Source organism: Sceloporus occidentalis, unplaced genomic scaffold, assembly GCF_023333645.1.
Source record: "Sceloporus occidentalis isolate IW3139 unplaced genomic scaffold, rSceOcc1.0.p SCAF_2, whole genome shotgun sequence".
Taxonomy (NCBI): domain Eukaryota; kingdom Metazoa; phylum Chordata; class Lepidosauria; order Squamata; family Phrynosomatidae; genus Sceloporus; species Sceloporus occidentalis.
Genome location: NW_028316982.1, coordinates 31,306,738 through 31,450,916, shown reverse-complemented (window position 1 = coordinate 31,450,916; position 144,179 = coordinate 31,306,738). Strand labels below are relative to the sequence as shown.

At 40.3% G+C, this 144,179-nt stretch overlaps 1 protein-coding gene across 2 annotated transcripts; it reads left to right on the top strand.

The window, feature by feature from the left end:
- Positions 1 to 39,876: 39,876 nt before the first annotated feature.
- Positions 39,877 to 117,830, top strand: P2RY1 (purinergic receptor P2Y1). 2 transcript variants are annotated; one of them, XM_089507717.1, is made up of 4 exons: positions 39,877 to 40,125; positions 44,305 to 44,899; positions 109,519 to 109,559; positions 117,795 to 117,830. In XM_089507717.1, the coding sequence occupies exons 2-3, from the start codon at positions 44,357 to 44,359 to the stop codon at positions 109,552 to 109,554; spliced, it is 579 nt and encodes a 192-aa protein (XP_089363843.1). In that variant the 5' UTR covers positions 39,877 to 40,125; positions 44,305 to 44,356; the 3' UTR covers positions 109,555 to 109,559; positions 117,795 to 117,830. The 2 variants fall into 2 exon arrangements, with proteins under 2 accessions (XP_089363843.1, XP_089363842.1); XM_089507716.1 differs by lacking the exons at positions 109,519 to 109,559; positions 117,795 to 117,830 and having other exon boundaries at positions 44,305 to 47,165.
- Positions 117,831 to 144,179: the final 26,349 nt, after the last annotated feature.

Below are 144,179 nucleotides of genomic sequence, written 5' to 3'. Positions count from 1 at the left end.
CATATTAAAAACAGTACCAACATTTAAAAAAGGTCTTTCAGGTTTGGGACACACTAGATGGTGGGTGTGTGGCTGTCAAAGAATAGTTGATGCCAAGCTGGGGAAAATTTTAAATCCAGAATGCTGGTGGGAGAAACTTAAGAGAGTCCCATGTTGGAGTATTGCAGTGAAGAATTGGTGAAAGAGTGGCCATCGCCTTTACATAATTAGTAGCAGTAGTGGCATACATTAAAAAGGAGTGAAAGGTTTTGAGATTTTGGCAGTGCCATGCTGCCACCATCACAGTGTCCCTTGTATGGCAAAATCAAGGTTTGGTTTTTGGAATTTTGTGGTTTTTTTGAATAGTTGTGAGCCATGGATAACTGAATCCATGGATGTAGAATCTGTGGATAAGGAGTGTCAACTGTACAAAAAGGCAAAAGCCACAGAGATAAATCAGGAACAGTAGACAGTGTGATAAAATGTGCATTGAAACCAAGCTCATTTTCAATCTGCCATCTGAACACATTTGGATACTTGGATCTCCCAGAACAGTGAGTTTCATAATATGAGCACAGTTGATGAGAATGCCTATTCTCAGAGGTTCTGTATTGTGTTTAATTAATCACTCCTTTCATTTACTAATCAAATGAATCATGATGGATGGCAGAGTATTAGTATGTTATCAGAGAAATATTTGTTGCTTGTTTACATTTATGTGCTTTCAAATTATATTCGAACTTAACTGGGTGTGGTTAGATCCTGAGTGTGATAGTATCCCATATTGCCTTATTGCAGCAAATATATATATACTTCAAGGTTATAAAGACACATACACATCTTCAGTGGTCAGAGGACCTTCCTGCTTTACCTGACTATCTTCCAGACTGTCTTCCAGTATATGGTATCTGGAAGACAGTCATTAATGGATGTGCAAAGTCTACATCATTCAACCTGATAAATTTTTGTCTTATTAATTCTTATTTATTAGCTTATCAGAACAAAGGTAGAATCCAGACTGAAATATTAGCAGACAGTGGAGATGTGACAGAGGTATCTGTTCAGACATTTGGATTCTATGAATAACTAAGGCGCTTTACAGACCGCCCAAAAGGGTGGTCTGCTGGTGCCAGTGTTTGCTGCACCAGGGAATCGCAGCGGACAAACCGCACAATTCCTTGGCGCAGCAAAAAGAACCCACAAAAAGCGGGTTCTTTTTGCAGCGCGGTAATGACACTGCAAGGCGCCAATGGCACACTTGCAGCATCATTTCCACGCTGCGACATGCGGCCGCTAAGCATACGCTATGTCAAAATGGCGGCGCCCATGTAGAATGGGCACCGCCATTTTGTACGTGCTCAGCACGTACTAGGGTTAGGGCGTCCGGAAAGGATACCATTTCGTAACCCTAGTATGTGCTGAGCACGTACTAATGGCGCGTCTGGAATGCGCCAAAGATAAAGCAGGGAAATAATCATATCCATTGAACTCATGCTTGGCTTCCACATATTGTTTTGAAAGTCTAAATAGTATCTACCTATATATACACATGGAAGGTCTGAGGGTGTGGTTGGGGACTCTGCTTTTCATGTGGTATGTAGGTGGAGACAGTGTAGATGAGCATAACTATAGGAGGGTAGGTTCTATGCCAATCAGAGCTTGGAGAAATTATAGTTTTAGCTAAAAGTCTTTCTCTTTTTTTGAACTAGAGAAAAAGATGTATAGTAATTTTGCACTAGAGAAAAGATAAAAATTTTATTGGGTTCTGGGAGATTTAATCTCCCCAAAGTAACTATGCCAATATATGAATCAGACCAATTGGACAGCAGAAAGATTCCAACTACCAGTTCACACATCCATCATCCATAAATTCCCAAACCCTTGATCATTCATTAACTCCCAAATTATAACTAGGAATTAACTCTACAGCTGAACTGTGATGTGTACCTCAGTCCTAATGGCACAAGATTCCATCTGATCTTGGATGCTAAAATGGCTCAGCCCTGCTTAGTACCTGGATGGGAGACTACCAAGGAATGTGAGGTGCTGTAGGCTATATTTCAGAGGAAGAAACTGACAAAAACACTCTGAGTATTCTCTGCCTAATAAATGCCTAAGAAATTAATGGAGTCACAATAAGTTGACAGAAGACATCAAGGCACATGCACAAGATCCCATCACACACGCGCGCGCGCGCACATCATAATAAAGACCAGCTTACTGCCCATTTCAGACCTGAAACATGAATAGAATTTACTGCATATATCTAATCTTCTTTACTTTGCGCTTCTCATCAAAGCAACATCAAATCAATCATTTTCTGTTTGGTGCAGAAGACAGCTTGCAAAAGGTCACAGTCACTGTGAAGACTGATGTGATTTTTTTATTTTTTTTATTTTATTTTAGAAATTATATATACACCTCTTTAGTAATGTGTACCATCATGGCATTCACTTTCATTAAGGCAGATTATTGTTTTACAATGCCAAAAATAAAAATTAAATTAAAAAATAGATGTGCTCTACAGGCAAGTAGTATTTTCATGCTGTATTTGCAAATTGCATTGTTGCCAGAAGAATACAACTCTCTGAATTTCTCATTTGTTTCCAATTCAAATGTCTAATTTTTTAACTTAATCTTGCCAGACTGTTCAGACAATCAATTTTAGACCAAACTTAGCTTAATTGTAATAATAATAATAAATAATAAAGCTTTTATTTATATACCGCTTTTCCTCCAGATCAAAGTGGTGTACATATGATAAAACTCTGTGACACATGTCAAATACAATATTAAAAACAGATTAAAAGCAGTTATAAACAATTCAATTTTTAAAAACAGTGCAGTTAAAATAATTGGGATATCAGTTATGGGTAGTCGTCTTAATCTAGTTGGGGAATACTTTCTCTAGAGAGAATCAGGAGGATATGCTAACTGGAAGAGATAGGTTTTCAAGGCCTTTTTGAAGGCTTCCAATGTGGAGCTAAGTCGAATCTCCTCCGGGAGTGCATTCCAGTGAGTTGGAGCAGTCATTGTACAGGCTCTTTGGTGAGTCGTTACCAGTCTCACCTTAGGGTGTTCAAGTAAAAATTTCCCCGTTGTTCTGAGAGTGTGGGGCGGATTATGTAGGGAGAGGCGCTCCCTCAAGTAACTCGGGCCCAAGCCATGTAGGGCTTTATATTTTATTGTATTTCAATCTCTGTGTTAAGAGTTTTAGAAAATGTACTGTGTTTCAAAGGTGTTGTATGGCTTGTTGGGTCCTGTACTGGAAGAAAAGTGGCAGATTAAACAAACAAACAAACAAACAGATAAATAAGACAATGTGGTTGCCATTGTTCAACAATTGGAATTGTGTATTGTTGCCAATCTGCTGTAGATCACCTGGATATCTACCAGTGGATTCCAATCTACTTTTTGATCTAGAGCTAGAAAGTAGCTGGTTGCAAGTATTCTGAAAGGAAAAGGTGGTGAGGGAGAAAGAAGGACTCTAGCAGTGAACTCTAGCACCCTTGTCACAGTGGTGGCTTTTCAGTGTTTCTTCAGCACAGCACATCTAAACACTGTGCCAATGAAATAGCATGATGCCACCTGCCTTCTGGTCAAGTGTGTGGCATGATGCCTGCATCAGGGCAGAGTCAGGGCATGCAGCATGTGGTTGTCATGCCCCCACTCCACCCCTATGCCGACATTTCTTGCCAGTCTGTTCAGGCAATCAATTTTTCTTACAGTATGTCCAATTTTTAAAGCTGCTCTATTCATTATAGGAATGTGGCCTGACAAAATGGTGGAGGATGAATATCACATAGTTAAAGTGCTGCCTCATGCTGCATTTTGTGGTCTGTTATGGGTATTGAAGTGATGACAGGGTGGACTGGGAAAGAGATTACAGTCAGCCCTTCTTATACACGGATTTGTTATACAAGGATTCAAGCATACACGGTTTGAAAATGTTCAAAAAAGTATAAATTTCAATATCAAACCTTGATTTTCCATTTTTTATAAGGGACACCATTTTTCTATGTCATTATATCTAATGGGACTTGAGCATACACAGATTTTGTTATACACAGGGGATCTTGAAACCAAATCACAGCGTATAACAAGGGTCCACTGTACTTTGTGACAAAGCCAGGAATTTTTAGCATCCAGATTTTAAAAAATAGGTCCGGGTGACCTGAAGTACTATCTTCTCCCCTCTTCTGGGAAGCCCTTCTATCCCAGCATCCTCACAGGTACATCAGGAATTTGGTGGGAACATGGGAGAGGGCCTTCTTGATGGCTGCTTCCAAGCTCTGAGCTCTCTTTCTAGACTGGAACCCTCACTGATATCCTTCCACAGGTTGGTAAAGACTTCTTTGTTTTGGTATGCCTTTGAAGAGTGATTATTCAAGGGGGAAGATCCGTGAATAATAATCTATATTGTCTGCTCTCTTTTTAATGGTAATGTTTACCTGCTTGCAAACTGAGTTGAAAGTGCAAAAGTAGTTTGTATTCAATTAATTCTGTGGGAAGTGGGAGAGGACAGTCTGGAATATTGTATTTCCTAGTAGGTTCGGGCAAAATCAATCCTCTCCAGATTCTCCCAACTTGTGTCTTCTTCCTTATTAATAACTTTTGCTATCCTGACCACACTCAGATCGTCTTGGCCACATGTGTCCCAGTTTTCATCTCTGGATTGTTGGAGGGTATGCAGGAGTAATTGCCACCAATGCAGAACTGGTTGGTATCACACAATAACCTAAATCCTATTACTAGACCCAACTAGAGTAGAGACACTGAATACAGTATATCTAGCTATTGACTCACCCATTCAGTAATTGATAAAATGGGTGTACTTTACATGGAACTAACCAATGGGATTCCATCCATTATCCTCCTTCCCCTTTGATCCATCTTTTTTCCATCCATATATATCTGTTTTCAATAATTTGCTGTTTAGAAAGAGCATGATAGAAATAGAAATCCTCTGCTATTTTGAGCAAGGGAGGGGGCTGTATTTGATGACACGTAATGAATTTCTCTATTTAGTGAAGAATGAGTTCTTAGTTCCCTAATAACATACACAACAAAACAGCAAGTCATTTCATGTTTACCGTCTTTGCGTCATTCCCTCCCCCTGCAAAAGCCAGTAGTACCTTAAGATATCAAAGTATCTCTACTTCCTGAAGTCTGCCATAAAGTGACCCTGGTCATAACTCACTAATTTCTGCATGAGTCACAATTCATTTCATACACACAATGAAATGTCACAGAATAAAATAACATTCTTGCAAGACACTGGCAGGGCTGCTCCTACCATTAGGTAGGATGAGGTAGGGCAGTGTCCTCAGATGGCAGGTCTGCTGTGTTATGAAAGTGCATCGGATTTTTAGTTATTTACTTTATTATTGTATTTCTACTGCCAGAGGAGAGGGAGAGAGGAAGGAAAGGGGGGGGGGGTAAGACTTGTAGGATTTTCTGCCTCTGGTACCAAAATAAATCAGTGGGCTTTGGATGCTTTGCACTTTCAGCTGGCTGAATGAAGGACATGATTTACTGTTTTGCCTTAGGCAGAAAAATATCTTGGGCTGCCTCTCTATGGACCTATGGATATTATTTGGCAGTTTATAATGACATCCATTTTCTGACTTACCGAAGTTTGCTCTCTACCTTATGTTGGCATGCCAGTTTTCTCACCTTTATATCTTGGGCTTTGCAGCAAGAGCAACAAGAGAGTTCTTCAGATTCCACATATATGCAACCTGCCACTTGTATGAAAAAGAAATGAAAGGAAGGCACCAAGTTCAGAGAATGTAACCATTTTAAAAAAATTAAATAACTCCTATGTTTTACTGAATCCAGTACTATTTGAATTGAATTCTTCTCTTAAAAAAAGGTTAGGGACAGAAGACTGAAACTGTATCTAAGAGAGGCTATGAAGAATTCATACTGAAATGGGCTGGGCTTAATAAAGTGCACTTCTATGCATCTGAAGCACTTCAATATATGGCAATGGGAGGGATAGGATAGTGCCTTTTCAGCACACTCACAAATGCTGCCATGCCCACTGGCCACATCGTTCTATGGCCAGATATTCCATATTAATAAAGAAGGACATGAGTGTAAAGCTGTAAGGGTTTGTCCTAAAACCTGGGATCATTTTGCACCACACAATTATAGCAATATGATTCCATGTTAACTGCTATGGCAACATCCTATGGAATTCTGGGATATATAGTTTGTGAAGTATTTGGAATTCTTAGCCAGAGAGGTCTAGTGCCTCACCAAACCACAAACCCCAGGATTTCATAGGTGATTTTACAAGTGGCCAAAGGGACTCCACTGAGCACCTAGCATGACCAAATGGTAAAGTACTGTCATAATTGTAGGCCAAAATGTCTAGAAGACCAAATGGTCCCCATCATTGTCATATGGACAAGGATCCTTCCCCCCCCCCCCCATTAACATCAAACGTACAGCTGTTGAAAACATGGCCCACAGGCACCCTAGAGATGAGATGAAGCTAGTAAATATGGTCCCACTCCCTGCTCACCCATTTAGCCAACATGTGTGAGTGGCTCTTTTGAAAAGGCAGAAGCAGAGACACACATGTTTAACAAAAAAAAAAAAATGACAATAAGGTATAAAAGAAGAAAGCTGCATGTGAACCATGTCAGTGGGGAGCATTTTGGAATCTTAGGCCCCATACAGACAGGCCAAAATAAAGCTGCTTCGGGTCACTTTGGAGGTATGCTGTTTACATGATGCATGCGTCCTAAGAGTCTGGAAGCTGCACCAAAGCTGTGCAACACTCCTTAGGACTGGATTGTGGCTTTGGTGTGGCTTCTGGACTCTTAGGACGCATGCATTATTTAAACAGCATACCTCCAAAGTGACCCGAAGCAGCTTTATTTTGGCCTGTCTGTATGGGGCCTTAGGCTGATATTACACATGAATAGGATGTACACAGTATGTTTATCAAACCATGTTAAGTAGAAGTGATGGCTTCTCTGGACAATTTATGTAATTAAGTATTCTGCCTAAAGAAGTGCAAGTCAAAGCAAAAAAGGAGACAGGCATGAAAAATGTTGACTTCTGCCAGTTGTGTCAAGTCTTATGAACAGAAAAACTCTTCTAAACTTTAATAACACATAGGTCATTTTTGCTCAGGCTGAGATTACTGGATACAGAGCAACAATTTTTAAACTGTGTTCCAGGCAAGTGTGGAGTTCCCTGGACACTTCTCAGGGATTACCTCAGTAAGACCATGTGTAATAATTACTACCATACCAGAAAGCAACTTGCCAGTACTATCCAAGTCCAGAGGCTGGGAAAGTTATTCATTATACTACAGCTCCAGAATCTCCAAGCAAGCAAAGCCAACAGTATTCCTCAGAGTTCACATGCATTTTCTTCCCATTCTTGTTCTGAACTGAGCTGCAAGACTTGGGGATGGAGATTGGTACATAACTATAGTGCTTATTTTGATACACACCTTTTTATTTACATATTGGCGCATTACAGACTGCCCAAAAGCGGTCGGTCTGCCGCCACCATCATTAGCTGCACCAAGAAGCCCCAGAGGCCAGACCGTGAGGCTTCCCGGCGCAGCTAAAAAGAAGCGCTGAAATGGGGCTTCTTCTTGGCACCTGGAAGTGGCGTCGTGAGGCGCAAGGTGCGCATGCATGGTGTCACTTCCACCATGCCATGTCCAGACGCTGTGCATCCGAGATGTAAAGATGGCAGTGCCTGTGTGGACAGGTGCCGCCATTTACTACGCATTCCATGCGTACTAGGGACAGGGCCGGTTAGGAAGGTAAGACCCTTCCTAACCCTAGCACGCCCCTTTTTAACCCTAGTACACACGGAGCGCATACTAAATGGCCGTTCATAATGCGCCATTGTAAGCTTTTGGAGATTCACTTTCTATAGTGGGTTTCTGTACATTTTTCTAAGATACACACTTGACTTGTGGACAACATATATGGAAATACATTTGTGATGGTGGGGTATTAATCTGTCATTTGCAGTTTGCCTCCATATTTTTTTATGATAGAAAAGCGATAGATATGGACATACTTTGGATATTAGTTTCTCAAGCCATGTATTGGATCATTTTGGTAAAGATGCTGATTCTTGCAAATTGTATCCCTATCTATTGGCTATGACCTAGTCCAAGAGGAAATCACAGTAGTTAGCAGAGTCAAGGATGCTGTAAAAAGCAAGAAGTCTTCCTTCTAGAAATGTATGACTGCCTTACTGAAATGAGGGAGAGAAGGCCTATGAATTGACATGAGAAGTCAAGTGAAAAAACAAATCATTTGATGAGTATATTAGCTTAGTTTAGTCCAGTTTGCTATATGTATAAATTATCCCACAACCAACCAGAGTCCTAGGAAATTTACAGGGAAAAAAAGATAATGCATAATTACACAGTTACTAAAACCAACTTTGAAATAAACTATAAATTTCAGCAACAAAGTAGCTGGGGAGGTCTTTAAACCATTAGATGATCGTATGACCACAGAGACACTGGATACTTTTTTCTGTATTCACTGTTGAAAATATAGGAGCTGTGGCTGAACTATTTTTTCTTTCTCTTATGGAGGGTATTTGATGAACTGAGTTAAACAGATTTGACAAGAGCAGAATTTCTTGAATTTCTTGAAGATTAAGAAGTCACCAGATCTACAGGCATCCATCCAGCAGTTCTTAAAGAGCTCAAATGTGAAACTGCTGATCTGTGAGCTAAAATATGCAACTTGTCCATAAAACCAGTGATTGGAAAGCAGTGCATTTATAATTATAAAATAGTTACTGTACTGCGACAAAAACACAGGTTTAAATTCCTGTGGTTTAAATTCCTTTCTTGTGGGCTTCAGAGGAAACCAGCTGGCCACTGTGGGAGAAAGACTAGATGAATGTTTGGCATAAATCAGCAGGCATTTTTGTATGTTCTTATACAAGGCATGCACATAAGCCAAGATGCAGAGGGTTTTCTGGATGAAGAAATTTGGGAGGGAAAATGCTTTGGAAGGCAGTGTGACTGATTCTTGCTTCTTGGGGTCAAACAAAATGTGATACCACACACATATTTAGACAGAGATGTCTTCCAAAAAGTGTAAAGATATGTCATCATAGTTACACTGGATCCCAAAGTGATGCAAACAATGGCACAATTAGTACCATAGCCTTGAGCTCATTCACTGCACAGGAGTTGATCAGCTGCCCACCCACCAAGTCAAAAACATGAGTGAGGATCTGTGTGTGACTTGCAAAATGATGATCCAAATCATTTAAACAACCTCTGAGAAAGTACGACTCTCTTACACAATGTAAATTATCACTTATTTCATTCTCTGATGCATATATTAATAATTCCAGCAGATTTCACTGCATTGTGTGATAATGCAAAGTGTTCTGCACAATTTATGATAACTATTCATACTTCAGGGTTTTTCATAAAATTTGTTCATGCAATATTCACATATTTGTGTGTCTAATACACAAAGCAAACTCATGCTTTTTCTGTGCAAGTTTGTATGGAGAAATATTGATACACAAGGAACTATATTTTGCTGAAAATGCACTGTTTGCTACATATAACATTGCTTTTATGGAGAAAGTTAATTATCTGAGCAAAAATCACATTTTCTGCATACAAAAAAGCATTTGTGTTGTTATGTGATTGAATTCCACCCTTCACCCTCCGCCTCCAAAAAAATCCTGAAGTGTGACTGTTCCCTGGTTTCTGAACAAGGTGTCTTGAGAGTTGAGGAGCCTTTTGTTGTTGTTGTTGAAGATGAAAATATCAAGAAATATTAGTTACATCCCTTTTGTGCAAAACCACATATCCCCATAATCCCAACCTGGATCAGGACTCCAGTATTATATGACTGTTAATAGTTCTGCAGACTTCCACATTTTCTCACCTTCACATGCAGTTTGTACAATTGTAACTGCTCCTGACCATTTTATTTTATGTAAAAATCTGATCCCCTTTTTTGTATTTATTTGAAAATATATACATTTTATATCTGCATTTGACAAGTTGTAGGCATTGCTTGTATTGATTCCCTCTTTGATTAGAGCTTGTTTACCCTGTCTTTTTGCACTTATTTGAAATGTGCATCTTTTCCCCCCAGCTCTAATGTGTGACTTCTGCAATGCAAAGCACACCTGGTTCACAGGATAGTGTGGACAAGGAAAACATAAACAGTTTACCTGAGTGGATACCTTGCAAATCCCTAGTGCTGCTGATGGGATACACAGAAATCATGCTTTGGGTCTGCTTGTATACCATCTAAACCTGTAGTGTTAGTCATGGGGGTCAACTGCTTAGAAAATAACATTTCTGAAAGACTCCCTGAAAGGAAGTCAGCATTTTAGGGCTGGATGAGAGATAGTAGCCACATACAACTCTTGCAAGAAAGAATAAAAGGAAGTTCTGAAGAAATAGAGAAGACATTCACAAAACCTAGCTAACTCACAAGCAATCCATAAGAATGTAATCAAATGTTCATATGAAAGAACTTTTGTATGTGCAGCCACAGAATAACTGTCTTTGTATTTCACAGCTTGACATCATTCAATGAGAACTCTTCAATGAGCATAGTGGGTTAACATTAAATACTGTATATGCAGCTGGCTCTGAACACCTGTCCTCCTAACTGCTAGCCATGTATGTGTAAAGCCTATTTAACAATCTGAGCTGAAGAACCAGCCTCTAGAGGGAAGTGATTCTCAGGGTGTTGTACATTGTTCATTATAGCTGATATGCTGAATTGGATCATTATGAATTTCTGTACCAGCATTATTGAAAAGAGTGATTATACTGAAGTCATTTCACACACATTTGGGTTGTTTCCATACATAGAATTTGTAGGCAAAATGATGTTTTTTAAAAAATATCTCCCATGTTGAGTTGGATGGATGAAAAAAAATAAGACCAGGAATGTAGGTGTTAGTACGACTGCCAGTTGTACTAACAGAGTAATGTGATTAATTTGCGTAAGGAACTGTTGTGATCCTTACACATACCATTTCTGGACAATGTAAAAATCTGTGATGTTTGGGAGAAAGGCGGCATATCTATCAATTGATTGATTGATTGATTGAATGAATAAATATGTTGCCAACAAAATCCTGGGACAGGGTTTCATATATCTGAGTCAGCCTTGAAGAAACATAGCAATAGCAACGAATGTGCTAAAGAGCCAAAGAAGTGAGCAAAACCAGAGCTTGAAAATCCCAATGTCAAGCTCTGAGTGATATCTAATTTGCATCCTTGCTGGGGAAGACATCTCTTGAAACTGCTAGAAAAGCATTTAGTATTGGGGGGGGGGGGGGAGGGAACGATGTCTCTTTCATGAAGTGGTAAGCTTCCAGTTCCGTATTAGCCACTTTTTCACAAGTCATTCACTGTGCTTTCAATGAGCATAGCGGGCACAACTTTTTGTAATGCGAATGCACTGAATGGCTATAATAATTGCAATATATTACATCAAGCTTAATTGCTGTGTTAAAAACAAAGCTTGACTAAAGTATCAATCCACAAACCATTTACAGTAAGGAAATTACTTTAACTAACAACAACAACAACAACAACAATGAGTTTTATTGATTAGTCAACTGACCATATCACTTTAATCCATATAGTCCTACAAAAATGGGCAGAGGACAAGGCATTCAATCCACTTAAATGGAAAGACTGTGGTTAAAGTACATTATGGGTCAAGCCATCAGCAATATGTTAGCCATGCAGTATTCTTTTAAGGGTACATATCTTGTCCTAATGTAATTTAAGCTGTGAGACTATTTATAATGCGAGTAGTCTTCAGTCTTCTCAGTCCAAGGACACACCTTCATCCAAAACATGCACAGAGTGCATCCAAAAATGCACTTCTTAATCTTTTTAATCAAAAAAATTTACAACAGTAGTATTCCTGTTCCAATACATCTTAGGTCAGAGTCTTAAGATCAATGGCTTCAGAGCAATGGATGAAATAAAACAAATGCAAGCAGCCATGCTGAACTGTTACAGTAATGTGGAAACATGGCCTTCTACCGAATTCCAAGTTTCTTCTAAAAGTTGTCATTTCAGATCTTTGGCAAGAGGAATCTATTTCCTCCTCTGGTAGCACATTGGTTGGGCAGGAAGTGTGGGGTGGAGGAAGTGGCAAAGGGGGTAGCAGGGAGAAGGTATTCTTCCTCGTTTTTGGCTCTAGCTTCATCTATTGCTGTCTTTGATCTTGCCCATGCATGGACAGCATGCAGCTGCCAAGAGATTATTCCAGAGGAAAGGAGGCCTTCAACAGGAAGGGGAAAAATCCCACTCCTGACTTATTAGGGAAATCTCCCAAAAGAATGAACAAGCTTTCAGTCTGAAGAAATTGCTTGGTCAGGCTGAATATCCAGTAAAACAAACAAAATAAAAGGGGATGAAGACAAACAGATCTGGTGGGTCTAATGAGTACATTTGATTGTTGTCAGCCCTCTGTATCTACAGATTCTGCATCAACAGATTCAACCATCCACAGCTTGAAAATATATATAAAAGCAAACTTTTATTTTGCCATTTGCTCCTTCCTGGAGCAGTGGGACCTAGAAACAGTTGTACATGCACTAGTAACCTCTCGTCTTGATTTCTACATGGGGCAACCTTTGTGCCACATCCGGAAGCTCCAATTGATACAAAACATGGCAGCCAGACTGGTTGCCGGAAAATCCAAGTTCGACCATATTACACCTATTTTAAAATCACTACATTGGCTGCCTATTAGCTTCCGGGCACAGTACAAGGTGTTGGTTATCACCTATAAAGCCCTACATGGCCTGGGTCCAGTCTACTTGAAGGAACACCTCCTCCCATACAATCCTTCCCATACACTCCGATCCTCTGGGAAAAACCTCTTACAATCTAGAAAGACCAGACTGGCAGTGACCTCCCAGAGGACCTTCTCTGTCACCACTCCAAAAACTTGGAATGACCTGCCGGAAGAAATTCGCCAATTATCCTCACTCGAGGCTTTTAAAAAGGCGACAAAAACCTTTCTCTTCCGGCAGGCCTTCCCCAATTGATAATGCCCAGAACCACTTGAACCCCCCTCCTTTTATTATTTTTCTTATTTGCGGTTTGTTTTTTTAATTTTGATGTATTGTTATGTACTTTTTAACCATGTTTTACTGTTTAATTTTATAGTTGGGAGGGAAAGTTGGGCCAGGGTCTTGTGATGCTTGTTGTTTTTATTGTTGTATACTGTATTAACTCTGCTGTTACCCGCCTTGATCCTCCAAGTGGAAGAGGCGGGATATCAATAAATAATAATAATAATAATAATAATTATTATTATTATATAAGGGGCACCATTTTACTACCCCACAGTATATAATGGGATTTGAGCATCCACAGACGTTGGTCTCCAGGGGTGCCCTGGAACCAAATTCCAGATACCAAGAGCCCACTGTATTGAGATGGAATGGAAAAGGTGTGTTAAACAATCTTAATTTTCTTAAATTAGACTGTACTTAGTGTAAAGAGACCTCAAATACCACCAATGACTAGAAAGACAGAAATGCACAGAGGCTGTACTTTGAAGAATAAAAGCCAGCTGGTACCTTGATCTGCTTCTGCTAACTTGTATAAATACATCCAGCAGGAGAGCATCCAAGCCTGTCTGTCCCTAAAGCCTTTGATGTACAAGTTTTCTGAGATCTTTTTTCACATTAAGCATTCCCTAAATTAATTAAGACTGCAATTCTAAACTCACTTATCTTGAAGTAAGTCCTGTTGAACTCAGTAGGGCTATGGGGTGTACTTCATTGCTGTAATCCAAGGCAGATTTACCTGGATATATATTCCAAATTTGGACATACTGTATATTCACTGAAACCCAGGCAAGCTGGGGAAAGCATTTTTCCTTTGTTGTGTGTATTATCTCAGACAACATCCACTCATCCCGAATCTAAGGCAAAGAATGCCTTTGACAAGGCTGACTAGGCAGTGGGAGAAAGAGATCTAGCTGCCTTAGTTAGCAGATGCTTGTGCTTGGTTACAATTCCCACCTCACAACTATTTGATTTGCTTAGGTCCAGATCATCTGAGAGACTGTATCTCCCCATACGGACTTGCTAGAGCCCTAAGGTCTTCAGGAGAAGGTTTTCCCTCTGTCCCACCAATGTCACAGGCTCACTTGGTGATGACACGAGAGAGATAATTCTTGGTGACTGCTCCCACCCTTTACACCTCCCTTTTGTGGGAGGCTAGGCTGCCCCCCTCCCTGCTTGCCTTTCATTGGCAAGCTAAGAGATTTTTTTATTTAAGCAGGCATTTTAAAAATAATCATGCTAGGGTGGCTTTTTTGGGAGTGGGGATTGGTTGTGCCTTTTAGCTTTTGTATATTTTTATGTGCTTTTATATGGTTTTTAGATGGTGTTAAATGTTTTATGTTTTTATTACAATTTTTTTTTGAAATGCTTTTTACTTGTGAGCTGCCTTGGGTCCCTTCTGGGAGAAAGGTGGTATACCAATAATGATGATGATGAGATTCTACATGTGTGTGTAGTTCCACATCCTCCCATCATTTGTCAAGTCCCCGGAACAGTCCCTGCTGCTGTTGCTTACCAGTGGAGAAGGGAGGTGGTAGAGCAATTCAAGCCATAGAGAAGCAGGTGGTCTCATGACAGTAGAAGAAATGAGGGTGCACTCTCAAATTGAATGCTTCCTCAATTTTCTTCCCTTAGGAGCTCTGAGCAGTTGGATCTTCAGTGTCTGAATTACCTCCCTTCATATTGGGAAGAAAGAGCAAGAGCAGCAGTGTCTCCCAAGGCCTAAGAGCTACTAGACATGGAAGCTTTCTTGAATGGAGTGCAAGGGTTAGAGAACATCCTTCTGTGCCTCACCTCAAAAGGGACTTATGGGTGCATAAGTCACTAACAGAATGTTAATCTGTATGTGTGATACAACTACTCCTTCTACCTCTTCAGACAGTTCTGCTGCCCTCAGGTGTGGTGGGGAAGGATGCATATGTTGTCAGCAATGTTGATCCATCTGCTAAGTACAGTTGCCTTCTGTATGTGGTAGTAAAGTGTAATATTGCTGCTTGCCTCAGGTTGCCTTCTTTCTGTCACAGTTTGGTTATTGAGGAGACATATTTTTTGCCTCTGTAAGTGACCTTGTTAGGCCTCTTAGTGGATATGACTATTGTCACGAGAGGGGATTGTTCACATAGGTTCAGTTCACAAAATGATGTGACACAAACTAGAATGAGTTTTAAAGGAATGCTTCCCTGGGAAGATAGTGAACCAGGCAGAGATGCCATGATGAACACTTCACCCTCTGAGCATTCCCGGGGACAAAGAGATGAGATTACATGCTTTCTTTTGGGAACTACTGGGTTTCTCCATCTACCCTCAAGAAGCGGGGAAGATTTTGCTGGAGTTGTGAGAGGCATGGAAGATTTTGTTGGAGTTGTGAGAGGCAGGGAAGAGTTTGCTGGAGTTGCTCTGCATCTTCACTATAGGAACTGCTGGAAGGAGCAGGTTGTGCCTTTATCTAGCTACTTAGGCTGCTTTATAATCTTTCCTTTAGCTTCCCTCCCAGGATGGGAAGACACGGTGGCTTCCAAAGGGCACACAAAGGGCCCATCCTCAGTAGAAAAAGGAGAGACCCTTTGCTTTGAAACCCATGGTGTATCCATTATCCACCAATAAATCTTCATTTATACAAGTGATTTTGTCTCATCCTAATTATCCTTAAGTCTCTTTTGGTATTGTTGCCCTAGTCAGGCCTTCAAAGGAATAGATCCCCAATAAAATATTTTAAAAAAAGCCTATCTAACTGTACTCCTATGGTCTTTCTGAGCAGCAAGGGCAACTTTTATAGAGGCAGTCAGAACTGTCCATACCTTCCATTTCCTTGCTTAATTATCCTATCCCAGTGGTCTTCTCCTGTGTGGTTCCAGGTACCTTATGTCTGAAAAGATTTTCATGTCTATAGTCACAAGTACACCCCCCCCCCCCAATTAGAAGATTCAAAGATTCTGTCACCTGTACTGTTCAACTTTTGTTTCTGTATTCAGACACTATGTTTAACATGAACATCCTCATGCTGCTTTCTTATTATTATTAAACTATTTATAAAACCTAGCTTTTTGTCATAACTCCTACACCTTCCTTAATATCATACTTTTTTGTTTTCACAGATGTGTTCAGGATTTGATTGATGTGTGAGAGACATCATTATGCCACTTTGCATTTCTGAAAAAAATACATTAAAATACAGTTTTCTGCACTCATTTGAAAAGTTAAATGGCACAAAATCTCATGCTTGGGTCCTGTAGTCACCTTCCATGGGCAGAAGAGGTGCATGTACCCAATCAACAGTTCATTCTAAGTCTTGCTCAGCTTGCACTATCTCTTTAGCATTTTAAAAGGACACAGGCAAGCACCACATTCTGTTTCTGCCCAAAGGTAGATGTTTGGGGAGCAGTGGTGTCACCCCCTTTAGGATGTCACCTGGTGTGGTCTGAACCCCCTAGTGATACCCCTGGATAAGGGATATATGACCTGTATATGATATTTATTAACCACACTTCATCAAAATACATGATGGAAGTGAACTACTAAAATTACCAAAGTAATAAAGGCTTATTTGTAACCTGACCCAATCCTCCAGGGAGAGGTGGGCTATGAATAATAATAATAACAACAACAACAACAACAACAACAACAACAACAAAGAAACAAGCAAAAACCATATAGGAGATCACTGTTGTAAATTATGTGAGGACAGACCAGCTTCAAATGTCCAGAAAATCTGGTACCATGGAGAAGGAAGAAATAGACAATTTGACATTTCAAATTAAATAGTACACACACATACAGATCTTTTATTGCATGAAATAATCAAGTTGGCCATCTGATGTTTGGCCCAAACAAGCTGATGCTTGTCAATGGTGTTTGGTGAATCTGATTTAGGTATTGATCTGAGCTTTAAAGGTCCTATCCTCCCACCCAAATAGGCAAAGCACTTTGGATAGCTCCAGAAATAAACTTGGAGCAGATGTACTACCCCACTGGTCTGGAATCTTCCAGCCATTGCTTTGCTCCCCAAATAGGATGCCAGAAATGAATATGCAAAAAATATGCCCCACACCAAAAAAATAAAAATTAAAAATAAAATAAAATTTAAAAAATAGGTGGACAGAAAGTGATTCTGTCTTAGTTGCTACTGTACTGAAATATAATATGTGGGAAAAAGCTACCCCTGTTAAATCAACAGCAACCATAACACTGAGCCTTGCTGCTAAAGTCACGCTCCTCTTTCCATTCCAGCTTTGCTGTTTTGTTCTCCATAACCTCTGCAGCAGGAGGACAAAATAAAGTCTATAATCATAAATAATTAGGGTTCTAAAATTTACAGCGCTATATAAATAAAGGTTAATAATAATAATAATAATAATTCTAAAACATGTCAAGAGCACCTAGGAATACAGAAGGTTCCTTGAGGCTGTCATATTTCAGGCTTACATGTGCCCCAGAAAGCACACCATTGGTTCAAGAAACAAATAAAGGAAGAACCAAGCTAGGTTCAAGTCCAGGAGTCAATCATAGATTATCCAAATGAGGAGAGAAGTGGTCAGAGCAGTCTGGGATTGAAGCACAGAAATAGTCCAAGGAGGGACCAAAGCTAGTTAGGGAATAACTGAAGAGTCTAAAAACAAGCCAAGATTCAGGAGATTAGTGAACAGGGATCAACATGATGGCAAAAACAGTGGAGTTATTGATCTGCAACAGAAACACAACCTTGGCTGTGCTAATTTATAGCTTGCTGTAACCCAGCACACCTGGCCTCATTATCCCAGTATTTTTTTTCTCTTTTACTCAGACCATGGTCTTACCTGTACTGTTGTTGCTGTCATTTTAAGGATGAAGCAGTTCATTCTCCAACTACCTCTTTTCAAGGTCAGCATGTGGCTGTGCTTCCAGGGCAATTTGCCAGCCTTCTGGAGCCTGATATCTGGGTTTGCCTCTTCCCCTTCTTCATCTGAGGAGGCCTCCTAAAGGTAAGATAAGACAGATGCAGAAGTAATGTTGGACATAATCAAGGCTGCAGTAAGGGTAGAAATAAGCAGCAGGGGGGGGGCAGGTATTTTGGGGTTCAGACTCCTGGCTTACACTTTCAAGTTTGCAATAAAACACAGACTGAATTCATTCCTCTGCTGACATGGAAGCTGTCAGCTGCCCCTGGCTAGCGTAATGAACCTTTGCCATGGATACCCTCTTCATTCAAATAATGTGCAGGTGTGTCTCCCCATTGACAGTGCAACCAATCTTGCAATGAAGTAAGTACTGTAGAAGTAGATTTTTGTGTTCGTACACACAAGAACATTAGCCTAACTAATAAAGAAGATTACCTCAATTGTCCAGGATATGATATAATACTTTTCTTTTTCAGATGGCTTTCATCTCTCCATTGGCTGATTTTATAGTCAAGCCAATGTATACCTACACAGAAATAAGTAAACTCCATTTACTTTTATGAGACTTACTCCTAGGTAAATATATATTGGATTGCAGCCTTAACTGGACATTTTAAATGGTGTGTAGATATTTAGTGCCTTCTTTCTTTTCAGTTGTATTTTATTTCATCAATTTGTGATTCTTATGGTGCTTTTTAATAGGCTTTATTTTGTAGTATTCTATATTTTCTACAGCAATATTTTGTTAGAAAGGCAGAGCCTATGATGCTGTAATCAGCAAACTCTGTAAAACTTTTGGCAGCCACTATTGAAATAAGGTCTAATAAAATGCTCTGAATTTTTTAAAACAAAATTTAGTGTATTAATTTGACTTAATTGTGCTTTCTATCCATTATATCTTTCAACTGGTGCAATATATTTCTGGGTTTTTCAGTGTGACAATTCTGTTTCTTCTGATTCTCTATGGAACTTGTAAAGGCTTATGGCTGATGAAAATATCAAGTATACTACAGTACTTGTTTTCTTTATACACAATGGATGTATGGAGGCAATTACAGCAGTAACACAACAAAACCCAAAGGGTGATCAGCAATGGCTTCTCTTCATTCACAGGGTTCACAGGTGTCACAGGGTTCTGCCTGGGGATGGAGCAAGCTTGTTTTCTGCTGCTCTAGAGAATAGGAGCTGGAACAAAGGGTCCAAGCTACAGGAAAAGAGATTCCACCTCAGTATTAGGAGGAATGTTCTGACAGTAGAGCACACTCCCCCAGAGTGTGGTGAAGTCTCCTTCCTTGGAGGTCTTTAAACAGAAGTGAACAACCATCTGTTGGGGGTGCTTTGATTGTGAGTTCCTGCATGGCAGGGGTTGGACTGGATGGCCCTTGTGGTCTCTTCCAACTCCATGATTCTATGAAAATATTTGTATATAATGAAACAAACATTATCTTAAAGCTGGTATGTTGCAGCTCATTAAATTCTTTCTCATCCAATCCTTTCATTTGTGTATTTCCATCTTTGTTTTTCATTCAGCAATTTAAAGCTCCCTTTAGCATAAAGATGAGCTAATAATGGTCAAAGATCTTAGGTAAGAACCCTTCATGCTACAGCATCTGCACTGCAGAATTAATGCAGTTTGAAACAGCTTTAACTGCCATGGCTCAATGGTAATGGAATTCTGGGATTTGTATTTTCTGAGATATTTAGCCCCCTCTGTCAGAGAGCTCTGGTGCCACAACAAACTACAAATCTCAGTACTCCATAGAATAATAATAATAATAATAATAATAATAATAATTAATAGCCTTGAGCCATGGCAGTCAAAATGGTGTCAAACTGCATTGATGCTGCACTATGGCAGCAGCCAAAGTGATACTTCTCCGTCTGTCTTATATAGGTTAAATGTATATGATGCGAATATCCTGTATTGAAAATGTGCTCAGTTGGGCAAAAGGGTAGTTGCAATGTTTCCATTTAGAGATGCTGACTATGAAGTTTGTCGCACACGTGTTTGTAAACGTTCCGAGGTCTCAATGGTAACGGAACAGAACGGATTTTATCGCATAGCCTCGTTACTGAGACGTTTGCAATGGGTTCCCGTTCCGTTCCGTTCGCGTAAAATGTCCCCAACGATTCTCTTCCGTCCTCCCTCACCAGTAAACGTTATGAGAACGGAAAATCCTCTGTGTGCGATATCCTAGGCGTTCCAATTGCATCCCTGTCCGATCCCTACAGTTATGACGGGCCATCATGATATCTGGACAACCACCACAACGTGATAGCCACCCTCTCTTCTACAGAGATTGGCTTCTTCATACAACTGGTGCTTCTCTGTAGGTCGGGCTGGAGTACTTCTACCAGATCAAAAAAAAATTGAATGTTTCATGCGGAAATGTGTCTCCCACATGTCGTCATCCCACAAAGTCATCACCTCTTCACGCCACCAGTTGTTCCTAAGAATTGGACGTAACCACCATCTCTGAGGTGATGGAAATGTGGATAGCCATTCAAGGAGATCTGTGGGGGGTGCGTCCTCTACATCCATGAGCTCAGCAAGGGCATGTCTGAGAGCAACTTTTTTAAAAAAACAAGCGGTACATAAGTATCCTCCTTCTTCTCTGTTCCTGCTCCATTATCAAGTAATGGGAAATGGTATGGAGAAGGACCAAAACATGAGAATCCATCTTAGGATAGAACACACAGGGAATGAGAATGCCCCAAGCTCCATTTGAAAACCGTGCGCAATTTTCTTTGTAAACTGCGCATGCGCAAAGACAGGGGATGGTCGGGGCATCATCAGGATGGGACCTGGCTTTGCGGTGATATACGTTCACAGCGAGGTCCAAAAACGACAACAGGTCGTTTTCTCTGTTAGCGGTATGCGATAGCAATCGTTCTTTTCGCGTTCACATAACGCTAAGAAGACTTAATGCGATAGCGTTCGTCGTCAGCCCGTTTCCTGATCTGTCCACCTTGTCAACAGGAACAGAACAGGAAAACTGTGAGTGCCATAAGGTTCTATGTCTCATTGTCTTCTGTGTATAGAAATGTGCAGCTCTCCCACAGAGTCTTGAGATATTCACTTAAGACAGTTTGGCTGCTGACTGGCAATTGATCCTCCTGCTACTGGTGAGTATGTCTAGCATATGTGACATACTTTGAAGAAGGTGTTGTGGAGTCCTCTGAGTGCATAGTTCCACAGAAGGTGTAATATGGCAGACAATGCTCAGAGGTGAAAATCAACCTCATATTCACAGAGACATGGGCGGGTTATAGACCGCCGCTTTGAGGCGGTCTGCCGCCGCCGCCATTTGCTCCGTAAGGGAGCCGTCGCAGCCACACCGCGCGGCTCCCTTGCGGAGCAAAAAAGAAGCTCCAAAATGGAGCTTCTTTCTGCGGCGCCTCTGTGACGTTGCGAGGCGCCAGGGGCGCATTCGCGACGTCAGAGGCACCGCGACACGTTCGGACGCACAGCGTCCGATACGTAAAGATGGCGCCGGCCGTGTGGAATGGCCGGTGCCATATTGTACGGACAGAGTCCGTATTAGACCCAGGGGCATCTAGAAGAGATGCCCCTTTTTTAAATTGGAACGTCCTGTGGACGTCCCAAGTGCCGGTTTGTAACCGGCCATGTAATCTTTTTTGATACAGTGGGAAGATTCACTTTTCTTTGCCTCTGTGCTTGTTTTCCCAGATTCAGCCATATCCTCTCCCATCATCAAAACATCAGGGGAATTAGAAACAAAGAACACACAAAGGCACAAAATTGTGAAGTACAATTGAGCCTTTGGTCTTCCTGATAATCACAAGAAAGAAAGGAAAAGTGGAGCTGATGTTTGGCTCCCTTCATGCTGTCTGTTGTCTCCATTGTATCTTAGATGCAAATGCCTGCCTGGGAGTTTTTGTTTGATCTGAAAAGTGTTGTCATAGGCCAAACTTTCTTTTCTCTCATACTCCTTTTGAGAAATCTATATGAACAAAGAACAAATGTTTGTGGTTTTAGTATATTTAGTGTATTTCTCTTGCTTGTTGGGGGAATGACAAAGCCAGAGTGCTGAGTATGGACATTACAATGAACAAGACATGGATGGAAGAGCTGTGGTTTGTTTAGGTGCTTCCTCCCACAGTGACACCAACTGGGAAATATACAGTAGCATGTTACCTCATCCCCAAAGTCACTTTGTCTGCAAGCACCAGATGAACAGAATCCCAAGGTGTTTTGGATGACAGAACTGCTCCCATCAACAGAAGGAGGCACTCCCACTAAAACTGGGTTTTTGATGCTATTACATAGTATAGAGGGGAAGAGGAAGAATGTTCCAGTCTGCTGGCAGGCATCCACTGGCATAAGACTGTTTCCCTGATGAAGATAATAAATTAATACTTAACTATCTGCTCCCTTCTCACATCAGAGGTCAAATGCCTGGGGCTGCCTAATGATAGATCTTGTCATGCTCTTCCTTGAGGAGGAGTCCTCAAAAGAGGAGGGAAGCCAAGATAAACAGGTCCAAAGGGGAGGAACCAAAGAAATCTGAAGGCTCTAGGTACCATTCCAGAACAGATCAATTTCTCCCTCAGGATAAAGAAAGAATTTCAGATACTGAACAGCCCAACCCACAAGAGAAAGGCTAACAGAAACTGAAAGAAGGTACTGAATTGCAAAACTTTGGGGGAGGGGGGGTGGGCTAGCAAGGCATAAACTATCCTTATCAGCATTAGCTGCAGAGGGTTAGATTGGATGGCCCCTGTGATGTTTTACAACTCTATGATTCTATGGATTAAGGTATAGAATCATGGAGTTATAGAGTTTAAAGGAGTCCCAGGGTTCATCTAGTGCAACCTTTCTGCCTATGCAGGAATCCACAGTTGAAGCACTCCTGACAGGTGTCCGTTCAAACTCTGTTTGAAAGGGCAGTCCAGCATGTTGTGAGGTAGTCTGTTCTATGGACAAACAACTCTTATTGTCAGTGGGCTTTATCATACACAGCTTTTAAGCATCAATTCCAATGAGAAGGAAGTAGCATCAGCGACACTGATTGCACAATGCCATTTCCTTCCTGTAGATGCCCAGTCCCTGACCTGTGTCTTTTCATTCATGGGGGAAACCCGTGAGTGAAATGCCAGTTGTGTGCTCTCAGGTGTAAAAAGCCATTCCCTCTTCCTCCCTTCCCCCCTCCCCCTCTTTTTAATTTTTTCCAACTTTTTTGCACTATTTCTATGCTCTGGAGCCTCAAAGTTTCAAAAATTGAGTGGATCAGGACTGCAAAGCTCTGAAATAGCTTGAAAAAAGTTGGATTAAAAAAAAAACCACCAAAAGACATGCCTGGTAAGGCATAAGAGAGGGAGGGAGGGGCTAAGGAAGAGGACAGGAATGGAGTGTGGTGCAGGCAGCAGCCCCAGTTGTGCTAAAGGAGAAAGTGTGGTGGTGACTGCTCCTATATCAGTATTTTACCATTTATTTTTAGGTTGCAGGTCTACAGCACAAAAGAGCCTGGTGTGATAAAGCCCTGTATGACAGTATGAACACATAGTCAGTATGCTGTTTGTACGTATTTTCCCCTAGTTCTATGCATTTAAGTGCTCATATTTTAAGATGTGTACACTGTTGTTACAACCCTTTATTTCTCTGAAATGCCCCCAAGCTTTGCATATGTGTCAGTCTGAAGCAAGGTGCCTTTTGTCTCTCAGTGAGTTCAAGACTTTTGCATCATAAGAGAATTTCATTTCTAAGCACAATAAATGGCTTCAAAAAAAGCTAAATATTTAAAAGATGGAAAGCAAGGCTTGAAGGAATGAGTGGCAAAGAGTTGCTGTAGGCAAGGGGTTGCCTTGTGGTCAACTGGAATTTTCATTCCATTTTAAAGTGGCCTGCTACAGCATTAATGCTGGACAAATACAATTCCCCTCCAGTTAGCATGCTATTTCAGGAAAAGACATCCCCTGTAAATTGAGGAAAAGCTGCATATTCATGTGCAATCGAGAACACAAAGAAGAATTGGCTCCAAAGAACCATGAAAAGAAAAAATAGCAACTGTTTATTATTATTCAGTACTATATTTATTAAGCATTTTATCCCACTCTTCTGCTGGCAGGATCCCTGGAGGTTACATTAAGTCAAATGGCACAGTAATATGTCAACAACTTGCTCATGCAAAAGAATTTCTTGGGATTTAATTTCACATATTTGCTTGGTATTCTTCTCATGCAAGACATGAAACAGCCATTCCATGAGTGAAACATTTTTCCTCTGTGCTAAACAGCACCTTTGAATCAACCCTTTAATTTTTACTGTACTATATTATATCCCTGGAGAACTATGATTAGGGAGATAAAAAAGTCTGTTGCAAACAAAGATAAGCCAGTGGTCCCTATTTCCTACAGAGAACATTACACTCTCATATTCTATAGCTTGATTTAAGCTGAGTTCACAAGGACTCAGCTCTAAAAACTATTATGAATGCCAGTTGTGAGACATAGGAGGTAGTCTGTTGTTGCTGAGTCTTCTCCTCTGCTCACAACTGAAAAGAGTTGCCTTCATACATATGGGATTATGTGACAAGAGCTTTTCCAGGAAATGTTTGCACCACCAGGTTTAAATAAATGAATGGTTATAGGTGACTGAGGCAGGGACAATAAAATAAAATGGGAAATCTGCTGTCTGTCTGGACCAGTAGTCAACACAACATTGCATAACACAGCATGCTAACTGCATGGTGTGCACAGGGAGTGGTGACATCAGGAGTAATAGTTATGAATTCAATATGAGGGTTCCATAATCTTTATCCATGGTACTGCTGCTATTCCAGTGGTTCTGTATTTTCCCACCACTGAGATCATAATATTTGTTTTCTGGGCAAATGTGATTCCTCACTCAGGAATGCTACACTGGGCAAATGGGATTCTCTGCTCAGTAGGGCTTCCAATGCAATTATCATTTGCATTGTTGTTGAGTTTTACATGTACCCAACTGCTAGTCCATGTGTCATAAGAGATCATGAAAAACTCATTTTCTATCCTTTTATACTTGTGTCAGTCAGTGAAGATGTTCAACCATCATTCTTCTTTTTAAAATTATTTGTGTCATGTGCACTGTCAAACTTTACTGCTATCATCTAGGAGAGCAGAGGACTGATTCAGTTTGTAGCAGGCCAAGTCCCCTTTTAAGGATCTGGGGAAATCTTTGGCTAGTGCCACTTCAATAACAAATCCAGGTAAAGACACCCTCCTCCCATGTACTATCTACAAAGCTGAAAATATAAAGACCATTGTCAGTTCCATTTTCCTGATTTTGGCAGCTGGAAGTGGGGGGGGGGGGCGTACTCATGTGTATATTGGGAACTTTGCAGCCTTCAGGTGTACAGAATCTAACAAATTTACTAGAACTTTGTAAGCTCTAATAAGTCAGAGGCTGGAATCCTGAGGCCTGTTGCCTACAGCCAGATGAAAAATAATGCAATGAGATGGCTCAAAGCATAGAATCATAGAGCTAAAAGGGACCACAAGGGCCATATGGTCAAACACCCCTGCCATGCAGGAACTAAAACACTCCTGAAATATGAACACCCAACCTCTTTTTAAGACTTCCAAAAAGAGAGAGAGAGAGAGTCACTCACCCTCTGAGGTAGCCTATTCCACTGCTGAATAGCAATTACCACCAGAAAGTTCTTCCTAACATTTAATCTTTTTTCCTTCTAATTTGAATTTGCTGGCACATGTCCAGAGCAGTAGAAAATGAGTGTATTCCATCTTCTACTTGATATGTCTTGGAATTTTTAAAGATGGCTATCATATCACCTCTCAGTCTTCTCTGTTTCAAATACACACATATAAACACATGCACACATATTAAAAACAAGATGCCTGTAAGGATATGCTTTTCCCCTTAGCATTTGATTTTAGTCCCAGGACTGAGGTCATTACATCACTATTACAATCAGCCAGCAATTAATTTCTGTATGTAAAGCATCTCTGACTGACAACATTTCCTTTAAAATGGGGAGTGTGGATATTAGACAACAAGGCTATGCTTCAATAAAGCCTTCCCACTCCTCCCCCCCTCCCCCCGGTACTCAGACAACTCTGTTTATCATTTCTTCTCATATTTAAAGGCATAGCTTTGAGACTAAGGCTCATGTTTGCAAGTCAGCCACCTAAGCGTGGCTGGGAGCCACGATGCAGCCAGGATGCAGTCACCCGATGGCATCAGCGGCATTTTTCATGCAACAATTCCCAATTGCATTTTGTCTCCCCTATTCCTTCCTCATGTTATTCCAAGTCTTGCTAGTCAAAATCTAACATGCTACCCACTTACCTTTGCTAACTCAATATTCTGTGGTCATCAACAGATCTTAATACATTGGATATTATCCCACGTGCTTCTATTTTTATGAAAATGGTATACATAGACATATTGATTTTACACACTTGTCCCTGCACCGACGCAGGACTCATTGCCAGCATGTGCTTCTTACCTTGGTGTATTGTTGCTGGTACTGAGAAGCTCACCATCACCACATCTAATGCTGAAATGGGGTGCCTGGTGCATCCACATCGTGGGCAGGTGACCTATTTCAGACATGGCAATGGATGACTTCTCAGTACCAGTGACAGTGCAACAAGGTAAGGAGTGCAGCTGAGGGTTGCTGCGGAGTCTCCAGCAAACTCTGTGGCAAACCAGGGGCCAAAGTGATCTGGTTGTAAAGGTGCTTACTGTGGAATTTGGCTGGATCCACTAAATATATGTCTGGTGTACCAAGATCAGGCCTGATCCTGGCCCTAGTGTTTTGTCCTGTGTTGTCTGAAATGAATGACATGAGGCCAGGGGGGAAATGGGCCTTTGGGCCCATGTAGACAACTTCTTAAATTCTAAGGTCAATAAGTAAATAATTCTGCATTTCCACAAACCTTAGTGGTCCCTGAAACCCAGAAATACTGTTTTGTGTAGGGATTAATTGTTTCATCATGGCTATACAAAGATGTATGTCAGCCCTTTACTGATTTCTTTCTTATTAAGTTTTGATATTACATATGAATATTTGCACATTATCTACTGTGAATTTTATTGGAAAGAAAAGCAAAATTATTGTTTTTCACTGAATCAAATAAAGTCCCCCATGGAAAAATTGGTACGTTCTATTCACATGCAACTTATCTTAGAAAAAAATGGCAAGGTAAATCACCATCTGATGGTAATTGCCCACACATCCTTTATGTCCCCTTTCAAGATTTTAAAGAATATTCCTGAGGAAAAGCCATTCCTTCTTGAGACACCTTTTCAAAATTCATAGTGATAGCTGTTGGGTAGAGATTGACTCCAACAAATGTGCAGAATGTTCCTAATTCCATTGGTATTTGTCTGGGGCACAAATCCATGTGCTTTTTGTTATCAATATATACACATTTTCATTGTTTGCCTTGGAGAAATGCTGCTTTGAAGTCCAGTGCTTTTTTGTTTCTATTTAAAATGTTGCTTGCAATAAGCTGTTTCCAAGGATCTGTGGAGGTTCATTATGAATAGAAATGTTGTCTCTAAGACAAAAAAAAAAAAGGAATTTTCTAACATGTCAGCTTACTATGTAGATTTGGCAGAAGGAGGGATCTAAACCTTTATTTCATACTTGCCTACAAAAATGGAAGATATCAATAGTTTTCTCACTATTGGGTGAGATTACAAAAGATTTTGCACATTTTTTATAACAAGTTCAGAATTTCAGGACTCTTTATCAAGAATTTCATTGAGAGTTCTCCCTTTATTCCTCCTTTCCACCATCCATCCCAATCATGAAGTCATGAACCTTATTCCTGTCAATCACCATAAATATGTAGAATTCAAAGACATAGCCGTGTTAGTCTATAGAATCAGTACTGTATGTAGAGATCTTGTAGCACCTTTGGACTAACTGAAAGAAAAAAGTTGGTAGCATGAGCTTTCATAGACTTCAGTCTACAAAATGCATCTGAGGGAGTATACTGAAGTCTACAAAAGCTCATGCTGCCAACCATAAATATAAATTGTCTTTCAAATAGTTACATGTTTACATATTAAACATAACCTTCAATACTTTTCACCAGCTTTTCACCAATATGTGCAGAGATGGCACATGGTGGGTACCATTGCTAGCCATAAAAAAAAATTGTCACCCACCCATGAATTGATCACACAAGAACACAAGTGGTCAGCTGCACCATCAGTCAATTGCACCCGTGCTGGCCAATTGGCCGTAATAAAGTTATTATTATTACCAATTGCACCATCAACCCATCATATACCCCATGAAGTGAAATGGTGACAAACACAGCAGGTCATCAATAATACAATGGATTTAATAAGCTGGCTGGTCTAATGGAGGGGCATAGGGGAAGGGGGCATATATGGGGGGGCTCCATTTCTTGCCACGCCAGTATGTCATTGGGTACACTGATGCACCATATGGCAGTCAGTCCTTCATGCAATTAAACAACCAGGTGCACAGCCAGTCACACAATGTATCCAGTGCTAGGCAAGACATGGGAGTTGATTGGTGGCTGCTTGCCACACAGCCATGTGCATGGATTTGGATCAGAATAGATAAAAAATAATTGTGTGGTGTGGCTTGTAGCCACAAATGCTTTGTTTTGGCAGGTTCATGCTCAGATAAGCAGGGCCTGATTGTGGACTGCTCTCTGTTGCTGGCCTGTCGTGGGAGCTGGCAGTGAGGTCAGGGGTTCTCCTCACAAGTCAGGAAACCACGGGTGTAAGGCAGCTTTTCCTTTCCATCTGCTCCTGGTCTAACATAATGTAGCATCTGCATGAGAAAGAAATGCTGCAAGCCAATACAATTTCTATAAATGAACTTACTTTCTTCGTTTTGATGGAATTTCTTGCTGCATTTGGAAAATAGATGAGAATATATACCTGCTTGTTTTGTTCCATCCAAAATGTTTAAACTTCAACTTCTTTCCATGCTCAATATAATAAAATTTGGGAATTTGGGGAAATGTTTCAAAATTGAACTGAAACAAAATTCTCCTCCATCTAAACCGGTCAAATTCCATAGTTACTACTGTTTTCAGTATGGAGAGGACCAGGTTATACTTACTTGCCATGAGCTGGGAAATTTGAGAAGCTTCTCTGAAAACAGATGTGGCTGGTGATGTATCTGAATAGCCAAGGATTCATATGCAGACTTATCAAAGAGTTAAAAACAGAAAGCTCTGGACCAAACCTCTTCTTGTTGCTTTTCTCTCACATTCCATTTATTTTTATTCTTAGATTCTTTTCATTCCAAATATGAAGACATTTGAAAATTTGAGGAAGTTTGTATAAAAATGATCTCAAAGAAAATTCTCCCCATCACTAATTTGAGGGACTTTGCAGTGTTCAAAAGCAGATATTGATTACAGTGGACCCTTGTTATACGCTGGGGTTTGGTTCCAAGATCCCCCGTGTATAACAAAATCCGTGTATGCTCAAGTCCCATTAAATATAATGATATAGCAAAAGGGTTTCCTTTATAAAAAATGGAAAATCAAGGTTTGATATTTAAAATTTATACTTTTTAAAAAAAATTTCAAACCATGTATGCTTGAATCCGTGTATAAAAAATCCATGTATAAGAAGGGCCAACTGTATATGCACTGAGCATTTCTCTCATAAGTATCGTTTGCAAGTTCTCATACAAATCTTTGTGATCTTAATGGCTAGATATTAAGTGCTAAGTGGGAGATCAATTTCCAAAATGAGTTCAAAAATGTGATGATTGATGATAGTGTTTTTGTTGTTTTTGTTTTGCTTATAGAGATAAAACCAGAGTGGTAACTCTTAAACATATTCAGTGACTACAGGTGGCATATTTTCTGATAGTCTTAATGAGAACACTAGGTGAATATGCTAAGTACTTTCCCCCATCCTACTCCAGAACTGAATACAAATAGATCAGTTTCTTTCAAAGGAAACCCACAGGAAGAAACAAAATAAATAATAAAACTTTAATGTATATCCCGCTTTTCGTTACCAGTATCAAAGCGGTGTACAACCTTTAAAAAATACAATATATACAATTCTGCCCCCTTAAAAAAGGATTAAACAATTCTATCCATTAAAATTACAAACGATAAAATCTAAAAACAATAATACGATAAAATAACGGTGGGCAGAGTCATCGCTTATATATGTCTGTGGAGGGAGCATTACATGGCTGGGTTCTATTATGAGAAGGCCTGCTGGAAGAGATCCATCTTGACAGCTTTCTTGAAGCTCTCTAGGTTGGCAATTTGATGGATCTCATCTGGCAGGCCATTCCATAAAGTGGGAGCGATCGCGGAAAAAGTCTTCTGGGAGGTTGCCGTCAATCTGGTCTTTGTGGACTGCAACAAATACCTCCCAGAGGATCTGAGGGTACGGGGCGGATTATATGGAAGGCGGCGATCCCTTAAGTAGGTTGGGCCCAAGCCATGGAGGGCTTTAAAGGTAATGACCAACACCTTGTACTGTGCCTGGAAACGAATAGGCAGCCAGTGGAGTGATTTCAATATAGGTGTAATATGGTCACTCCTAGTGGGTAAGCGTAGCTAGATTTGGAAATGTTTGTGCCATGGAAAGACATAATGTACTTGAAAAATAAAATAAAAAGGTACCCTTTGGAGACTGCTGCTAAAAGGAGGACAGCATTAGAAGGCTGTATTTATTCATTTCCATACAATTATGTTTTTGTTCAAAACTAGTTCCATTATTCTTTTCCTCAGTGGAGGAAAAGATTCAAAGTTCTATTTCTGTTCTTCAGTGTAGGATAGCAGCTGTGGAAGGGCAGTTTTAGGAGAAAAATAAGTAGTAGGGAAAAGGATAAGAATCTTTCTTCATGCACCCCTTTTCTCATCTCTCTCTCTCTCTCTGCTTTCAATTTGCCTGCCAGCTCATGGTAACCTCATGAATTTCATAGGGTTTTCTTTGGCAAAGAATACTCAGGGGTGGTTTTGCCCATTCCTTCCTCTGAAATATACAACCTGGAATTTGTTAATGGCCTCTCATCCAAGTACTAACCAGGGCTAATCCTGTTTAGTTTCCATGAACAGACTGGATCTGGTGCCTTTAGGGTATTTCTTGACAGCATTCTTAAGACTGTTTTTCATCTACTTGCCTCTGCCCCACCCTGCCAAATCAAATATTATTGGTTGAATTTTAGATACCTTTGTGTGTTTTTGTCAAAACATGGCCCTGAACTATTTGCAATTCAAAACAAATAGAATAGACAGAATTGATTCAAAATGCATGTTCTTCACCATATAAAAATTTTTTTATTTACAGGATCCATTTACATAAAACAGCACACAAATAAAATACCCAATTTGTAGGACTGCAGATCTGCCTGGACTACTGTACACACTGACGTAGGAGTAAACTCCATAGACCTCAGGGAGACCTACTTCTGAGTAGAGCTGTATGAGAGTGAACTGTTAAAACATGAAAAGCAATAGAGATGAAAGCAAAAGAAAAACAGCCACCAGCTAAAACTGAAGCCATAACCATCTTATTACAAACAGAAGTAAGTTAAGAGATTGCATGCCTGTCAGAATAATTCAGAAATCCTTTAAGAGGCCTTCGCCCGTGGCAAACTTAAGAAAATGTTGTGGCTCAAAACAAGAAAGAATAGCTATCTTCAGTGCAGAAAGACAAAATAGGAGTCTGTGCCTTGGATATTAAATAGTTTCCCCAAAATTGTATTGGGAGTATTAACGCAATATACATTTTGCCAGTCTATTGCTAATAAAATGGTTAAGAGGATGTTCCATGTAATTTCTTTTCTCCTGTGTTTCAAAGACCCAAGCTGCCTTTGGGACTTCTTCTTGTGGCTACCTGTGGAATTTTTTTTCCCAAGGAAGGGGATGGACTGCCCAGTATTATATGACAGTAAATTGTGTATGTAGTGCACATTACTATAACACACTTGAGTGTGTGCTTGTGCACACATGCAGGCCTATGTTTGGTGGTTGCATTGTTGTTGTGTGCTTTCAAATCATTCCTACTTATTGCAAGCCTATCACAGGATTGTCTTGGCAGGATTTGTTCAAAGGGCCTTTTTCTGAGGCTGAGAGAGTGTGACTTGCCTAAAGTCACCCAGTGGGTTTCCACAGCTGAGTGGGGATTCGAGCCCTGATCTCCATAGTCATAGTCCAAATATCAAACCTCTACACCAGGCTAGCTGTTGCTTAGCATTATATTCCATGACATTTAGGACTTTCCCAGGCAGGGAAAATCTCAAAATTCTCATGCAAAACAATTGTCCATTTCTGTGTACAATAATTTCCTGCATGGGTTTTGGGATGAGAGAACTGTACAAAAATAATTGTTTTCTCTGCAGCAGGGAGAAAACTGGGAAATTTATTCATCTTCATTTACAAGAATGAAATAGTCAGCTACAGTGGGCCCTTCCTTTATGCAGGGATCTGTTCTGGACTCCCCTCCCCGCGTAAGGCAAAAAAAGTATATGCCCAAGCCCCATTGAAAACCTCAAGAGGAAAAGTGTATAACCCCCCCCCCCCCCATCTGCTGTTTATCAGTGAATACACCCTCTGTCCAGGTAATTCTTTTCTTATCTACAGCTGAAATCCCCAGTTCTTTCTCTGGTTTACTTCTTCCAAGTAATGGCCCTTGAACATGGTTAACCAATTAGTAGGGGAACCATGCTTACCAGTACAGCCTGCTTGGCTTACTACACAACATGCACAACATTGAAATACATTTGCAAGAAAAAGCAAAGAAAGGTTTTTCTTTTCTTTTTGGCCATAAACATTTTTTCTAAAGTCCATATTTGGGGAAAATTTAATTAAGTCTATTGAGAAGTCACAATTTGTGCAAACTTTTGAACTCACCAGATTTCTTCTCCAAGCAAGAAGTTAGAAAAATCAGACAACAGCACAGGGAAGAGGAAAATATGGGCACAGCGGATTTGAGAATCATGAAGTCTTCATGGTTAATGAAATGCTGGAGAAAGAGCTTTTAGACATTTGGAATAGGCTCTGCCAGCTAATGTGATCATTTCATGTTGTTCTGGGACAGTCCCTAGGACTGCCAGAATTTTTCAAAATGATTCATCCTTCATTTTTGACAACATAAAATCCAGAATTGTTGCCTTCCTTAGGTAGGCTAAATATGCCTCTAAGGGGTTATCAGAGAATAGAATCATAGGAGTTAATCACACGGTATTTATCCCATGCAAAAACTGGATTTAAAATGGGAAAATTTCACAAAAGTGGGATCGTTTTCACATGATCATGCATTAATGTGCACAGAAAGTGGACAAATCGTTTTCACATGCTGTCAGGGGCTTTAAGCATTAATCTGACATTAACCCACACAAAAAGTGGACAAAATCAGCTGCTTTTTACTTTCAGGATTCTCCCGAAAGTAAAAAATGGCTGATTTTGTCCACTTTCTGTGCGGGTTATTTTCAGATTAATGCTCAGTGCCTCCAATGAGTCTGAAAATGCTCCCACTTTTGCAGGATTTTTCCGAGATTTTAATCCCGTTTCTGCACGGGACTTAGGCACTTAACCTCCCATGTGATAAACTCCTGTTATGCAAGAAAACACTATCAAAGCACTCCCAATAGATGGCCATCCAACCTCTGCTTAAAAAATCTCCAAAGAAAGAAACTCTACCACAGTCTAAGGCAGTGTATGCCATTGTTGAACAGCTTTTACTGTCAAGAAGTTCTCCCTAATGTTTAAGTGCAATCTCTTTTCTTGTAGTTTGAATCCGTTGCTCTGGGTCCTATTCTCTGGAGTAGCAGAAAACAAATTTTCCCCACCCTCAATATGACATCCTTTCAAATATTTAAACATGACTATCATGTCACCCCTTAACCTTCTTTTCCCCAGGCTAAACATACCCAGCTCCCTAAACTGCTCCTTTTCACTTCTCTAAAGACCTCCAGCTTCTACATCTGCCAACAAAGGTACATCCACACTGTAGAAATAATGCAGTTTGATACTAACTACAGAATCCTGGGACTTTTGTTAGCCACCAGTACAGTTTGGCAGAGAAGACTAAAGACCTTGTAAAACTACAAATCCCAGGATTCTATACTTACAGAACTTAAAACAGTGTCAAACTATTATTTCTACAGTGAAGATGCACTTAAGGGTTACTTAAAGGTGATTAACTTTTAAATGGCTTAGCAGAGAACTAAGGTACTTAGTGGAACTGATCGAATTATTTGTTTTGTGGGAATATTTCCAAATTGGTAAGAAAGATCATTTTCTTTTTGGTTCTTACAATCTGGTATTTCCCTTCCCCTCCCTCATATGCCCTGTAAGATCTTTTTCAAATCAGAATTTGGATCTTGGGCCATGAATGGTTCCATTTCCCATCATAGAATCTGTGTGTCAATCTGTTCTTGTGGGGAGTGTTTCATAAAGTTCCAGCACTTTTCACTCTCATGTTGTGTTGCTTTAAAATGTTCTCAACAAAACCCAAGCTACAGTATATCCCTCCCACCCCAGTCCTCATGGGAAGGTATGAGCCTCCAAACTCTGCAGTTGGGAACCACCACCAAAAGTTGCAAAATAATGGGCAACCTTTTATACTTCAGGCTGATTTTAATAGCAAGTGACAAGACTGGTTTGGCAGGCATGGTTAAAATTAGCTCAAACTAAGTAGGAGCCACTCAACACAAATGTTTTCCCACATCAAAATATAAGTATCATTTTTTGTCTTTTCAGTGGCACTCACATTCCGTTAATCTGAGAGGAGTGTGGGCGTGGGTCCTGTGGGCTGCATTTGTGAGGTTTGGGGGCACAAAAGAAACTCCTTTTCTATTTATGTTCTTCAGTCCCCATTATAATGCTCTTATATAAATTGAGCTGCCTCAACATTTTGCTGCCTGAGGCAAGGGACAATATGAAGCTGCTGTTCCATGTACAGAAACCAGACTGGTCTGGCAGAGTATTTATTTATTGTGTATACTATTAGCTGATTTATATTTCAACACTGTCATTGGGAAATAGTCCTCTGATATACCTAAGGGCAGGTAATAGGAGTACAGGACAGGCATTTGTGACACAAAGAGCTCTCTCTTTAAAAACAGAAGGATGGCTCAAGAGGAAAAGCTGGGTGAACAGCTTGCGCTGTTGCCCTTCAGCATCTGCTGCCTGAGGTGGCAGCTTCATGTTGCCTAATGGTAGGGGCAGTCCTCTCACCATGGCACTACTTTTCCATGGTGGTTGAACTGCATGCTTCTGTGAGGCAAGAAATTATGCTGATGGTAATACTGCTTCTAATAGGGTGTCCCATGTCAGACAGGCTTTTGCTGAGGTGACAGAATAAATGTGCCAAACAGCTACTAGGCAGCAGCAGGAGTGGGGTGAGGGTGGGGGACTGGTTTTGGCTTAAGCTCATCAGCCGGCCCTCAAATGCTGCTACGTTGTATCTCTCAGCAACCCAAGCCAGAAATGCTGGGCATTTTAGTTCAACACCATCTAAAGGGTTATACAATTCCCACCCCCATTTTAATGCCAGATGTCAGAAAGCCGATGGTTGGTAAAGCAGGTTTTGGGGGTTGGGTTCGGTTGGGAGATTAACTATATAACTAAAGTAGTTAACTAAGTAGTGCACATAGAATTCTGGCCATCAGTAATAGTAGGAGCAGCAGTAGCATCACTGTGTGTGGGGGTACCCAGTGTGTTTGTGAGGGGGGCTTCCAGGGACAGTGCCAAAAGGGCACACACTCTCACCTTGCTGCTGCATGCCACTCTACTTGTAAGTAGAACAGTGCACAGCAGGAAGGGGGTGTCTGTGCACACTCCCTTGCTGCCATGCACCTAGAATGGCAAGAAGCAGGGAAGGTGTGCGTATGCACACTGCCACACTCTGCTCTACTCATGAGTAGAACTGCACTCAGCAGGAAGGGGGTCACTTGGCCAGGTGTCACCCCTCTTCTGGGGTGTCACCCGGTGTGTTCCACACCCCCTGCACCTCATAGTGTTGCCACTGAGTAACAGTAGCAGTAATTCTGAGCGATCCGTTTCCAACCAAAGTAATCCAAGTTGGCTTTGTCTTGAGTGGCAAGACCCATTAGTTTTACAAAATGCCTCCTCCTCATGGAGATGGCAGCCAGTAGAGGTATTGTGTGTGTGTGCTTGCGTGCACATATATATATAGAGAGAAAGAGAGAGAGAGAGATAGAGAGAGAGACTATAGGAATATATATGTGTGTGTGTGTGTGTGTGTGTGTATATATATATATATATATATATATAGAGAGAGAGAGAGAGAGAGAGAGAGAGAGAGAGAGAGGAGGGGGGGTCAACATACTTGCCTGTATTTTTTTTTCAAATTTTTCCACATAACATCTTACATTACATGACTTAACATAATATTTCTACAATACTTGCCTGTATTTTTGGACTCTCTTTGCGAGTGTTCCTCTAGGCACTATTGTGACAAGGGCCTGCATTTCAAAATTTAGCACTATGCCATTAGTTCTAACAAACTCTTTCAGCTCAGCTCCATAGCTCTCTTTTATATCCTGATGCTGCTGAAGTTTCTTTGAGCCTAGGAAGGATTCCAAACAGAATAGACTTGAGGTAGCCCAATAGCACTATTGCACAGCACCAGCTTCCAAGACACTGCACACCAATAATATGGCAGACAAACAGACTTACTTTCAGTAGCTTGCAGAAAGAGCTGTACCTCTGTGGCAGAAGATGTGCCTTGCATGCAGAGATTTCAGATTCAATGCCTGGCATCTTATGTAAAAAGGCTCTTGGGAGCAAAATCAGGGCTTGGAAAGATCACATCACAACATCTTAGGGAATCACTATTTGAACAGTACTGAATAACATAATGGTCTTATTCAGTGTAAGGCAGCTTCACATATCAAGCATTTTCATAATTGGATATATATATATTTTAAAAGTTCCAAAAATCTTTCAGAAATAAAAAAAAATAGGGTCACTGGGATGGGAAAATGTTTCATCTGTGTAGGCAATGTCTAACCATACCATAAGCAGTAAATCTCTGAAAGATATGTTAATTGCTTGATATATGTGAAGATTCTAATGGTTTTATATTTTTTTCCCATTTTTAATTTGTTTTCTAATTTGCTCTTTAGCTGTTTTAATGGCATTAGATTCTTTGAGCTTTGTTTTCCTATAAAGTTGGGATTGAAATGTAATAAATAATACATTTCTAGCCATTTTTTTAAAAAAAAAAATTACAGCAACATCCAACAGCAACAAAACAAAGTATCAGAAAAAGGCTTACCTGGACTCCAGTGGGTGTAATGGGAGTTATCCTTGAGTAAACATATTTAGCAAGGCAACTATGCAATTCTCCCTTCTTCACTTCACAGAATCAAAGAAGTTGGAAGAGACCACAAGGGCCATCCAGTCCAATCCCCTGCCATGCAGGAAGTCACAATCAAATCTGAACAGATTCTGAAGAAGTTCTCCTTGGAATTATTTGATATATCAAGACTCATTTCTGGAATGCTCAACTTCTAACAGGCTTCTTTAGTCACAGCACTAGATGTACTATCCTTACAAAACAAAGCATATGCAAAATGTCTGTTATTGTTTTTTCCCCCAAGTAGTTTCTGGCTTATGGTGACCTTAAGGCAAACCTGTCATTGGGTTTTTTTTGTTTTTTTTTTGACAAATTTGTTCAAAGGGGGTTTGCCTTTGCCTTCCTCTAAGAGAATGTGACTTGCCCATGGTCACCCAGTGTGTTTCTATGGCTGAGTGAGAACTTGAGCTCTGGTCTCCAGTGTCATAGTCAATGCTCAAACCACTATGCAACCATGCTGCCTCTAAAATGGCTGCACTTACCACTTTGTACAGCCTTAGTGTGTGGGGAAATGCTCTCAGACAGTACTGAACCCAAGCACTTCTAGAATTTTTTAAGAACATGATTGTTTAGAATAAAAAAAAAAACATAGTTCATGGCACTAATAGTCTTGCTGTGTGAAAGCACATATGTAAAGCATGATTTCAGCCAACTAGGGGGTCTTCCCACTACAATTTGCCCTGAATCGTGATTTGGGGTATATGACCCTCATTCCCACTTGAAACTGCTTCCAATACTCATTCAATCGATTCCAGTTGGAATAAAGCGGGGCAAACACCAAAAACCTGGGGTTTCCTGATAGTACTTTTTTAGGGTTTTTTTTTCCAGAAAAATTAATTCTGAAGTGTGTCCAATAAGTGGGAACACTAGGTCAGAATCGATTCTTTCTGAGGGGAGGGGCAAATGGCCATATATAAAAATATTTCCATATTCATGGCACCTATATATCTACTGTATATCGTCCAGGTTGATGCCTTCAACAGCATTTGGGCTGTTGGCAACAGTACTTGGGTACAGCGGGTAATAGCTAGGGGGAAGGCCATCTTGATCTATCTATCTGTCCAGGTTTATCAAGAGGTTTTCTTGACAAGTTTCTTCACAGGAGGTTTGCTATTGCCATCCTCTGGGGCTGAGTGGGTCACCCAGTGGGATTTTAATTTAAAACCCTGCTCTCTAGAGACCTAGTCCAACACTCAAACCAGTACATCACAATGGCTTTCTATTGTCATGACCTGAGTACAATAACACCATCTTACATTCCTCAGCATGTACCTCTGATACCAGAGGGTTTGTGTATGAAGTGTGTGTGTGTACATATAGCCCCATCATTGTACCACCAGTGGCCTCATCCACCATGGATGTATCTACTCCTCCTTTAAAGCCCTCCAAGTTGGCAGCCATCACTGCCTCTTCCAGCAGCAGTAAATTCCACAGCTGAAGAGATGCTGCCTGTGGAGAAATGCTTCTTTTTATCCCTCGCCATTCAGTTCCAAAAGGGGATGGCAGGGTAATATCAGGAGAGACAGAAAAAGAAAAGCTTCTCCTTATCTCCTTTCTCCAGACCATGCCTAATTCTGTGCATCTCTGTCACGTCTTCCCCCCCTCGCCCCCACTAAACATTATAACCTTCCCTAGGGGAGGAATTGCTCCAGTTGCTTTGCTCATGTTGGTTACCTTCTCTCTCTCTCTCTCTCTCTCTCTCACACACACACACACACACACAATCACGTTGGTCTCTCTCTCTCTCTCACACACACACACACACAATCACATTAGTCAACTCCTCCTCCGTCTCCTCACATTCACTCACACACAATCACATTGGTCAACTCTCTCTCACAAACACAATCACACTGGTTACCTTCTCTCTCACACATACACACAAACAATCACGTTGGTCACCTTCTCTCTCTCTAACACACACACAGACACCCACGCACACATCACATTGGTGGTCACCTCTCTCTCAGACACACACAAAATCTCTTTGGTCATCTCTCTCTCTCTCTCTCACACACACACACACACCAACACCCCCAAAGCACAGGCTGACCACCTGCCCTGACCGCCAAGGAGGACCGACCAGGCACCGCAAAAATGGGGGACCTTCTAGAAAAAAACCGAGGAGATGCCCCCAAATAATAATAACAATAAACAACCCTCCAGACACTCCTACAAACACTCTGCTTCCTAGCTTCCTCCAAACGAAGGAGGACCTTTGGGGGATTCCTCCCGGAGGAGAGAAGGCGGGAAGGAAAGGAAGGAGGACAGGCCTAGTGGTCACCCTGCCCCTTCCTCCCCCAATAAATAACCCTCAAGGGGACCTTGCCAACTTTGCCCTCAGGGACAACCCCAAGGAGACGCAACGCAGGAGCACTAGAAGGGACGAAGCCAGGCCCGCGTCGGGCTTTACGCGCCAGCTTTGCGCTGAGGGGGGGGGGGGTCTCTGGGTGGCCGGGTTTGAAGGGGGCTTTCTGGGGCGGGGAGGGGAAGAAGAGGAGGAGGCTTCTTCTTCTCCTTCTTCTCCTTCCCAGCCAAGCCCGCCTCCCTGTTGCGCTCGTCGCACTTCCCCGTCTGTCTGGAGGAGGAGGAGGAGCGCGCGTCCAGAGTGGGTCTCTCTCTCTCTCTCTCTCTGAGGGAATGTGGCGCCACAGCGGAGCAGCCCTGGACTCTGGGCTTTAATGGGCACCTGCTCTGGGCCCCCGGCTTCGCCTTCCTTTTGCTACTTCTTGGCGCCGGGGTTTCGAAGCGGCATTATGGAGAAGGAGGAGGAGAAGGTGGCCGCGGCGCTGGAGGAGGAGGAGGAGGCGGAGGAAGGGCTCCTCTTTGCCCGCTCTCCCCAGGCGAGCTGAGGCCCCTTCCCTGAAGGTAAGCGAGGGGCTCTCCTCCAAAGTTTAGGAAAGGGACGGGAGGAACCAAGAGTCCTCCTCCTCCTCCTCCTTCTTTTTTCCTCTCCCGTTTGGGATAGATTTCTTTGCGCGCTCAGGCGCCTTTTCCCCGCCAAGTCACCGTCAAAAGGCATCCTCCTTTTCCCGGACCCCCATTTTGGATGTCCTCCATTTTGGAGCATTTAGGTTTCCCGCCTTAGGGTCGCCCAAGTCCGAAATGACTTTTGTAGGCACACCACAACCACAACGAATCTGGAGCCTGTTGGAAGACCTTCGGTGGCGGTTGTGGTTGTTGGTGGCTGCCTTCAAGTCGTCCCTGGCTTCTGGCGACCCGAAGGCGGCGAGCCTGCCCACGCTGGGCTTTCCTTGGCAAGCTTGCTTCCGAGGGGGTTGGCCCTGGTTGGGGCTGAGGGAGTGTGACCAGATGTGATCCCCACAAAGGAGAGCAAAGGGGGGGGGGGGGGGGGAAGGAAGGACATGACCAAATAATAGCCACAAACGCTAACATAACTACAAATGGATGCTTCTTTTAGGCAGGGATCCTGAGGGTTTCTTAGCAAGCTTGGTTCAAAGGGCCATCCTCTGAGGCTGAGAGAGTGTGACTTGAGCCAAGGTCACTCAGTGGCTTAGTGGGGATGGAGTACACGGCTGTGTGTGAGTGTATAGTAGCCAAACCTGACTGCAACCAACGGACCTGTTGGGATTGTGGGGTTGTCTAGCAGGGAAGGAGGTGCACTCTGTGCATGCCCAGGAGCCGTGTGTGCTCTTTGGGAGCGACTGATACAGCCATACCAGGGGGCTGAGCTCTGGCTCCAGTGAAGAAGAGGACTTCCGTGTTGGCTGCGCTTTCTGGGCATGCATGGTGGGCGGGAGGAGGGCCAGCCTTGGTCTTCAGTTTGTTTTCCCAGCGCCCTCTTGGCTTTGGGGCTAACTGGTGGCGGTGGTGGTGAAATGGGGTATTGTGGGAAAGGAGGCTAGTCAAGTCAAGTTGATTGACACTGTCTGCTCCTTTTCTGCAACGGTTACAAATAAAAGGGGATCAGCAACAGACACATACATACATATATATATGGCAGCAATCCACAAGGGCTAGTTTCATTTCCTAGGCGGGTAAAGTCTGCCCATCCTATCCCTATGGGAAGAAGTGTGCAGGAAAGCAGAACTGTGAAATGTGTTGTTTTGCTCCTCTTGCTCAACAGCCCTCCTTACACTCTGCTGCTCATTCCACTTTCTTATCCTTCTTTCTTCCTCTTATCTTTTACTGACTCTTGCCTCTTGACCTTCTGGAGCTTCCTAGCTGCTTTTCAGATTGCTATATGGGTTTCCCATAAGATCGTTAAAAAGTACCTTTTCAGGGGGAAATCTTGGGGATGGAGGTGTTCCCAAGTCAGGTTCTAAAAATGAAATAAAAATGTCCCCATCCCCTAATTAGGATCTGCTTATCTGATTCAAAGTGTGGGTGGGTGCTGTGTTGGTTTGTGTGTTGAGCTACCATTCAGGAGACCAGGTTTCAATTCCCCACTCGGCCATGAAACCCACTGGGTGACCTTGGGCAAGTCACACTCTCTCAGCCTCAGGGGACAGCAGTGACAAACCTCCTCTGAACACATCTTGCCAAGAAAAATCCCATGAAAGCTTTGCCTTAGGGTTGCCATCAGTCAGAAATAATTTGAAGGCACACAACATCAACAACAGTTGTGCCGTGTTAGTTTTATTTGTTGCATATTAGTTCAGAACAACACTCTGCCCTCCAGTAGTCTATAGGAAATATCAAGATTAGGATAATTCTACACATTACTAATTTGAGGTACTTACTGCCACAGTATATATTGGTGGCTTCTGTCTGAGATTATTTTGGGCTGGGCAAAATCATGATTTTAAATCTATTAATTTCTGTTAGTCATGATGACTATCTCTGGCCTCTAGGTTCAGAGGGTGTAATGTTTCTAAATACTGGTTCCTGGGGTGTGAGAGAAGCAATACTTTCATATCCTGCCCACTGATCTGAATCATCACTGGTCTGATCCAGTAGAACTCCTCTTCAGTTTTTTAAAAAAATAAAGTTGCAGTTATCATGGGTTGTGGTTTATATGTAAATAATTTGAAACTTTTATTTCAAAAGTATTTTTATTGGAGTCCTCGTAAATGTTTTAAGGCATGATAACATTGTCATTATACCCTTCCCTTACCTTCTTTCAGTCTTTTATACCTTTTAAAAAATAGGCACTGAAAACCAAGCCTACTAATTTTAGCACAATATATGATGTACTTCCTAGGATGGCCACCTCAGTAAAGTTAATGATATCTTTAAAAGTGCTCAGGTTCACTCATGTTGCCTTCAATTCATGACACCACAAATTCATTTTTATGAAACATTACATTCTTAGACATGAAAACATTTTGGCAGGATAAAGATAGCAGACAGTATTACAGATGCAGTCCTAATCCATATACAGTATATCACTTGACATTTTTACACTATCTTCAGTAAGGTAAAGGTTGCCTTCTCCTTTTGGGTTTAACAGACTGAGAACATCTTCTGTCTCCACAGTCCCTTCTGTATTCCATCACTTCTCTTTCAAACCCTATTTGGCCTTTGCTGTCACTTCCTTATGATGGTAAACCAGGCTGGGAGATGAAGTATCCACAGTGCAAGAAGAGCTGATTGAAGAAGTGAATCTACCTGGTTCTCTCAAGATGTTTTACATCGCTTAGTGGCAGACTCTGCAGATTAAGTTTATAATTTTCCATCTGCCTACCTGGTGTATAAGATTTCAGCTGGAGATGGAGAAAGAAGAGTCATATTTGACTGACTTGAAAGATTAATAGAAATGACTAATACCCTGTGTGAAATCATGTTGTACAATGGAACCTTGGTACCCACTGCAGTTTGTCTCCAGGACCCTGCATGGATAACAAAATCTGTGAATGTTCATGCCCCATTAAATACAGTGGATAGTAAAATGGTGTCCCTTTTATAACATGGCAAAAATCAAGGTTTGCTTTTTGGGATTTATATATTTTTAAAATATTTTCGAGACGTGGATGCCTGAATGTGTGCATAACGAATCAGTGTATATGAGGACTGACTATATCAACAGTATGTGCATATGAGTGTGTGTGTTTGTAAAAGAGAGATAAGGAATAACATACAAAGTTGATTAAAGATGCTTAAAATGGTCCTCACCTCATCCCACAGTTATGGGATCAGAAAGAATAGCAGTGGAAGACATTTACCAGTTATAAGCATGTATAGGAGTTACAATAACTGCAGTTTTTATTGGTTACAGCATACAGTCTTGGTTGTTACATAGGAGGCAAGATTATCTCATTTCTTGGCTGACACACCACAACAGGCTGGATGCTGGTGACAAACTGGGGTGGTGGGTGGTGGCATGATATGGGGCTGATCAGGGTATGATTGTGTGAGTCCCTTCTGCCACCTGGAACTCAGGCAGACATGGAAGTCCAGACTCAGGCAGGCCCCATGCCCAAGACCCCTTATGAGGATCTCCTACCACAATAATTGGGGAAGCAGGTTAGCTAGTGTTTGCTTTCCTTTAGAAGCAGGTATAGTCTGATGATCTAATGTCCCACAATATTACAGTTCAACAATTTATGAAATACAGACCCCCACCCCACCACACAAATTGATGAGGGAGGTCAGAAGGAGAGACCTGGACAGGCATTGATTGAGGCTGTCCAATAGAAAGCCAAAAAGTGGATCCAAGAGCAGGGCAGCTGTGCTTTAATCCTGCCTCATTGAGCCAACTGGCATTGCTGACAAATCCAAGGGGCACACACTATATGCGGACAGTGTGACAACACCACCTGACAGGATGGCCTGCTGCATGCCAGGAAGAGGTCTGAGTTGCCTTAATCTTCATGTGGTGCAAAGATGGTGCTGTAAATTAACAGTACGTAAGGTCCTGTTCTCACAATGGCCAAATGTGAAAAATGAAGTAATATTTGGGATAATCTACAGGAAAGTTCAGTGTACTGAAAAGGTAAACTCAACCGATTACCTATATAACCACCACTGGGAAAAACTGTTTGTGTGGGCATGCATTAAATGATAAGTATGAATGAAGGTTAGGACTTTTTCTCTCTTTTTGTGGTTTTTTTTATTGTAGTTTAGAAACTTCCTTTGTTTTCCCAGAGGCACCTGCTGATACTTCTAGATCCACGTATGTGACTTCATTGGAGTAACCATGACTGAAGTCCTTCTGTCGGCTGTCCTGAACATGACTGAAACTCACTCGCTGGCTAGCAATATCACCAGCAATGTCACCAGCAAATGTACATTGACCAAAACTGGCTTTCAGTTCTATTACCTGCCTGCTGTCTACATTGTAGTCTTCATCACTGGATTCTTGGGCAATAGTGTGGCAATATGGATGTTTATCTTCCACATGAGGCCTTGGAGTGGCATCTCGGTTTACATGTTCAATCTGGCACTAGCTGACTTCTTGTACGTCCTGACTCTTCCTGTACTGATCTTCTATTACTTCAATCAAACTAACTGGATCTTTGGAGACTTCATGTGTAAGCTGCAGAGGTTCATCTTTCACGTCAATCTGTATGGAAGCATTTTGTTCCTCACTTGTATCAGTGTGCACAGATATACAGGTGTTGTTTATCCCTTGAAATCCTTGGGGAGGCTGAAAAAAAAGAATGCAGTTTATATCAGTGCCCTGGTCTGGGGTGTTGTGGTTGTTGGGATTTCTCCCATCTTCTTCTACTCTGGGACTGAGGTAAGGAAAATCAAAACCATGGCTTGCTATGATACAACGGTAGATAATTATCTGAGAAGCTACTTCATTTACAGCATGTGCACCACTGTGTTCTTATTCTGCATCCCATTCATACTGATTCTTGGTTGCTATGGATTAATAGTAAAAGCACTGATTTACAAAGATCTAGACAATTCCCCACTTAGGAGAAAATCAATTTACCTGGTGATAATAGTGTTGGCAGTATTTGCCGTCTCTTATCTTCCTTTTCATGTGATGAAAAACTTGAATCTACGAGCCAGGCTGGATTTTCAGACTCCAGAAATGTGTGCCTTTAACAACAGGGTTTATGCCACTTACCAAGTAACTCGGGGGCTAGCGAGTCTCAACAGCTGCGTGGATCCTATTCTGTATTTTTTGGCAGGGGATACATTTCGAAGAAGGCTCTCAAGAGCAACCAGAAAAGCCTCAAGACGAAGTGAGCTCAATGTGCAATCCAAAAGTGAGGATATGACTCTCAGTATCTTATCTGAGTGTAAACAGAATGGAGACACAAGTTTGTGAATTGTTATTAATATTTTTTGCAAGCAAATGCTTTGCCCTACTTTCCCTTATCCCCATGTATTGTTTTTAACCCATAGAGCACCTTCATTTCATGCATTTTCAAGAAAATGTAACAGGTGGACAACTTATGTTTGTGCATGTATGTTCTTTTTTTTTTAAAGTAAAATTTTAAAAATGCTCTGTGAGCCATGGAAGAAAGTTAATGTATAATTTAAGCATAAGTAGTATGGATAGTTTCTGAAGCATTAACTCATCTGATAGAGTAGTGATCCATATAAACAGCTTGATTTACATCTTGAGGTGTATCTGTGGTAGGTAAACCTTTCTCTAAGGGCCTTGCCAATCTCCTGTTTCCAAATCTCACTCTTGTTTCTACCTTGTTGAAGCCCTAGGAATGGGAGGGTCTGTGGGGTACAGCCCCACTCAGGGATATTGCAGACCCCCTCCCTGCGTTTTCAGCTTTTATTTGAAAAAATACCTTCACCCTCATCTTCATTATCAACAACAGAAAGCATCTAAGGCTTTCATTTAAAGAGGTATCAAGATACTGGCAGTATTCTACCCAGCAGATCAAGAAAAAGTAAGCCTGCTATAAGTTTGGTACATATTTTATTAAAGTTGAATTTTCTTTAATGATTAAATAACTTGAAGCATATTAGATGACTTGAAATGTTTGTTTGGCATTGACTTTGGGTACCTCTCTCCATTCCCCAATGTACTGTACTTGCAAGCTCCTTTAACAGTACTTGTCTTTTCCTCAAATTGATTTTTATTTCTTGTCTTTTTCTCAAACACTGTTGAAAGTCCATTGAGATAATGGCCAAGAGATAGTAATGGTTTGTTGGCAATTATTTTATGTCTTCAGAAAGCTGACCTACAGGAGTGGATGTTATTTTTCCTCTTAAATATGGGTTTATATATACAAGCATTTAAGCATGTGGTGTTCAAAGGAAAAGGATGGGACCAGTCACTCTCAGCCTGTAACAGTACTATAGTAATGAGCATCCATTGACACATACAGGATTTTGTGTCCCGCCAGTCTCAGGAACCATGAGAAAGCAGCACTGCTTGAAATATAGCCAGCACCAGCCTGCACCATGCCTATATACACCAGCCTGTTTGGCAGAGCCTAGGGCTGGCTTGTGGAAGCATCTGATGAAGTTTCCCCATGATGCCCATATGCTCGAATGCTCTTTCAATAGTCCCTTGTTGGTCCTTCAAATAAATTGTTCATTTATGTATTTCCAAGCTGGTTACTGCCCAAATAGTAATAATGATGTCTTAGCTAATTGTGATTCTTTTTTTAAAAAAAAAGTAGCATTGTGCTATTTTCAAGGGATTCTGACCTTGATTTTTAAAACATCCCTAAACATAGTATATGTTGTAGCTGATATGTGACAGAAATTTCAACTGCTAATCAACTGTTTTATGTCCTGCTTAAGACTAGTTGTCAAGTTTTTGAGCTATCATAATTTTCGAATAGGTAAAATACCTCTCTGATTGGCAATAATTTGTATTTTTTTCCACCAAAAGATCTGCATTTGATTTATTTTTAGCCATTATTTGGATTTCTTTGTGTTACTTGCACCATTTTGCATGACAATGGCTGTTTTCCAAGCAAATGGTTACTTTTTTGGTGGCTCTCCCCCTCCCTTTCTCAGAAGAAGAAAAAGAAACTTCAGGCCTGTTACAGACTGCCAAAATAAAGCTGCTTCGGGTCTCTTTGGAGGTATGCTGTTTAAATGATGCATACATCCTAAGAATCCGGAAGCTGCACCAAAGCTGCACTCCAGTGCTTAGGAATGGAGTGTGGCTTTGACGCGACCTCCAGACTCTTAGGACCCATGCATCATTTAAATAGCATACCTCTGAAGAGTCCCGAAGCAGCTTTATTTTGGCAGTCTGTAACAGGCCTCAGTTAATTTTCATTGTTAGAAAAATCATACTTTATCTAAATATATAAAAGATCCACATCAGATTAAGAAAGGCCTGGTAAAATGAAACTCTCCCTTTCCTTCTTTTCATGTTGGGCATTCAGTGATTGATGGAATGGTTGGTAAAGAGGACATACTCATTGGAGGTGAAGGGTCTAGAGCAGGCATCTGTTCTACATGTACAGGGAACTAAGAAACAAGGTTCTAAATTGTATGGAGACCTGTGTGACCTGTGTAGAATAATATTTCCACTTCAGATGTTTCTCCTTGAAATGTCTGGAAGGTGACAACTTGACTGTCAAGGATTTAAAAAAGCGGACAGAGACAGTGAGCACAGCCTCGGTCTCCCCTGCATGCAAAAGGAATGGGGAGGGGGGGATTGAATGCCCAAGTAGGGCTCCCCAGATCTCCTCCTGTGAACAGAATGTTTGAATTACACATATTGAATTCTTCATTATCGGTCTGTATCTGTTCTGAAAATCTTCAGGAAATGGCCTTCTTTGTGTTCTACTAACATCTCAGACAGATTTATAGGCACCACATACATACAAAAGGGCTTTTTGCAGTGTCTAATGCCTGGAACATTCTCCTCAGGGAGGACGCTCTCTTAGCCTTCTGTTTGGCAGGTGAAAGCAGTTAGCCTTTAAGCATTCTGCGTTGCTGGTTTTAACATTTCAATTTGGTTGCTGCTTTTAAAACTCACTCTTGATTGTAATCTGTTCTTGTTTTTATTTCTTATTCTGAGGTGGCGTCTAGATCTTACCATGTTGTTGCATATTGTTAGTTGCCCTGGCCACTTGATGAGGAAAGGCGATGGATACATTCAAGTAAAGTAAATAAAATAAGTAAGATTGCTATGTGTAAAAATCTAAATTACATAGGCTCAAACTGTACACTAGACTTCCCAGAATTTGTGTTGGTTGTGTAATGAAGAATCAGTCATGCAGTTTGGTTGTGTGTATATTGAACTGTATACAAAGATATCCTATTCAAAAATCATTTCTCACAGATTGCCAGAGTGGGAGAAATCATCCAGATGGGTCTGAGATGCATCATTTTGGATAAGGAAAGATAGGGAGAGCTTAATCTGAATTGGGCCAGAATCATGTAAGCTAGCAGTCACTGAATGCATAAACACACACTTGTAGAAATTATTCAGAAAAGAAAACCTCATTTGGACTAAAAAGAAAACCTTATTTATTTCACTTAATATGCTAAGGTATATCTGAAAAAATATTCTAGAAAGCAGTATTTTGAATCATTATAAATTCTTTGTATACAAAATGAAGAGGATATGTTAATCCTTTAAATGGTTTTAGGAAATCCTCACAAAAGTCCATGCTTTACTAGAGGGATAAAAATAAACTATTTACATCTTGCTTATTAATTTCCACAGGCTAAACATGAGTGGAAAGCAGCTTAAAACTCATAAATGAAAAATGTATTAAACTTGAAGATTCTATTTATTTAGCTTATTAATGGGAGGAGGCAATGACATATCTGATACATAACTGTGAACTGGACAATATTGTGCTAAGGTGGTTTTCAGCCACTTCATTGCTGTGCAAAACTGAGTAGCTCAATTTTTTTAAAAAAAAATGGATTGGAGGTCTGTAACTTCCACTTTCTCTAGTCACTATGACTATTGAAGACACAAGATTGAGCAAAGATAAGCTGAAGGGTTAATGGTATGTGTAATTAAGAATGCAGCTTATGCCAGGTTACTTGGGAGTAAGGCTCATTTTACACTATTACTTATTTTTGAATAACTATGCATAGGATTATACATTAAATGCAGTTGTCCAGACATATTAAAAAAAAAAACCCCTGCAAATTACAGCTACACAAGGCCACTGCTCAAAGTATTCTTTTACGTGCAATGTCAGGGAATGGAGAAAGCCGATAAAATGTAGATGCTAGATCAAGAAGTGGCATTCCTCTTGTTAATGAACCCCTTGTGATTTTCCATTTATATTAAGACTGTGAGAATGCCAGAGAAGTGTGAAATAGTCTTGCCTGTGCTACTGCCACTAGACACTTCTCTGAAACCAAATTTAACTGAGACATGCCTTGCTGAGCACAGGAATTGAATTAAGGGCAGAATGGTAGAATTGATTTTTTAAAAAACCTTTTCATCTGGGATGTCTCTCTCCCCCCCCCCCCCCCCCAGATATTCACATCTAACCAACTTAAACATACTTCCATATCTTTTCATTTTGATTCTTGCTCCATACATTTAGTGGTTATTGAGATATAGCATTTGTAAGTAGATTGCAACTTGGTAATAATTTCCCACCACAAACACACACACATCTAGCTGCAGCAAATTCTGGGTGCTTGTCAAGGATTCCTGTTCCCAATTGTAGATCATTTCTTAATATATTTGAGACCTCATCTAACAAGGGTGATTCTCAAATGGAAACAATTTTCCATTTGTGGATTTTATTTATTTATTTATTTATTTATTGAATTTATACTCACCTTTCTCCCAAGATGGGATCCAAGGCAGTGTGGATGTTCCTTTAGATTAGGTTGGTCATGAGCCACAGTTGTGTGGATGTTTCCTGGGTGCTTACATGTGATGTCCAAGTGCTCCCTCCCTCCATAGCACTTATCTGCAGTTAGGGGGACTGAATCTGGGCACTCCTGTTCTCAAAATCATTGGAACTGAGCCTTTGAACACTATCTCTGCAGGACAATCCTCAGTGATCCTCAGGCTAATATTACAGTTGATGATGGTCTCCCTACTGAACACCATCCGTAAAAACAGTAGTGCTTACAATACTTGAGTCTACATTGTTGTCATGATGACAGAGCTCAGTTTTGCAGATCATTTATCATATAGAACATACACTATAAAAAAGAAATATATATTTCCCTGTAAGTTAAAGAAATCACCCTTTTAGAAAGATTTGCATGTGCAGGCATTTCAGGGCCTTTTTATCCTTCTTTTTAAATAGTACTTTTCCCCTGTGCCAAATTAGAATTTGTTTTCTAAAATCCTAATGAATTTCAGGAATAGCGTCTCATATAATATAGGTCAACAACAACAAAAGCACAATCTCTGCTGGGCACCAGTGAGTGCACTATACTTTAACAACTTGTCAAAGCTTCTGATCCCACTAAGTGATGCTGCAGAGGTAATGTGTGTATGTGTGCACGAGTAGGTCTGTCTGTCACAATGAAGACTTCATACTTTGTCCTTTAAATGAAAAGCTACTTCAAAATCCAAAGTATTGATGTAGCCTTTTTAGGTGCCTGGGCAAACAGATGTTTGAAAACTACCGTATTTTCCAGCGTATAAGACAACTGGGCGTATAAGACGACCCCCAACTTTTCCAGTTAAAATATAGAGTTTCGGATATACTCACCGTATAAGACTACCCCTCTTCCAACGCACACCAAATAAAAATTTAAAAAACCCATCAGATTTGATTTCACTATGGTAATTTTAATTCAAATGACATGCAGGTACTTAGAAGGAAATTTTGTTGTATATAAAGCCTGCTTGGATTGGTCACCTCTCCCTGCCTGCTCAGCCTTTCCTGTCTCCAAGACTATCAGAGCGGTAGCTGCTTTCATACAATCGTCACATATGGTGGGGATGTGGCCGCAGCCATTTTTGAGCTCCCCCCACCATATGCAGCAACCGCAGATTCTCCAGTCCAGCTCAGAAGTTTCAGCACCTGCCCTATAATATGACACCCGGCGTATAAGACTACCCCTGACTTTTGAGAAGATTTTCCTGGGTTAAAAAGTAGTCTTATATGCCAGAAAATACAGTATATATTACTAATATCAACAGTTGTTTCCAATACAGAAAATGTTTTTCAAATCCTACACTACTCTTTCAGTGTAGGTTGGGTTAAAAGAATGATTTCCTTCTGATCAGAAAGTGAAATGGGCAACTTGATGGGGATGTTAAATGAATCTTTCACTTCCACATCAAAAATAATTATTTTAGACTACTGGACAGTGAGGAATATATATATGTAAGGTATTTGTTTCCCCTCTTCTATGTCACCTATTTGTCCGTTTCACATTACTGTTTTAACTGGCAGCTTTAACTTTAATTAAGATTATGTTTCTGGGTCAGGCAATGGTTTGAGCAGGATGAGGTCATCACAAAATGATGGAGAAAAGCCCTCTCGGTATAAGTAGCTCATGTTATGTCTAACTTATAGTTCTGGTCACACAGTATTTGCATGATTTTATTTTTAATAAAATTTAATGGTCCATCTAACAAGTCTAATGGCAGGATTCCCTAGGCCTTCTCTGATGGATGTTTGTCCCATTTTTTCCCTATGAATACTAGGAAATAAAACTTCAGAAACATCCTTTGAATAATGTTTTGCCATTAGCAAGCTGTCCTTATGGTAAGGAGTGTATTTTTAATACAGTGTGAGGCTGAAAAGAAGTTCCACTAAAATAAATTGGGCATTTGTTTAGTTTTTACATTTTCATCCCTGCATTTGGGGAGTGCCAATCTTTTGTCTCTCTCTCTAGTCCTTTAGAGTTATTTATTAAAATTGATCTCACGTTCTTTTCCCCACTCCTGCAATTTTCTCAGGGATGTCAAAATCCAGAGATAATAATTAGCCCAACTTAATTGCTTACTACATTTATACAGTATTATGAATTTTCTTCATAAATATAAAGGTGGTTCCTCTACTGCATTTTATGCTTACAAGAACCCTGTGAGATTGGTTAGGCTGGGAGATAATGCCTCTTCAGGCATTTCTAGTGAGCTTTGTAACTGAGTAGAGATTTGAATCTCGGTCTCTCGAGTCCTGGTCTGACTTCTAACTTGTAGACCTCACAATGGGTGCATCTGCAATGCAGAAATAATACAGTTTGACACTGCTTTAACTGTAGGTTGACCATATTTCCTTGAGACAAAAACAGGACAGTGTGATGGCAAAAGTGGTACGGGGTTATGTAATATATTCCATATTCATTGAAAAGTAAGATTATAAAAAACGTTTTATTACATGATCATACTGAGCTAACAATTATTCTTCAGTGACAGAAGTCATACAAAAATTTAGGTAGATGTAGAGGGAGACTGTATTTCACCATGATGGTACATGAATATTTCTCTGATGAAGAAATCTTACACAGCAAATTTCAGTCTTCCAACATCTTATCATAAAATTTCTCATGCTCCATGACACTTTTTTTTTGACAACCACAATTTCAAACAGAACTTCAAACCATTTTTGCAACATAACAGGACATTTTTCTTGAAAATGGGACAAAATAGACTTTTACAGTCAGCCCTTCTTATACACAGATTCAAGCATCCACAGTTTGAAAATGTTCCAAAAAAAGTATAAATTTCAAATATCAAACCTTGATTTTCCATTTTTTTTAAGGGACACCATTTTGCTATGTCATTATATTTAATGGGACTTGAGCAAAAGATAAGTTTTGTAAATTTGACTGTATTTTGTTATACACAGGGGATCTTGGAACCAAACCCCAACATATAACAAGGGTCCACTGTACATTAAAATGATGGGATGGTCTGGAAATAGTCAGCCTATTTAACAGCCATGGCTCGTTGCTATGGAATCCTGAGACTTGTAGTTTGTTTTGGCACCTGAGCTTTCTGATTAAGCAGTTAAATAGGTCACCAAACTACAAATTCCAGAAATCCATAGCATTGAGCCATGGCAGTAAAAGTGGTGTCAAACTGCATTATTTCTGTAGCGCAGATCAGTGGCGTCCCTAAGGTTGGTGTCATCCGGTGCAGTAACTCATGGTGTTATCCTCCCATTGATCTCTTCCCATTTCACAGTATACAGAATCCTTAGTAATGCTTTTTTGCACTATTGTTACTTGTAAATCATAATTCCCATACACCACTGAATGTAATGCTAATAGTTGTGACATAAACAACTAGCAAAATTAAAATTATACATTCAAATTACAGTATCATACACATAACCTAAATGCATTTACATATACATAGTGAAGATTTGGTTAAAATGTAATGTTTGTAAAGAAAATTTTAAAAGAACATTTTTTTAAAAAAATTTAAAAAGTTGAACTTTGAAATTTAAAAAATTCTGGGGGCCTCCTTTCTTCTCCCACTGACCTTCACCTTACTCCCACAATCTAAAGCATTTTAAGTGATATAGGCAAATGCCACAACGTGTCTGCCAAAATACAGGTGTTTGAGCAGCAGTGGTGTCACCCCTCCTTAGGATGCCACCTGGTGTAGTCTGCACCCTCCTAGTGATGCCACTAGTGCAGATACCACCAGAATGACACTTCAGCATGCACTTTATTAAGATACAATCTTTGATGCTGATAATCAGTAAAGTGATCACAGAAGATGGTAGGGAAACACAAATGATGGGAGGGTAGCATAGAAACCCATCAAACCTTAGCTAGATCATGGTGGTGGTGGTGGTTGTTTGCCTTCAATTACTTTCCAAGTTATAGCGACCCTAAGATGATCCTAACATGGAATTTTCTTAGCAAGATTTCTTCAGAGGAGGTTTGCCATTGCTTTCCCTAAAGCTGATAGCAAATGACTTGTCCAAGGTCACCCAGTGGATTTCACAGCCCAAGTGGGCCTTGAACCCTGATCTTCAGAGTTGTAGTACAACACTCAAACCACTATGCCATCTTGGTACTCGAATCATGTTGTACTAGTAAACAAACAGCACTTTGTGTACTGTGCCAACACTTTGAGAAGATGCCTAGCTAAGTAGTGACCAGTGTAGATGTCACTGAGCAAAAGTAACAAATGTTTTTGATAAATTATGCTACAGTTGCACAGATATAGGGAAGAAAGTTGTGAGTATTCATGTGCTCATACAGGGAAATGATTGTTAGTGTTATCACAATATGTTTTGGGACTGGTAAATGTTACATAGCTGAAATGCCAGATCCAACTGATGAAGAGCAGTTGGGTAGAATGGCTTCACTGGGATCCCCTCACTGCTCTTACCTTCTCCCTCAGGGTTCAAGGCACACTGCTGCCCAGAGGGAAAGGTAAGTAATGGCAGCTGTTCCTTTTGCTTGCTGCTGTCACTGCTCATTTGTCAAAAAGAGCAGATGAACAGGCCACAGCAGCAAGGCAGAGAAGCCGCAAAGTCAGGAGACTTTGAGGTAAGAATGGGAAGCATACGTTGATCCAGATAGTGTTGGACTGCAACTTCTATCAGCTCAAGCCAATAGTAGACAAGCCCTGCAGTCTCACACCATCTGGAGGGCCACTTGTTTACCAGACCAGTTCTAGGGATTAGAACATGGGATATGAGCCTTGGTAGATACCCACTTATGTTTCTGCATAAAGCTCTCTAAGAAACAACCCAAGCCAACAACCTTTAAAACAAAATTATAGGAACATAGGAGTGAAACAGACAGGCAGGAAAAAGTGGCTTGAAGCTGCTTTTTCCAAAGCTGCATTGAAACCCCTAACTATAGTATGCAAGATTCAATGGGGAGAATTGTGGTGTGGAAATGCTCTTTAACTGAAGTGTCCTTTTGAGAAATCATTCTTTTTCCATCACTATCAAAATACCCTTGGGCTCAAGAGATCAACATTCTTATAGTACAGAGTGAACAATAGTGACAAATATGAACAAGGGCCAGGCATCTTAAGAATTTGTTGGGCATTCACAGTATTGGGGGAGTGAATAACAGAAATGTATACAGTGCACCCTTGCTTTACGTGGGGGATCTGTTTCGGACTCCCTCACGTAAAGCAAATTCTGTGTATGCTCGAGCCCCATTTAAATGAATGGGGCTTGTGCATGTGGTAGCACGCGTGCGCCATGGGCACGCAGCCCATTACTCCCTATGGGATGCGCCACCCCTTCCTCCTTGTGCGGCTTTCAACATATCCTGAAAGCCATGTATGACACGGGTGTACTGTACATTTATAAGAAAGCTAGGTATGACTGAGTGGTGTTTACTTGAGATAGTTTAGTAGCTTAATATGATGCTCTCTTTTTTGCATGTAAAATATAACTTGAGTCCAAAGGCAGAGTGAAAGTGTACACTTCAGTAGTTGCAGATTTTGTGGATCTGTGTGATTTCCAACTGGTAGATTAAATGAACATTCAAATTTATTCTGGATATTAATAGGATATGAATAGAATAGAATATGAATGAATATAATATGGATTTACTTCAAGGGTAGTTAATAGCACAGATTTAACTACTGGAATATAGTCTATAAATTCAAAAGCAGTTACAAAATCCAAGAAACATTGAATATCGTCACAGTAAATGACAAATTCTCAGGATTGGGTTCAGGATTTTCATTCTGTGGACAGAAAAGTTTTGTTCATGGAAGATGTCTCAACCTGATTTTTCATGGTTCTTCATCTTTGCCCTACAACACAGCTAACTCCATTGAGTAATTTCCCCTAATCTTCTAAGTGACATTTTGAGGTGACTGGAAGGACTACTACAAGGAAAACTTAGTGGGGAAGTGTTAATTCGCCAATCTTATTGCACCCATCTAAATCTGGACTCAACCCACAATGTTGTTCCATCAAACCAGGCAAAATTTACTGTTTTGTTTCAGATAAAAATTTCACATGACTCTTTCAGTTCGTACATACAGGAGATTGTCACACAGAGAAAAAACGGTGGGAGAGATGTGGGATGTAAAAGACATTTAACCATGCCTGGGTTGTAGGCAATCTGCATCCACCCAGGGAGCCTGTCTACAACCTGGACATCTCTCGCTGCTTTTTCAAGAATGTGATTTTCCTGTTCTTGAAAAAGCGGTGGGAGAAGTCTGGGTTGTAGATAGGCTCCTCAGGTGGATACGGGCTGCCTACAGCCTGGGCATGGTTAAATGTGATGACCCGTTTTTCTCTTTTAGATACCACATCTCTTCCACCATTTTTTCTGTGTGTGATCTCCTAAGTGAGAGGTAAATCATTCCAGTAACAACACTTAACTTTCAGAATTAAAATCTCAAGTTTTAATCCACAGAGGGGTTGAGTGGCTTTGTGAAATTTAAAATTTTAAGAGATTATATTTCAGATTTCATTAAAATTTAGTAATGTCACTGAATTTTGAACTATGTGATAGGAAAATGAATAGTAACAAAAACTGTATGATGACCTTGGATGGCTCTGCCAAAACAAAAGTATGGGAAATGCCTTCAGTTTGCATCACTGGTAATGGAAGGATGAGGCATAGAATACTAGGTATCTGCAGTTTTCAGTTTTGCCTAGGCACTGACTTTTTTAAGCAGTTTTTTTAAAGAAAAAACTGGCAGACAAGATTCCTTGGCATGATGCACATCATAAGATAAACCTGGACCATTTCATTTTCATTAAGGAAAAAAATTCAATTTCATTCCTTCTGGTAAAAGACCTTCTGATTTATTAGAGATTTAGAACAATCTAAAGTATGGTAGAGTTGTGAAGAGTTAAATGTTTCTTCACCATACATTAAAAGAATTGGAAATAGTAGTAAATTAGGATTAATGTTGGTGTATGCGATATGCTGAAATACGCACTTGCTCTGGAGAAGATCTGGGAATAATTGCTTTTTTACAACTACAGCTCCCCAAACTTCCTAGGCACCATGCTCTGGGGTCATACTAGCTGGAGGATTATGGTATTCCAAACTGTTGTAGAGATGGTGAGAGGGATGAAGGAGGAAACCTTCCCATTGTGTATGTATCTTTTCTAAGATGGTTAATGGGGAAAGGGCCTTCGGTGTTGCTTTTTTCCTGGTTATGGTGCTTTGTGCAGAATGCAGAAAGAAGACCTAAGTTCTATTTCCTGTTCAGTCCTTTGATGTTCTTCCACATTTCAGGATTGTTATGATGGTAAAAAGAGATGCTCATTGTAAAGCATCTCACCTTGAAGAACAGTAGATGCTGCACAATGCCCCCAAAAGCAACTAAATGCAGATTTGGGCTGTTAGCATTGGTTCTGCATCCCGTTAGCACTTTGAGAGAGTTTTGAGCTAAATTCTGCCTTTCAGAATTGCTCCTTTTATTTCAAATTGAGGAGCAAAGTATCTGAAATCTTGCTTGTTTGTCTGTTTGTCCTACCCTCAAGGATATGGAAGATGGTCGCAGCAATATGAATACCTGACTTTCACAGAACAAATTACATGTTTGTGCCCCATCTGTTTAGATATGTTCAGATAGTGCCCAATTATTTTTCATTCACAGTTTGTTTATTGGGACATCAGAATTCAGCACATTAGATCAGTGATGCTCAAACTCTGGTCCTCCAAGTGCTTTGGACTTTAGCTCCCAGGAGCCTTAGCCATTTTGACCAGTAGTTTTGGATTCTGGGAGCTGAAGTTCAAAACACCTGGAAGGCGAGAGTTTGGGAATCACTGCAGTCTAGGTTGTCACTGCTCCAATCAGACAGAGTCATAAGCTTGCAGACAGTTCTTAGTTTATGACTCAAGAAGACTTAACATTTCAAAACTTTGCATCTGGAGAAAGACAAGGCAGATTGTCAGACTTCACCATCACAATAAACAAGCCAAAAATGGGTGTTCTGTGGTTTGTCAGCTATGTCCACTTCAAGTGGGAGCAATTGGACAGCATGCACCAGCATGCTGCCTTGTTCTTAATAAGCTAGAATTCTAAAGAATTCTGGCTCACTATGGCATCTGAACATGCCCAGATCAGAAGCTAAAGTAAAGTTAAATTGCCCAGGGAAGTTCAGTTGGGTAGCAGTAAAGCTGGGATACATGGTTGCTCAATCCTCTAGCATGCTGCCTCTTGTGCAAAATCATTTGGGGGAGTTTCCCATGCATAAAAGAAGAACACAATTTAACTGTCCAAACAAAGGTGTGTAGAAGCCACTAACAAGCCCTAAACTGCAGCTGAGCAGCTCAGCTAGAAGTGTTGCCTTGATTTTTACCCTCACTGTATTGAATTTTAACTCACTGTAGTTATATAATGAGGTTTTACATATTAAGTGGTTTCCTTCTCATTGGTTTCAGAACACACAGGTTGTTTATTCCAGGAATACCACCTGGATATTTTTAATTTTGTTTCTCAGATTGTATCTGTTAAGAAGAATAATGTCTGGTTTGAATTCTTTTTTATGAGCATCGTAATTCACCATTTCAAACTAATATGAAGGAAGAAGAAGTGTGATCTATGTGCTAAATGTTTTGCAAATTTGGACTTTATAGTGTGTTTCAAGTGCATATGTGAAAATGTTTTATTTTTCTACCATTCTGTAATATTGTTGAGTAACTCAAGATTTATTTGTGGATAACAGTGCCATTTAAGTTGATTTGCCTAAAGAGACAGTGTTACTTGATATTTAAGCTTCTCAGGTTCTGTTGTGGAATGAAATTAGTAGTCATTTAGGGAATAAAACAACTAATTGTGCATAACTTTCATGAGTAAAAAAGATTATCCGTTTTTGTATAAAATGCTGTGTTGGTTGCATGCAGTTTTTGTATAAGGCATGCCAATAACATCTTGTAACTTTTTAGTGACAGTATAACTGCACTGCTTCCACAGAGTTACTAGCATTGTACTGAGCTACGTAAAGAGTAAACAAGATCTAATAAAGTGATGAAACCCTGATTTGTTGGTTGATGTATTATTTATCTCTGTAGATTTAATATCTACTGATTTGTCTTAAGACAGAAATGTATGTTAGAAAATATGGATGCAAAAATAGAAGAAAACTAGAAAGCCATTGAACAGTATTGATTTGAAGTCCCTTAGTTTGAGACAAGCAAATCAGTCACAAGGCAAGGCTATCAATTATGACATTTAACTTAGTCGCTACTGATCTGACCTATTTCTTTGGTGCACAGGAGGGAATGTGCTATCTATAGAAGTAAATATTCTATATTTCAGGTTATTTCCATTGCTGACTTCGCCTTGGCAGGCAGTGTTTCCTTTTGAATAAGTCTGGGGCATTTAATATTCACTAATCCTCCCTACCTACTTCAAAGATGTCTCTTATAGTTGGGACACCATCTGGAACAGAATAGGATAGGGTTTGGAGGCGGTAGAGGGAATGCATACCAACTGAGTACACTGACTTAAGTGAGAAGAAATTATTTCTACTCAGCCAAAGCTATGATCACCATCCTATCCATACTTACTTGGCATGAAGTGTGTGTGTGTGTGTGTGTGTGTAAACTGTTTTGCATTGGAGATCTTGGCTTGCATTGAAGAAATATATAGCTCACAGAAATATTACTGAACACTGTGATCCAAAGTGGAGTAAATCTATTGAATCAATGGGATTTACTAAGTGTTCATTTACTGTTCTGTAACTGATTTTATAGGATTAGTCTAGATAGGACTAATAATGAGATTAAGCCCATATACAATTCACAAAAAAGGTCCTTGGGAGGGGAAAGAGAAGTGTAATTGACAGAATGGAAATCTGTATTTAATTTAAATAGTAACTAGGTTATCTTTGTGCACCACATTCACCTCTGAAACTTGCTACATCTGATGCTTGGGGAAGCTGGGATAGAATGCCTGAAACCCACATGCTACATATGCAGAAGTTATTTGTCTGCTGGAATTGATGAGAAAGCAAAATAAAATTATTAATGGCCCCATACAGACAGGCCAAAATAAAGCTGCTTTGGGTCACTTTGGAGGTACGCTGTTTAAATGATGCATGCGTTCGAAGAGTCCGGAAGCTGCACCAAAGCTGCGCTCCAGTCCTTAGGCACAGCTTCCAGACTCTTAGGACACATGCAACATTTAAACAGCATACCTCCAAAGTGACCCAAAGCATCTTTATTTTGGCCTGTCTGTATGGGGCCAATGTAATGCAAATTAATACTGAACTTGAAACTGTTTTTTTCTTGTACACCTCTTGTTTCAGCTACAACCCTAAAGAATTATATATGTGTAAAAAGTAACCCAACCCAGCCCTAATTTGACATAATCCAGATTTCATCACTTTGTGCACATGCTCTAATAAGATTGCACAACTGGCAAACAGGTCTTCAATGAAAGTGAAGATCTGCTGCTGGTGAAAAACCTCTGTTTTGCCAACCCCAGATTTCTTCAAAGATGAGCAGTGGATCAGCAATTTCAGTGGTACCTATGGTATTGATAGTTGAGTTGCAATATCCGCATAATGGTTCACAAGATCCTCTTGCAAATTGGCTCTTGACACTTTGAGAACAAGCATAGCCACCCACCCACCATCTGATCACAGTCTTTTTCTATATTCAGTGATTCACATTTGTTACAGAGAAAAAAGGAGGGGGACCTGGCCATGTAATGTTATTGCACAGAAATGATACATCAGTTACAGTTGCAGAGTTGATTACAACCCATCCAGTGGCCATCTTACTCCAAGCATATCTGTCACTATGTCTAGGCTAATTCTGTGAAGTGTAGGTGTACAGAGTAGCTGCAAGTAAGTAATAAATTATAATAAATGTGTATGTGTATGGTAACATATAGGAAATGCAAGAGGAATATATCTTACTATATATAGATATCAGAGACATACCCATGTTAATCTGGAGTATCAGTATGGAAAGGGATCTTGCAACACCTTTGAGACTAATTGTGTGAAAAAAGTTGTAGCATGAGCTACATCTGAGGAAGTAGACCAAGTCTACAAAAGCTCATGCCACAACTTCTTTCTCACTGTTAGTTTCAAACGTGCTGCAAGTTCCCTTTGCATACATATAGATATCAGTTTGTTGTTGTGCACCTTCAAGTCATTTCTGAATTATGGCAACAAGGTGAACCTAACAGGGTTTTCTTGGCAGAAATTGTTCAGGATGGGTTTGCCCTAGCCTTCTTCTGAAACTGAGAGTGTGTGACTTGCCATGGTGACTCTTTGGGTTTCCATGGCTGAGTAGGGATCTGAACTCTGGTTTCCCAGAGTCCTACTCCTGCACTCAAACCACTACACCACACTTACGTTCAGAACATTTATTCGGGAGAAAATCCACTGGGCCCAATGGTACTTATTTCTGACTCAAAATGGATAAAATTAATCTCCTAAACCAGAATCCCATTGAAAGGTGACAGATTAGAAGTGCTATTAAGCTATTATTTGTGTATACTTGTGTGGGATGAAGCAGAGCAAAGCCATACTACTGGCAACACCCTTGACAATGTGTACCTAAAATCTGGACCCCCTTGATTACTAAGCATCAGTTTCGGCAAAAAGATCCTTTACACATCAGCACCTGCTAGTGCAGAACCAGTGAATGGGTATTCTGATTTTGGGATGGCTTGATCTGTGAGCATTTTGCTTGTAGGTCACAGCTTGGTAGGAATATACCAAGGAGAAGAGGTCACCATACTGGAGCCTTGCGAAGGCCTGTCTAGTCCAGCATTCTGTTTCTCTAAGAGGCCAAAGAGATGCCCATGTATTAGCTGCCCTCTTAGTCATCTTCTTTAGCAATTAGTATTCAGAGGTGTTTTGGCTACAGAGTTATGCCCACTTGTTTGAGAGTGAGTCCCATTAATACAGTCAGGCCTTGGTCTGAGTAGGTGTATATAGGATTGCACTGTTAGCCATCATACTGTCACAAATTCTGGCTGGAAGTCAGTGTGGAATATTTTTCCTCTGTGTTTGCTGTAGTCTGAAACAGTTGCTTGAATAGTTCCCTTACTTTTCTTAACTGGAAGCTGAAGAACATTTTCTGTGTTTTAGTCTATAATCAGTAGTACTTCTTAAAACATACAGGATGGGTTATCCATGGCTGGCTTACCAGACAATTTTTGTATTAAACTTTATTTATGACAATATTAATATACAAAACAATGAATTTATATTTGATATTTTCATTTCATGCTAAACTGAGTATTTCCTATTTTTTTTCCAGAGCAAAAAAGGTGAATGAGGTATCTTTCTTTCAATATATTGTGTATGCGGATCTTTATAACTATGAGGCTTCTTAGCATTTGTGTTAAACTGATGTTTACCTAGCAATGTCAGATTTCCTGTTAATTTAAATTAAATTAATACGTACAACAATAACCTGTAGACATTATCTAAACAACGCAGATAAGCAGGTTTTTAAAAATCAACAAGCAAGAGCTTCCTTCACTTGAAAAGTGTATGGTGACAAAAAAAAAATCCTAAATCTAAAGCCTACTTGAAAATGTCATGAGTGATAATAAATTTTCCTAAATTCTGAGATATTTAGAAATCCTGCCTGTCTTATTGTTTGTTGCATTTAGGTTTGAGCCCTTAACAGTTATAGGTAAAGGGGAGGGCATGGGGGGGGGGGGAGGAGAGACAACAAACACATACAATCAATGAGAAAGTAAAAATGACTGCAAACTTATTGATTACCTTTTACTATGTTTAGCACAGCATACACAAGAACACAATCATTGAATAGCTGAAATGCCAGCGGATGCTTGTTAGCCCTTGTTAGCCCTTCTGTGGGAGAACTCAAATGGGGTGTCAGGGAATAAAGTTGGCAAGTCAGCCTCTGAACTGGATGTCAACCCCATGGTCCCATAGTTAAGCATATCTTCCTAATCCCTAGGAATGGAACTGGCCCAATGCTGACAATGCCATGTGTGTTAAAGTTTTTGTGACTGAAATAAAATGTGGAAAGAACAGTGACAGGTTGTTGTGACAGATGTAAAAATTCCACAAGCATGATTCTTGGGTAACATTACTATCCACTTCTGGACATTAATTGCCATTAACTTCTGGAGCCCTGGTGGCACAGTGGTTAAATGCTGGTACTGCTGCCACTCACTCACAAACCGTAAGGTTGCGAATTCAATACCAGCCAGGGCTCAGGCTTGACTCAGGCTTGCATCCTTCGGAGGTCACTAAAAAGAGTAACCAGCTTGTTGGGGGAAATTAGTTTACAGTTGTAATCTACGTAGAGACTGCTTAGAGCAGTATGAAGTGGTATATAAATGAAGCTGCTATTGTTATTGCTATTGCTCTGGTAACCAGCTGCTAACAAGTCTACAGCAGTTCTAACCAAAACATCAGGGTGGGAAGAGAGGGAAAGTCCAATCTGACACCAAGGCCAAGCAACACAGTCAATCCCAATTAATTGAACATGCCCAGAGTTGAGAGGGAAACACCTGTCCCAGGTCTGCTGCTACAAAACCCACAAAAAGAACAACTAGATGCAGTGTGCGAAGAACATAGGCAGCCAAATCCAGCATACCACAGATCATTCATTGCTCTGGTACAGCACACTGCTATGCAATAAAGTAAATACCTTTCCTTAGGTTTTATTACCCAAGGCTTGAATCTGTTCTTACACACAACATAGTTCTCATGTATATTTATTTGAAATTAGTCTTTGGGGCATTCAAATAACATTGATGGGCATTTGGCACTATAAAAATGTGTGCTTAATTTGGTGGCTGAAATGAAACTGTTCCATGCAGGAAGACTGGCAATATGAAACACATTTGAGTCCTAACAATGCTACATCCATAAGTCATTCTAGTAGTCATAAGAACACACACACACACATTTCCTCTGTAGCTGGAAATAAAGGCAATCTTCTGCAAGTTCATTACTTGAGCAACACTTCACTCCTTGCCCATGATTCCTTACTTTACATTATGGACATTCAAAATGACAGCCCTGAAAATTAGACTCATCTAGACTAACCCAGAAGCTGGGAAAGTTACTTTTGGACTACACCATTCAGAATCCCCTAACCAGTCTGTCCAGAGCAGAATTCTGAGTCAATTTTTTAAAAAAAAACCTTTGAAAAGCTGTTGAGTCCAGCGAAATACTTCTGCTGGCTCTGAGAAATGTGAGGAAATAAAATGTAAAATGGGTTAAAGGGGAGGGCATCACTGGTGAGGGTCCTGCTTGCACTTCAACATGCCATAAGATGGTGCTGGACTTGGCAGGGGTGAATAGGGAAGATACTTTAGATATCATAGGAAAATGAGAAGCTGCCTGCTACTGAGTCAAACTAGTGGCTCACCAAGTTAATTTTGTCTATTCTGACTGGCAGTGACTCCTCTTGGAGAGCTTAGTGGGCACCTTTCCATGCCCAGTCTGGAGAAAATCAGTGCTTTAAATTGCACTTGGAAATGAGGTAGCCACCAACTCACATGTCTCAAAGGCCCTTTCATGCTCCACAATTGCAGCAGTATGATTCCACTTTAATTGCCAAACTTCCATCCCATGGAATCCCAGAATTTTCAGTTTAGACCTATAAAGCTCAATATGGCTTAGGTTATTTGAAGGGCCATATTCTCCCATATGGACCTGCCTATGTTGTGAGAACTTCTGGGGAGGCCCTTTGTCTGTCCTATCACCCTTGCCTGTACACCAGATGGGAACATGGGAGAGAGATTATTATTATTATTATTATTATTATTATTATTATTATTTATATAGCGCTGTAGATTTACATAGCGCTGTACATACAAACAATAAAATCGATAAAAATGAAACCTGCCAATGGTGTACATTCTACAAAATACATATAAAGCAATAGATAATAATACAAGATAGAATTAGATAAAAAAGCAGACAACAAATTAAAAAGATCAAATATCAGTCTTACTCAGTCGCTACTCTTTCCAGAGAGGTTAGACTGGCACCCTCCTTGCTATCTTTCCTCAGGCAGGTACGTTTTTATTTGTTTGTTTCAGTAGGCCTAGGAAGACTGATTGTGGACTTATCTCCCCCTGGAGGCCCAACTGGCACAAACACTCATGCCATTTAGGTGCCAAGTTAAAACCTGGCTCTTCACCAGAGCCTCCGGCCATCAGTGCAACCCAAAGAGTGTTATATATAGTTTCTAAAACATTTAAATTTGTTTTTAACTGATTTTATTTTTAAATATGTTTTAGCTTATTTAAACTATCTTACTGTTTTTCCCCATTTAATCAGTTTTAAAGCTATTTGTAAGCTGCCCTGAGACCTCTTGATATAGGATGGGTATAAACATTTTAATAAATAAGCCACCTTGAATCACAAACTGGAAAAAACAAAAACAAAAGGTGGCATGTAAATAAAGGGGGGGAGAGTAAGCAGAAAGGGGAGTATTTAGAATTTGCAGCCGAAGAGCTGTAATACTTCACTAAACTAGGCTTCCATAGGATGCAGCCATGGCAGTACAATAGAATCATAGTGCTTTTACTTTGCAGTGTATTAATACTGTATAGTCATGCTAGGCTATCTTTTCAATTTTTCTCTGCAATCCACTTGACTTTCCTGTACACACCCAAAAGATGGCTAAGATTAAATTGCAAGTTCGGTCTATGCTTTCTGATTGTATGTGCGGGGGTGGAGGGATGTTTGTTTTTGAGCAGAATATAGTACTTGCATATTTCCGTACTGTGTACTGTAATAGACATTACCATTGATAAAGCATGTTTAACCAAACAGCAACTGCACCTTCCTTGCTGGGAACACTGCTCATTGGATAAATGAACCAGACAAGGAAGAGGTAAAAAGATAACTTGTTTGTGGTTAAAAGAACCTTGCAACCCAAGACTGCAGGCTTGAGGAAGTGGCAAGCCTTGCAAAAGCCTTTTGCTTTTACATACTGTTCTTGTGACATGTTATATTTTTAGCTTGCATTTAAAGGAATGTGCTCTTCTAGTAGATGAAATAACCCTGCCACTCTTTACCTGTGTTGAACTCTTATCTTATGTTATTTGGCAAGTCATGAACAACCATCGTAGGAGAGAAAGACAATGAGAAGAAGAAACTGGAGGAACTAAAATGATAGCAGCAACACGAGGGGAAATATAATTTTCTTCTTTAAATGTCTGCTTTCCTGCAAATTGTGCAAACAAAACCCAGTTCACTTAACAAATGTACCTAGTCCAGAAGATTTACAAACATTTAAAACCTTTTTATAAGTTTTATTTGCCTATTGTCCTTGTTCAATGGCATTTTTTTAAAAGGAGAAACCAACTATTATTGCAAATACAGTGCTGCAATTTCTTTTCTTAAAACATCAAAATTTCTTCTAAGAGAGAATTCAGAGGCAGCCAGCATCAGAAATTATGCAGAAATGGGGCCACAAGAAAGCAAGAAGATACTGGCATTCTTAGGGAACTCTGGGATTTCCAGAAGTATCAAAATCCCCCACAAAACTTTACTCAATGCATTCCAACAAGAACTGAACATGCTCAGTGGACACAAAATGCTGAGGGTTAGTTTGGAGGTGCAGGGAACAGAAAATGCGTGCTGTGAATGGAATTGTGTATTTGAGAAGAGGGCATAGATTGCTTACCCAAACTCTAAATTCTAAACAGAGCAACTCCATCTTGAAGGACAACACTTTTTTTTTCAAGCCAAATGATTGCGCTCTCTCTCTCTCTCTGTCTCTCTGTCTCTCTGTCTACCTTTCTCTCTCTCTTGTTCTTTCTTTTGGCAGGTCCCACTTGTCTACCTTATCTGGTTCAATTGAATTGCATTGCTTAGCAAATGTGCAAAAGGTTAAACCAATCCTTCTACTTGCAACCAAAAACTGCATCCACTGCTGTGTAGCGAGGTGGTGCTCCTTCATTTTAAAATACAGATAATGAGTGTTTTAACCAAGTATACATCTTCAGCCTTCAGTTATCTAATTAACTTCAAAGAATTTGTAAGCCCCATGAACAGAACTTAGTCTCAGTGTTCAAAGCTCCATCTTCTCTGCATGGGAAGAAAATTTAGGAAATTTCCATTCTCTTAAAAATACTGGCACAGTACAGTTCAGCTTGTCTGCAATCTCTGCAGCCTCCTTATCCTCCCTTAGGTCTCAACTTCCTAATCATCCAATAATCTAAGTGCTTCCCTAGCTAGTTTCCTGTTTCTGATATATTTAAAGGGGTCTGTTGCTGGCCTTACTCTTATTAACTCCATTCTCCTCATGCTTCTTTGTCACCTTGTTTTTGTGCTTCTGTGTTCCTTGTTTTCACTTAGACGTCAATTTTCTGAAGGAAGCCATTTTCATCATCTTCTCTTTCTTTAAGGAAAAAGCACTTTTTAAAATTATTTTTCACTAAAAGAAGGCTACATTCCTTTCTTTAGAAGAGAATAACAGTTTATAACATTTTTCCCTCTCTAGCAGTGTGTCAAAGTCTGAATAAATGGCCAGTCAAGGGGAACAGATGCAGCCAGCAATGGGAAGTAGCTTAATGAAAGTTATTGGGAATGGTTTACTTTTGGGAGGTAACAAGAGCATAACAGAATTACATTTGAAGGTTAGCCCAGTGAGTGGTAACAACAGCAGATGTATTAGTATAATTAGTAAAATTATAAGTGTTTCTTTAAAAAAACACCTTTAGTTTAGACATTTTAAAGTGCCCCCCCCCCATTTTATGTCCACAATGCATAAACAATCCATTGTGTTTTTAAGGGTGAGTAGAAAGCAACCATGTTTGCATGGATAAAAAAGAAGAGAAAAGGTGCAGCAAGCCAGTGGCAGAAATCAGTTGCACATGTTGTGAGATACTGTGCTTCAAGAACAACCATTCCCAACATGACACTTTCCAGATGTAATATAATCATAATGTAATGTGTTTTAAAAATTTCCTTACCAAGTATCAGTGAAAACATGAGATTTTTGAGCTCAGTAATTGTTAATAAAATGCATGAAGCCTTTGGTTCCAGTCTTGACATTTGTACTTCATATTAGGTATAAGAAAAATATTGATTTATTGGAATATACACATTCTATAGTATTTGAATCAATTTGCTAATTACATAACATTCAGCTAGGAACTAATGCTTAACAATAAGAATCTAACAAAAAGGTAACACAAAGGTAACAAACCATAACTAAGATAGTGGGGAGGAAGCCTGTGCTTTGTAACCTTTCCAGTCAGGTAAGGTCCTTCTGCGGTGATTGAATGGTTTACTGATGGACTCCCAAATTCCACTACCAGGCATTACTTGATGGGAGAAAGGAAACTTAATGAACAGATGGACCTACTTTATACCAAATCAGACTGAAGCAGGAAAATTCAAATACAACCATCCTGTAAAAAAAAAAAAATTACACCAAATATCACATACTAGTGGTATAATGGTAGATAGTCAGATGTAACTAGACAGTCTTGTCAAAGGAAAAACCTTTACTTTTTACCTTTAATGGTATAATAGCACGCCCTTTGTCAAAAATACCAACCACAATGGGTTCCCTCAGCCTGCCTTGCTTTTGTCAAAATAGAGGTGGTATCAGCTAAGGGTTCAGCATCTGTGTGGAGCCATGGGGCAGTTTTTCACCCCAGACTTCAAGGCTGCACCCCCTCAAAGAAAAGCCCAGATATCTCAGTTTCCCTCTGTAGTCTCTCACAAAATGGTGACAGGGAGTGACATTACATCCCTTCCTGTCACCATTTTGAGAGGGACTACAGAGAAAGACAGGTATTTCAAGACAGTATGGACGTCTGGGTGTGTGGGGCTGCTTTCGTATGTTTGGGGACTTCCTCCATGGTTTGAGGGTGAAATTTGCCTGAAAATGGTACTGAATTAAAACAAAACATGGGATGTGGGGTCTGGGGGGACTGGTTGGGCTTCAGGTGGGGTCTAGGGGCTTGCAGTGGCATCTAGGGGCTTCATTTTGCCCTCCTTAGTCTATAGCAAGGTAGGAATGGGAAGGTTATTCTATAGTTAACATCCCTGCTGATCTAACTCTGTTTAATTTTCTGCCTTTCATTTCAGTTATCATTCAGATATCTCTAAGCTTCCTCAAATTTTCTCATGAACACTGCTGGCACATTGTGAAATAACTACTTGCTTAACCCACCCAGAAAACCATTTAGCTGTACATGATTTTTTTTTCCATTTAGCCTAGGAAAAGGGGGGAATTGGAAGTTGTTGATTTAAATAATTTACCATTTCTTTTATCATCTTTCAATTTTTTATATCAATACCCCCACATTGCCAAAAGCCCTCTCCAGTGAAAGATAAATAAATAAAACTTAAGAGACATTGAACTGCATGGCCACATAACAAGAGCAAAGACAAAAAAGATGCAAAGATCTGTGCAGGCTACATCTCAAAAAGATGTCTGTTGGAGCTGCACTTAGCTGACAACTCTTTGCTGAAGGAAGTTGAGGAAGTCTAGATTTTCTAAGTTTTACTTTGTACTCAGAAGACCACACATGCCTCCTGCATGACTGACACATGGACTGAACCCCACCCTCTCAAAATGATGAGAAACATAAAATGGACCAGAGGAGAGACAAAAGAGGGTATGGGGGTGGGAGAGTGAGGAGGACCATTATTACATCATAAAGAAACCAGTGGGAGAGATCATCCGGAGACATGGGGTGCGGTGTTATTAGTACGCTGATGACACTCAAATATGCTTCTCTATGTCTTCGACTGCTATAGTGACTAAAGATGGCAGCTCTCCTCTGATCCCCTGCCTTGAGTCGATAATGGGCTGGATGAGGGAAAACAAACAAGTTGAATCCAGAGAAAACTGAGGTACTTGCCATAGGATCCTTAGGTCTGGGGAAGGAAATTTGCCAATCTGTTCTGGATGCGGTCACACTTCCCCTGAATGACGAAGTTCGCAGTTTGGGAGTACTTCTGGATCCGTCTCTACAGTTGTCATCTCAAATGGATGCAACAGCCAGAAGTGCTTGGTACCAGCTTCGGCTGATACGCCAACTGTGTCCCTACCTTGACTGAAAGGACCTTGAAGCTGTGGTACATGTTGTCTTGATTTTCTGTAATGCGTTCTACATGGGGCTACCCTTGTATCAAGTTCGGAAGCTGCAACTAATGCAGAACATGGCAGCCAGATTGGTCACCAGCTCCTCAAGGTTTGACCATATCATACCAATTTTGAAAGATCTTCACTGGCTCCCAATTTACTTCTGAGCACAATACAAGGTATTGGTTACTACCTTTAAAGCTTTATATGGCCTGGGCCCGAGTTATTTACGGGAACGCATCTCCCTATATAATCTGCCCCGCACTCTTAGAACAATGGGGAAGAATTTGCTAGAGCTAACAACAACTAAATTTACTTCAACTTCCCAAAGAGCATTTAGTATAGCTGCCCCAAGATTGTGGAATGGTCTCTCGGAAGAGATCCGTCTTACCACTTCCCTGGAAACCTTCAGGAGGGCAATTAAGACGGAGCTCTTCCGGCAAGCATACCCACCTGATCTCCTGTGAAATACTGTAGATCTGCTTCCCTGTACAGGATGAGAGCATTCTGCCCCACCGTTGCTTGTGAAACTGTTTTTTATTGTTATGTTAATTGCTAGTTTTGCATTTTATGAACTTGTTTGTATTATTGTATTTTAACTGTATTATATTTTATATTATGCTGTTATCCCGCCTTGATCCACTAGGGAGAGGCAGGAAAATATAAATTATTATTATTATTATTATTATTATTATTATTACTATTATTATTATTACCTGCATTCCTGTCAATGCACAATCCTCCTCCTCTGATAAAGATGCTACTTTAAACTCACCTTAGATCTTTTGCAGAAAATGTCCCTCTTATTGACTTCTGTTAAAGAGAGGATATATAAAAATGGCCATCCTGTGTCAATGGCTGCCTCCTCTCTTACATTGTGACAGAGCATATGACTCCAGTCACTCCATCATGACTAGCATGTTGCTAAATGTCTTTGTCTTTCAGCATGTAAAGAAGCCATGCATATTGTTCTACCTCTGCCACCACATATGGTGAAGCACTTTTGTGTATTTCATCTGTATTCCAGTTCTTTAAAGTCCTTATACAGTTGGCCCTTCTTATACACAGATTTTTTTATACACGGATTCAAGCATCCACAGTTTGAAAATGTTCCAAAAATATATATAAATTTTAAATATCAAACCTTGATTTCCCATTTTTTATAAGGGACACCATTTTGCTATGTCATTATATTTAATGGGACTTGAGCATACATGGATTTTGTTATACACGGGGGATCTTGGAACCAAACCCCAGCGTATAACAAAGGTCCACTGTATCTATGAAACGCCCTGCCATATTAGACCTTACACTCAGCAAGATAGAATTAATGAAGTGTGGCCCACACATGCAGCCCTTGAGACTCCTAAGTGCTGCCCTCAGACCTCCAGAAGCTCCTCGAGGCCCCCATGTCTCCCATTTTTATTTTTTGAGCTGACTCTGGCATGACTGTTTTTGCCTCCAGATCACCTCTAATTTCCCAAACAAGCCTCAAAAGGCAACAGTTTTCTCCCCTCACTGCCCCATGCCTCACAAACCTCCTCAAAACAGGCAAGAAGAAAATCACCCCCCAAATCATCCAAGGTGGCATTGAAAAGTGACATCACAACACTTTGGGCACCCAACAACCTATAGCTGATTTTTTTCTTTCCAGGGGTGTAGCTATTCCCAAACAAAAAACCTGCTACCAAAATGAAACTTTCCTTCATCCTCAAATTTCTAGCATATCAGAGAATAAGACATTGACAACGGTTCAGTCCTAGAAGGCTTACATTTGATGTGTTCATGTTTCCTTGGTAACTTTGCCTCTCTCTTTTCATAGATTTCTTAACCATATTTCTAAATGCTCAAAGTGTGAACTTGCTGCAGTACTAGGAATTTGGTAACTAAAAACGCAACAATCTATAGCTGATTCTTTTATGTCAGAGTTCCAAGTATCTCAGCAAACTGCAATCGCAGAATTTCTTAGGATGGAACCACAACAATTAAAGTGTTATGAAACTACTATGACTGGCTCTCTTCAGCCACCAATGGCTCTCCAGCTGTCCACATCAACTGTCACTGACCTCTTCCAAATCTGCCCTATATCACTCAATGACATCATGTTTTGGATGGACTTTCTGCTGGTCAAATTTGTCAACCCTGTCTAATCCAAACAAGTGCAGCTTCCTTGCCACTCTCAACCTTTTCCATAGTAACCACAACCAAAATGATCACAATCAGTTTCTTATGTTCACTACACAGGAGCAAAGCCAAACTTCTGACCTACTTGATTACATTGTATTTGATCTTGCAGGTTATTTACAGAATATCTCCAAAAAATAAACTGGTTAAAACTTGACATTCCCTTATAATATCACATGCACTTAAAGCTGAAACAGGGGAACTCTGATGACCAGAAACTATGAGCAAAGGGCAAGTTGTAGAGAGATGGGAGACACTGCACAAAAAGGCCTGTTGAGGAAACTGCTAACACCTTGACTTGGCATTCTAGACACAGCTATCCAACACAAAATTCTACTTCAGCATTGGGGTGCAAGAACAGTACACTCCACACAGGTAAGCAAAGGAGAATGGGGCACAAACTGTTGATGTATCTTCCTTGCAATTGTCCTCTGTTCCATTTTGTGTTCCTATATGTGAATACTGTTACATCTTATCTGAACTGGCTTGCTCTGACACTTCTTTCCAGTAGCAGGGAGAGGTATCATCTGCCTAACTAGAAAGGAAATACATTTCGTTTAATAAAATTCCAATGCACATGAAAGGCTCCTCCAGATGGGGCTAATGTACCAGGAGGTTATGGTTTTATTTGCTGTAGTTCTTAAGTTGTTTTTATTTAAAGACAATTTTCTGGCAGTTTCCAGTACCAATTACAACATTTTATTCCCAGCATAAAGAGATTAAAAAACATTCTGAAAATTATGAAACATATCAGAAGAACAAAGTGACCCTTCCCTTCTTCTCCTTTCTATATATTTTTTCAGACTTGTATTACTACGGTGCATCAGTGCATGAGTGAAATGACATTTTTGTACTGTATCTCTAAGGGAAAAAAAATAAGAATTCATAGAGGAGAAAATTTGCCCTTCATATATGCATCAACCTCAGCAAACCATATCTGATTGAAGAAATCTCAGTAAAGAGCCTCCACACCAAGACTAGCACAAATGGACAGGGAGGCAATAACAAATGGCAAAACCATATCACAAGAACACACAGACTTCATTGGACCAAATCTGGAAGGGTCCACAATGATATACTACAAACTTCTAGGGGCAGGTATGTCCACTGTTACTGCAGCCTTCCCTCCGTATCATGTGGGGCAATGGAGCCTAGCCATGGGTATGGGGGGGACACTATCTCTCCTATGTTGCTTTCTTACAAAAATATTTACTGTGCACCTGGTTTCAAGAACTGTATGTCAAATGAGAACTGTGTCTGGTGGCTCCCAGCAGGGATGAAAATCCTCAGCTATTTCATCTTGCATACAAACAAGGATAATTACAACAGTTTTCATTCTTCTCTGGGAGGAAATAAATATTCCTCCACAATGTACAGAGATTTTGTAGCACCTTTGAGACTAACTGAAAGAAAGAAGTTGGCAGCATGGGCTTTCATAGACTTAGAAGATTATCACACCGGGGTTAAAATGTTCCCCGGTGCGTTCTAACATGCTGCGCGGGGGTGCGCATGGAGCGTGACGGGAACGCGATGGTGCCCAGAACGCCAGTTTACTGCACACCGGAACACTGCGTTTGCCGCCGGGTGTTCCCATCGCGTTCCCATTGAGTTCCAGGGGACGCCATTTCTGGGGACGCTTTGAAACAGTTCCCAGAAAATGCGGCCGCCCGATTCATCAGGCAGGCCCTGTTGCCGCCGGGAGCTTTGCCGCTGCAAGGCTGCGAACGGGCTTGGTCGCGCCCCAGTGTGCCTTGCTGGGGTGCTCAGGCCTGGGATTGGTGGCCAGGGTGGAAATGGGAGGGACATCCACCTCCTGAGGCCTCTCCGGGAGGCGTGGGGTCCCTCTCTATGGTCTTCCCAGGACCTCCAGGGCGGCCGATTCGTCGACTGGCCTTGGGGGCGGGGCGACTTCCCTCCTGGCTCCTCCCACATGCTGGCTTATTTAAGGCCACGTGGCTTCCTGCTTGGAGCCATTTTGCTGCTCGGTGCCATCTGCTGCTCGATGCCATCTGCTGCTTGGCTCACTCACCCACCCTCCCTTGGGTGCGTGGTTTTTCATGTCACAACTTCAGGGGTGGCAGCATAGGTCGTGGATCTGGTGGGCGTGGTTTCCAGGGCTGCGTAGCACTGGTTCGGGAGTCCCTTTGGGACACAGAAGTGCTGAGGGCATGCGTTGTGGCCATTGTGGGGGCCACAGCGTGACAGTGTCTCCTGGTGACTAGGGGCTTGATTAAATACATGCGATTGGATGGTTGCATGGACGGATATATGGCGTTCCCTTAGCCCCTAGGGCATCCCGAAGCCTGGCCGTTACCAGGTATTACGGTTCATCATACAACAGCGGGTTGTATGATGATCCAGATACAGACCTCATGCTTTGGGCCAACCCTACTTTGCTAGCTGGTTGCTTAATAAAGTTGTGGCCTTTCCTCCATATTGCTGGCTCCTGTTTTTCTTGTAGCAGCGGCCTCCCAGGCAAATGGCGCCCTCTGGAACTCAATGAGAACATGATGGGAATGTCCGGCGGCAAAGGCAGCATTCTAGTGTGCAGTAAACTGGCATTCTGGGCCCCATCGCATTCCCGTCACGCTCCGTGCACGCCCCCGTTAGAACGCACCGGGGAACGTTTTAACCCCGGTGTGATAATCTTCTTAAAGTCTACTTCCTCAAATGCATGTGGCTTCAATTCCATGACATTCATTTGAGGAAGTAAATTTTAGTCTATGAATGCCCATGCTGCCAACTTCTTTCTTTTAGTTAGTTTCAAAAGTGCTACAAGATAGAGATCATCTACATAATGATGCTACAGACTAAAGGGCTTGGTACACCACTGCTAAGAGGTGCTGCTGCAGTGCCCCTGGAAGCCCTGGGTTGGGGATTTTTGCACCATGGAAACAGTACACTAGCTGCCACCACCACAGCTTTTCTGTGAATCTTTGGTGCAGCATGTCTACATGCTGTGTCAAAGAAACAGCGTGATGCTGTCCGATGTGCGGTCACCACACCCCCACTCTGCCCTCACGCAGGTGTTTTTTGCTGGTCTGTTGAAGGTCTAACACAGCTATATCTTTGAATTTTTCCACAATATTCTCCATATATTCAAGTGTCCCAAAGTGTTGTGGAGAAATTATTCTGGAGAATAATGTGTGGGGTCTGCACAAAAATCATGTTTCCTACACAGAAAATCCTGTGTAGAAAATCTTATGCAAGAATCTTTGGCAGACAAGATTCTTCACAGTTTAGGACTTGTTCTGCACAAAATTTGCACATGGTTGTTTTGCACAGAATCCAGCTTTTTTTCCTGCACAGAAAATGCTGTTTCCTGTGAGGACAGGCTTTGAAGACTGTGTTTGTCAAAGATTTTCTCACAGAAGGAAGAAAATTGTTAAAATTACTCATTGCTTCCTTTGCTTTCTGATGGTTCAATATACACAAACTTTGTTTCATGCACAAAATTACCTTTAGGCTATGTGTATAAGATGTATATAAAACATAAATGAATTTCATGTTTAGAGTTGGGCCCCATCTCCAGGATATCTCATTATGTATATGCAAATATTCCAAACTCTAAGAAACTCTGAAATCCAAAGCACTTGTGGTCCCAAGCATTTTGGATAAGGGAGACTTTGGAGATGAGCGCACTCTTTTTAAAGTCCTTATCTCCGATGGGATAGAAGTGCATTTAAATTTACAAATGGGTAATACTGCATTCACCATGCAAATGCAGCCCATATACAGCTTGGATGCCAGCCGGGCTTATTGTGCAACTTTTCAAGAACAGGAAAATCCCATTTTTTCAAAAGCTGCAGAATAAGCCCGGGTGACATTCGGGCTGTATATGGGCTGCATCCATCCATGGGTGAATGCAATAGGACCCATTTGTAAATTTAAATGTGCCTCTATTTTGTCAGGGATAAGGTGCTTTAAAAAGAGTGTGCTAATCTCAACCTGTACTGGTTACATTAAAATCATTTATTTGTAAATAAAACACAAAACAAGCAAGCAAGCAGTCCCAGCACCTTGTTTGCCCTCCTTTCTGAAAACATTCCTTCCTTTAAAACAGAAGTGGGAATTTTGTAGCCGTCCAGATGGTTTTTGGACTGTGGTTCCTAGTTTTTTGTACATTGTGCTGGCTAGGGCTTCTAGGAGTTGTAATTCAATAACATTTGGAGGGTCAGAATCAGTCTAAAAGAAACTTAGTCCTCCAGCATACCAAATGTTTTGACTTTCCTTCATTGAGCCTTGTTCAGTCTGTTTTGACCTCGCAGCACTGCCTTCTGTCTCTATTGCCACACTGGTTTCATTTCATTAGAATGGATGAGACAGTTGCCACAGGCTCAGGCAGAAGAAGTAGTAGAAGGAGGAAGGTGCATCTACTATGTTCAAAAACAAATACATTTTTTGTACTAAAGAAACTGCCCATATTTAAAATATCAAATGTGAGTATCTACCTTCCATTTACCTGCCTGAGTACAAAGCCAACTTGAATTGTTATTAATGCAAGGAGATGGTCACATATGGTGTCCTTAAAATTTCTCTCTGTGCTTCCAACATTGAAATCATATGAGGATTCCTTGAACCCAAACCAAAATAGCAAAGGTATCCAGATGCCTGCTTCCTGAAGCTACTATAGCATTAAACAGGAAGGAAAGTGCCAGACAGATGTACACTAACTAGCATGAGAATTGGTACAGCAACTATTTAGTCTTAGATTCATATTCAGGTTTAAAATTACTTGAGATGAAAATACAGTGGACCCTTGTTATACACTGGGGTTTGGTTCCAAGATCCCCCGTGTATAACAAAATCCGTGGATGCTCAAGTCTCACTAAATACAATGACATAGCAGAATGGTGTCCCTTACAAAAAATTGGAAAATCAAGGTTTGATATGTAAAATTTATTCCTTTTTTTTAACATTTTCAAATTGTGGATGCTTGAATCCGTGTACAAAAAATCCATGTATAAGAAGGGTCGACTGTAATTCAAATGTGGCGAAAACCCAGATGGACAGATCTGTCTATCCATTCCCAAAGCTTTAAGTGTTTAACTCTTACAAGGTTATACTTTTCAATCCCTGTGTATTAAACTGTGTTCTTGCTAAATTAGGGGTGCTACCACTTCCTTTATTCCCTGAACGTCTCCTCATCTTTAACACCCTCATATTTAAAAGGTAGGTGGACCATGGTTTGTTCTACTCTGGGAATAGTTGCATTTAGCTGAGCTGGCTGATACAGATGATGTGGGATTTATTTTCACTCAATTTTTGAAGTATTTACAAAACTCCTCACTTGTCCTCTTTTTTGGTCATATCTGGGATGGAAAGCAAGTCAGGTTTTTTAAATATTGGAGAAAGTGAAACTTAAAGATTTGCACTGTTATGCACTGTTCATGGTATCCAAAAATAATATAAAGAATTAATAGTGTAATGGTTTGAGAACAACAGAATCAGAAGAAACACAGCTAATAAAGCAAAAATACTAGATAAAATGTACCCATCTGATGGAACAGGAAGGCCTTTACCATGTGACAAAACATTGTTAATATTTGATTTAATTAGAAGCCACACAGAGAAAGATGTTCTGGAGAGACATTATTTAATTATTGCAGTGCTATTACTACACAGTATAATTGCTACTATTAATAATTAGCATTTGAAAAATGGTTTTGAGCATGCAAAATGTTTGTCTTCCATCATTTTAGTACAGTGTACAGAAAACCTAACTCTGAATCACAGTAATTGTTCCCATTTTGCAGGCACACTGTGTGTGTAAGCTTTAACATGGGTAATTTAGCATGGGCAATTGGGTAATTTTAGAAGGCTCAAGTCAGATTCCAAATTTTGTTGTATGCTCATTCCTGTAAATGCTGTAACTGTTCAGTAGTTTTATCTGGTAAAAGCACAGGGGTTCTTTGAAACACAAAGAGAGGACAGCTTTTGTTGCAGGTTGTATACCCCTCAATTCTGTGCAAAAACTGTAAGAAAAATCCATCTCCTGCATCCTATTCATAAAGCAAATTTTAGAAGAGTACTTTTGAACTGCAAGTTGGTGCAGGGAGCTGGGTGATTTTTTTAATAAACTCCTCCATGATTCACTCCACAATTTGCCTAATATGTAAATATGGCTGCTTGGATTTGGTGGACCAGAATATGGCAATCCTAGGTTATGGGGTAGTGGGAAATAAAAACTCCTGGTGCCTATATGGATGAGGAGGAGAGTTTGGAGAGGAGATGGCTGAAGAGTCAAGGAGCCAAAGGCCAGTGAGAAAGGAAAAATGTTTAGAAATGAAAGAGCAGACCAAAAGAAGAACAGCACTTGTAAAGAAGATGACAAGATTTTTAACACATGAAAAGCTGGAAAAGGATGAATGAGTATTGGGAAAGAAGAAGATGACCAGCAAGGAAAGGGGGGAAATATGTGAGTGTGGAGGAAAATAGCCCTGAGGTGGGAAAAGACAGCATATTTTGACTCCACATGAAATTGCATACATTTGTTAGTAAATCAATAATTTTGCACCTCAGTTTATCATATCACTGATTCCCCATGCTGCTTACTCACAAAATGTGCTATTGACAGCTGGTGCAGGAAGCAGATACTGGAAACACCCCAAGAATCTACACAGTGTGCTTGCAGGCTTAAAGTAAAAAGTGAAAATAGCCACAATGAGCAGACTGAAAACAAGAGGCATGAGGGAAAGGGGTCTCTAGTTGTCCCAGTCTCCAGAATTAGGGTTACCAACAACAACAAAAGCCTGGCCTACTCTTCTGTCTTTAATAGCAGTTTGAGATGCAGACTGTTATTTATGGATTGATGTGTTTTATGCCTTGTTTTTCCTCTCCCAGATAAAATGACCATAGCACAACATGCTCTTCCTAATTTCAGGCACTGAAGAGGTTGAAGCTGAGAGTGGCTGGCTAAATTAGCTGCACAACAGTTTGCAAGTCATACAGAGTTGTGTCTTTCAAGCTACCAAGGAAGCAAACTGGCTTGAGGATAGCAATTGCTGTTACCATTCCCTGGCATCTCCCATTTGAAGCAATTTCTTCAGTCTCCCTCCTGTTAGGTCTGGTCCTGGGAACCTTTTAGAAGCTTAATTCCACCAGTAGCTTGGTGGAGAGTTGCCAGAAACACTCAAAAACACTTTGTACTGCCAGTTCAGTAGGCATTATCTTACAATTGATTTAGCAGCGGCATGTACTCTGTTTTACAAAAAGCCAATACTACAAAAGAGGCTGAGTACTGCCTTTAAAAAAAATCCTTGGTAGCCATTCATAGACCACACATGTCAAATGCACTTTCAAGATGGGACATGTGGTTAGAGATCACCTGTGGCAAGACATTCCATTCTCTGAGCCAAATCTCTTTCAAATGTCTGTTTTTCTCTCTTTGACACAGTTCACAGCACAGAGGAGGGCTGAGTTTAAAGCATACCTGCAACCTAAACATTAAAAACCAAAATACTTTCTTCTCCACATATGTATGTGGTGGCTGTACTTAGAGCAAGAGCCTACATTATTGTTGTTTAGTAGCAGCAGAAAGAAATGAATGCTACAGGCTAGACAGTGAATTCATGCTCATTCCTGATGTATCTGCATCATCATCATCATCTATCATCCAATGCTTGATATTCTCAAGAAGTATTTGTGAGATTATTTTACTTTGCATCCATCTGTAATCATTGTAAACTCAAATTATTATCCATAAATATTTTGCTAAATTTAGGCCCGGTACACACTGCCAGGAAGTGGTGTCCTGGTGGCAATAGTAGGGCTTGGGATTGTGCACCAACTGCATGCTCTCAAACCCTATGACATGTGGGCGGCACTATTATAGAGTGGCACCACCCACATGGGGGGGCATGTAGATGATGTATGGGTGTCTAAGCACCCACACGTCTCTTACAGGAAGTAGCATCATAAGGGCAGCGACACAGCTCTTATCACGCCACAAAATGGAGCTGCTCTAGGCAGCTCCTTTTTTGCTGTGCAGTGTTTCCGTGCCACTTGGTTGCTGTGGCAATGCTGAGCAGCCGGGGGGGGGGGGGGCAACGCTTCCTCACCTGTGTGTACAGCCCCTTAATTTTGCTGTTGCTTTTGTATGTCTTTCCTCATTTATAGTGATCCTAAGGCTACCCTATCACAGGGTTTTCCTGGCAAGATTTGGTCAGAGAGGATTTATCTTTGTCTTCCTCTGAAGCTGAAATACTGGGACATACCTAAGGTCACATAGGCTGCATCTCCACTGCAGAAATAATCCAGTTTGACACCAGTTTAACTGCTATGGCTCAATGTGATGAATTTATGGGAACTGTAGTTTTGTGACACATTTAGCCTTCTCTGTCAAAGAGATCTGGTGCCTACAGTTCTAGAATTTCATAACACTGAGCCATGGCAGTTAAAGTGGTGTCAAACTAGATTATTTCTGCAGTGTGGGTGAAGCCCCATATAATCCGCCCCGCGCTCTCAGGTCGACCGGGAAGCAACTGTTGAGGGTTCCAGATACGAAATATTCTGTGACTGCACAGAGGGCATTTTCCAGCTCAGCCCCGCAGCTTTGGAACTCTCTTCCCGGTGAGCTCCGCTCGGTTACCTCCCTTGACTTATTTAGGAAGAGGTTAAAAACCTTCCTCTTCCAACAGGCTTTCCCCTAGACAATGTAATACCTGCTCTCTCCCCGCTGTACCGTTGCACCTGCACTTTAGGCTAGCTATTGTTGTGATTTTAATCTGTAAGTTTTTATCTTGTTTTTATTGTATTATTGTATTGTTCGGGTTTTTATATGATACTATTTGTAAAATCGTACATCGCTGTACTTCTGTGTAACCTGCTTTGATCTATTAAGGAAAAGCGGGCTATAAATAAACAGTTTATTATTATTATTATTGCCATGGCCAAGCATGAACTTGAACCCTCATCTCCAGAATCATAATCCAACACTGAAGCCACTATTCCACACTGGCTCTCGATAAAGTTAATATGTTCAATCAATTTTTTATGCTTGGTGTCTTTTTCACTCACTCACTCTCTTTCTCTCTCTTCATTCCATATTCTGCTTCCACTTCCTTTGCATTAACCAACATATGTGTCTGTACACATGTTGTTATACATACATTACACAGAGAAACCTGGGCAGCAGCCAATCTACAATTGTGTACGTGATTTTTCCCCTTTTACTACAAGATTTCCAGTACAACAGAAGGTTGCATCTTCTCCTGCAGCTGATTGTTCTACAGCATAATAAAAACATTTTAAAAATTCAGTTCATTGTCTCTCTTCTCTCATTCTAATAATATTAGAATTCAAAGATATAGCCATGTTAGCCTGTAGAATAAGTACACAGAGAAATCTTGTAGCACCTTTGAGACTAACGGAAAGAAATTGGCAGCATGAGCTTTTGTAGACTTCAGTCTAGTAATAATTAATTAATAATTTGTTTTATTTATATACCGCTATTCCAAAGATCATAGCGGTGAACAGCAAGTAAGCTAATTAGCAAGTACTACTTTCTCTGATGCATTTCTGATGTATCTGAGGAAGTAGATTAAAGTCTATGAAAGCTCATGCTGCCAATTTCTTTCTTTCAGTTAGTCTCAAAGGTACTACAAGATCTCTAATAATATTAGTGGGTTTCAACATGAATACAATGTCCCATATTTTCACAATACATTACCTCATTGTTGTGGCATAATTTTGGTTCATTTCAGAATTAATTGATAACTAATTACAATTCTTTACAGTCATTAACATGTGAATAATCATTTTCTTACCTTTTGGGGACCCTCATCCTGTATACATCCGAACAAAATGGCAAGTCATAAGTAAAATTAGTCTTCCTTTTCGATAATATTTTCCCAATGATCATAGGATTGCACTCTGAAATTTAAGTTTAAAATGTGATAATACATTGAATGCCTTAAAATGTGATCAATACAGTTTAATTAAATCAAGGACAGTATATCTGAGAAATTATGAATCACACAATAGTGGATCCTGGATGAAACTGGTTTCTTTTATTGAGAATATAATTCTGCATGAAGACTTTAATGAATCCAAATCTGTATCATGCCTGTGTGCATATGCGCTTAAAACACTGGAAATAAAATCATTTTGATGGTTTAAAAAAAACAACAAAAAAACAAATATAGCACAAGCTCCAAGTGTTATTTTTTCCTGGCAGGTAGGGAAATGTTTTATTGTTTTAAATCACCTTGTTTGAAGTGGGGGGGGGGGGGGGAGAACACTTTTAGAATGAGATGATGATAATCTAAAATAGGGATGGGCAACTGCACTAGAGTACAAGTTAATTTATGCTTCTGTATTTGCCTCCCCACCCCATGAGTTGCACCCATGTTATCCCCATTGATCTGGAAGTGAAGTCACAACACTTCCAGTTTCATTTCTGTCCCAAAATCAGCCATTGTTGGGTTTGGGTTGTTTGAACTATTTGAAAGCAATAGCATGTACATTTCTGTACCACTTATCAATGAAGTCAGCACTTCCCAAGCAGTTTACAATCTGTAAGTTTATTGCCCCCAACTGTTGGAAGATTTTTGCATTCTTTTTCCCCATCATTAGATAGACAGGGATTTCATACATGCAAACTCTCCTCTCTCTCTCTGTCTGTCTCTCTCATTCAAACTAACCATGTGATTTAGGTCACACACACCCCTTTTGGGACTAACAGACATTCTTTCTAGAGCTTTTGAACTGAATGGTTGCTTTTCCATCTTCCTCCTCTTTCAACTTTCTTTGGAAAGATAGTGGGATAAAGATTTCTTTTTACCTGAATCATTCACTAGCTAGACCTTTTATGTAAATATAGATTAAAGACATTATTAAATCTTTGTTTTGAACCACAAGTTACTTGTGTTGTTTTTGGAGTCAGTCTCAGTTCTTTGGAAAGCATAGTTAGACAAAGGCACATTTCTGCTACTCTGCTAATTTAAAGTGAGACCGTAACAGGATTGGCTTTGATATTTCTGACATTTATTTTAATATTTTTGGCCCGGTACACATGGGTACTTTGTGGTGTGGCGGCAGCAATTTTAGGGTTCGGGAGTGCACAGCAACCGCACGCTCCTGAACCCTAATACGTATGGATGCCAGCATCATGGCGGCCTCCCATGCACATGATGCCGCCGCCATACAGTGACCAGACATCGCTAGCAAGAAGTGGTGTTATGGCAGTGCCTCTTCCTGTTTGCAATGCCACAAAAAATAAGCCATTCTAGGCAGCTTCTTTTCTGCTGCTCAGTGTTGCCCTGTGGTTTGGTTGCTGCAGTAATGCTGTGCAGCAAAGAGGGGTGGTGTTTCGCCACCGGTGTGTACCATCCCTCTGTTTCCTTATGAAAGGCTGAAGCCTTAGGAAACTTAAATTACCTAAGAAAGGATGGAAGACTGAGTCAACCTTGGAGCTCCTGGGATTGAACTCACAACCTTGTGACTGCAGTACCAGCATTTAACCACTAAGCCACCAGGGCTCCCCTGGCTCAAAGCAATTTGAACCTGATTACTTAAAATAATAATAATAATAAGAGGCTGATGGTTTGGGAGTATCCTGAGGGACATGAGGGTGCATAAAGAGATTGTGGACCAGATATAACCCAGGTGCTGCACTTTCACCACCTCTGATTTATAACAAGCTCAAAGCAACTATTTCAGCAAATGATATTATTTCTCATTTCCTACAATTACCAAGCAACATCCAGCAAGGATGTTTCTCCCCATCTTTCAACTTTCCATGATCTATTGAGCCAATAAACCATATGAGCCAGTCTGAGAAAGAAAGGATTTCTGACAAGACAGCAACTGGTTAACATATTATACTGGTTACAATACTTTTTTTTCCAAAGGCCCAGAAAGAGTTTACCCAGAGTCATTAATTTATCAACTCAGCAGTCCTACCTGCAAGCTCACAGACCTTCTGAGTGGAAGCCCGTGAGAAATCCATTGCTCTCTAGAACTCATGCTGGCAGAAAAATTTTCAGGGGAGAATGACATTTCTCTTCCTTCTCCCTCCTGCCAGGTTTCTTTCTTTTAAACCATTTTAAATCAATTCCCATTTCAACCAATGTTAGAGGATTAATCTCCCCCAGCTGCAGCTCTCCAACCACTCTCAGAGACAGAGCTGGTATTCCGACATGGCCTGATTTTAGCTCCTAATGCTACACTCAAATATGCTCACAAACAATTACTATAATAATTAAAGAAAAATGCAAGGAACCTCACTGTAGTAGGCAAGACTGTGATCAGGCATCTTCTGTGTTTGCTCAATCTGTTCTCCAGGTTCTTACCATTGACAGATAACTTGAAGACCTCATACTTTCCCTTAAACCCCTTGTTCTTTAAACTGGACTTAGACTGGGCAAGTCAGTTTGCACAAAGTGCATAGGTAAGTTACTGCAAAGGGGCAGGGACCATTTTTCATTCCAACAACAATACCCCAGCCCTGAGTCTACATTGATACCTCTGCCATGGCTGACAGTGACATCATGTCACCTTCAGTTTTGTTTGGGTGGCATTATTGGCCAAGAGAATTATTTTTAATGTACTTCAAAGTCTAGGTGGGTCTGGTGGCATATTCTGCACTGGTTTGAGTTGGATGTAGAGCTCCTCTCTCTCCCCCCCCCCCCACATGCCCATGTGGGTTTTTTTAAGGGATTGTCTGGGGGTGGGGGTGTGACTGCAAAATGGCAACACAAGGATAGTTCTTCAGGCTTGTCATCTGTTGTAAAGGAGGACATACAACCACTTTGGCTTTCTGTCTTTGCCTTTGCAATAGGGCAAAGAGCAATACCACCCTGGAATCACCCACTTCCCAACCAAATCCATGTATGAGAAGGGTAATATCAAATTAGAATGAAGTTATTTATTTATTTATTTATTTATTTATGGGATTTATCATGCCTTTTTCCCAAAATGGGATCCAAGGCACACTTGAGTGTAGCATTAGGAACTAAAACCAGTTACCCAATATCACCTGAATATTAGGGGAGTTTATCAAACAGAGAAAAGGTACAGGAGAGAAATGGGATGCTTCCATCCTTATCGCACAATTGTGCAAAGATTATCATATGACATCCCATGACATTGCACTCATCTCGTCCTTCTCCCATCAATGAAGTGGAATGGTCCCATAACTTTTAATTCACGGGAAATTGCCATGAATAAAATGTTACGGGACCATTTCAATTCATTGATAGGAGGACAGGATGAGTGCAACATTGCAGGATGTCATGTGATAATCTTTGCGCAATTGCATCCCATTTCTCTCTTGTCCTTTTTCTTCATTTGATAATCTCTGCTGTTTAGAGGTACACCCAATATATGTCTGTCTACCCCAGTGATGTCCAAACTCTGGCCTTCCAGGTGTTTTGGACTTCAGCTCCCAGCATCCCAGACCATTGGCCAAGGTGGCTGAGGCTTCTGGGAGCTGAAGTCCAAAACACCTGGAGGGCCAGAGTTTGGACATCACTGGTCTACCCAAAGACACCAGATCCCATCTAATTCTGGAAGTTAAGCAAGATCAGCCTTGGTTAGTACTTGGATGGGAGTATACCAATGAATACCAGGTGCTGTGGGCTATCTTTTAGAGGAAGAATTGCCAAAACCAACTGACTATTTCTTGTCTATGAAATTCATGGGGTGGCCATAAGTTGACAGGTGACTTGAAGATACATACATACACACACCAATCAGAACAATGAACTCAGAGTACATGGGAGAGGAGCCTTTTTTGTTGTGGCACCCTGGTTTTGAAGTACCCTTCTCTTAGAGGACCAACTGGCTCCAGCCTAGTGTCATTCTGGCACTATGCACACTTAGAAATGTAAAATGCAAATCTTTTCAAATTCATGTTTTCATATCATAGAAATTTGCTTGGCAGGGAATTTTGATTGGTGGCAGCCCTCTATTTAACTGATGTTCAGTGACAAATCCCAACTGACTTCTGTGAAATATGTGAAGTATATCTAGCATGTATAAAGGAGGGGAAATTAAATTACCTACTCTGGCTAAGAATTTTGAATTTTGAAATATAAAGTAGAACATGTCTTGCTAATTCCAAAGCAAAACTGACAGGGCATTCTTGGATAGTTTTGGCCATTACAACCTTACTTGAGAACAATGCACAACACATACTCTTATTATGCTTATACTTTATCTTTGCAAAATAAAAAGTCTTAACAGATGGCTACGCCACAGGCTCAAGTTGTTCCCAAGAAACACTGAAATGAGCCATTCCTTACATGCAGTTTCCCTGTCCTCAAACTGGTATACATGGGCCAATATAACTAAAGTGTGAAAGACAGCATGTCATTTTAAAGTTTGATTTGAATATATAATATGCTTCCTCTCAAAATGAGAAAAAAAATCATTTGATGAACATCCCGCTGTTTCAACCAACTAGTAGCTTCAGAAGCATGTTTCTGAAGGGACAACAGCACAGTAAAATTGTCCTTCCATGTTTGTAATGATAATTGTAATTATCAACTCACTCCAATCTGCATTTTAGAAAACCTGCTGGTTGATTCTAAAGACAAATTTAATATTACATGTAGTTTGGCAGTTAGTTCACACATTAAGAAGAAAAAAGAATTGCTTAGAAATATGCACACACAAATACACACATGTTGTGATCCAGCAAAGAGATTCCTTATGAATGTTTGTGTTGCATTCATCTGAGCTGGCAGAGGTAGTCTATAAAAGGAAAAGTATGCCTTTCAGTTTGGATTTGGTTTTTAAAAAATGGTTTCAACCATTCCTGATGAATAAGAAAGGAGGACAGGACTGTTCAGGCAATGAAATAACAAGTGACTACAAACCTGGAGTAATGATTAAACTAAATCCCATCATATAGAGTATGAGCTTTCTCCCCTCTAATCCAACACTAGCACACTTACGTTCTGGTTCCCACTTTACTTGGGTCAAGTAATTTCTCACATCATTGCAATACAGCCAAACCAGCTCCCACGAGGTTTGAAGTTCTGAAAATAGCACTGAAGTTCGTCTATTCTCATTCTTCCGACTGAGAACAGATGACAACTGCTCCAGGGAACAATGGTACAGGACTAGGGAAAGCAATCAGTTCTGCTAGATCCATTCTGCACCCAGGTGGAAACCTTATAGAATTCCCTCTTCTTCTGTTGTACTAAGAGCAGCCCTATAATTAGACTGAATTGTTTTCATGAGTCCTCTCCTATTAACATTCTATTTGCCAATATATGAGCTGTAGAGGGGTATTACAGAGGAATCCTCCCAGATATTATCATCATTCTCTGATTTTCTCTGGGCTAGCGTATGCCAAGACCAAGTTGTCCAGAACCTTAGCAAACATCAGGGACCCTTCCATACTATGCTATTATAGCACTGCACTCCACTTTCATTGCCACAGCAACACCCTATGGAATCCTTCAGTTTATAGTTTGGGGAGGCAATAGAGCAATCTGGGTGAGAATTCTAAATACCCTCCCTTAACTGCAAATCTCAGGATTCTGCAGGACGGAGCCATGGCAGTGGAATCATAGTGCTGTGATCAGGGAGTATGCAAGTAATCCTCTCCTTTGTTCAAAGATGGAAAATATACATGTACAAGTCCACCTCTGGATGACAACTTTATTTAAATATATATACTGTATTTTTAATAAACCTAAGCTAGAGATGGGTAAAAATAGATGGTAAAAAGTACTACTAGTACATCATTGGCTCATTTGCAGTAGATCTCTGGATGAGTTTAACTACCAGTAACAAGGTTGGCATAACAATATTAGAAAGCATTTAGCACTATCACGTTGGTCTATTTGTGTGATACAGATCCCCAAAATGTAAAAAGTTGAAATCAATATTTATGGTGGAATTCATATGGAATTTATAATGGAGTCCTTATTATGAAATTCATGTCCGTCATCAATTAGATAATTCTGATGTTACTCTGGAATTTGGTATGTAGAAACATCACAACCCCAGTAACAAGACCAGTGTGTGGAACAGGGGCCAATATCAGAACATGTTCTGATGTCCAGCATCACACAATATCTATGATGGGAGAACTTGGTGGTAAAGGAAGTTGGAAGGAGCATGGATTCCTAAGATGAGAGACTTTAATTAAAACATGATATGTAAACATTAACTACCAGCTATGCTGTGTTATCAGCTTAATAACAAGATATTTATAGCAATTCACTAAAGAAAATTTTGGGGGGCTTTTTAATAGCCACAAGCAAATATCACTTTCTGCTGCTTACAGACAGGTCCAGCAAATGTTGGGCTGTTCTTTTTCTGGATTTCATGCCCTGTAATGCTTTATTTTTGCTCCTACATCTAGTCATTCCCCAAGTACACCAGAGTTTCATCCATTCAGGCTTGAAGGGTGATTGTGTGGACATGGTTCCCTTCCCTTGCTGTCATTCCTTTCATGAACGCCACACTTCCCTTCCATGCTATTCCCCCAGTATCTATGTTCCTTCTCTCACACATTCCTTGTTTCACACATATCTGGTGAGAAAATATTACTATGGTGCTTACTCACTTTTCAGAAGAATTAGGACCATCACAAACAGAAGGCAATTGCTGTTTGTGTGACCTTGTGGTCCAATAACATTTTTTTAAAAGACATTTGGGGTGGGTTTTACTTCTTTCTGATGTTCTGAGTGATCATTAATACTTTTAAGCAGGAAGGTATTTGTTTCCAAATTAGATTGACTTGCAAAATTTAGCATACTTTTTCTTCTGGAGATTTTACTTTGCTTCAATTGCTGAAATGATTTGGAGCAATTTGCACTGCAGGTACTTATTGAACTATCCTAATTTGTTATCCTTCTCTGTCTTTGTGTCACACTCTTCCATTGTGCAAGACAGGGAGACATGATGACTTTGTGGGTCCATTTTGGAAACTAGTGGCCATCTTAAGTAAAGTTGACATTGTTTTTGTGTGCCTTACTGTCATTTCCAATGTATGGCAGCCCTAAGACAAACCTGTCATGGGGGTTTTGTGGCAGGATTTGTTCAGAGGGAGCTTGACTTTGCCTTCCTCTGGTGCTACAAAAGTGGGGCCTGCCCATGATCACCCAGTGGACTTCCATGGCTGAGCGGGGATTCAAACCCTAGCCTTTAGAGTCATTGTCCAACACTCAGACCACTACACCATGTTGGCTCAAAGGTGTTATACATGGGTTTATAGCCAAGAACAACTCCCTCAAGGCTCATTTTAAAAAATGAAAAGCAAAACAATTTCCAGTGCTTCAGCAATCTTTACAGTAGTTCTCACTGCCAGAAAAATTGGTGACATAAGAGTCTGGATATCTGCATTTTATTTTTCCATTTTATGTTTTGTGGCTAAATGCTTTGTGCAGCTTGACCCAAGCATGAAGTAGAAAATTGTCTGTGTCTTAGCATTAGCACTTGAGACAAAGAAGAAGGAAGGAGAAAACGGAAGAAAGGAAAATAGCAACTGAGAAAGCTGAACATACAAGGTCAGTGTGGTCAATTACCACTGTGATGAAGGGATGTCCTATAAGCTTATTGGGCACTTTAAACTTAAGCATAAAGAAAAGGATGTGGCCTGGGGTATTTTTCTCAGCAAAGCACAGTGTGTACTGAAAACCCCTCTGAATTTACGATGAGTGAATGAAAGGGAAACTGTTCCCAGCCAAGACAATGAGCTTCACACAGATTCAAAGAAGGTTGACCCCTGAAATGCTTCCATTCCTGTCTTCCAAATCCAGCCAAGAACTAGCCACTGCCAAAGGCCCTGCAGATAATCATGCTTTTGTTTGGGTTCTACTTGGCATAAGTTCTAATATCTCCAACTTGTGAAACTGGATAGTGTCTATTATATTCATTACTCCATGCAGAGGTTGGAGGACTTGCTCATCAGTGGAGACCAACATCAAGAAGAAGAAGCTAATCTGAATGCCTTTGCTTTGAACAGTTAACTTTGTTAATATTTCATTTTCATGAGTGCTGATAATACCAGTGTTGTTCAGGCTTCTCAGAATCATTAGTACAAATATATTTTAACCCCACAGATTCAGATAAAATGTTTGCATTGGTGTCTTCCACACTACACCATTATAGCACTTGGATACTTCTTTAATGGCCATGGGTCCATGAGGTATTTGTAGCTTCATGATACATTTAGAATCCTCTGTTGGAGAGCTCTAGTGCCTCACCAAATTTCAAATCCCAGCATTCTGATCCCAGCCAAGGGAGCTAAAATAGGATCAACCTTCTATGATTTTGTGATGTGCTTACTGGGGTATTTTTGGTATGTAGAGAGATCTTGTAGCACCTTTGAGACTAACTGAAATAAAGAAGTTGGCAACATGAGCTTTCATAGACTTCAGTTTATTTCCTCAGATGCATATAGTTGGGATATTTTGGAGTTACTTGAAAGAAAAAAAAACTGCATTGTGTGGAGTATAAATTGCCTATTTCCAAAGGACTGCTTTGTGTTTGCAGAATAAAGTGTAACTCCCCCCCCCCCCCGCCCACACACACACAACACCTTGAGTCAGAAACCACAATGTGGAATAACAGTAAAATAAGATCAGGTAAAATAAAACATAATAAAATATATCCTTTTTGTGTTGTGGGACATTTCATCAAATTAAGTGAATTAGAGGGCATTCCTTACCACTTTCTGTAACATCCTCTAAAGAGGCCAGTCTATTGCCAACTACAGCGATTTGCCAAACAAACAAACAAACAAACAAACAAAGTGAATTGTTTCTTTTTCCATACATTATAGTAACTGGGACAAAAACAAAACAACCTCCCCTCACAATATCACAGTTACAGAGTTTAACAGATTGGTTGAGACTTGTTGTTCCAGCTGTTTGTTTGTTTATTTATTTGTCTATTTTGCAAGGAAAAAAACAGTACATGGCATGTGGATGAAATAGGGACCTTATTTACAATGGAACAGGTAACAAAGTTGTAGATACCTACACTGTAGGTCTAGTTTTTTACTGATTCTGCCACAAAATATGAAATGTTTCCCCAGGAAATATGGACAGTTGTAGTCCAGAAAAGCAACTTCAAATTCCAGCTTGAAGTTCTTCCATGTTTCATCCCTGAAAAAATATATCTCATGGAGGGGATCCTGTGTTTGTCCATACTGCAACATTAAAAAACAAATTAAAACATGAAGATAGATAGCCTAGAAAGCAAATCCATTCAACAGCACCTGGCTGTGAAGTATAGGTTTCACATGGTGGAGCACGCTGGGGATATTTGCCTTTGTTTGTGACTGACACACTTAGCCCAGTTCTCCTTAGACTAAGGAAGACTGGTAAAATTAGGGCTCGAACAGACAGGCCAAAATAAAGCTGCTCCAGGTCACTTTGGAGGTATGCTGTTTAAATGATGCATGTGTCCTAAGAGGCTGGAAGCCACACCAAATCTACACTCCAGTCGTAAGGACTGCAGCCCAGTTTTGGCACAGCATCTGGCCTCTTAAGATATGTGCGTCATTTAAACAGCATACCTCCAAAGTGACAGGAAGCAGCTTTATTTTGGCATGTCTGTTTGGGCCCTTAGTTAGTAGTAAGACTGACAACAAAGGTTGTATAAGAAAGATTTGATTCTTTTGTTAAGAGAGCAATTTTGGGCATTAAACCAGAAAAAGGGAAGTAATTTTATTTTTTATCTCAAGAAATTGTTTTGGGGAAAATACTAAGAAACGTTCCATAAGAATATCTGTGTGTACACATCCACCTATGGTATTATGATATTCCTTTAATTTTGGATTCTTTGCAGTTGAACTGGTCATGCTGAGTATGAATATGACAGATTGTGCCTCTGCATTACATTTGAGGAAGCTATTTTGGCTCTTTTGCAAAATTCGTTAGTGACTTGTATCCACACTTGTCTTTTAAAAATTGATTAATTGTGGGCATAGTCTTTGTCTTTGCCCTTGTCCAAGAGATTTTTCATGTACTGGGTAGTGTCAGAAAATGTTGTTCAACACTTGGTTTTTTATTAGCTGGCCACAATTAACAATATTTTTAGTTGGTTCGTTGGTTTTATATACAAAAGCTATTGACAGTTTAACATTGTGTTAGGAAGATCTCTTTGAAAGATAATGAATTTACACACATACTATTGTCTTGAATTCTTTGGAGAAAGGATGTGATATAAATTTTTTTTAAAAAAAATAGTCATATTAACCCTGTTAATGAATACGCCAGCTGAAACTAAGAAGACTCAAGGCTAATATACATGACAAATTTCACTAAAACTTAAAAGCACACTTGTTTTTTAAAAACTAAAATGTACTGTGTTCAATTGAGTTTATACAGTAGCTAGGAGAGTGTGCATAGGACTGCAGCCTTAGGCTGTTATCCTGCTAAATTTTCCAGAACCATTTCTGCATGAAAATACCAAAAACAACTCACCTAACCCATGTAAGTAATTGTTACTGGATTGGGATTTTCTTCCCTTGCTGATCGTGTTCCAGCCATTAACATGGTAACCTGAAAGTCAACAACGCTGAAATAAATGGGACTGTATTCCAGTTAAGTGTAGTTAGGATCCTGGGTTAATACATTTGCTTGTTTGTTTGTTTGCATCATAGAACCCCCCCCCCCCCCAAACTTACAGCTCTTTCTGTCTCCCTTCTCTGAAGGTAAGACTCTGGAACTGTATCAGCAAACACACACAAAAGCAAGAGTTCTACTTACAAAATACTCAGAAAGCATCCACGACAGAAGGGTTCTTTAGTTCAAGTATGATTTAAAGACAAAGGCGGGTTACAAACTGCCAGAAAGTACGCGCGGAGCGCGTACTAAGGTTACGAAGGGGCGGTGCTTCTGCACCCCCCTAACCCTAGTATGCGCTCCGTGCACACAAAATGGCGGCGGCCGTTCCACACGGCCGCCGCCATTTTGACGTCTTGGACACATAGCATCCAAACGTGTCGCGGCGGAAGTGACGCCGCAAAAGCGCTCCTTGCGCTTTGCGGCACCACTTCCAGGGGCCAGGAAGGAGCACAATTTCCGCACTCCTTCCTCGGAGCATCCAGGAGCCCCATAGTGTGGCAGTTGCGGCTCCCAGACGCTGCAAGCGGCGGTGGCGGCGGTGGGAGACTGCCACAACCCGGCGGTTTGTAACCTGCCATTGAATCATAAGATGTTAACATAGAAGCCTTGAAAGTATCCATCAACAGTAAGCACCTAGACAGCAACCTGAACAGGAAAACTGGACAGTCTTCCTTGCTATGATGGAATGTGCTATATTTCTGTCTGAATAATAGTGAGTATTTCTTAATTTATATATGCACATTTACTTTAGCATACACACATTTTCTGCAGACTTTGACCCTCATTTGTCTCCCATTTTTGGTGATGAGTAAACAGCCATACTGACAACATATTCTCAATTATTTCATACTTTTGTGTGGTTTCAAACTAGTTCAGAAGCTACTTGTATTATAAATAGGAACACAGGCATATACAAAACTAGGAAGCTACCCTTTTGAGGAATTATTATATATTCAATAATACTTTGTCGTTCTGTGTCTTCAAATTGCTTCTGACTCATGGTGATCCTAAGGCAAACTTATCATGGGTTTTTCTTGGCAAGATTAGTTCAGAGGGGGTTTGCCTTTGCCACTGTCCTCCTCTGAGGTTGAGAATATGCGACTTGCCCAAGGTCACCCAGTGAGTTTACATGGCTAAGCCAGAATTTGAAACCTGGTCTTCAGAATCATAGTCTAATACTCAAACCGCTTGCAGAAAAGGTTTCATGGTTTTATAAACAGAAGTTAAATGCCACTTTTCACAGTACATCCTATCTTGTCTCTGCTTTAAGGCTTTCCACAGTTTCCCTTCAGAATATTTTTATGTCATGTGGGTCAAATTAGACTTTTAGCAGAATGAATAATATTCTCCAATAAACTCATTTCCCCTCTGAAAATAAGATTTTCTCAGAAATATGTGCCTCAGCAAATAGCCCTTAAAGGTAAGCCCATGCTTACTTTACAGTGGCTACTCACAAAATGAAGAATATCAAATACAAGTTATGCAGCTGAAGAAAATCATGACAATCAGACACTGTTTGAAGAAAGATCTCTTGCTAAAAAAATGCTTGAAGGAGCACTTCTTTCAAAACTACACTGAACATTTTATCTCCTTCATGATTGTCTTATTTATCATGAATTGTTGCTTTTTCCCCACTGTGCCTTTCATGTCTTCAGCTACAACTCTCCCTATTACTGAGAGGGAAAATCTTCTTTGTTTCACCAGTGTTGCCACAAATTTCCTGTTGAAATCTCTCTCCTAAAGAGAAAGAGTGAGATGGATGGCCAAACCATTCAGCCACGCTGAGCTCCCAGTATTGAATGGAGTTAATGTTTCCATTTTCCCCTTCCATGTATCATCTGCAGTTGCAGTGTTTATAGTCTTTCCTGCTTTTCTCTTCATTTTCCAATATCAATTAACACTTTAATTAGCAAAGCTCAATGAGAAATGACCTTAGCAGAATAGATCAAGCTTTCCCTGTCAATAAAAGAAATTTGCAGAGTAAAGAAATTAATGGTTAAGTGCAGATTTGCCTACAAGATGAGGCGGATGTAGGGGGCTTTGAACACAATCTCAATAAATCATGGAAATATTTCCAATTAAGAATGACCATAGGGGACAGTGAACAAACTAGAGGCACATAGCATTTTATTGTTCTTCCCAATGATATATTTATTCTATTAGTTACATTTATAGCACACCTTTCCAATAATGAGCTGCATAAGATGTATACAATTTTCTCCCCCACACATTATCATTCCAGCAACAACATTGTAAGGTAGGACAAGATGAGAAAGAATAACAGTTTTAAGACTGCTGACTGGGGACCTAAACCTGGATCTTTTAAGACCCCATCCAAACATCATTTTAACCATTGCATCACACTGGTTCTCACCGCTGGCTCTGAAGTGTTATTTAATCACAAGAAGGAGAGAAGGAGAAATTAAAGTCAAATTACAGCTGAAATGAAAAACAGGAACTTATCAGCAATAAAGAGATTTGCTTCCTTTCCCTTTGATGTTCAAAGCCATTTTGGATTGGATTTTGTGAAAATTCTCCCAGCCTTTGTGGGAAACAGCTAGTAAATCCTCCATCAAAGGAAAACATTTTTATTTCATTCTCAATCAAACTGACCATGTTAGGCTGTGCCGAGCAACCTTTACACAAATTCCTGAACATGCTGGCTAAGAAATTCAGCCATTGAGGCTTTAGGGATTATCAATGGTTCAGAATTATTGGTGTGAAAATGAACTAAGTCAGAGCAAATAATGTGATTTTTCACCTACGCAGCTGTAAAATGGCATCCCCTGCAAAGACACTAAAAACAAGGGATCAACATGATGTGGCAGGTCAGCCACAATCACATATAAAGCCTCATGCTTCTGAAGTGAGCTGATGCTTCTCAAAAAGGGATTTTCTGACAAGTATTCTGTGAATTATATTTTGCAGGGCTTGGAGAAGTTACCTTTTTGGACTGCAATTTCTAGAATTGCCTAGACAGTGGCCATTGTCACTGGGAGATTCTGGGAGCTGTAATCCAAAAACTATACCTTTTGGGGAGGAGAGGTGTCTTAGCATGAATGGTTAGAGAATTTTGAAGCAAGGAGGCTGGGGAAAACTGCGTAAAAAATTTCCCTCCCCATTTCAGTGGGTGAAAAATATGACAAGGTTGATTCTGCTAGTTTGCTGCATGTGCCTCTGATCTTTCAGGAGGCTGAAAACTAGCATTCACAAATGCCAACTGATATTATTGCTGGTTCCATTCCTCCTCCCTCTTCCCTGAAGGGAGCATTCAAATTGGTGGAGCACAGTTTGTGGGAACACAAGATAGGGCCTTTTTTATAGCTGCCCCTAGGCTTTGAAAAACCATTCCTGGGAAAGCTACAATAGCTTACTCCTTGTTGTCCTTCTGTTGATACCCAAACCCCCTTTTAAAAAACTGCAGCAGGCTTTTGAGAGAACAGATTTTTAATGAAACTGAAGATTTTAAAGAAGATCTTGTACTGGTTTGAATCATACTGTCTTTTTAAACAGCTATTTATTATTGTAAATTGTATGGTTTGAATTGTTTTTAAATGTTTTTGATAAGTTTATTTCGAGTGCTGGTTGCAGTGTAATAAATATTGATTGACTAAACTAAATATTGATTGACTAAACTATTTATCACACTAGGGGGCAAACAGGATTTAAACAAGAGTTAAACGAGAGTTAAACAGGAAATGCCGTACGATAAACATCAGGCATTTCCTATTTAACTCTTGTTTAACTCTTGTTTAAATCCTGTTTGCCCCCTAGTGTGATAAAGTCAATTTTAATGTTTATATTTTGTTTTAACTAGATGGATTTTTGTCCATTTGTAAGCTACTTTGAGTCCTGGCACTGGTGAAATTGTGGGGTATAAACAGATACAATTCTCCTTCATCTTCCCCATGAAGGGAAGCAAAGGGAGGTTGAGTGAAACACTGTCAACTAGCAGTTACAAAAGCTGGCTGAGAACACTGCTACCAGGATGGCTTTGTTCATCTGTTGAGGTGTGAAACCTAGAAAATAATTCCTGCTATCTCTAATCAGTGATGAGACGCTGCAAGGTTGATGTTTATACTACCCTCCATCAGATTCATCATGGGGGGGGGGGGAGGGAGTGTGGACCACATGTGTGACACCCCAGAGGTGGGACAGTATACCCGGAGGGACTGGCACAGCTACTGGGAAAGTGAGAAAAGATGTAACATATTTTCCCCATTCATCAAGTAGCTGCACCAGACCCTAACTGGGGCCTCTGGAGGCCACAGCACCAACCTCTTCAATAGTGATGACTACTGGGGGGGGGGGGCAGTGCATTCAGGGTTTGGCACAGGATTATCAGATACTGAAGGCCTTTCAGGGTCCAGCATGGCTGCTGTAGGAGCAGCAGCACCAAACTCTGGGTAGCCAGGGGAGGGCAAAATAGTTCACACACACACCGTACTGGGTAATCTCAGCCTCAACAATGTCACTGACCTCCATGGAGGAGAGGCTTGTTCAGGAAATACTGCAGACCAAATAGGAAAGTTCTATGAATTTGTCGCAGGCCATTGACTAGGCTTCTTCCCTACTATAGAGACATTATCAAAATAACCCAGTCTTTTACTTTGAAAATTCACATAAGGTAGACATGCACTATATCTTGGCCCAGCAGCAATTGACTCTTAGGGTTCAACCAGAATATCTGTTTCTGATTTGGAGCTGATTTTTGCCGGCCTGACCGCATACTAGGGCTGAACTAGGCTGGAGCATTGACATGCTCCAAGTCCAATTTCCACCACCCCACTACCATGATAGCACACGCCCATCTACACGGCACATGTCATGATGACGTCCATGGCATGCAGTGACCAAACAGTGCTAGCTGGAAGGGGCGTGATCATGGCACGCCTCTGACTCCGCTTCCAGGAAGCTGCTCAGAGCAACTTATTTTAGGGACTGGGTCGCTGTGGCACCGACCTGGGGTGGAAGGGGCAGCTTCCAGTCACCCACCTCTACTGACCCTTAATATCCAAAGTAGTGATTTATAGACCTCATCATTGAAAGGATTATTACGGATCATTAAATGAAAGTTCATGACCAATGATAACTATCACAGTGAGCCACCAAATGATCTTACCATGAATGGGGAAAAACATAGGCTGGAGAACTTGATTTTTTATTACAGCTCCCAGAATTGACACAGGGGATTCTGGGAGTTATAATTCAATAATGTGACATTTTCAGTCTCTAAGAAAAAGCTATGTATTCTAAATTTTGCTGATACAGAAACTAGTATTTATTTTCATTTATTTTAATATTTCTATCCTAGCCTATATCAAAATATCTCTGGACAGCGTACACATAAAGTCAATGCAAACAAGTTAAAACAATTTAAAACAAAATTTTAATTTAAATAGGCTGAAAACATCCTATAATAATTGACAAATTAAAATAGGTTTAAAATATCAGAGCAGTGTTAAAAATATGTGCATTAGAATCAGTGAGGCCCAAAGGCCTTAATAAACCATGTTTTTACTTGGAGTCTAAATGAAACTTGGAGGGCAAATTCACACAACACATTCCGCAGCTGGGGTGCCAAGGCTGAGAAGGGCGTCTCCCACATCTTTACACACTGTATTGACCTCACTGGTGGAACAGAGAGGAGGGCCACCACAGCAGACTTCAATCCTCCATCAGTCACATACAGGGAAGGCACTCCTTCAAGTATTAAGGGCCTAGGCCCTTTACGGTTTTCAGTGGCCTCACAAGCACTTTGAATGCAGATCAGAAGCAAATGGGCAGTCAGTAGGATTATTTTAAGACTGGCATTATGTGATGTCTGTACAGTATAGCAGTCAGCAATGAAGCCATTGCATTTTGCCCTAGCGGGAACTTCCGAGTCATCTCCAAAGGCAACCCCACATACAATATTTTACAGTAATCTAATTGGCAGATTGCAAACCATGACCTATGGTGGCTAGGTTATCTTTGTCAGGAAAGGCCATAGATGGTGCACCTGTCAAAAATGACATGACACACTCCAAGCCAGAGAGTCCAAATAGATCTCCAGTGAGAAGGATAAATCCCTTGTTGCTACATATATACACTGGAGAATAAGCTGGAACTCTGGTATACCACAGTTTAATAGCTACCAGGCTGAACATAAATCCCTTAACGTTATACTCCAGAAGCAGCCCTGTAAATAGGAGCAGAATCACTGTAATGCAGTGCCTGTCACTCCTATCCCATAGTGCTAGAAGTGATTAGTATCCACTTTATAAAATTTAATTATTTTATCTGTGTTTTATTGCTTTATTTATGTTCTATTTTTCTCCCAGTACTTGAATCGAATGTGGCTTGTAACATGATAACATAATACTCTATTAACATTTAGCATGATAAATTCATCCCTTTCTAGACCCTACTGTACTAATCAAACTTTCAGATTACAAAAGCACAATGGACTATTCTCCTTCATTCAAAGGCTTGAATTCAGAATTTAGACTATTGTTACCTTTCTAGACTGCAAAGGTTTAATCTTTCACCTTTCCCAATTTAATTATTTATTGCACAGCTTTCATATAGCTATTTCTGTTTTTTCAAATGTGTATTTTCTGGGAGGGATGTTAAATAAAGCACTGGACTTTCAGCTATCACTGTGCTTGCTCCAAAACCTGCTTGGCTATCTCTGAGAACATTATTAGACTGGAGGAAGTGGCATCTGAAGGCTGAAATATGTTGTATGCTCATTTCCTAACAGAAGTTCTCCATTTCACGTTGCATCCATGTCCTTCTGAAGCAGGACATTTCACTGGCATTTTCATGCTATGACTGTTTGGATTATTATGGAGAAGGGTTTTATTTTAATGTCCATTTTAGAAGCTGTACTACTGCAAAAGGCAGTGTGTTCAAATTTGCTATGCACAGCCTCCCAGTCATCCCTCCCCCAAGTCTTTGTAAGTAAGAGAGATTTTATGAAGGGGTGTCAACTGTTATCTCTAGTTGGTAACTGAAGGGCATATCACTATACAGCTGTCCTGCAGAGTCAGACAATATTTACATGTTGCCACCAGGAGATCTTTGTTCCTCTGCCCTTTTTCCCACAATGGAAAAAGAGAAGAGAATTGTAGCCAATATTTGCATGGGGTGTCTAAGATTGCTTTTCTCCTCCTTCCTTGAATGGTGAAGGGAAGGCAGAGTGTAAAGGAGTTACTTGCCAAAGGCATAGCAGGTACCTGGTGATGTGTATGAGTGCAGTCACACACATGAATGACATCTGACTCAGAGCTACAAGGAAGGACAAATCCAGCCCTGCCCAAAACTAATTCCCCACCCTCTATTTAAGAAGGCTTAAACCAAGTCACTGCCTTACAGTCAAGCAACAGCTCACTATCCTGCAACCTCAATGTTTCTGCACAGAAGAAACAAACAAACTACTGCTTGGAAGTGCTAGCCAACAACAATTTGCTGCCTGAGGCAAAGGATGAGAAGCTGTGCACATCTCTTCAATGTACAGAAGCTGGACTGGCAACTGAATCTTACATACAGCATAGGTGATGGAATAACAACTTTTATTGAACAACATGTTTGTTTTGGAGCACAGGGTGGCATGGCACTAAAAAACTGCTGCCTGAGACTCGGGATGCATATTATTATTATTACATATAAAAATGAATCATTTCAAATGTTTTCTCCCATACGAAGGAGGTTTTGTGAGAGGGTGGAGAGGCTGCATTGGAAAAAAGTCTGAAATATTTATATAAAACACACATGGCAGAAGAAGGTTTTGATCCAACTATATTACTATATAACTATATAACACAACTGTAAAACTAACTATACAGATGTAATACAAAAATGCAATAAAGAAACATGACAAATACATATAATCAAAATGTGCAGAATGATAATTCAAAAACATTGTATTTTATTCCAAAGACTCTGGTTTCTGTATCAAATGTTGACTTTTGTGCATGAAAAAACTCTTTTTTTTGGCAGGAGAAACAAAAGTTTTGTGCAAATTACTTTTTTCATACAAAAAATCTCAAAGTGCAACCAATCTCACAGAGGTTGACCATTTTCTCAGCCGATTGTTTCACTGTGCATTGAGACACCAAAGAGGCAAAATGCTTGAGGAAAACTGTAATTTAAGATCCTATTAATAGAGAAGTTTATCTTCCTGCACCAAATAATGTATTATTTTTAGGGCTGCAATACTAAAGTCCATTAAAGATTTATTTATTTTAAAAGAACAGTAAATTAAGAAAGTCACTCATCTGACGGAATAGGATTCCCCACCCCCATCCCCCATGTTTTCCAGATGCATGCTTACCTAAATAAAATATTAGTGCATCAAATCTAATGATTTAACATCCTGAGTATATTCCAGCAACATCAACATATATAGCCTTGTGGAATCTATCTTTGTATTGTTTATTCAACAACATTGTTTCTCTACAAATGTACTACTTGTTCAAAGAATGTTACGAACAGGTCATTCTGAACTCAGTGATCTGAAGCCACAGAGAGAGAAGACAATCTTGCAGCCAGTCAGAATCTTGCATAAACTGAGCTACATATCCCCATGAAAACATCTTATTGAAGAAAAATGATAACTTTCATGAATATTTCCCGATCATTTTTAAACCCATCAAAATATAAGCTGTTTACTACTGCTGGCGGAATGACACTCCAAACAATTCATATGCAGCAAATTCTATAATCATCTGGAGAAAAACCAACAACAGATGACAACTCTGCTTCCAAATACTAAAGTGAAGACTGCAATTTTATTCATAGTTATTTGGGAGCAATTCCCCTCTGGTTTTACTGGAGCTCACCCCTGTGTAAAATATTCATAAGAACATTTTGGAAAGTCTTTAAGAATCACAAAGTGAACATGTCTTTTGTGGGCTTATTCTAAATTCCTAAGGCTGAACTTGCTCTTTTATTTACTTAATCTTCTTTCTTTAGGAGCTCATGTGAGCTAGTTATAATTATCTACAGGATTTAGGATGATCATAAGTTGGAAATGACTTAATGGCACACAAGAAGAATGTTTATAACAGGATTCCAAACACAATTTTTAATGACTCTGCTTTATATACAAGTTAATAGGAAGCACATATATAAATATATGTTTCACACTTCTTCAGTCTATGCCTGGTTTAATACATATCTATGGTCTTCCCACTCTCTTTTTTCCCCTCATTTAACAGGCCCTGAAGAAGGCCATACAAAAAATACTCCTCGGTTAACACATGAATTTGTGAAGTAAAAAAGTTTTTAAATATATCCTGAGATTCAGTCGCCTTTGCACATCAACTTGTTTCAGCATCTGGGGGAGAAAATCCCTTAAGTCCTTCTCTCTGCAAAGAAATATATGGTAATAATAAGGTAAAGAGCTAATGATTTGCTGCCCTTTCCCGACACCCAAACTCGATGTCTTGAGGTGTCTGCCTCATTCTGCCAACTGTCCGGCTGACCCAGCCAGCAGCAAAATGTTTAATCAAACAGTACTGCAATTTCTCTTTCATTTCTCACAAAATATATGCTTCAACACTACGTGAAATATTGCAGCAGACAAATTCTATAACAGTGTCTGTTCTGGGCATTTTCACACATGACACTAAAAGTCTCATTTTGAAGTTTTTCTTGATTTCTTATGGTTGTTTTTAAAATTTGCTCTCTGCAAAGTGAAGTAAGGGTGGGGAAACTGTATGGCCTCTGTCAGGAAAGGGGATATTGTGAATGCTGTGTTCCTTCACTTTTGTAGCTCATTGTCAGAATATGAAAAGGTTATTTCTTTAGACCACAACTCCCTGAATCCTCCATTCAAGTTCTGTTTTTTTAAAAATCATATTTCCCTCAGCTCTGCTCCTATCTCTCCTTCGGATCACACACACACATGTTTTCCTTGTTAGTTCTTGCTCCCTTTCTTGTCTTCTTGCAAGGTAGGCCATTACTCCCCAGTGGGCTATCATTTATTAGAAGAGTTTCCTCTTGTACACGGGGAAAACCTTCTGGAGACCTAGGCCCTGTCTGCACAAACTAAATAAAACAGCCTCCCCAACCTGTCCTCTCGGCATGACACATGACACAGGACTCAAATCCATGAGTCTGGTGTGAACAGTCTTGATAACATTCAGTCTGTTCAGTGCTGAATGTGGGGTATACTCCTCTTATAACAGATTTTAAAAAATCACTAATAGATCTGGACCTTCCTGGAAGATGCAGAGCCCTCTGTTGCAACACTGGGTGGTTGTTTAAAACATACCCCACTGTGCCACCCAGCATGCTCACCTCTACCACATGCTGCTCACTTTGACAAGATGCTAAATATGAAATCAAGGCTGGACACCTTATTCTGACCCCAGAGCAAGTGGCCATGTTTGGTCTGACAGTGGGATACAAACAGCCACCCAGTATCACAATGGAGGGCACCAGTTAATGAGGAAAAGTTGGGTCAGCTCTGGCACTAGGATACTCCAAGCTGCTCCACAAGTATCCTGGCCCATGAAGACACCACTCTAGCTGCCACTGACTCCTGTGGCAGATGGTGATTCCCATGTCAGTGGAGCAGTAAATCTATACTAAGTGTCAGTCTGAATTTTAATGGACTATCCCATGTGCTGTACCTATCTTGAGGACAAGGTTCAATCAACTGAATAGCTCCTTTAAAATTGGGACTTAAAAACCCTAAGGTTCACAGCTCCACAGTTGCTGCCTTGCTATGAAGCCACAGCAAAGTCTTGCCTCACTCAGCCTTCCATCTTTGTTCATAACCACTCCATGGTTCCAGGGCCCCTTTTTCAAGGCCCAGAGTACTTGGAGGACTGAGTGTCCATTTCAACACAACTATTTACTGCATCCTTCACCATTAGTGTATAAACTACTTGTCAGTGTGATTTGAGGCTTTGAGAAAAGGAAGTTGCTCCTCTGAATCTTCATGTGTGGGTTACTGAGTGTGTCTGATCTCAACCAATAGAATTCTTGTACTATTCCCAGAGGTACAGGTAAATAATCATCATCATCATCATCATCATCATCATCATCATCATCATCATCATCATCATCATCGGACAACATACAGTTAAAGGTTATGTTTGGAATCCTGTTTGTGACTTATGCCTTTGTAAGCAGACTTACTTCTGTGGAAATTAGAATTTGGCAGTCCCATAATTTCTGTATCCAGTAAAGGGCTGCTATTATTTTATTATGTAGAGGAGCCAGCAAAGTGACCAATGCGCATTGGGACCGATGCATAATGGAACTGATGCATATCTGTTCTGTTCTACATTGGGACAGTGGCTGGAGAGGGCCAATTTGCATCAGGACACTCTTGCTAGTGTCCTGCTATCCATCTTTGCAATTCACTAACAGGGTTTCTTAGTGCCTCTGCTAAATAGGGCCCGAACAGACAGGCCAAAATAAAGCTGCTTCAGGTCACTTTGAAGGTATGCTGTTTAAATGACACTCATATTTTAAGAGGCCAAAGCTGCACCAAAGCTGCGCTCTAGTCCTTAGGACTGGAGCATGGCTTTGGTGTGGCTTTCGGACTCTTAGGACACATGCATCATTTAAACAGCATACCTCCAAGGTGACCCAAAGCAGCTTTATTTTGGCCTGTCTGTTTGGGCTCATAGTTAAGTATATGTAATGTTATGTAACATATACTCTGATAGAGGATTCCAACCTACTTATTTAACACATCTAAATCCTAATTGACTCTACTAACACTTTCCCTATCTCCTCATAATCCTAGCTGAATCTGATTAATCCCTATCTCTCCCCCTCTGACTCTAACTAATTCCTAATTTTGACAGACTCGTATCTCACACTCTGACTGTAATGCACATCAACATTTTAAACATCTCATTCAAACACTTGGCCAATCAGCATTATTCCCAATGATCTGTACTTATGCTTCCCTGCTGTTCACTTACTTTATTACATTTACTATATATTACATAAATTCAGGGACATTACTATTCTCTCTCTTCTGTCTCTCATTACAATATAACCCACTGATCCATTTATTCCACAGTCTATTTTAGGGCAAATCTCACCCCCCACTAGTTTGCATAGTCAAAAACATGAGTCTTTTTTTCACAATATTTATTTCTCTTGACTGGAATGGCGGCCAGCCTGTGCAACATAAATAGATTTCAAAGCAAGCTTTTTCTTTGCAAATAACATATTTGTTTCTCTCTCTCTCTCTCTCTCTCTTTTTTTTTTTTTTTTTTTTTTTTTGGTAGGATAAATATTGTTCCATGGCTGAAACATATTTTGCATTAAAGAAATAAATTATAATATAGATGCTTGTGTCAGATTGCTTTATGAACTAATGCATGCTCTTCATATGAAGGAAGTGATTTTTTGCAGGTGTTTTTTTTCATACCTGTAAAAACCACCCTTGGTTATTTTAATGCTTTTCTTCTTTCTCCTTACAATGTAAGAAGACAACAACAGCAGAAGAAACAGCTTCCCTGTATTACCATTTAATTTTATACAAGAATGGCTCATTGAACCTGGCACCGCAGCCTTTCAAGTATCTCATGTGCTAAGTTGAGTCTGTCAAATTGAGAACCAGAAGCTAATGTTGAAGATGGCAACTTTCACTGCAGGCTGAATTTTGACATTTATGGGCTTAAACACAATCTTGGAAGATCTCCTTGAGATAGGAAAGACTATGCTGTGGATGACACTGACACAGTAGTTTTGTGCTCACTACCCTTTGGGGTCATCTGTTTTGAACAATTTGCATGGAATGTAATAACTTGGAATAACTGATAAAAATGCTCACTTGGAAGGAATGAAGGGCAAAAGGGCACTAGTCCTCTGATTCAGTAACAGCTGGTGGCTTCCAGAACAGTGTAGTGGCAGAAACATTCTGATTTGTCATCTCAGTGTATATGGAGGATCAAGTACAGCACTTTGGGTAGACAAAAGCCTGGAGCAGAGTCATTGCCTTACTAATATGGAAGATACTGAGTAACTATGCTGTGATTTTCTGTGATCATTTACCAGATGACTATGTTATGCATAAATGAGAGCAAAATGTGGAGCCGCCTCCCTGGATCCATCATGGTTACCATCAGCATGGCCTGTGGATGGGCCAGCTGAGACAACAACAGGTAGTTCTATGGGTTTTAGCCAACTGGATATAGGGGTGTAGTCAAAACCAAGAACATATGTGAAGGTGTTGCTCCAGACACCAGTAACTGAAGTCTTAGCTAACAGTCCTACAGCTAAGGAAAGAAGAGATGGTCTCTCAGTTCTGGTTGGAAGCAATTTCCCAGTCTAGCCTAGACAAACAGTTCTGGTTTACCTTCAAGGGACTTTTAATGTAGTCGTTCACTTAGAATGGGAAGTTTATAGTGGTTATTTAGAAATGCTCCTTAAGGCTGTCTGTTTTTCAATGGAGTTCTGCTTTTCAGAGGTCCACTCCTCAGGGTCCAAGGCTGTGCAATAAATGTGTCAGTGGGTCATACTGTAATGGATCTTGAAGCTTTAGAAGTCCAGATGTAGGCTAGGAAGGCTTCTTTGTATACCATGGAGCAAATCTGTTTGTGTATTACTTCTCATCAGAGCTACCAATGCTCAATGACCTCATCTTCAATCCTCTTGGTTTAGGGCCATGGCCCTAAAGCCAGCTAATATGGCTTCCTTTACTTTTGTATGTGTTTTACAGGAGAGACAGGTTCTCATACAGGAAACAGCAACAGGAGACTCCTATCATGCTGCTCTTTTTATCTTGTCTTTACTTCAAAGAATGGAAGTATCTCTTTAGCATCCATCAAATCCTGCTGCATCAGGACCAACATCTCCAACTCATGGAGTAAGCCATCATCTGGAGCCAGAAATCCCTTGCAATTCAACTCCTCTGCATCAGATTCCTCAGATTCCAGAGAGTCAGTTGTAACAATATGTGCACTGGTCAGTCAGAAATCTGATTTCAACTTTTACTGCCAAATCAGCTCAAAAGCAACATTAAAAGAACACTGAACACAGCAATTAGGAGCCAACCACTGAGATGACAGATCAGGAGCATATCAGGCTTGGAGGGTTCAGGGCCAAAACCTGAGGGCTATGGATAGCCCTCAGTGGTGTAACAGAGTGCTATGTGCTATATACTGTCATGTTAGTGTCTGATTAGAGGATAGTCCTATACAGAACCCCCCTCGGAAAAAATCATGCCAAAAAAACCCTAAAAACATAGGGTCACAATAATAATAATAATAATAATAATAATAATAGGATTTATTTATATGCCGCCCAATCACTGGGAATCCGGGCGGCTTACAACAGAGGGGATAATAGACGGTTCCCTGCCCTCAGGCTTACAATCTTAAAGACACAACACAAAAGGATAAGGAAATGGTGGGGAGCAGGGGATCGGGTCCAGCATTCTTCTCTCCCTCTGAAGCCTGGACCAAGGCAGATGGAATGGAGGGAGGGCTCTTCTTCTTCCAGGCAGCCCTGCTGGAGCTAGCCTGCCTCTCTCTCCCTCAAGATGGTGGATGTAGGGAGGGCTCGTCTTCTTCCAGGCAGCCCTGATGGAGCTAGCCTGCCTCTCTCTCCCTCAAGATAGTGGATGAAGGTAGGGCTCGTCTTCTTCCAGGCAGCCCTGCTGGAGCTAGCCTGCCTCTCTCCCCCTCAAGATGGTGGATGAAGGGAGGGTTCGTCTTCTTCCAGGCAGCCCTGATGATGCTAGCCTGCCTCTCTCTCCCTCAAGATGGTGGATGAAGGGAGGGTTCGTCTTCTTCCAGGCAGCCCTGATGATGCTAGCCTGCCTCTCTCTCCCTCAAGATGGTGGATGAAGGGAGGGGTCGTCTTCTTCCAGGCAGGCCTGGTAGAGCTAGCCCGCCTCTCTCTCTCACTGAAGATGGTGGATGAAGGGAGGGCTCGTCTTCTTCCAGGCAGGCCTGGTTGAGCTAGCCTGCCTCTTTCTCTCCCTCAAGGTGGTGGATGAAGGGAGGGCTTGTCTTCTTCCAGGCAGGCTTGGTGGAGCTAGCCCACCTCTCTCTCCCTGAAGATGGTGGATGAAGGGAGGGCTCGTCTTCTTCCAGGCAGGCCTGTTGGAACTAGCCTGTCTCTTTCTCTCCCTCAAGATGGTGGATGAAGGGAGGGCTTGTCTTCTTCCAGGCAGCCCTGCTGGAGCTAGCCTGCCTCCAGGGACGTAGCCAAGGGGGGGGGTCCTTGGGGTCCGGACCCCCCCTTCCATTAGATAAAATGAATGGTGCATGCTGCCGCGCCGCCACACCCAAGCCCTATTATAATAGTGGCACTTAGTCTGGACCTCCCCCCCTTCCCAAAATCCTGGCTACGTCCCTGCTGCCTCTATCCACCTCAAGATGGTGGATGAAGGGAGGGCTCAGAATTAACTTGAAGGAACACAATGTTGGGACATTTATTGTCCTCTGTGTTCTGTGCCTTTTGTTTAAAATGTTTTTGCTTTTTGATAAGCTCTTTTTGTCATGGCCTTTGGCTAGTACAATAAACGTTAACTTGACTTGAAGGAACACCACAACACATCCCTGAAAGCTTATTAGCTTCAGAGCAAGTAGCAAACAAACAATTTTGTAGAAGCTCACATATCCTCTACTTACAAAATAATAATAATAATAATAATAATAATAATAATAAGAAGAAGAAGAAGAAGAAGAACCCCACAATAGACCAGGTAAGTATAAGGTGACTTAGCTGTAAAATCAACCATCAATCCAGAACAAACTCTTGGAAATGAATTATCTGCAACTGATGGAGCACAGCTCCATTCCTCTTAAAGGAAGGGTGAGATAGTGCATGAGATGTGATTAAAGTGCAAAGACAAGCTTTAGCATAGGAAATCCATCTCAGATAACATAGTTAGGATGCTATGCTACACTTGCTACATGCTAAGGAGAGGGCTGGAAAAGGACTGCAGGAAGGGAAGGGAGTAATCCAAGAATGTCATTCTGCATTAAAATGGGAAACAGAACAAATAAACAAGAGGAGAAAATCTTAGGTGGACATATCTGATTCAACTACATCTAGTCCCTTGAATTTCTTGGTTTCCTTGTACAAAATGTTGCTGCACTATTCCCCACTTCCAACATTTCTAACTCACCCTGGCTTGAAGGGGTGCTTGACTTCTTTAGCCCTACCCTATACCAGCTTCTCTCTCCTTGTTTAGGTTTCCAGAAGCCACAGCTGGCATGACCTAGGAAGTAGCTGCTTTTCTATCTCTGATGTCAATCCTGATATACGCTATGATATAGTTAATCCAGTTTGACACTGCTTTAACTGCCATGGCCCCAGTGGTGTACCTAGTATAGGGTTGCCATATCCTGCCTGTGGGCGAGACTTTCCCGGTTTTGGGCAGGTGCGCACAGTCCCACCCCGGGTTGCCCCCGTTCCTGGGATTTGTTGCAAAGTCTGCAACAGCGGTGGCGGGGGAAAGAGAGAGGCCTCTGTAGGCCTCTCTCCTTTGGTGGGGGGCTTCCCTCCTCTCTTTGGCTCCGCCGGAGCCAAGGGAGGGAAATAAGCCTCACCAGCCGAGGCCAAATTTCTTTCCCTGCCTGAGCTCCACTGGCAAAGACGGAGCCCAGGTGGGGGAAAAAAGCCTCCCTGAGGGGAGGGTTCCTTCCCCGCCTGGGCTCCGTCCTTGCTGAGAACGGAGCCCAGGCGGAGAAGGAATCCTCCCCTCAGCAAGGCTCCTTTTCAAATGTAGGACACACACAAAAATGTGTCCTACATTTGAAAATTTTGTCCTACATTTGTCCCGGTTTGGAGGTCCTGACTTATGGCAACCCTAGGTATATATCCAGTGCAATCGTGCAAATCATGTTTTAATACCCTCTCCTCTTTTTAACAGCTCTTTCTGGGTCTGGTGGAGCTGCTGGCCAGGTAGAAAAGGTAGGAGACTTGCTTTCCTGCTTGGTATTTGTATTTTGTTGGGCCTCAGAGCTCTCTGATAGAGAAGGTTAAATATTTCATAAAACTATGCATTCCAGAATTCCATAGCACTGAAACATGGCAGTTAAAGCGGTATCAAAGTGCATTAATTCTGCAGTGTAGGTGCAGTCATAGCAGGCTAAGAAGTTCTGACAGTGCTATCACTTCTCTTTTACATTTTTCCCTGGACGTGATATTGAAAACAGTCTTCTTACCACTTCTATGACATTGTAGCTTCTTCCATCTTCTCTTTGTGTACAGGACCTTTTGCCTTTACACAAACAGCAAGCATCTTCATTAAACATGTTCTCACAAAATGGGAAGTTTCCACTCAGTTACAATCTCACATATATAGGAAGCCTTTGTCCTATGGTAACAAGTGGTATCTTGTCTGCTTCTTTACACTTCTTGTAAAGTGTGGGTTAAAATTATTATTGGATTTAACATTTTGTAAATGAGGAAGTTCTTCATAAGTACATGATGTGGAGGTGTATAATTACCACTGGCAGCAAGGCAATAATGTGGGGTTTATAATCAGTACTTGAATCTGAGAGAAAATATTGGGACAGAGCTCTTTGACAGAATTCTTTCTCTAGTAGAAGGTATCTAGAAACTGACATGATGTAGTTATAAGCATACTTGAATAGGACAGTTCCAGGAATTCCAGGTTAAAATCCTTATTTGGCCACAAAGCTGCCCGGGATGATCTTGGGCAAAAGTCTGGAGAAGTCACTTTTTTTGGCTACAACTTCCAGAATCTGTAAATTGCCCAAGCTTTGCTTTGGACCAATTTGTCATCCATTCCAATTTGAACTTATCTCAAAGATTCTTGTGAGGCTAAAATAGGAACAAGAAAACCATGTAAGCTTCCTTGAGCATCTTGGGGGAATGAGATAAAAATGTAATAAATTTTTCTCAAATCCCACTGTAGTACAGGAAGAACAGTCTTGAATTTGTCTTGTGATAAGAGTGCTTCCTAAACATCTGGCTAGGCTGCAGTGGTGGCCAGAAGTGAATTAGCTGGAATTGAGCTATAGTGATATATGTCTTACATTATATTTCATCTGAACTACTTTAATACTTTATGTATTTGTGAAGTGTTCAGAAATATCAGCAAGTCCAGAATGCTGTGGCCAAAGTGATGTAGTTAACATTTGTATAACATACACAGTATGAATTAATTCTATTTAGACTAAGGGAATCAGATTGTCATACTGATGTTCAATAAACAGAATTCCTATCAACTTTTTCGGAACGGTGAAGCCTATAAGTAATAGATTAAAAGTATCAATCTTACATATAGCTGAGAAATTAGGTCACAACAATGCTATATTTTTTAATAAACATTTACTGTACACCGCTATGATCATTGCGGAATAGCGGTCTATAAATAAAATGCATTATTATTATTATTATTATTATTATTAACAGGGAGCATGCAAATATCTTGTTAATGCTGAGAGTTTCACTTGCTGTCAATCTGTTTTTAGGCACAATGAAAAATGTTGGCTGTAATGTAGAAAGCACTATATAATATGGTTCCAGGCAACTAAATGAACAAAAACAAACAAGCTTCATTTATATACTGCTTTATACCGCCTAAGCAGTGTCTAAGCGGTTTACAACTGTAAGCTAAAAAGATGAACCTGGCCAGGATTTGAGAACTTCAAAAAGAATCATTCTTTAATTTCTATAATCTTTGGAAGCTCATTTGATGGGGATATGGGAGGTTTCTTTGATGACCATCCCAAGGCTGTAGAAGATCCTACCGAGGGAATCCTAGTTTGACAACCTCCTCATTGCAGTTCTGTCAGTAGATTGATGCAGGAGGTGCTATTAACTAGATGAAACTGCCCCTCCCCCTTTACTGTTAATTTAAGTTTTTTTTAATCTATCTTCAGTTTTGAGTTAGCTCTTATTCATTTCATTTTATTATGTTAGTTGCCCTTAATGGCATTTTGAGGGGAGACAGGCAGGATATAAACCAAATACATACATAAATAAATCATATACCATCCTTAAAATTATTGATCAGTTTGTCTATCTGTTGTATTATACAAACTCATGTACTTGATCACCAAAACAAAGACTGTAGTGATGTTTTGGACCCGATACATTCATTAATTTAGGTACCTCCTGAGCAAAGTTTCAGATTTCTATATTTTTTGCTCTACAGAGCACATTTTCAAACTGATTTTGACCAAGCTTGATATTTATTTAGATGTGAAGAATATTTTCTTGTGCATGACAACTTATAGGCAACATTTATCTTTTCTTTCTTATTTTTGGGGGTGGGGGGTGAGGGGATTGCTTGATTGCATCCATTTTGCATGGACAAATGTATGGAAAAGTGTGAAAAAATGTAGAGGACTATAAGTGTTATAGTTGTCTAATATCATACAAATCAAAATCAAAATAATTAATCATTAAATTATTATTAACCAAGGCAAAGCTAAGGGACTTTGCCTGTAACTATCTACTTCATCCTTCTCCAAAACAATGTGTTCCTGTTGTTTTAGGCTACCAATCCCATCACCTCAACCAGAAATGGAGATTATGGCAGTTGCAGTCCAACACAGCTTTGAATGTGTTGGGAAAATTCGGGAAGGCTGTTTTCCTTTTCTTTTATCTGGAAGCTTTTGCAATTTTGACCAACCAGCAGTCTTTCCCTCCTTGACAAATGATGATTTCCCCTTTGATTGTTAATCTTCATTTGTTGCTTGAAAGAAAATAGATTTGTTCTGGATGAGCAAAAGAGAGTTAAATGCCAGCATTAAAATGTTCTCAAACTCAATTAAACCAAATTGCACTCTTTAACTGGCACAAGGAGGCAGAAACTGTGTTATCATTGACTTTCCCTTGTGCATTCTTTGCTTCAGGCGTTAAGCATGATTCCACTCACTGTATTCATTATTGTTGTCGATTTCACACTCTCTAGCTCATAATGCCTACCACAGCTGCAATGGCTATAAGGAATAGAGGACAGTTGTGACACTCTGGCAACCAGGGACTTTCCCTGGCTGGGTTAATGGGTGCCATACAAAGATGTCAGTAAGATGATAATGCTCAAGTCCCCCCCCCCAATAATTTAGTACTCTGTGTGATGCCATGAGGAGATGGGTCACAATTCTGTTAAGCAGAATCAAAACCATCATGCCCCAGATCTGTCAGAAATAGAACAAGAGATGCATACAGCCCTAAATATCTATCCAATAAACATGAAAATATTATGGAAATGTTTATAATATAACCTTCTCTCTCTCTTTCATTTCAACAAAAGTGCTTCTCTCTCTAAATGCTTTGCTCATTTCCCCCTGTTCTGAACTTCAGCCACTTTGCAGAGAAAAATAAAGATCATTTGATAAGCCAACATATCATGAATAACAGAGAAATTATTTTCCATTGCCTTTAACTGTACAGATGGCACTTTTCATTTAATGAGATATAGAAATGGCTTTGGTGTTTGTGCATTCCAACAGCACATGCAAGTCATCTAAGGTCTCACTGTATCTGAATTAGAAGTGAGTCCTGGGAAGTGTAGTCCAGTAAAGCTATTATTTTTCTTTCAAAATTCCTTCTAGGGGGTTTATCAAGTGGATACCAAGTGGTGGGAGACGACAACACACACACACACACACACACACACACACACACACACCATTACATAGCATTGCCAGTCCTCTTAAACACCACTCTTTGTGTAACCAAAATTGTACCATTTATTCATGTTGATAAATGAGGTATTACCAGGGAGAACCCTGAGATTTGCAGAAGTAAAAAAACAAACAAAATAAAATAAACAAACAAAAAAACCTAAGAGAGCAAATACCAAAACCAAAGTGAAGACTGAGCATACTCAGTGCACACAGAATGCTTTTTTGGGAGGGAGAAATAAAAAAAAGTGGTGGATGTAGAAACTGACAGAACCCTGAAAGGAAAGCAGCATTCTACATGGCGACATTTTGTTCAACAATCTATTTCAGGTAGGTAAATCAATTTATTTGAGATGTGGTGCTGGAGAAGAGTGGTGAGGATGCCATTGACAGCCAAATGGGTCCTTGAATAGATCAGACTAGATCTCCACCTGGAAGTTAAGGTGATGAAACTGAGGTTATCATACTTTGGCCACATCATGAGAAGGCATCACTCACTTGAAAAGACATTAATGCTTGGAGAGGAGGGGGGCCGGAGAAAAATAAGAATAATGCACACCAGATGGCTAGAATCAATTAGGGAGATCTCGGTCCTGAATCTACAGGATTTAAGCAGAACAGTGGAGGATAGGCAGTCTTGGAGATATTTTATCTGCAGGGTTGCCATGAGCTGGTGCTGACATGAGGGTAATTAATAACAACACTAGGGAGAATAAAGAGAGAAAAGGCAGACTGGCATGCCTAAGGGTCACAAAGTGAGTCCTATGACTCACTGGACACTTGAACCTGGAATCTCAAATTGTAGTCTAACACTTTGTTGTTAACTGCCTTCAAGTTGACTTCAGACTACAGTGACCCCATGAATGAGAGAACTCCAAGTCATCTTACCCTCAACTGCCTTGCTCATGTTTTGCAGAGTCTAACATAAGAACCACTAAATTCTTCTTTCTTATTTTCCATATACATGATGCTTCCACTCCTTAATGGGAAAACATCCATCATCTGTAATACGGAGTGTTCCAGACGTGGATTTACCTCTCCATTTGCTGTTTGTGAAGGCTAACTTCAGATGCACAACTCAGGCAGAGGAGCAGAAATCTAACCAAGGATGTTCAATAACTTATTTGATGAGTTAAGACGTGACACTGTCTTCATACAAACAGTGTATCAGTTCTTTAGAACCCCATGATAATCAGCACTTTTCATCTGATTCAAGCCAGTGATTCATGTATTGCTTTATTACCAGGTGCTAATAAGTGGGGGGGGGGGAGCAATCCCTCTTGTAATTCTGCTGACTATTTGACATCTGCATGGGCCAAATAAAATGTTCTCACCTAGTTTTCATACTGAACTGTCCAAATGATGTACTGGATTAATGGGGCCGAATCTGGGTCTTTAAACCACTTTAGGGCTTTACTCCAGAGGAAACAAAATGAGGATTTATCCCAGTTTAGAGTGGAAAATCCAGATATTCACTTGTCTTTGTGGACTGCACTCCAAAGCAATGTCAGTGTTGTAGGAAATATACAGCCCGTACAGACAGGCCAAAATAAAGCTATTTCGAGTCACTTTGGAGGTATGCTGTTTAAATGATGAATGTGTCCTAAGAGGCCAGAAGTTGCACCAAAGCCACAGTCCAGTCCTAAGGACTGGAACACAGCTTTGACACAGCTTCTGGCCTCTTAAGATGTCTGTGTCATTTAAATAGCATACCTCCAAAGTGACTTCCTGACAGTAAGGGCTGTTTGACAGTGGAACAAACTCCCTCAGAGTGTAGTGGAGTCTCCTTCTTTGGAGGTGTTTAAGCAGAGGCTGGATGGCCATCTGTTGGGGATGCTTTGATTGAGATTTCTTGCATAGCGGGGGGTTGGAATGGATGGCCCTTGTGGCCTCTTCCAACGCTATGATTCTATGACCTGAAGCAGCTTTATTTTGGCCTGTCTGTACAGGGCCATTTGGTATATATATCAAGCAGAGTGCAGCATGTCCCAGTGTAACTTGATTTTCTGCTATAAAACAGGACAGATAATATGCAGAATATGCAGACAATAAGTTTATATTCCCAGCCTTTTATCTTTACACCTTCAATTTGCTTACCTTCTCTAACTGCTTTAAGAAAAATTTCCATTATATATATATATATATATATATATATATAGAGAGAGAGAGAGAGAGAGAGAGAGAGAGAGTGTAAGGGTGATAGGGGACAGCCTTGCCTTACCCCTTTGTGTATTTTGATAACTTCAGTTTTTTTCTCCATTTATGAAAACATTTGCTTTTTGCTTAGTGTATATTTGCTCAGTCCAATTTAAGAAATTCTCACCTATTCCCATTTTTTAAAACACCTTTGATAAAAAATCCCAGTTGACATTGTCAAACATTTTTTCCACATCTATAAAGATTAATAATAATTGTTTTGGTATTCAATTAAGTTTAGAATGTTCCTGATGTTATCTTTGATTATTCTGTTTGGTAAAAATCCTAATTGATCATCATAAATCCACTCATTCAATTTTTTTTAAAAAAATCTTTCAGCCAGTATTGATGCCAATAATTTGTAATTGGAATTTAGTAAAGATACTGGTCTATAATTACTTGGGTCTAATACAGTCTGCCCTTCTTATACACTGATTTCTTAGACACAGATTCAAGCATACACGGTTTGAAAATGTGCAAAAAAAGTATAAATTTCAAATATCAAACCTTGATTTTCCATTTTTTATAAGGGACACTATTTTGTTATGTCATTATATTTAATGGGACTTGAGCATGGGGGATCTTGGAACCAAACCCCAGCGTATAACAAGGGTCCACTGTAAATCTTTATTTTCTTTGGGATAACTGTGATATTAGCTTTTCCCAAGACTTTGGTCCCTTGTAAAATTTTGTTCATTGTTCTTTGAAGTGGAATTACTAATTGTTTTGTAAATGTTTTATAGTATTCCATTGTAAAAACCATCAGGTCCAAGGAGCTTTTCCATTTTTACTTCTTTTTATTGCCATTATTATTTCCTCCAAAGTTATTACTTTGTTTAAGTTCTTTCTTTGTTCTTCTGTTCTTAAAAAATTGTCCATATATATATATTTCTCTGTTTTTTCTTTCTTTATTTGGGAATCTTTAAATAAATTTTTTTTTTTAATTTTTATTTTCATTTTCAAACAAACACAATCTTTAAATAAATTTGAATAGCATCTTTGAAATACTTGTTTTAACTTCTTTGGTTAATTAATAATTTCCCCCTATCTCTGATTTCTTGTACTGTATGATTTTCTTCTTCTTTTCTTAATTTATATGCTAGTATTTTCCCTAGTTTATTGCTGATTCAAAGTACTTTAGTTTGGTGTATTTTGCTTGATTTTCTATCTCCTTGACTGTTAATATTTTTACTTGTTTTTGTAGAAATTGAACCTCTTGTTGAAGTTTTTTATCTTGAGGATCCCCCCCCCCATTCTAACTCCTCTATCTTTTATTTCTTCCCTTAATTTGTCTAATTGCTATGTTTTTTTCTTCTTTATCAACTATGCATCTTTTTTCATAAACAAACTGCAAACCACAGCTTTAGATACATCCCAAACCATCTGGAAGGAAGTTACTTCATCTAAATTTTCCTGAAATAAATAGTTTATATTCTCTCCAATTTCTTTAACAATTTTAAAATTTTATTAAATTCTCATTTAAGCGCCAATTGAATTCTTTTTTATGTAAATGTAAAGTCATTTTTACAGAATTATGATCTGACCACATTTTAGGTTGAATCTCTGTTTTGTCTATTTTTGTGGTTTGGTGAGATAAAATGAAATACATATCTAGATGTGACCACGATTTATGCATGTCGGGGAAAAAGGTGAAGTCTCTTGCATTTCTGTATTTAATTCTGCAAGCATCTTTAACTGTCAGGATGTCCATTAAATTAAAAAAAAATTCTTTAGGGAATTTTTTTCTGATGTGGCTTAATTTTTTTTCTCAGATAATCTGTGTATTTTGGGGTCAATTACCCCATTCTAGTTCCCCATCAATATAATTGATTCTCAATTAATATTTTTTACATTATTTAGTTAGGACTGGCGTGAGTTTGAAAGGAAAAGCTGTGTGTGAACAGTTCTCACAAACTTACTTTGGTGTGTGTAGTCAAGCCCAGGGTAGCTAAGAATCAGTGTGGTCTGAAGGTAAACTGGATTTTCCAGTCAATGTAGACACACCCATAGTAGATTTGGAAAATGTGTTGGAAGGCTGTCATATTTGTTGCTGCATTTCTTGGGATATTTAAACATATCCAAACATCATTTCTGTTGAATAACTTCAGGCAATTCACAGCACGAGCTGCAACATTTTGTTCTAATTTTCAAGTGGGTTTCTTTTTAATTCTGAGTCAATATTTTCCTTCTCTTCTCTTTAAATTTAGAGTTATAATGTAACAATGAAACAGAACTTTTGCTTTATAACTATATGAATTTTTAAAAATGGAGAAGATAAAATTTGTGCTTCAAGCCATAGGACCACCTCTGCTAACCATGTCCCTGTTTTGTTTTTGTTTGTTTGGAGGAATCCTAGTGCAGATCCAAGAAACTGCTGCAAACAGCACCCCCAAAAGAATCTAACTATTGAACAAGGATACAATACCAGCCAGCAAAACTTGGCAAGTCGAGGGGCTGTCTATACTGCAAGAACTCGTTTATTTTAACTGAAGGTGGGAGAACCCAAAGTGGGCTCACTGCACCAAAAGAGGCTGTTAAAAGACTGGTATTCTTCCCCTGCCTTCTAATCAAACATATACTTGTGCCACTTAAATTAGTCTCTTTGCATGGATTTTATTCTCTTTATTACCTTATGAAGACTGCCAACTTCTAAAAGAATGATTTATATTTTAAATCAATATTGGGTGTATTGGTATGGAAAAAATCCAGGTGCTTTCAGTGGTAGCATTTCCATTTTTTTAATATATAAGATGATAAGCACCTAGATTTCCTCTTTGATCCCTGTTAACATCTCCCTTTCTCCCTACACTTGATCAGGCTTGGAACTAGTCTCAGAAAAAGAAACTTTTTTTCATTTTAACTTAGAAAATAGTTTACTCTAAGTCACTGAAGATGACCATTTTGTGATCCCAACATTTATTCCCACGATGCCCTGGAAGGATGAAATAGCTAGAGCTATTCTGGGAGCTATAGCCCAAAAGAGTATAATTTCCAGGTTTTGGCTAAATCTCAGTAAACTCACTATGCCATCAAGATGCAGGCCTGTGTTGAATAGGCGCATGTACCACTATGACCCACATTTAGGGTTGCTATTTTCCACTTCCTGAAATTTAATGCATTCTGACAACCGTATAAACTCAACTATAAGTCTACCTCATGTATAAATAGAAGTCAGCTTTTAGGGCCAAAATTATGGATTTTGCCATGACCTGTGGATAGCTCAAGGGTAAAACTTGGAGGCTCCTTCAATGTGTTTATGTGTGTGTATGGCAAGAGAGACTGTCACTGAGGCTTTTTGCTTCATCGTTTCAGCTTTCATTTCAGCTAGACATGCGGGTGAGAGGTGGACCCTTAAACAAACAGCAATAACAATCAATCAATCACTCAGGACTCTTTCTGCTTGGATCCAAAGAGAAATAAACTCCTCTCTGAACCACATTGTGAAATCTGAAAGAGCTGCTATCACATTTCCATAGTGACCTGTAAAGAAGTCGACCTGGGGTTTTGGGATCAATTTTTGGGCATAATTTTTTAGATTTATAGATGAGTATATACAATATGCAAATTCAGCCCATTAAATGTTGAATCTTTTCTTCTATGATGCTTCAAGCTTCATACCATTCTTTTTGGTTAGAACTGATTTGAGAAAAGTAGGACAGAGTAATGTTTAAAGTGCTGGAGTTGGAACAAGGGGGTCCAAGTTCAAACCTCAGCTTGATCATGAAATTTACCATGTGAATTTACCTCTCAGCAAACCTCCCTTACAGCCTGCTCCATTGCTAATGCACTCCACTACTCACTCCCCCTTCCCTCTTACTCCCTCTCTCCCTCCCTTCACCTTGCACATCTCACTCTTACTCCTTGCACCCTGCCACTGCACTGTACCTCTCTTCCTCCCTTCCCTCCTTTCCCCACCCCAATCTCTGGCACCCCCCTCCTGATCTCATGTTGTCGCCCCACCATTCTTTACTACTCACACAACTCACTTAACCTCCATCCTACTCACTTCCTAGCTTTATCTCATGCTCGTGCAATGTGTTCCTCTCTTCCTTCTTCCATTCTGCCACTCATGTTATTCATTCTGCCTTCCCTTGCACCTGAAAGATTTCTCTCTTGAAAAACAATTTCATAATTTTTGTAGAAAAGTGAAAGGAGGGAAGAGGAAATATGTAAGGAATATGAAGAAATGTGAGGAGGGAGATGGAAAGTATGATGAGTGGGAAATGTGAGAGGAGAGATATGAAAGGAGGTGAGAATAGAGGGGTAATTGGGGGATATGTACAAATAAGGATTAAGAAGGTGTAAAGAATGTGTTAATACTCTGGGGAAAATGTATGGATACAGTATTAGGAATGAGTTAGAATATATCTATTGTCCCTGATTTTGAAGTAGTTGTGATGTTTTAAATTTGATTTCTCTTGCTGTGTTTTGTGCAGTGTGTTTTTTTCAAAAATGGAAGAATGAAAATATTTCAACAAAAGAAGATCGGCTGATGAAATTGTATGACAGAATGGATATGGACAAATTAATGCAAGCAATAAGAGACAGACCTAAAGACCAATTTATAGAAGAATGGGGGAAAGTAATTGAATTTCTTGAACAAAATTGGGAGAAAGTAGTGGTAATGAATTTACAATGCAATTAAAGAAGTGGTAGGATGGAATTCAGTATGAAAGAAGTAGTGTGAGTGTGAAGAGAAAGAATGAAAGAGTAAGAAGAACTATATAGAAAGAAGGAATTTAGAAGAGAAAACTAAAGAGAATGAGTTAGTATGTGTAGAAGGCATGTGTATGTTAATAAAGATTTAGGTAAGAATAAGAAGTTAAGAAAGAATAAATAAGGTTAAGATCTGGAAGTTTAGAGAGAGGAAAGAAGGAGAAGTGTAGGGTAAGACAAGAAAGAAACAATATATGGAAAGGTTAATAGTAAAGTGTTCCAATTAAGAAAGAAGTGACAAGATGGTAATGGATTGGTGTGTGGGTGTTAAAGAAAAGTAAATATGAAGAATATAAAAGATAAGACTTGAACCCCACTCTTTCTATATAGATATATGTAATAGTATATGTATAAGTGATGTTTGAGATTGCATGTATGTAAAGAGTTGTATTGAATTGTAATGAATTGTTTTAAAAATAAACTTTAATATTAATTTTTTAAAAACAATACTCTGGGGAAAATTTATGGATATTAGGAATGAGTTAGAATATATCTATTGTACCTGATTTTGCAGTAGTTGTGATGTTGAAGTTTTAAATTTGATGCTTGACATTATGAATAAGGGTGATACCTGTATAGTTGTTTTTAATGTAAATTGAAACATTGGCTCCTACAAGATCTAGACTTTTTAAAAATCCAAGCCAGATGATGATCCTAATGGGCACCAAGTGGAAAGCCTAGACTAGGTAAAAACTGTACAACATGTGGGCATGACAACTCTACCCACATTATATAGTCCTATCATAATGCCCAGTAATGTGGTATAAACATATACATAGAGAAATATGTATGAAGGTCTCTACACAAGCTTGCAGCATGCGGTATTGTGGTCTCCCATGGAGATCTACACATGTATGTACATAGCTCCCCTTCTTTCAGACAATGATGCTATATACATGGTCACATGGGGGGGGGCACTAACTGTCATTCATTGGATCAGGGTGGAACTAATGAGCCCAACTCCACTCCTCACTTGCATGCTACATTTACCTAGATCTACAGCATGTGAATGCCAAATGGCTTGTGAATGCAAAATGGTCTCCCCACTTTTCTACCCATTTGTTCTATTGTGCCTCTGTTTTGGAATAGATTCACAGTTGAATTAAAAAGAATCCATTTGGTTCAATTTTTGTTTGCTTCAAAGTGAACACACATCTTTACCTGATGTGTACCTTTATAGATTTTCAACAATTCTGAATGAGCCAGCTAAATTAACTGCCATGGAGTCCCTACAATGAGCCAAATGAAAGATGCTCAGTTAGTGATCTTTTCTGATTTGTACAATAGAGCTAGGACTGACTGACCTGTGTCTTGTTCTTCTGTTTGGAGTATGATTCACACTTCACGTTTTAGTGGGCTCTGAAATCTTTCCACTTGAAATCATTTTCTCAGGCTTCAGTGCTACAACTTGATATTTGCTTTGTTTGTTCACAGTGAGTCACACACCTTAGCAGGTTTTGTAACACTGCCTCTGCTAATGGTTACATGGCATGTGCATTTTCACATCTGATGAATGCCACCTAAAAACACAGCACATGAATTATTGGTGAGACTTGGTGATGACATTTCTTGAATTAAATTATTTCTAAATGATTCAAAAGAACTTCTCTATGTTTGTCTCCCACCCACATACCCACACAATTTCACACATTATGGCAGGTTACAGACCGCCGAAAAGCAGCGGCCTGTACCCGCCCCTTTTCCCAGGGTATCAGGGCCTCAGTGGCTAGACCGGCAGCTGCTGAGGCCCCGATCTGCTGCTTTCCGGGCTGCGGGGAAGCGGCAAAAGGCCGCTTCCCCACAGCCTGGAAAGGGGTGTCCTTGGGGCTTCAAGCCCCAAGGACACCCCGCGGCGGCGGGGAGGAGGAGAAAGGGGCCGCTTGGCTCCTTTCTCCTTTGGTCCGCTGGGTGCAGCAGTGTGAAGGCTGCGCCCAGTGGACCAAACCAGGAAAGAGCTCCGAAATGGAGCTCCTTCCTGCTCTGCGCTAAGGGCGCACTAAGCGCCCTGGCGTGGAGCGAGGACGTCATGTCTGCGCCGCCCCATATAGAGGTGGCGCGGTCGTGACATCATCATAGCGGCGGCTGTGTGAAACGGTTAGGGGGGACGTGACGCACTAGGGTTAGGGGGGTGCGGAAGCACTGCCCCTTTCTAACCCTAGTACACGCTCTGCGCGTACTTCCTGGCCCGTTTGTAACGGGCCTATGTAAGTCAAAATGAGTTTGCTGCCAACCTTGGCTCTGATTATTGTGCATGTATGTCTTCAAATGTGCTTATCATCTGCATACTTTACATTGGGAACAGCTGCAGTTCGGTCTCTGAGCAGTTTCTGTGGGATTTCAAGTGAAAAGGTCAGTCACTAGACTTTTAAACTTTTCATGTATAGTCTGTATTCCTATACAGGTTTTATGTGTAAGCATCATTTCTTGTCTAATAAAGGATAGGGTCATCTCCCAGCTTGTAATAACCTGATCCTGAAGGACACATCATTACATGCCTTCAAGTTGGCCTAAACATTAACCTATATGAAAGCCGTTATTTGAAATCACCAAAGAAAGAATATCTTCAATAAAGAGGAAGCTTTGTTAAGTATACCAGATATTTAGGAGAAAGAAAAGATAGTGTCTACCACCACTGGCAAATTGAGAAGATGGGATTATGAGAAGAAGTACAGTCAAGCCTGAGAGTGTCAACCTGTCGTCAAAATAATACTTTTAATCCAGATTAGAGCCAGTGAATCAATTAGATTTACCTGTGCATTTACACAGCAATTGATTTAATAGATCTTTGTTGCTGTGTGCCTTCAAGTTGTTTTTGACTTATGGGGACCCTAAGGTGAAGCTATTACAGGGTTTTCTAAGGTTGAGAGTATGTGACTTGCTCAAGGTCACCCAGAAGACACTGATCTCCAGAGTCCTAGTCCTATGCTCAAACCACTACACCACGATGGTTTCAATGGGACTAATCAACAGGATTGTTTGTATGCCATATGAGGAACGAATTAGGGAGCTGGGGATGTTTAGCCTGGAGAAGAGAAGGTTAAGAGATGATATAAATACTTGAAGGGATGTCATATTGAGTAGGGAGCTAGCTTGTTTTCTGCTGCTCCAGAGAACAGGACCAAGAACAATGGATGCAAGCCACAGGAAAAGAGATTCCACCTCAACATTAGGAAGAACTTTCTGTCAGTAATGGCTGTTCGACTGTGGAACACACTCCCTTGGAGTGTAGTGGAGTCTCCTTCCCTGGAGCTCTTCAAACAGAGGCTGGATGGCCATTTGTCAGGGATTCTTTGATTGAGATTCCTGCCTGGCAAGGGGTTGGACTGAATGGCCCTTGTGGTCTCTTCCAACTCTATGATTCGATAATTAGAGTCAGCACACTATGCATATCAGTGCTCCCTGGTGCTGCTTTACATTATACTGACTTCCTATTTGCGTGTTTTACCATACTCACTCTCTTCCTACATCACTACCAACTGCAACCATTTTCTCTTTTCTTTCTCTCCTTCATTTTACTATGTGTTCAGCTATGCATGAGTATTCACAAATAAGATGCTTTTATCTATTTTACAATGAAAAATAAGCTTATTTTTTCTGTGCTAGACTCTGTGGGTGTGTGGATATGGGACTGGTTGCTGTCCAGCTTCTGCCTTGCTAATCTGGTTGCTCTGCTACAGAGCTCCAGTACATTTCCCAACCATGCAAGGGGAAAGAACATAGTAGACCTTACAAAGATGGTTTGGGTTTACCTCTGTTGCCCCCAGAGACAGTAATCTCCACTGTTAATATTAAAAGACTTAGACCTTGTCTGCATGGACCAAAAGGCCTGTTCCCCCCCCCCCCCCCCACACACACATTCTGGCATTATCCTGTTGAGACATGGCCTGATTCTATTGTGAGTTGTCTGGATGACATCTGGAACATTCAGTACTAGAACTGGGGTATAAAAGCCTTCAAAGGAAGTTTAAAAACATACTTCTTACTAAAAATCTTCCACAAAAATCCAGAGCCCTCTGTTTTGGTGTAACAATGGCTTTCTATACTGTGGTCCCACTGAGCCAAGTGGTATGTCCAAGGCTGTCACCAGTAATTCACTCTGAGGTCAAAATGAGATGTCCAGCCTCATTGCCCAGTGATCATTGCTAGGTGCCTCATTCTGACCAAAAAGTGAGTGACCCATGGTGATGGAAGGTGCACTGGGCTACACAGATGCCAACAGTCAACTTGGCATGGAAACAGGGGGCCAGAAATTGGGGTGAGGTTGAGGCAGCTCCAAGGCCAGGATATCAAGGCCCTATTCATTTTCCTTGGCTTATAACTGAAGGCCAATACAAACAGGGACTTTGTGGCATGGCAGCAGCAAGACTATGGTTAGGGACCAGACACCAACCGCACAGTCCCTAACCCTAGTATGGAGTGGCAGCGTACTAATGGTGGTGTCCTGTGTACACGGGTGCTGCCATTGTGATGTAAGCGCTGTGCAGCATCCGCACAGCACCATGCGTCGCTTACGTTGCAAATGCGCCGGTGGTGCACTTGCAACATCAGTCCAGTGCTGTAAAAAGAACCCAGAAATACTGAGTTCCTTTTCTCCGGAGGGAAGCCATGCGGTTTGGTGGCTGCGGCTTTCCTCCGGAGGGAAATACGCCGCCAGCAGGCTGCCCTTTGGGGGCGGTCTGTCCCGGGCCTGAGTTACTTTTCTTGGTGTCCTGCTATACACATTTGCATATGGTTTATATTTAGTTTTAATTGTGAATTTTAACTTTTGTAATTGTTTACCTGTGCCTTATTGTTTTAAAGTTGTTGCACAGTACCTGTGATGTATCTGACCAAAACGCTGCTCATCAGTGTTTAAATAAATAAATAGCCTCCCCTTGATGCCCCCTTTTGTACTCTGATTTAGCAGCTGACAGTAGCAAATCCACCAGCCAGAAGATGAAGGTAAGAGTCCCTTAAATGAACTGCAAGATAAGGTCAAATGTCCTATATCTCCCCTGGCCATTATAGCCTTGATAAGAGGCATAGAGGGTATTATAAAAGGAAGCTTCAGTGAGATTTATGATTTAATTTAATTTCAGACATATGGCTTGTTATTCTCATAAGAGCTTCTGCAGGGCAAGCTGCTTTATGACTTAGCATGACCATGAGAATAAATGTCAGAGATGAAGATTCCTTTGACATAGCTTCACATTTGATGTTTGCCAAGATATGTTTAGATGTAAAGCTGAAAGCATATACTTTTAAGTTATGACATCCCAAGAGTTGAAGTTAATAGAAGGATAACATATAGAATAGACATCTGCGTAAGTTGTATGGCACTCGGGATTTGAAATGAAATATACTGCTGAACATAACAGTTTCAAAACAGTTATTTTATCAATATATACTTACCTACCACATATGTTTTTGTCTTAAGGATTTCAAACTGTATATTAACATCCAATTCAAGTATTGTTCAAATTGTCATACAGGGACTAGAAACAAATTTTCTCTGTTTTATAATTTTATTGGGAGGCAAAGACAGTTTTATTCAAGCAGGCTTTTAATATATACCGTACTCGACTATAAGTCAAACTCATGTATAAATTGAAGGCAAGTTTTGTATCAGAATTATTTGATATGATCCATGGATCAGCTGAGGGTAAAACTTAACACATATAACAAAGGATATAAAGGACAAAGCAAAGAAAAACAGTCCCAAAGAACACCAACATTTTCCCACCAGGCTTTAAAGAAGGACAGAAGCATAGCAGCAATGGAGGCAGCAGAAGAGGCTGGTGTTTCTTTTAGGTTCTCCCAGGATGGACTAAGCTCTCACTGTTCACTACTCAGAGAAGGGAATAGTTTCTATTTGGATAAGAGTTAAAGTACAGTACATACATTGACCCATGGGTAAGTTGACCTAGGTTTTTTAGGTTGATTTTTGACTAAAATCTTTAGAATCATACATGAGTATATACAATAATTGTGTAAAGAAGGCTTTTATACTGGATGAGTGGTTTAGTTATGTTTTTAACTTGTGTAAGATTTTTGTAATTTTATACTGGTTTTAGCCTCTTCATTTTAATTGTTTTTACATTTTTATTGTAAAGTTTTTAAATGGCTTTATCTGTGACCTACCTTGGGTCCTTTTCTGGGTGAAAGGTGGCATAGAAATGAAATGAAATAGTTCTCCAGCCATTTCATCTGATACAGGTGTGGGAATTGTGCAGCCCTTCACAATTTGGCTGGAATTCAATTAGGACTGTATGTAAGTCAGGTTAGGCATATGGGGGCAAAAAGTCATCATCATACAATGGACATATTGTGCTTATAGAAGCATAAGCAGAGTTGTTCAGAAACCATATTAATTATGCCTTGTCTTTGCAAGTTGGTCATTGTGCATTGTGGTTGTCCATCTTATGGTTAACATTTTGGTTGTACATCCAAGCCCAACGCCATCGGGCTCAGCCTCGATTAAGAAAAAGAGCCCTCCCTCCAGTCCATCTGCCTTGGTCCAGGCCTCAGAGGGAGAGAAGAATGCTGGACCTGATCCCTCCCCCCCCCCTCACTATTCCCTTCTCCTTTTGTGTTATGTCTTTTAGATTGTAAGCCTGAGGGCAGGGAACTGTCTCTTATCCCCTCTGTTGTAAGCCAGCCGGATTCCCAGTGATTGGGTGGCATATAAGTAAATCCTGTTGTTGTTGTTGTTGTCATTGTTGTTGTTATCAGAAATGGCAGACCTGTTCTCTGAAACTATTTTCATATAAAAAATGGGCAATTCCAAGAGAAGATTTGTGCAGTTCAAATGTCAAATAATTGTGATAGTTGTTGTTACTATTGTGTGTCCTCAAGTCATTTCAAACTTTTGGTGACCCTAAGTCAAACCTATCATGGGGTTTCTGGGGCTGAGAGTGTGTTCCCCCATGGTCACAAATTGGGCTTCCATGGCCAAGTAGAGGAGTCGAACCCTGATCTCCATAGAGCATAACCCAATGCCCAAACCGCTACATCATACTGGCTCTTATTTTGGTTACTATTTGGTATAGTGGTTTGAATATTGAATGAGGGCTCTGGGAAATCAGGCTTCAAATTCTTACTCAGCCATGGGATCATATTCTGTGACCATGGGCAAGTCACACACACTCAGCTTCAGGGGAAGTCAGTGGCAAACCTCCTGAAAAATCATGCCAGGAAAAGGCTATGTTAGAGTTGCTATAGGTCAGAGTCAACTTGATGATACATGACAACAACAAATATTGAGAGTACACAGACCTCCATTCTCCTGATTGGAGCAAGTCTCCTGAGTGGAGCAATGGATGCAAGCATTAGGAGGAACTTCCTGACAGTAAGGGTTGCTCAACAGTGGAACACACTAATGGAGTCTCCTTCCTTGGAGGTCTTTAAGCAGAGGCTGGATGGCCATCTGTCAGGGATGCTTTGACTGAGAGTTTCTGCATGGCAGGGGGTTGGACTAGATGACCCTTATGGTCTCTTCCAACTCTATGATTCTATGACTAGGAGACAGGACTTCACCCTTGTATTCACCCAAAGTAGCCACCCTTAATGTCTGCAATACATGATACTTTTCTATTATAATCCCCCCCCCCCAATTGCATCTTGATTGGAAATTGCTGTTAATGAAAGGCTGGTCAAAAACTTAACATCAGATGTTAATTGAGAGACCTACAAACCAAGGTTACACTGAGAGTCATAAAAGAAGATCTGAGAGGACTGGAAATCTCTCACTGCATCCAGAACTGCTGCCTCACAGTGGCCAGGAAAAAAGGAGAGTGGTTTTCACCACAGCACATCACATTATTTTAATCCCTCCTGAGAGGGAATTAGATGTTTCAGCTCCAGGATGAGCCTAGATATGACCTCGTGGGGAAGGGCAGAGGCTTCGTATTCAGCTGATTGAAAACCAATTCAGCCCTGCTCCCGAAAACCTGATTTTAAGTCCTTAGCCCAGCTACTGCTGATTGGAATTATGTCAGTGATTCTTGCTACCCACTATACCTTTATCAGCTGCAATAAGGCCTTACATGATGGCAGCACACCCCAACTACTCCAGTTGACAGGTGGGCATCTACATCATGTTCATGCCTAACTCCTCCGAGTGAATCACCAGGGAGCCCAGACAAAGGTGTTTGATTGCCTGAGCATTGTTAAGGTGAGGTGTAGGATGGCATTGCCATTGCAGTTGAGTCTGAAACAATCAGGCGAAGATACCCAGACAGGTGGATGGGTCATTGAGTTGATCACCGGCCCATCAAGTGTGAGCCCATGAACAACCAGTTTGTATTATCTTAAGCTTGGAGATGATGACTCCCCCATTAGCAACTCTCAAACCTTTCCTGTGGGGAAATTCCAAAGTGTTATTTTCAGGGATCCTGTGAGGATGGTGTCATGGGGTCCAGGCTGCCCACTGGTCTCTTGACCTACCAAAAATGGCAGACCCACCTGGGAGGTCATCTTGAGGTCATGTAGGAACTCCACACACACTCCAAAATTTATAAAAACCCAGTCTTGCTAATGAGCTTGATGATCATTTGAACACCTTCACGATTGTGGGCTCTATTTCTGTTTTTGCAAATTATGTTATTGATTGCACCATGTTCTGACATCTTCAGATATTAAGATGGGGATAAATTTTCCAGTAAGTAAATAATCATTATTGCAGTTATTGTTTAAAGTCATAGGGGGAAATGTTACTGGCTATATTGTCTCATTATAATTATATTATTAGAAATAAAGTGTATATAAATCATGGAAATAATAATGTTCAGTACTGTTTGACTTAACTGGAAAGTAGTATAAATGCTACTGTTGCTGCCATGCAATTGCACATTAAAATGCATTAAATTGTGAAAGATAATACAGTCAAACACTCATTATCACAACAAGTCAAAGGCTCATTAACACAATGAGTTTCATGGCCAAGTGAAGATTTGAACCTGGATCTCCACAATTCTAGAATGACATTGTACCCATTACCCCACACCAGATCTCTGTTGATTTCACATAGCTTCTGCAAAAAATAGCAATCAGAATCACATATGACTTGGAAAATCTGCATCCTGAATGGAGAGCATATAATTTTGGCTTGCATGTATTTTTCAGTAGTATCCAACAAACTCCAGATGGGGTGCAGAAGGAAATGTGGCATATTCTAAAAACTCTGGAATGGCAGAAGGTGCACACCTGTAGCACTCATTCACTGTCAAGGGATCTGACTTGTTTTTCCAGTCAGGTATTACAATCCAGGCCTCTACAAGAGACCACCACTGATGGTGACTCCTGCTGCCACCCATCAAAGAGAGTGATGCTGCTCAATGGCTGTCCTGTTTTTGTGGCATCAGCCTATTGTTTTTTTCAAAATAAATAATGTCACTGAGGAAATTAAATGTCTGGGTCACTGCATTTCAAGAAACTAAAGTTGCATTTAGTGTAGTTTCAAGCACCCTCAGCATGCTAACCATCTCCAGTAGCTGATTCTGGGCTAATGAGCCATGTGATGGTATCACACCTCCAAGAATATTTTTCCATAGCTGGCCATCTATTGTAGCAAGAGTGACAATATGTAGCACTATATATCAGAGCTGTACCAAGAACACTACATTTTTCTTTCTTGGATTTGGTACTGAACCAATTTTATGAAAGCTGTTGTATAAATTATATCTATGTAACACAGGGTACATAATGAACAACCTAAATAAGTGTAGTCGTTATAATTACAACTGCTTCTGTTTTGAATTCCAAATTATATGCTTTTCACTTCTTGCATAATGATTACTACAAATTAGTTGTTCTTCAAATTAATTCTCAGCAAGACTTTTCAGTTATTCCAATGGAATGCCTCTAGCATAGAAGCATCCATTATTTTTAATATTATAATGCGCAAGAAGACAATTAGAAGATATTTGAAGGAACTATTACAGAGAGTTAGAGAGAGTTCAGAACATGTTACTGGGACTACAATGATATATTAATGGTGTTTCTTCTTTATGTTTGTATAGATGGTTCTTTTAACAGGGGTGGGGAAAGTGTACCTTGGTTTGAAAGGTGACTTGTAAGTCTTAATAGAAACAAAATAAAACATCAGAACTGTGTACACAGAAATTTGATCTTGACAGGTTTTGTAGCACTCATTTGTAGTTATCACCTTGTCCTAATTTAAAGCAACAGAAAATCAGGAGCATAGAATTATCAAGCAAGATTGGGTTTTATGGGCAATTGTGTCTAATCCCTTACATAGTGCAGGAAATGGAGAGCTGCATCATCCTCCAAGAAATATATGTCCAGACTCTTACATGAGGACTTCCAGAAAATAAGAGTCTGCCACCTTTCTGAGGAACTGTTCCCACTGTCAAGCTTAGTGAATGATCCATTCTAAGAGAGACTGCAGTACCATGTAGATATAAAGAAGCTTAATGTGTTTCTTAGGCACTTCTGCAAAATGTCTGACCATGGTTCCAAAGTCAAGGGCTTTTGATAGTTGCCAATGTAACAATGCTAACTTAAGTATTCTATGATTCATATTGTTTTGCAAATAGCAATTATCAAACATAAGTAATCTCAATATTAAAAAGATTTGGTGACCTACACCCTGTTGTGATGATAAGGGAATGGATCACATACACTGTCTTTAGCTCCTTGAAAGAGTACTCCCTTTTCTTTAAGATGCACAGTGACTTGGCCTTCCAATGTATTTGTACATTTTCAAGCACAAGAAGAGATCTTGATGCCTCTCTTCCTGGCAAAGCCATCACTCCTCCCAATCTATTCTTCACCAAGGTACATGCAATCATAAATCAACTTCAGTATTTCATGGTTGGCTATGCCTCGCTCTGGATAACATTCAGCATAGTATCTAAGGCTACAGTTCTATGTATAAAGTTAGCCCTCTGTGTCCATGAATTCTTTATCCATGGATTCAAGCATCCACAGCTTGAAAATATTCTCTCTCTCTCTCTCTCTCTCTCTCCATACACACACACACACACACACACACACACTAGATTTTGTTATTTTATATAAGGGACATTATTATACTCTGCCATTGCATGGAATGAGATTTGAGCATCCATGGGTTTTGGTATCCTTGATGGGTCCTGGAACCAAACCCTAGTGGATACCAAGGGCCTACTGTACTTTCCTACATCTGAGTATTAAACATGCACAAGAAGATTAGATTGTAATTGCAACAGAGATTGAGAAATTAGGATTAAGGGAGTTTATGCACACAGATTCACTCACTTTTTTTATTCAAACGATTGCTTGTGTTGCACAGCTGCTCCCCAAGCTTTCAATGTTTGATGATACTGCCCACAACCATCACCTGAATGTCTAAATTCATTTATTGTTCAGTTCTATTATCCGCCACTGTCAGTAATAAGACTCTTGAGTACTCTAGAACTCTGCATCCTCACCCGTGATGCATAGATACAATGAACATTTAGCAACTGGGGAGATGAGGCAGCTCCATTGAGCAGGTTGATTGCTGATGAGAACTCTGCCAAGCAACCTTGTTCTTCCCCTGTGACAGAGCACCCATTTTTACGTTCTTTCTGCCCAGGCAAGGAATTTGCTGCTTTCTATAAAAGCTTGCTGCCTTTTTTGCAAACTAAGTTGGCACTGTTGCACTTGCCTCGCTCTCACATGAGCTTCCAGACTGATAAACATGGGCTGCTGAAATTTCACTCCCAGTTGTTCTGGAGGTGGAGTGGGGGAATGACTTAGTCACAGCAATTCCTGGGATCAAAAAATAATGAGGAAATGCAAGATGAGCTGTCATTGATTGCACCAAGCAGATCACAGGCAGACGGTGATCAAAGGGGGCTCCTGAAAAATCAACAAAGGCTCCAGTCATCCCTCCTCAAGCAAGGGGTATAGTTCAGTGGTATAGCTACAGGAGGGGGCAAAATGAAGGTATCCTTCCCTCTCCCAATGAATTCTGCTTCATCATTGAAATTTTTCTTTCATTCCCCAAATTTCTAACATTGCAGCTGAGGAGGAAAGTGAGGATGAGGTAGACAAGGAAGCTGCTTAGAAGCCTAATCATTGCTATTGTATTTAAAGTTCTAATGGACTTTATTCAAAATTTGTTCTCCATTTCTTTGTTCAGCACCTCTAATTTATTTCATGTTCTCTTCTGTCTGACACTGTACATATATTGAAAGCATTTTCACCTTTCTTAGGAAATAGTTAAAAGTACAGATTCTGGACTATAGGAATTTACTCATTTAAAATTCCTACTGCTTATTCTTCTTTTAAAATTCCTACTGGAGCAAGTGAAATGTTGCAGAATAGCTGGATCTGTTATAACACAGATTTTGAAAACCAAAAGTTGATTTTCCTCTCTCCTTAGTTTTAATTGATCCCAGGAGAAGCTATGGTCACCTCAGTGTGAGAGAATTTAAGTGGCACACCTCTGAATTTTGACCCCTGGGAAAAGTATTAGAGGTTTTTTCCCAGAATCTTCCACACAAGGATAATAAGTGTAAGCACTTAAGCATGTTACAAGCTTCAATAACTCAGCATTTTTTGGTATTTGTTTAAGTCACATTAAATAAGTTCTCAAGACTATAAAAATACAGATTGCAATTCTATCAACTACTTTTATGGTTATTATATGTCAATTCAATATTTGCAATATCAGATTAATACATTTTTACGACTTGGGAAAAATTGGTAACAAAACCTGGTATCCCTATCATCTTCCAATGATTCCACTATTAAGTTCTCCATTCTCTGATGATGACCATATTCTAAAATATGCCAGGCCATGTAATTTGTGACCTTCCAGATGCAAGAGCTTGGCCAGTGGTAAGGCAGTGGAAGTAGTCGTTTTTTAAAACATCTCCAGTCTTCCTGCATTGCATTTGACTTAACCTGTAGTTTAACTCCCAAATATGTATACCAAGGGCTATTGCCCAGTTTGCAGTACAGGAATTATTCAAAGTGATGCTTTCTCCTTGTTTTGGCCATATTTGTCATTGCCAGTAGACCCAGAGAACAAGGGCTGAAGTCTGCTATCTCATTATATTTCCAGACATGAAAAGAACAGGGCTAAATGTATTCTACATTTTTCAAACTTTTCTATATGTCCATAGACTTAGGGAAAATGTAGGAGCACCATTTTGTGGATTTGCTCTTTTATTTACACTTGGAAAAAGTTCTTATACATTATTAGGGGTTCACAAGATTCCATAACTATATGCATATAGTATATGCCAACTATTATACTATATCATTTTCTGTTCCTCTGTAATATCCATATTCATTTCTAAGGTGAGTTCACAAATATATAATTTACTTCCTTTCCAATCATGGCTTCTAATCATGCTGCATATGTTAGATACACAGTTCCAATACATTGACTTTTTAAAAAAGAAAGAGAGATTTTCATTTTCTAACTTTGATGCAATTATACTGATTTAGAATGAATGCCATACTGATTTGGACAGAAAGAAACTTGGCATCACATGTAAGTATAATTCCTTGTGGGTGTGTGAATGTGAAGTCAAATGCCTTTTCTTGATTTCCTCACATCCAACTTCATTTAAGCAAAAAATTAAGTCATTAAACAAAAAGCTTTCCGATTTGGCACTCCATACTTAGCAAAAGTTCTGATTGGCATGGCAGCTTGTTTTCATAGCTTGAACTCTCCTGATCCTTGCCCATCTTGGCTGGCCATCCAGGTGGGAGATACCATCAAGATGCTGCTAAAAACATAATTAATGCATCTTTCAGGGAAGGCTGTCTTCCATCTTGCCTCAAAGAGGCAGTGGTTAAACCACTTCTAAAAAAGCCTTCCCTTGACCCCCTGGACACAAACAATTGCAGGCCAGTTTTGCTTTTACCATTTTTAGGCAAGGTAATTGAGAAGGTAGTCGCCATTCAACTCCAAGCAGTCTTGGAAGAAACGGATTTTCTAGATCCATTTCAAACCGGATTTAGTACAGGTTACAGAGTTGAGACCGCCATGGTCGCCTTAGTTGATGATCTCTGTCTGGTCATCGACACGGGAGGTGTGACCCTGCTGATGCTCTTGGACCTCTCAGCGGCCTTCGATACTATTGACCACAGTATCCTTCTGGAAAGCCTGGGAGAGTTGGGTATTGGAGGCACTGCTTTGCAGTGGTTCCAGTCATACCTCTCAGGCAGATTCCAGATGGTGTCACTTGGGGACAGTTGTTCGGCCAAGAGGGAGCTCAAGTCGGTCATCCCTCAAGGCGTGATTCTGTCCCCAATCCTGTTCAACATTTACATGAAGCCACTGGGTGAGATCATCCGGAGACATGGGCGGGGTGCTATCAGTATGCTGATGACACCCAAATATATTTCTCTATGTCTCAGACTGATGCAGTGACTAAGGATGGTGTCTCTCCTCTGAATGCCTGTCTTAATGTGGTAATGGGCTGGATGAGGGAAAACAAACTCAAATTGAATCCAGGTAAGACAGAGGTACTTGTAATAGGGACCCCTAATTTGGGAATGGAGTTATGCCAGCCAGTTCTGGATGGGGTCACACTTCCCCTGAAGGACTCTGTCTGCAGCTTGGGAGTGCTCTTGGACTCATCGCTTCAACTGATGGCTCAAGTGGATGTGACGGTCAGGAGCACTATCTATCAGCTTAGGCTGATATGCCAGCAGTGCCCCTTCCTGGAGCAGGGAGACTTAGAAACAGTAGTACATGCACTGGTAACCTCTTGACTCAACTTCTGCAATGCACTCTACATGGGGCTACCCTTGTGCCAAATTCGTAAACTTCAATTGGTACAAAATATGGCAGCCAGGCTGGTCATGGGCACATCCAGAACTGCTCATATTACACCAGTTCTAAAATCTCTCCACTGGCTGCCTATCAGTTTCCAGGCAAGGTACAAAGTGTTGGTTCTAACCTTTAAAGCCCTACATGGCTTGGGTCCTGACTACTTGCGGGAAAGTCTACTTCCATATAATCCTTCCTGCACACTTTGGTCCTCTGGGAAGAATCTGCTACAACCTAAGAAGACCAGACTCTCAGCGGTGACCCAGAGGACCTTCTCATCAGCTGTTCCCAGGCTCTGGAATGACCTGCTGGATGAGAGCCGTCATATTACTACCTTTGAAGCCTTTAAAAAGTCTATTAAGATGGATCTCTTCCAGCAGGCCTTTCCAGACTATGTTAGAGCCATTAGATCCATTAGACTTGCCTCCTCCTCTATTGATACCAATATCAAAATTGATTGATACCATCGCCCCTTTAGAGGAAGACTCATTTCTTGCACTAATCTGCCCAAAATTTTAGTGTATTCCTATTGAACAGTTTTAAATGTTTTGATGTTTTTGATGTTTAATCTCTTTTTATGGCTTGATTACTGTTTCTATGATTGGAGGGAGGGTTGGGGTTTTGGGGGTTTTAAAGTGTAATTTTTAATTTGATGTTTTATTTATACTGTTAAAATCCGCTTTGATTCCTTTGCGAAAAAGCGCAATACAAATTATTATTATTATTATTATTATTATTATTATTATTATTATTAACTGTACCCTAGATTAGGGTTGTCAGGTCATCCCAGGCCTGAGATTTCAGGACCAAAATTTTCAACATACAGAGGGTCATGTTGATGTTATAGTGATGGAGCCTGGAGATATCATTAAGTATTATGCATTAAACACCAATCACAGTCTCTCATAGCTTGTTATTAAAAACACATAGAATGCAGGAGGGAGGAAAAGAGAGAGAGAGAGAGATTGAACCTATTTCCCCGATCTGCCTGACTGGACATTTTCACTCAGTCTCCAGAGATGACATAAAAATGGAGAAATTGACCCTTGCCTGTGCCTGGAGGCAATCCAACAAAACTGGTCACTCAAGGCAGCACCCTAAGATCTGTGAATCTATGCTAGATTCACACATTTCAGCTGTTACTGCAGAGGTGGTAAAAGTGCAGTCTATAGATCAAATGTATTCCAAACCCTCTTTTTTATTGAGCTCAAGCACACCATACCAGAACCCAAACTTCTTAACACAATTTTTTTTAAAGAAGGACAAAAAACACACACACCTAAACCACGCTCAAAACATATCAAAATCCAGCAGTTTGGTTTTGTTTGTCCCCATGAACTCACAAAGCAGTCCTAACAGAAAATATATAAAAACTAGGCAAAGCTAAATCAAAACCAGGACAAAACGCAAACAGGGCATGGAATGAAAATGCTCCCCATCTCTGTCTACAGTTAACCATCCCTAATTTAGTGGATTATTATTATTATTATTATTATTATTATTAACATTTATTTATAGAGTGCTGTAAAGTTTGCACAGAGCTTTACATAGTAAGGGTCAAATAAAATAAGAAAGAAAGAATAAAGGCCTGCTAAGTGGCGTACAGTCTAAAACAACAATATTACATGATTAAAATATCTCTAAAATAATACTAACTAGTATACAATAAAGACAAAGGGCCCATACAGAGAGGCCAAAATAAAGCTGCTTTGGGTCACTTTGGCGGTATTATGCTGTTTAAATGACACACATGTCTTAAGGACTGGAGCGTGGCTTTGGCATAGCTTCTGGCCTCAGTGAACCCACATTTCACTGCCTTCCTCAGAATCAAGAAACTGGAAAGCAAATAAGAAAAAGTAGATAAACAGAGTTCATTGCCTCATATACCCTCAATTTACAATGACTCGCTTCAATCTACAAATTCCCCTTGAGAGTTTGCGGGGAATTTAAGCTTATTGACTGGAGTAATAGCAAAAGTCTTAACAGTTCTTAAAGACAGGCTTAAGCTGTCTTTATGCATACTTGATATTAGTTCTCTGATTTTATTGAGAGATTTCCTTGAATTGGGAGGTGCTCTCTAGCAAAATCTGCTAGCAAAACTGAAACTCATCCAATGTTCAAATACAGTATACAAGTGCAGCATGAACACTGCTTTCAGAGATTATTTGCTAGATCAGCAGGGGAACAGCAAGAGAATGGCTCATCTCAAAATTGTTGGCTTAGATTTTGGGTAAGTTTCCTCTCTCTTTATTTTTTTAGTTCCCTATTTAACAATTTTATTCAATGGATGTATTATACTATGTCATTGTTCCCAGAGTGATCAAGCAGATAACCATGGAAAACTGTGGAAGAAGATAACCATGACATACTCTCCAATACTTTACAGATTAAAACTAGGACACATGGCCAAACAACATCAGAATATAGTCAAGATGGAAAAAATTATTCATGAGGAAGAACACACAAGCTAGGAGAAGACGTAGCCATTTGCTTTTGTCTGGGTCTACTAGGAAGATCAATATTCCACTCCCTCCTCCCTTTTGCAGAGTTAACTGAGGACGATATCACACGACAAGTTTTGCAGCTCCAATCCGAAGTCACTCCTGGTCCAACCATGCAAATTCACATTAAAACATGATAATCACACGTGATTGCTTTCTATGCGGAGTACTTCCGAGCCAGATCCAAAGCCAATCCAAAGTGACTCCTGATTTTTGTGAATTCGATAACAAGAAAAGTCACAAAAATTGTTTCCTAAAGTATAATAGAATAGAATAGAAGTTTAATGTTAAAAGCTAAAAGCCATCACAATACAAAATAGAAACAAACAGTAAATGCAAAAACACTATTAAAAAAACCAAGGCACAAAAACCACAAATAAAACAACATGGTAAAATTAACAACAAAAAAACAATAATACATCATAAATGATAAAATAATAAAAACACAAAACTAGAATGGTTCTAGCTGGCATTCCAATCAAGAAAACTGATTCCAATCTTGCTAGCAGCTAAACTAAATTTTGCTACCATAGAAGTAACAAATACATTGTTGCCGGCAAAAAGGACACAAATCTGCTGAGAGCAAGATCTATCGGAAAGGGATTTTAAAATACATTCAAGAAATCTTTGTCTAGGAGATATATACAGAGGACAATGTAAAAGGTAATGTTCGATATTCTCCACTTCCCCAGTTTTGCAGATACATAGTCTTAGATGGACAGGAGTGTTATTATATCTGCCCGTCAAATAGGCAGAAGAATTCACAAAAATTGTTTCCAAGCCCACTTTGATTTCAATCTGAATTGGTCTGGTGTGGAATGCAACTTTGCTTCGGTCCTGGTACCCCCCCCCCCCCAACCTCCAAGGTGGCAAATTTCCCATGATGCAGCACTTCCCCTCAAAGGTGTTGGTTATCACCTATAAAGCCCTACATGGTTTGGGCCCGAGTTACTTGAGGTACCGCATCTCCCCATATGATCTGCCCCGCACACTTAGAACATCTGGTAAGAATTTATTGGAAACACCATCTTCCAAATATGTTTCCTCATCACAAAAGGCCTTTACAATAATGGCCCCGAGGTTGTGGAATAGCCTTCCTGACGAGCTCCATCTCATGACCCCCTTGGAAACATTTAAAAAAAGACTTCAAACCGTGCTCTTTCACCAAGCTTTCCCCCCCCCCCCCGAGGAGTGATAACCAATCTGCCTGTCTGACAACGATATTCTGACCTTGCCCCTGGATGTCTGATGGTTTGATAAGCTATTGATGTTATATTTATTCTTCATATTTTATAAGATTGTTGTATGTATTCTGATTTTAGTAGCCTGTAACCCTGCTTTGATCCATCGGGAGAGGCAGGGAAACACAAATAATAATAATAATAATAATAATAATAATAATAACTATTATATAATCAGAACAAGCTGCCATGGGCAGCTTTATTCTCCATGATTTTTCCTAACGTCGTTTTAAATCCATTGGATTTGGTAGGTATCACTACATCTTTAGGAAACAAATTCTGTAGTCTGTAGTTTTCTCAGCTGCTATAGTGTTGTGATGGAGTATAAAGTACTAAAAACAAAGAGAGTGTGTGGTAGTTGCAGGCTAAGAGAAAACCTATACCCAACTTGGTGTCCCTGTACACAAAGTGTACACTTCATTTAAAGTGAATTTAAGGGAAAGGGGGACCATGTCTAATGACCATACTCTAAGGTCATTCTCCCCTCCCCCTCCCCCCCATTCTTACCTTCTTCACCCACACTTTTGTCATGAAATCTGAAAGAAAGTTTATGCACAAACGGGTTACTGTGTGGAGATGCTTCTTATTAGTGGGATTTTTGCACCATTGGGGCACAGGCACTCCTATCAGTTATTGAGCTGAATGCATAGATATCAGAAGGCAAAGTTGGCAGGCCATGGAATAGAGGAGTGGAAACTAAGCTGGCTAGCACAGTCCCATTCCTATATGTTCAGCCTATATTTGTGCTTCAGTGAACATAAATTTCAGCCTCAAAGAAAACAAACAACAGCTGACTACTCTACAAATGACCTGTTTGAGTAAAGCATATGGACAGCTTGAGAATCCATGCTATCTGAGGCAAAGGACACAATGGTATTCTCCTCACACTTTGGGTACAAAAGCTGACTGAACTAGCAATTGATGGGATCCCATCCTCTACCACATCTGAGATGAGAAGCTAGTGTACAGGACAAACCATGTGCTATATACTGCTTTGCCCTTCCTTACAGAGAGCAATACCTAGTGTGCTCAAGAGGACCATATGAAGGATTGCTATCACCACATCCCAGCATCTGCTGCTTGAAGCAGCTGCATCATTCTGCCTAATGGATTCATTCATCTTAATAATGGTCCTGCGGTAAGGGTTGGACAAATGTGATGGGTTTCTCCAGTAGTGGCGTCTTGGCTGTGGAAATCCTATCAAAGGGAACTCAGGTTGGATTCACCCTTCCTAAACTTCTAGCATATAATTTTGGGTGCTTAAAACTGACTGACTGGTCTCTCTGTTTTAAGTGTGTGTCTTTTTAAAAGATATAGTTTTTGCCTGTGCATATTTGTTTTCCTGTTGTATATTGCCTTAGGGGCCCTGAAGGCCTGAGAGATAATAAATGCATACTTTAAATAAATAATAAATACTGGTGCCACATGCTGTGACTGCTTGTTTATACTGAAATGTATAGGCTGGTCAAAAGGCACACAACCATGTGAGTGGCATTACAGATTTAGGCCCTGTGACAGAGATGTTTCTGTTTGTGACAGTTTGCTGTTGTTAGCAAGAGAAATGTCATATTGATATGATTCAGGAAAAAAACTTTTGAGATGTCTTCTGGCAAACAGTGTCCCAAAAATCTATGGAAATGTAAATAGCCCCAAACTATTGACTATATGCTATCATGTTTCTTTCTAAGTGCAAAAGGAAGTCTTTAGATTCATTTGCAAGTACCATAGCTGAGAAAAATTACTTTTGGACTGTATTTCCCAGAATCCTTCCTGGTCTTGCTGGCTGGGGGATTTTCTATGTGGTAGCCCCAAAATATGTTTTCCTAGGCTCTGCACAAAGTACAATTTGTTAGTAACATGACCTTACAGATTTATGCCCATCATAGCTTTCCTTTTCCATATATTTTTGGGCTCAGACTGAAAGCTTGCATCTTCAGTGTAAAGACATGTCTTCTTTGGAAGACTTTTGACTCAAGCTGTACCGCACTGGGAGTACTTTGCTATTGTTGTGTACCTTCAACTTGTTTTGTCTTATAGCATCCATAAGGTGAACCTATCATGGGATTTTCCTGGCAAGTTTCTTCAGAGGGGGTTTGCCATTGCCATCCTCTGAAGCCGAGAGAGTGTGACTTATCTAAGGTCACCCAATGGGTTTACATGGCTGAGCTGGGGTTCAAACTCTGGTCTCCAGGCTCTGCAATATCCTTGGTTAGTGAGTGACAAATACTCGTCTCATGAAAAGAATGAGGTAATGGCACTGAGGTGGGGGGTGTCACCGGATGTCATTCCTCTCCTGGGTATCACCTGGTGCAGTCCACACCTTCCACACATCTTTAGTGACCCCACTGGGCTATGGCACATATCAAATAGCAACATACAAGCTATTCCTCTATAATGTTTGGCTCTGGAAGCTTCAGTTTACCCTAAAATGAAGATTTGTCCAACAGGAGTGTGACAAATTCCACATTAGGCTTGGTCTTAGTCTCAGATCCTGAAGCTTTCCATTCAAGCAAAGTAATATTTTTCTAACTAGAATCGTTGAAAGGCCTTCAAACTCATGCCTAGGTAGCCGTCATTATGCAAGCCATGTACTAATTTCTGAATCTAGTTTCAGTGGACAAAATAAAGCTCAGGGAAATTTGTTCCACTTAAGAGTCATTTGAAGACTTGAGATATATTTAGAAACAGAGAAATGCTTTGTGAGCAGAGGGAACAGCTCATCAAGTTGAACTCTTTCCAAGAGTTCACACATTAATGCTATCCCTTTAACACAGTCAGTGGCCATTTAGTTAATGTCCCCAGATGTTGGCTTCATTGTGAATGATGCTGCAAATGCTGTCAAGTGATGTTTTTCATTGCAGACAATTATATATGTCAGACTTATTGCAGACTCCTTTGGTATTCATTTCAATAGATTCTCAGTTCTAGGTGAAACATGAGAGATAGCTATAGAACAAAAAAACTGGAAAGCATGCATTCACAATGGAAGACTGAAAGGAGACAAGTTCCACATGCTAAGTGATGGTCCAAAAACCATCACATCCCGTGGTCCAAAACAAACAAACAAACAAAATACAAGACATAAACAATTTTGGACCATCAAATAGCATTGAAGCAGCAACAAGCCACTCTACTCTCTCTGACATGCCACCACTTCTGGCCTTTTTGAATGACTGGGTGGGAAAATAGCAGCAGTAGTGGTGGCTCTTTGGCACTTCCCCTCAAAGTACAGTAGAGTGGTTTGTCATGTGGTGGAAATATTCCTTGTTGAAATAAAAAACTATAGAAAGATGGAGTCACCTTTGTCAGCCAGAGAGATGGTTTTTGAAATAAAGGCTTGGAGTTTAGAAAAACTAGAGCAAAGGAATAAGGAGTGCATCTTGACCTGGATGGAAGCTGGCACCAGTAAAAAGACATAACATAAACTACTGAGATAAGGACACATAGTTGACATTCAGAAGCAAGGTTAGGAGGAAGGCTACAGGAGGGGGTAAGGAGTGATGATGCAGTTTTAATGTATGCATGTATTTCTGTTCTGATTGTAAGAATTCTGTATGTTTAAATTGTAATTAGCCAATCAGGTGTATTGAAGAAGCTTCTTTGTCTTCAATAATATAAAAAGAGCCATTTTGTCTTGTTCGGGGTCTCAGCTTTTGGAACTTGAATTCCACTGAGTTCATTGTTTTCCTTTGTCGACAATTGGAAATAAACTTATGGATTTTCAATTACTAGGTCCTCTTGCCAATCCTATTGCTCTGCAAATCCTAGAAATTTAAGTTTCCTGAAATTTCTGTTACAGTCAGAGGGTGGAGGAGGGGGAACAGTCGGGTTGGGGTCCCGCCCTGAAGGAAGACACCCTGGAGGACCCAGAGGGAGCCTTGGACCCGGAAGAAGCACTAGCCGGGGGTGAAACAGCTGGGTCCAGAGCAAGGGCGGAGGGAGGGGCGGAGCCCCAGGATAGAAAAGGGGAAGGCGCTGAGGAGAGGGGGGAGGAGGAAGGAGAAGCGTCGGGACCTGTGTGGCGGCCGGAGGACACAGGGTACGAGGGAGAGATAGAAGCAAGGGTGAGTGAGGCATTGGCCGCAGAGATTAACCGGCTACACTTCAGGGGCTCGCGGAGTGGCCCAGGACGGCGGTCGGAGGAACGCCTCCCTCCAGAGAAGTGGTGGCCTGTACACCCTACCGGGAACGACCCTGAGCCATATCAGGCCCGGCCAGTGCTTCACCCTGGTCCTCGGTTATTGTGGGACATTCGAGGTAGATGCTGGCCTGTAGGTAGGAGGGGACCTCCCAGCCCACGGCAAGACAACCGCCCCGCCCACGAGGACACGGGAACCGAGGAGACCTAAGTCACGTGGTCTTACTCCAGACTCTAAGTTTGTTTGGAGGACTTTCAGTTTCAAGTTTGCAAGGCGCGGTGGAAAGAACCAGCCAAGTGTTTGCGGTTTAGTTATTTTGTTGTTATTAAAGTTACTTGCAGCATATTACTGTCTCCGGTTTTGAGTTATGGAACCCATGGGACCGCCTCCTCCTCCTGAAGGGACTCGGGGCCCGGCGACATGGTTCTCTTAGGATGAAGCACTCACCTTTCACCACATACATGAGGTCAACTTATACACAATTATATATGGAAGGTACCAACCAAAATGTGCAACTTAAATTTAAAAAAGTATAAAAATGAGGAAATGCCTCCTTTTCAGTGGAGTGCTCTTGCCCTGTGGGCTGGAAAAGAAGATCTAAGGCCCTGAAATCTGAGAACTATACTCACCACTGAAAATGCTAGTTAGGACTGCTGGATGTTGTAGTGAAACTAACTTTGGACAGCCACATAATTCCCCCTGTTGACTTAGGAGTTTATCAGACAAGGGGAATTGAAAGTATAATCTGATGGCAATCTGAACGCAATCATAGGTAGGGATGTAAAGAATATTCTCCAAAATTCGAAAATTAGGAGAAATATGCCTAATTCGACAATTTCTATAACATTTTAGAGAGGAGAAATTCTGAGCAGTTCTCGATCAATGAGTAAGAATCTTGATGGTTAGTCATTTCGAAATGAGGGGGAGAGAAGAATCCTTCATCTGACTCTCGATGGCCACTATTTGCATATTTTGTGTAAGAAAAGCTACCATTCATCCTGGAGGCTATTTCCTTTGTTAGGGTGATTTGCTCCAACTTTGCTTAATCACAGCTTTGCTTTGAAAAACAAAAGATAACAAAAGGTGAGGCTTCTGCCCTTTATGCCATGCTCTGACATTCAAATTCTCACAGAAGAGAAGAACTTGAAATCTCAAAACTTAGCAGGAAAGGTCTTGGCCACAGTTTTTTGGATTAAGACAGGTATTTTGATGATAAAAAAATGACTAATCACTTTGATGAAATACAGTTACATCACTATGATCTGGAGACTACCTTGCAGTGGAGACATTGATTTGGGTTCTCCAAGGCCAAGAAATTCAAGCACACACACACACACACACACACACACAAAGCAAAATAAACGTAGGTTTGCCTTAGCA

Coding starts and splice junctions, on each gene's coding strand:
- P2RY1 (XM_089507716.1), top strand. CDS start 44,357: ATGACTGAAGTCCTTCTGTCGGCTGTCCTGAACATGACTGAAACTCAC.